This window comes from Chlorocebus sabaeus, chromosome 11, assembly GCF_047675955.1.
Source record: "Chlorocebus sabaeus isolate Y175 chromosome 11, mChlSab1.0.hap1, whole genome shotgun sequence".
NCBI classification, from domain to species: Eukaryota; Metazoa; Chordata; class Mammalia; order Primates; family Cercopithecidae; genus Chlorocebus; species Chlorocebus sabaeus.
Window position 1 is genome coordinate 15,417,135 of NC_132914.1, and position 144,179 is coordinate 15,561,313.

The 144,179-nt window shown below is 39.7% G+C and overlaps 3 protein-coding genes across 3 annotated transcripts; 1 reads left to right on the top strand and 2 right to left on the bottom strand.

The window, feature by feature from the left end:
• Nucleotides 1-271: 271 nt before the first annotated feature.
• GUCY2C (guanylate cyclase 2C) lies at nt 272-78,399 on the bottom strand. Its single transcript, XM_007967738.3, has 27 exons — nt 78,114-78,399; nt 70,098-70,210; nt 68,307-68,371; nt 64,895-65,110; nt 63,301-63,422; nt 61,587-61,683; nt 58,779-58,896; nt 56,551-56,686; nt 54,801-54,886; nt 51,607-51,718; nt 42,461-42,542; nt 37,656-37,761; nt 35,532-35,594; nt 34,558-34,629; nt 34,005-34,109; nt 27,818-27,904; nt 26,171-26,303; nt 25,619-25,756; nt 24,393-24,481; nt 14,307-14,398; nt 11,345-11,503; nt 9,260-9,452; nt 8,302-8,476; nt 6,497-6,595; nt 3,975-4,069; nt 2,214-2,290; nt 272-636 (listed from the first exon to the last, which is right to left on the bottom strand). The coding sequence occupies exons 1-27, from the start codon at nt 78,328-78,330 to the stop codon at nt 462-464; spliced, it is 3,222 nt and encodes a 1,073-aa protein (XP_007965929.1). The 5' UTR covers nt 78,331-78,399; the 3' UTR covers nt 272-461.
• Nucleotides 78,400-134,447: 56,048 nt separating this feature from the next.
• Nucleotides 134,448-135,858, bottom strand: H4C16 (H4 histone 16). The gene has a single exon (XM_007967740.3). It carries the CDS (start codon nt 135,794-135,796, stop codon nt 135,485-135,487), a length of 312 nt encoding a protein of 103 aa, XP_007965931.2. The 5' UTR covers nt 135,797-135,858; the 3' UTR covers nt 134,448-135,484.
• A 3,190-nt stretch (nt 135,859-139,048) lies between these two features.
• Nucleotides 139,049-142,760, top strand: H2AJ (H2A.J histone). The gene is made up of 2 exons (XM_007967741.3): nt 139,049-139,544; nt 140,019-142,760. The coding sequence occupies exons 1-2, from the start codon at nt 139,178-139,180 to the stop codon at nt 140,117-140,119; spliced, it is 468 nt and encodes a 155-aa protein (XP_007965932.2). The 5' UTR covers nt 139,049-139,177; the 3' UTR covers nt 140,120-142,760.
• The last annotated feature ends 1,419 nt before the right edge of the window (nt 142,761-144,179 follow it).

Consider the following 144,179-nt stretch of genomic DNA (forward strand, 5'->3'; position numbering starts at 1 on the left):
CTTTCCTAATATATAGCATATTTTCTGCAAAAATTTTGAGTTAAATATACTTTAATGAAGATAAGGTATTTAAAATATAATTATGACAATTTAAAAAATCTTATGAATACAGAAGGAAAAAGAGCCAGTAAACAAAAACAATAAAAACAAACAAACAAAAAATAAATGAAATAAGAATAAAATCTTAAGTTCTAGATAGTCTATTCATTTCTTTTCTTTTCCAGGTGGAAGCTCCCTGGAACAACTGCTGGAATGAGGCTCCAGAGTGGAAGGTAAGTATTTCACTGAGAACACACATCTGATTCATGCAAAAAGTTCATGGTCCAGACAGGGCAGCCAAGCCTAAGTACATTTCTGCTTCATTGAGGTCTCAGGAAAATGCAGGCTTTCAGGACACTTGAGGTCGCTGCCTCCGTGCAGCTGTATTTTAATTTGCGTGAGTCCTTACACCTCATTTAGGTTTAAAAATAGGTGCTCTCCTTGTCTGTGGTATTCAGTTGCAAGTATTCCAGAGTGCCTTTTTTATAGCTGGCTACTCGTCTGGGTTTTTGGCTTCTTATCCCTGCTGCCTGTCTTTTCTGTAAAGAGTTGGCAATCATATCTGAAAATTCTGCTTGCAAACGCTGTTGATTCTCCCTGCAAACAGGGTGGGAAGAGAAAATAGAACTTCTCAGCAATTCATACAGAATATTCCTTAGCTCCAGAATAATCTTCAGTTACTCAGTTACTCTTTGAATGCCTATTCTGTGCTAGACACAGAAAATCCAAAGAATACGAAATGATCCCTGCCTTTGATGAGCTTAAAAAACTATTATCTCTGCTAGGAAATTAGACTTCAATTTCAAAGTGAAACGATCTGCTGCTGGAATTTGGAGGCATGGTTGGGAGGATCTAGGTTTACATATGCCACTGCAGGAAGGGGAGAAGAAGCAGGGAGGATGCTTGGCCCCTGCCACACAACGCTGAAAACTCATTGGTCCCACACATACTTCACAGTGTGAGTCTTGTTTGGGGAAGGCTTAGAATGGTGGAGGGGGCCACAAGTTTAGAATGGACCTGGGACACTCCAAGTAAGGAGCTAGGTTTCTCATGCCCCAGGGAAGATTTGGGTTGTTTTGGCTTTTCTAGAAGCTTGCCATCTCTCTGGGTCTGCCATCTAGGCCTCTGCAAGACAGAGTTTCTCAACCATAGCAAAAGCCAAGGAAATGGCCATATGGTTGCAGTAACATGTATTGATAGGCAACTGGATGACAACTTGAGTCACCTTTAGGAGAACTGAAACCTGTCAGTTAACCCTGAAACTTTGTCTTCCTCATCTCGGAGAACACAGACTTCATGTTAAGACCCAGAACCACAGTCTTGGGGCTGGGGCAGGTCCTGTTTTCATCAGGCAACTCAACAGAAAGATGAAGACAGGAGTGGAATGCAGAAAGCCTCTTTGCCCCCAGTATGCTCCACTCCTGTGAGAACCAGACAGGCATGAGGTGAACTCTAAAGTGTCTTCTGTTCTCCCGAGCGAGCCTGGAACACAATGCTAGCTTTGCCATTGCTTTATTGCAGGGCAGTATAGTCAGGTTTTCAGCAGGGACAAAATGATGACTGATACAGTCTAGGAAAGTGGGCAGAATAGGTAGAAGCTCCTACCCGGACTCAGGAAACTTTCAACTCATTCTTGTCTAATATATAGTATATTTTCTGCATAAACTATGAGTATACTTTAATGGAGATAAGGCATTTAAAACATAATTTTGCCAGTTAAAAATATCATGAACACAGAGCCAGTAAACAAAACGAAACAAATGAAATAACAAAATCTCCTCAAGTTCTAAATAGTCTGTTCATTCCTCCTCTTTTCCAGGTGGAAGCTCCTTCTCGGGATAAAGGATCCAGAGCTTAAAAAAAAAAAAAGGTAGTTTTTATACTGAGATGGCACATCTGATTCATGGAAGCAAGGTCTATGTTCCAGACAGGGAAGCCAAGGCTAAATACTTTCCTGTTGTCATTGAGGTCTCAGGAAAATGCAGGCTTTCAGGATAATTCCCTTCTTGCAGTCTAAGAAGGGAGGTTTCTAAACCTTCTCATGTATAGTCCCTTCTTATGCAATATATGCCACTTGTAAGGCACTTGCCAACTTAAATTGGCTTTAAGTAGCGTAACTTACAAAGCCAAGATCTCTGATTTCCTCCCTGTCCCTGCCACACCCAGAAGCTTACACAGTAGGAGGGGTTGGCAGGTTGAATTTCTGGTCCTTCATCCCGGTCAGCCAGTAGGTAGTCTCATTTCCTCTTCCCTGGTAAGACAAAAGAGTTAGGTACCACGGAGGCCAATGAGTCAGTTCAGCTGTAGACCACTGTTCCCATAGTGATCTGTTTCTGTGACACGTTTCACTTCCGCATTTCTCATCAGTGCCAATATTTAAGCACATCACACATTCCTGTTACGATTTGCATTATCTCTAGACAGATTTTTATTTCCAAGTGCCTTTTTAAAAATAAGTTTCTCATTCAGCAGACATCCTTTTCTTAGAGTTTTCTTTTTTTTCCCCAAAAGACACTTTAAAATATCACTCTAGCAACATCACAAGAACTCTAACTTAAAAAGGAAGAAAATTCATCTGCAATTCTGCTACGTCAACAAATCCAACTGCTTGTCATTGTCCATATTTCCTTCTAGCCTTTTTTGCAATAAAGTTTTGTCACAAAACTTTTGCTACAGTTTCCCTATCTTATTACAAACACATGTACATCACAATTAAGAACTCATTAAGTGGCATTTGTGGGGTCCATCTGGAGGCTACGGAATGTATGGAAATTTACTGGAATACTGGAAACTCTGTTTTTGCTAAAGCTGGTATTTGATACAAAATACATATTATCCAAACATAGCCAGTGAACCATTATTTTAAAAAAAAGTGTAATAATATATATCTGTAATATAGATCAATAATTTAAAAATGAATTATATATATATATATATAAAACTGTTATATATTATTAAACTCATTTAAAAAAATAGTGGTTCATTGGCTGTGTTTGGACCATAGTAATCCATAAACTGGTTCTATTTTGGGGTAAATGTTCTTTGTAAAAAATGTATCTATGGAGGACTCAAAAAGCAAGTGTGATGATGTTAGGACACTTACATAAAAGGAGACTTTTCCAAGGTGCGATCAAAATACAAAGGCCAGAAGCACTATGGCTACTGGAGTCAGGTAACTTACAGTTAATAGTTGCTTTGCCAGTTGTGAAAAGATTGTAATAACTTTGGAAAAGCAGCCTGAGAAGCAACTGGAGACATCTGATGGCTTTGGAGGGCAGCTGTTTTAAATGTGAGGAACTGCATGAAGATGCTAGAGTAGTGATTCTCAAATATTAGTGTGGTCATCTTGTTAAAAAACACATCATCTTGTTAAAAATATAGATTCCTGATCTACACCCACAGAGAATCTTGCATAGCAGGCCTGGTGGAGTGTCCAGACTTCTGCATTTTAACAAACTTCCAGATGAAGAGGAGGAGGAGAATGGGGCCACACCTTGTCATTCACTCCTTGTGATTCTAGAGCTTCGGAATAGTAAAGCAACTGGCAAGAGAGGTGACCTCAGATCATAGCAGCGTTGTGTAGTAAGAGTAGGGAAGTAAGTGGGGGGACAAGGGTTTTGATTTAAATTCAATAAGTCCTGGACCAGACAGTATGTAGCTCTTGTGTTTGGAGGAGGAACTGGATACAAAACCTGGATATGGCAGGGGAAATGGTGGCAGAGTTCAGAATGTCCAAAGGGCTCTTTGGAGTAAAGGAAAATTCTGAGTTCACAGTTTTTGGTGGTCATTTCTCTTGCAGAGGATGGAGGGTGCTCACTGTGACGAGTACAGAAAAGGATGAGCATGCTCCTCAACTTTCCTGGCCAAGGCTCAAAGGAGGTGGCCCAAGCATGTCTGAGAGCTTTTTCCATGTATTGTCTCTGTGGACTCCCTACCTTTAAGTACGTTTCTCCTCTCACTTCATACAGGAACTGGCACTCAGTTCTCTTCAGAATGGCTATGGTGGAGCCACTCACATGAATTCTCAAAGCTGGAAATGCAAAATAGATAAATAAAAATCTCAGCCATGACATGGCCTATTTGTTTTCCATGGATTCAGGATATCAACAACACCTGAGATAAGAACCCTAACTCAAGAAGAAACAATTGTGGCTATTTTAATGAAAGAACACTTAAAAGTAACATCAGAGAGATAAGAAATGGTATAGTTTGGATATTTGTCCTCACCCTAATCTCATGTTGAATTTTAATCCCCAGTGCTGGAGCTCTGCCCCCCCACCAGGTGTCTGGGTCACAGGGGTGGATCCCTCATGACTTGGTGCTGTCTTTGCGATAGTGAGTTGTCACAAGATCTGGTCATTTAAAAGTGTGTGGCACCCGCCCCCTGCCACTCTCTCTCTTGCTCTTGCTTTCTCCCTATGAAGTGCCTGCTCCGGCTTTGCCTTCTGCCAAGAGTGAAAGCTTCCTGAGGCCTCCTCAGAAGCAGATGCAGGCACTATTCGTACTGTACAGCCTGCAGAACCATAAGCCAATTAAACCTCTTTTCTTATAAATAACCCAGTCTCAGGTTTTTCTTTATAGCAATGCAAGAATGGCCTCACACAAGAAATATAATTTCACATGGGAAGAAAGAAGGCCTGGCATCAGTTTTCAGGGCCCTGAGTGATGGGGATCCCAAGGTTTTGCTCCATAGATTCACATTCCAGCTCAGAGTAGTAGCCTGAGGGACCTCGTTTTAGATTTGACTGGTAGTGCCAAGCTTGGGTGTTGGAGTTTGGCTTTGGGTGCCTGTGGAAAAGTTCCAGTAAATAGCTAAAGACTTGTGGGCAAGGTGAAGATTCGGGAGAGTCGTGGGGTCTTGATTTTCTCCAATTTCCTTCTTCTGGAACATTGTTATCCTTTGACAAAAGAAGTGGTGAGGGCACACCCATTCACAAGTCCATTGATGTGTACCACCTTTCCCAATATAGGGGCCTAATAGCAATACCACGAACAATAACAACAGTAAGAATAATGACAATCCCAAATTGTATACCTACCATGTACCATGATTGCTAAATGCTTAACTTGACATCATCCCAAATGTTTCAGAAACCCTCCTGGCAAAGTTGGTATTCCATTTTCAATTTATATCTTTATCTTTCTGAGGGCTAGAAGGATCAGGTAGCTTTCTCCCCAACTTATATTTACAATGATTAACATAATTTCAATCATAACCCGAGTGTGTCTGACCCCAACCTTATCCTTTTCCTTGACAGCATGATTTGCCAGGACAAACTAGTATCAGATTGTCAGTACACTACCAAAATACCATTCTGCCTCCTGTGGTTTTGTAAGCTCCAGCCATGTCTACCAATGCTTTTTTTCTCTCTTCTCTATATTTCTACTACTAGCATTGTCATCAATATTTATTGAACATCTACTTCATGCAGCACAATCCAAGCAAATGCAATATATACTTTTGTATATAACAAATACTTAGATTTTTCTTTACTAAAATAAATTTTCAGTTGGGCATGATGGCTCTTGCCTGTAATTCCAACACTTTGGGGGGACCAAGGCAGGAGACTTCCTTGAGCCCAGGAGTCTGTGGCCAGCCTAGACAACATAGGGAGACCACACCTCTACAGAAAAACTTAAAAATTTAGCCGTGCATGGTGGCATGCCTGTAGTCCCAGCTACTCAGGAGGCTGAGGTGGGAGGATCACTAGAGCCGATGAGTTCAAGGATGCAGTGAGCTGTGATTGTGCCATGGCACCAAAGCCTAGGCGACAGAGTGAGACCCCATCTCAAACAAATACACAAAAATCGATTTCCAGAAAAATCGAATATGCTTTGGGAGGCCAAGGTGGAAGGATTGCTTGAGGTCAGGAGTTTGAGACCAGCCTGGGCAACATGGTGAGACCCAGTCTCTCTTAAAAATTAGCTGGATGTGCTGGTATGTTCCTGTAATCCCAGCTACTTGGGAGGAGGAGGCCAGGAGTTCAAGTTTACGGTGAGCTATGATCGTGTCACTGCACTCCAGCCTGGGTGACAGAATGAGAGCCTATCTCTAAACAACAAAAACAAAAAAGCAAAATAAGAGGGAAACAAGAATGTGAACCAGGGTGTATAGTTCTTACCTTGCCTACTGATTTTTATTTTAACGTTCATGATTCTATGGTAAATGCCATGACTATTCTAAGTAGAATATCCCCGGATTCGTTGTATATGAGCCAAAAATATAGAATCAGTCTAAAACTGAGCAAAAGTGGAAGAATAAAATAATTATCAGTAAACAACAACAAAAGCAAATGTAGCAAAAGCTGGATTGACACAGATTTGTGTTCAGCTAATGGGAAGAATTATTTTACATCTCACTGGCACTTTGTATCTCCTTATTGTGCATTTTATCTCACAGTTGCCCTCTGCTGGAAGACAGAATATTTGTCCTCTGAGAAAAAATCTCCCTTCTTACGGAGGCCAGTGGATTCCATCCTAGAGGCTGTGTTGACTGTATCTCCGAATAGACAATAACGAGGCATCTTGATTCCCACAACTCCAGCAGCGCAGGGACCTGAAATGAAGGACAGAAAGCAGGAAGTGGAGGCCATAGAAATTGCAGAGTAGAGTGAAGACAGGTAAGCCTGTCTGCATGGTCACAATCTGAATGCTTCCTGTCATGGACAGGTGGCTGAGGATGTGAAATGTGAGCTGGGGCTTTTGCTTTAAATGGATGAATCCAATGAAGCATCATTATTCAGTGCATGCGATCATAAAGTATTTTGCTCTTGCAAAGAAAACGACATTTGCAGGAAATAGGAAGGCATCCAGAGTTCCAGATTGCAAAGGTGATTTTGAATAGAAGGCTCTCGGGAAGGGTGAAGATGAGCCCCACTGCTTGCTTACTATGCCAAACCGCACAACCCTGAATTTCACACTGCTGGAGGGCACTGTAGACTTGAAGCTTCAATGGCTCAAGTTTGTTTTATTTTTATTTTAAGGTGGCATTTCTGGGATTGGTGCCATGACAATGGAAGACAGAAGACAAGACAAAGGCATAACCTTCCTTAAGCATTTCATGTACCAGGCGGATGCAGCTGGATGGGGAAGCCTGTGGCACGAGGTTCTAACAAGCAGAACAAAAGCCCAGGCTAGACTGTGCACTGTGGCGTGTTAGGTAGGAAATAAGGGTTATTCAGCCAAGCATTTGCATAGAGTGACTGAGTGCAAGGAGTTAACAGTTTCAGAAGTTGAAGATTAACTCAGAAACTGCAAAGCTGGGTTTTAAGCAATGCTTTGCAAAAGATTCATCTAGATGACTTCTGAGTTCCTCTCTTACTATGTTTTTCTATAACACCTGTAACTCATCTCAAATCTTGACGTTCAAGGCTGTTGAATTAAACTAAGTTTGGCCTGAGGCTGCCTCTTAGGGGTCCCTACAAAACAAACTGCAACCTAACTTGACACATAAACAAACTAAAAGCTTAACCAGGGTATACTTATGTTACAGATAGCTTGAGTCTCAGCCAATCGCAGTAGCTGAGCTTCAGCCAGTCACAGGCCGTCAACTGATCTGACCTTGACCAAATCAGGGAAACACAGAGCTGTGACCAATCAAGTTGTTTCTGTCCCTCACTTCTGTTTTCTGTCTGTAAACACTGCCTGCCCACCTTGCCCATTGAAGCTCTCTGAACCTCTTCTGGTTCTAAGGGCCATCTGATTTGAAAATTGTTCTTTGCTCAAACTGTGTTAAATTTAATATGCATAAAGCTTTTCTTTTAACAAGGCTATGTAACTGTCATGGTCTTTGAAAGCGACTCTTGTACTCTGTACTACTGCAGTGGCAGGGAGGGGAGGGGGTATAAATAGTATAGAAATTTCACCAGCTGTTTTTTATTTTCCCTGGTAGATAATCTAATCCACTGAAGATACTATAATATTTTAGTGGGAAAATATATTGAAGTTGGGGGTGGGGAGAAAGGGAATGGGGAGGAGATCAATGAAATCATAGGTATGGCGATTTAAATAGGAGTCCAAAGCTTCTTGTTTTTGTACATGTTATTTCAGCAGTCAGTGGTGCCCTCAAAGGTCCTGTTCTTAGAGCTCTTTAGGAACTGGGTCTGAATATCTCAGGATGCATAGTGGGACCTCACATTTGGGAAAAAGAATTAAGAGTAAACGTGAAGTTGATCACACTTGAAGACCTTTTATCCTTTCTGATTTAGTTGGTGCCCAGCAGTACATGTGGTTCCCAATTTGCTAAGATGCTCAACTCCATACCAGAGTGAACGCCAATGCGAATCCATATTGGGAGGCCAGGAAGATGCTCCAGCTCAAAGGTCCCCATGAAGCTGAGGATTTCCAAGGCCATCTTGGCAATGTCTATTGCATGCCGATTGCCATTTCTCTTAGGCAAACCACTAGCCACCATGTAGGCATCGCCAATGGTTTCCACCTGTGGAAACAGTTTCTCATGAGTGGCTCTAGCCCTTTGAAAACCATAGAAATTAAACAGAAGTAATTAATCACATATTAAACACAAAAAGTCATTTGGGAACACAGTATGAGCATAGCCCTGTACACTTTTTCTGGGGCCAGTTCAATCAGTTCTATGCTGATTTCTTCAGGGTTTTTATAGTCTAGTTAATGGGTGATAAAATAGCTATAAAGGAATTTAGCCATTTAAAAATATTTCATAAGTATATAAATTGTCCAGATGTGGTGACAGTTCTAGAAATGTTCAAATAAATAATCTGAATGGTTTTATGTAATTTGAGGAACACCCTTAGTTACCTGAAAAGTAATCCTTTAGCAAATGTCAACATACTATTTGACAGAATATTACATTTTATAATGTGTAATTGTACACATTCTTGTAGTACGATTTTCTATTTGTTATAACCCCAGTGTCTTCTCTGCTTCATTTGCAGTCAGCCTAAACACTGCCGATTTTTTTAGAGGTGATTTAAGAGTATGCCATTTTGTCTAAATTTAGTACTTTAAATTCATTCCTGCTGAACTTCCTGTTGTACCTTTTGTGCTGCTTCTTAAATGGTAATTTTGACTTCTCACTCCTCTAATTCTTCTATTTCTTTTCACCTTTAGCTCAGATTCAACCACCAATTCACTAAATGTGAAACTAGAGAGGACAAGAGTAGTAACAGAAACAACCAATTCAGGCTCTGATGACCTCGGGTTGTATAATTAATGGTTTCAGCCTGTTAGGTGATGTGGTTACCTTGTAGACATCATGATGATCAACAATGTGGTCAAAACTCTTATAGATGTCATTAAGCATGTCCACCACTTCCATGGGGGTGCTGTATTTGCAGATAGTAGTGAAACCTACAATGTCACTGAAGTAGATTGTAACTTCCTCATATAGTTCCGGTTCTACAAAGCCTTTCTCCTTCAGAGACTTTACCACTAGCCTAGATGAACAAAGGAAACAAAATGCCTTCAACTTCAGCAAATTTTTTCTCGTTTCACATAAATCTTTCAGATAGTAGTGATTGTCTACTAGAAATTCTAGAATTTGAGACTTCCAGTGAATTGAGTGAATAGGAAACAAAGAGAAGTTGTTTACATCATATACATGAACATATTACACACATACACATATAATAAATGCTGTGAACACAGATGAATATAAGCAGGTTCAACATTAACTTAGTGTTTGATTATTAGCCCTAATACACATGAACAGAGAACTTTAATAGCCTCAAAACTCTCATATATACACACTTGACCACTTTTTGCTTCTCTATTGATAATCAACTTCTTACAGATATGGCTCTATATCCAGAGGCTGAGGAGAGTGTGGTTTTACTTAAATCACCACAGGTATCATATCTGAATTTCCCAACAAAATTGATAGTTTTACTTTCCTGGAATATGTAACATGGCATTGCTTAATATTACTGTGAAATAATTATGAAATTAATATGAAATATTACTATGAAATAATATTACTATGAAAAATTACTATGCATTTAAAGAACCAGAGTTTATTTGATACATTTTGAACCAGATTTGGGTCATTTAAAAAGCAAAATTAATCACGTAAATAAATTACGCTAAAATTGTAGAAGTCAAATTAAAGCAACTTTTAGAATATCTTTGCTGAATGAGGAGCAACATATCAGATTCAAGATTGAGGGAAGAGAACCAGAAGAAGGGACTCCAAACTTGGTGTGCCAAGTTACCTCTTCGTTGAGAAAAGGGAGTGGAGGCTGACATGAAGTGGGATGTTCCCTGTCTGTCCTTGGCATCACTTTGTAATGGCCCTGAGTATGGAACCACTAGAATTAGAAACTGGAAGCTGGGAGGTTCCACAGAAGTCATTGAAAAGAAATCTTTTATTTTTACAGATGAGAAAGCTGAGTTCTAAAAAAGTATGATTTCCATAAGGTCCCACAGCCCATTAGAGACAGAACCAGGATTAGAACTCAGGAATGCTTCGGTCCCACCCACCAGTCTTTTTTTGCACTATACTCCCTGCATAACCCAGGCCTTGGATATTCAGGGAGATGGGGAAGATTTGGAGGTATGCTGACTGCAGCAAAGGAGGTGGGCTGTCCCAGAAAGAAAACAACCAATCAACCACAAAGATTTCTAACACTTATTTGGAGAACCTCCAGAGCATCTGGAGAAACCTTTTTAATTGGTGCAATGACAAAACTTGGAACCTTTGCAAAACATTCCTTTGCTGTGGCTTGGATTCCTAGGGACACATCTGGAGTGGTTGTTCTTGATGTGTCCTGTATAAAGTGCATAGTATTTTGGAGGCTACATAGACGCAATGACAAAATTGGATATTCTGCCATATTTGCAATTCATTGTACTGCTTATATCTGAAAAGTCATATGAGTTTGGTGATATGGTTTGGCTCCGTGTCGCCACCCAAATCTCATGTTGAACTGTAATCCCCAATGTTAAGGGAGGGACCCGGTGGGAGGTGATGGGATCATGTGTGCAGATTTCCCCATTGCTGTTCTTATGTTAGTGAGTTCTCATGAGATCTAGTTGTTTGAATGTGTGTGGCACCTCGCCCTTTCCTCTCTCTCTTGCTGCCATGTGAAGAAGGTGCTTGCTTCCCTTTCACTCTTCCACCATGATTGTAAATTTCCTGAGGCCTCCCCAGCCATGCTTCTTGTACACCCTGTGCAACTGTGAGTCAATTAAACCTGCTTTCTTCATGAATTACCCAGTTTCTACTGAAGAATATATAAAAGGAAACAAATCCTATATAGACACAACGAAAAGCAATGCTAGAAGGATATGCTGAATATTTCAGCTCCCACATCAGCAAGATTTGCCTTACCTTGGAAGCAACATAAAGTTAAGTCTGTCAGCCCTGTCCCTCTCTGCCTTGTATAGCTGTGTCCTTTCCTCTACCAGATGTTCCAGGTTTCGAGAATATAGCTGTAGACGTCGGATCAAGGTATCCATATAGCTTTCATTTTTTTGGTCATGAAAAAGTCTGTAGGTAGTAATAGATAAAGAGCTCTTATATATTATTTAAAAAACATGAACATCCAATAAAACAATGGACAAATATGATGAACAGATAATTAAAGAAAAATAAAAGCCAACAAACACAACAAAAAAACTCAACCTCGTCCAGGCACAGTGGCTCACGCCTGTAATCCCAGAACTTTGGGAGTCCGAGGTGAGAGGATCACTTGAGGTCAGGAGTTTGAAACCAGCCTGACCAACATGGTGAAACCCTGTCTCTACTAGAAATACAAATATAAGCTGGGCATAGCGGCGCTACTCCAGAGGCTGAGGCAGAAGAATTACTTGAACCTGGGAGGTGGAGGTTGCAGTGAGTCGAGATCGTGCCAGCTACTCCAGAGACTGAAGCAGGAGAATTGCTTGAAGCTGGGAGGTGGAGGTTGCAGTGAGTCGAGATCATGCCACTGCACTCCAGCCTGGGTGACAGAGTGAGACTCTGTCTCAAACCAACAAACAAAAAACCCAACTTAACCTCAGGACAAAAATAAGATTAGAAAAGGGAAAACAAATGTAAAAATGATGGTAATCAGTGTAGGAGGAGGAAATACATACAGTACAAAACCTTCCTGAAGAGCAATTTGGTAAAAGTCTGTCACAAGCTTTAAGAATGCATATACCAATCAGCTTATAACTCTATTTCTGAGAATTATCCTAAGGAAACAATCATGAATGTGTTTAGAGTTAATAACAAAAAAAAGTCACAGTATTCTTTACAAGAGCAAACATTTGAAAATCTAAATATATAACAAAAATGTAGTTAAAATATGATAGGACAATGGAACATTAACATTCTAATTCGTATCATAAAATACAAATTAGTATTGTTGAATACATAGAAAGACACTCCCTCTGTATTATTAAGTGAACAAGTCAGTTTATAAAATAGCAAAAATTATAATCTCAATTTTATTTTTTGAAGACTGGTGGTCACCTATGGGGAAACAGGTGACGTTTTACTTTCTTGCTTGCTTATTTGTATTTTCTAAAATGTAAAAGAAACAATTTGCAATAAAGGAAAATCTTTTAAAAGCTGGTCTAGAAGTGATAAATGAAAGTGTAGGAGAAGGACTAAGAAAAGCCAAGCCAAGCCTCATATTAGCTCCTCAGTACAGAGAGCCAGGGTCCTGACACCAGAAGCCTAACTCTGGATTATTTTGTCAGATCAAGGAGACTTAGATGAGATGCCAGCTTTGTGTGACAGCTTTGTATGACAAACCTTGGTGCAGAGGTCGGGGAGAAGACACATTGAGTTCTCCTAGCATTGTGAAGATCAGAGATAACATTCATAACATCTAAGGCACAATTGAAGGTGCTGAATAAATCACAGTCATTTTACTATTACAACAATAACAATCACTTCTGATCTCAGGAGAAGTTGGCCTGCATCATCATCCCCTGGGATAGGGAGAGATGTTTGTTAAAAATCCAGCACAGTTTTGTGCCCTACACCAGACCTGTGTGACCGAAAATTGCTAGGCTTGGAATGAAGAAACGGAATCTTTTAACAAGAATTTTTACTTGAAACTGCCAGTACAGAGTCTAGTTGGGTAGAACAGATGTGGGAGCAGGTGTAAGAGATGAAGTTGGGTAATCTTACTCTAGGATGAATTGATGCAATTGAAACCGTTTCTCACCTTTGACTGCATATTTTAATCACCTGGGAGCTATTAAAAATCCTGACACCAGCGTGTACCCCAGACCAATTACATCAGCCTCTCTAGGGTAAAACCCCAGTATCAGTATTTTTAAAGCTCCTCAGGTGATTCCAAGCTGCAGCCAAGTTTGAGAACCACCACACACGTTAAAGGCTGAGTGTCAAGGACCCAGTGTCTTCAGGAGCATACATTTTATCAGTCACACATAAAGTCTCATCTGGACAGGACAGCGAAGGAGAAAAAAAAAGTGGGCTAGAATTAATTATTATTTCCTGCTCCATTCCCACAACTGACAGCTTAGTTCTACTAATTAATGACCACATGTTCATTAACTTCACTCCACCTCATCTCCTCCAGCTCTAGACTTTTAGTCTCATTACATATCTGAATCTTTTGACCTAATGAGAACTACAGAAAGACCTGGAAAAAATCATAAAAATCATCTTGTTCAATCCAAATTTTCTAACAAGAAAAGTGATACCCAGTGAAGGTAAGTGTTTTGTCCAATGCCCCACAGCAAACTCTTATCAGATTTTAGTCTAGAAATTGGATTTCCTAACTCTTAATTCAGTGTTATTTCTCTCATTCTGCAGTGTATTAACTGAAAACATGGGTTATCTAGAAATTAATCTCACCAGATAATTATGTACTTTTCTCCCCCACCTTGAATTATGCTCTGATTCATGACATGTCTTAAGTACCTAGGGCCAAAGCTGGAGATTTTAAGACTTTAAGATCCTAAGAACATGCCGATATTAAGAATTGTCTAGGAGCTTTACAGATTCTCAGGACTCACGCTACACTTCTAAATCCTAATTACCCACAGAAGGACCCAGAAGCTCTATTTGTAACAGACAAATTTATAATCAGCTAAAGTTTGCTTTTTAATCAGACAAGTTTTGACCTTGACTATTTAACTTTTCAAGTGATTATTTCCCTGGGAAAATGGTCTGATAGTCTCCATATCATTTTAATGTTATGAAACAGGTGTTGGTTGCAACCTGGAATTTCTCACTGGAATAGACATTCTCATTCTTAGGTGCCACTGAATGTCAACTACAATTTTTTAAAAACTCTGAAATTAGTGAATAAAAGTAAACATTGCAGCAATACCCAAATATCTTGGCAAGTGTAGTCTCAATTTTTTTGAAATCTGGTCTCTTTTCTGGATCTTCTTCCCAACAGCTTTTTACAAGTAGGTACACCTAGAAGAAAAAAATGGGCAAATTAGCTCAGTGGATAGTAAACTAAATCAAGAGAGAATTCTTATTCTCATTGATGGGAGTGATTAAGAGAAGGAATAGTTTAAAAATATCTTCAAGTCTGTCAATGCGGACAAGAGATCCCCAGCTCTCTGGTTTCTGTCTCAGGCATGACCACCTGCATTATCTTATCCAGTTATTCCCTTGGGTGAAATTAATGAAAAATGCGATACCAATTTAGAGGAGGCCAAGTTGATAGGGGAGACTAAGTGAATTTACAAGAGCTTGCAAGGTTTACGCTGGAGAAAGAAAAACGTAGTGAAGGTGTGGCAGGCCTCCATAACAACTGTTTCAGTACTGACTGCACGGTGAACTTAAATATTAAAAGCCAGTGCCCTTATACAAAGGCTGGAACGTAACAAAAGTCCACCAAGAGTTTTGCGCAGGCCTTTCCTGGGCCTTAAAGCATGACAAAATAACGAAGGAATTCTTAACAGGACCCATTTAGGATTAAACAAGTTTTACTGGGGGTCCGAAGAAACTCCCCAGACCTCCACAGAGAAGTTTATTGGGGGTCTGAAGGAACTCCCTAAACCTCTGTTATTTAGCAGGAGACAAGATAAGGGTAATCATCCCAGCACCTGGACTGATTTAGATTAAGTAAACTTACTGAGGCTCTAGAAGAAGGTCTTCAGGACTCAGACCTTAGTTATAGATTAAAAGAAGTTAATCACGTATGTCTTTAAATGAATGCATACTTACATGTAGACATATAGAAGGTATAGAAGCTCTGAAAAAAACTGTAATTTTCAGTTGGTCTGGTGATAATTTCCAGGCCTTCTCCCTGTAACTGATTACAGAAATAAAAACTCTCTTCCTCCTCAGTTCACCTACATTTTGTTATTGGGCCACGAGAAATATCAGCCCAACCCTCAGTTTGGTGGGGGAACAAAGGCTCAGTGAGTATGAGGCAAATGGCTCCAAATGAGAATAAAAGCCCTACTGTCCATGGTTCTAACTTATAGCAAACAATAGTATCACCTGGGGAACATTTGCACAATTTCTTATGCCTAAGCCCCACCCTAAGTCATTCTGATTTAATATATTTTGAAGTGGTCTTACTAGGGTTTCCAGATTTAGCAAGTAAAAGTAAAGGACATCAAGTTAAATTTGGATTTCAGACAAACGATGAATAATTCATTAGTATAAGTATGTCCCAAATATTGTATGGGCAAAGGGCAGTCGTAGATTTTTAAGCTCTTCAGGTGATTATAATGCACAGCTGCAGTAGAGAAGTGACATGGAGAAAAGGAGGTATGGAGGAAGAGGTAGGGAGACAGGAGGAAGCCCATGGAAACCTCATCTTATCTCCTACCACCTGTTTGCAGCTTTTTTTGTTTGTATCAAAATGTGTGGTGAAGACCATTTGTCTTAAATAAAGTTTGTTTTTCAGTCCGTCTAAAAACAAGATCATAACTGACACTAGATGCAATCCCTGTCCCTGTACTTTGCCTGAACAATTCCCTGGGAAGGAACTAGAGCCGCGGTATAGCCTGTGTTTGCCAATATTCACCACTAGATGATGCTCCTGCCTTGGTAAGTCATCTGCTGACTACCTTAGAGCAGAAGAGGCAGAAACAACAAACAACTGGGCGGATCCAGTGCCACAGAGTGAAATACTGTCAGCCCTGTCTCCATGGATTCTGCATTCGGGATTCAACCAAATGGGGATGGAAAATATTTGGAAAAAAACAGGATGGTTGTGTCTGTATTGAACATGTACTGACCTTTTTTTTCTTGTCATTATTCCCTAAACAATACAGTACCACAGATACTTACATAGTATTTACATCATATTAGGTATTATAAGCAATCTGGAGATAATTTAAAGTACATAGGATAATTTATGTAGGTTATATGCACATAATATGCCATTTTATATCAGATCCTTAAGCCGCTGTGGATTTTGGTATCCACAGGGGTTCCTGGGACCAATTCCCTATGGACACAGGGATAACTCTACCGGGTGTTTCTGGGCATTGCTGAGTGATCTAGTTTTGACTCTGTATTCTATTGGCATCAGTTACTTGACATGAAATTTTATTCCTCATTTCTAATTCCAGAACTGTCCAACTACACAAATGAATTAAAGACGATGCTGTTTTCGTGAATAAGGTTTTAAATATTGGGATACACTCAGATTAGAAAAAAAAGGGCTTGAGAAAGGATATACTGATTGTGTGGAGGAATCCTGGAATTCAGAAAAGCAGGAGGAAAGAAAGGAATGAGGAAAGAAAGGAGTGAGGCTAGGAGAAGCTGTATTTCAGAAAGTTGTATTTCAGAAAGTTGTATACTATTACTATTGAAAAAGAAAGGGAAGGGGAGAGGTAAAAATGGCCCACTCATGCCCTGCAGAGTCTGGCCATAAAACTCATCTGGCAGCGTCTTTGTAAATGGAAGGAAAATGTTTCTATTTTTATCCCACAAGGAAGAAAATATGTTTTTATTTAAAGACCATAAATATCTTAAAATACTCACTACCTTCTTGGATTATTAAGGCTCAGGTAAAATGCTAAAAGGAAAAATAATTAAAAATTTTTCACAGGGCTCCAAGACCTTTTTGAGAGACTATTTAAAAAGCAAATGTAAAGAGCTTTTGCTCCATTTCCTTCAGAGGAAGGATAAAATGAGTGAAAGTACATTTCTCTATTCTTTCTAGAGGTTGGCATATTTCCTTTTAAATCATTAGATGGTATTTATAAGTCTAGTAAGTATTACACATGGACACCTTGTTCATTGAGCTTATAAAATTGAGAATGACCCCTGCCTACTGAAGCCAGTGCCTGTACACACCACGGGGTGGGGACTGAAGACAGGCCTGAGAACAGGTCCACCTGGCTCACTTGCACCCTCCCAGTGCTTCAGCATACCATGCAGGGGGCCCTAGAGATCTCCTAGCCCAGTCCACCACTGTTGGCACCTGAATACACCTTCTGGGGGCCACATAACCTGCTGCTACCACCACAGCTGGTACCCACCAGCATATACCACGTGTGGACCTGCAGACTGGTCTGCCCAGCCTGTCACAGCCACTACCAACACCAGTGCAGACTGCTTGGGAACCAGAAGCTTGTCCTATCATGGCTACTTCCATTACTCATGCCATGCCTGCTGCCCAGGAACCCAGGAATCCACCCACCAACCTAGGCCACTGCTGCTACTGCTGGCACCTGAGGAAGTTACTTGGAGGCCAAATAATTGATCTGCCTAGACCCACTAACATTGGTACCAGCATAAGCTGTCCTGGGGCCCAAGGACAGCTTATGCTGGCACCAGTGCCTCCAATGGGCCCTGAGGACCAGTCCACCTGGTATTCCAGTCTTCAACAAAATGTCACCACTGCCTCCACTAACAATGACATCCTAACCCGCTAGGGAAATAACAGACCCACTGACACTGCTCACAGATAAGTAAATTATGTGGAGACTACACTACTGCATGCACCCAGAATGAAAGCCAAAGTGCCTCACCCAACCAGTACTACAGATACATCTTCAGGAAAAAAGTCCTCCCCTATGAAAGCAAATGTTAAAATTTGGAAGAAGTAATTGTTACACCAGATGCACAGATATCAACATAAAGACACAAGAAGTATGAAAAAGCAAGGAAATATGACACCTCCAAAGAAACACAATAGTTCTGCAGTAACAAATTCCAATGAAAAGGAAATGAATAAAATTCTGGAAAAATAATTAAAAATAATATTAAAGGAGCTCAGTGAGATACAGGAAAATAAAGAAAAATAATACAAAGAAATAATAAAAAAAAAAAACTCAGGATATGAATGAGACATTTACCAAAGAAATAGATACCATAAGAAAGAATAAAACAAACTCTGGAACTGGAGAATTCATTCAATAAAATACAAAATACATTAGAAAGCTTCAACAATATGCTAGATCAAGCAGAAGAATTTCAGAACTTGAAGACAGGTCTTTTGAAATAATCCAGTAAGACAAAAATAAAGACAAAAGAACAAAAAAGAATGAGCAAAGCCTACATGATGTATGAGACACCATAAAGTGGCTAAATATTTAAAATTTTTTGTGTTCCAAAAGGTGAAGAGGAAATAAAAGGAATACAAAACCCATTTAACAAAATAATAGCAAGAGATTTAGACATTCAGATACAGGAAACTCAGAGATCCCCAAATAGATATAATTAAAAAAGATCTTCTCCATGATGCATTATAGTCAAATTGTCAAAAGTTAAAGAGAAAATTATAAAAACAGCAAGAAAAAAAGCATCTGGTTACTTATAAGGAAACCCCCATCAGATTAACAGTGAATTTTTCAGCAGAAACCTTACAGGCCAGGAGAGAAGGGATGATGTAGTCCAAGTGTTGAAAGAAAAACCAAATTCCAGTCAAGGATATTATATCCAGCAAACTTATCCTTCATAAATGAAGAAGAAATAAAGGCTGTCCCAGACAAGTGAAAGCTAGGAAAATTTATCACCACTAGACCTCCCTTACAAGAAATACTTCCAGGCGTCCTATGCCTGGAAGTGAAAGGATGACATCTACCACCATGAAAACACATGAAAGTATGAAACCCACTAGTAAAGCAATCACACAAAGAGGGAAGAGAAGGGCCTCAAATGTTACCACTACAGCAAACCAGAAACCATAATGATAAACAAGGGAAAGAAGGGAACAAAGGATGTATAAAACAACCAGAAATCAATTAATCAAATGAAAGGAATAAGCCCTTACATAATAATAACCTTGAATGTAAATGGATCGAAATTTTCACCTAGAAGATATAGACTGGTTGAATGGATTTTTTAAAATGACCCAACTATAGGCTGCCTACAAGAAACTCATCTTGTCTGTAAAGAAACATGTAGACTGAAAGTAAAGGGATGGAAAGATATTCCCTGAAAATGGAAACCAAAAGCGAGCAAGTGTAGCTATACTTATATTAGATAAAACAGACTTTAAGTAAAAATCTGTAAAAAGAGACAAAGGTCATTATATAATGATAAAGGACTCAATTCAGCTAGAGGATATAGCAATTCTAAACATATGCACACTGAACATTGAAGCATACAGACATTTAAAGCAAATATTATTAGATCTAAATGAAGAAGTAGATTCCAAACTAATAATAGCTGGGGACTTCAACACTCCACTCTCAGCATTAAGCAGATCATAAAGACAGAAAATTAACAAAGAAACATTGGATTTAAACTGCACATTAGAACAAGTGTACCTAACATTTACAGAACATTTCATTCAATAGCTAAACAATAAACATTCCTGTGTTCAGCACATGGAACATTCTCCAGGATAGACCGTATGTTATGACACAAAACAAGTCTCAACATATTTATAAAGAACCAGAGTTATATCAAATATGTTCTCAGGCCACAATGGAATAAAAGTAGAACTCAATACCAGGAGGAACTTTGGAAACTACACAAATACATAAAAATTAAACAACATGCTTCTGAATGACCATTGAGTCAATAAAGGAATTAGAAGTTTAAAAAAATTAAAACAAATGAAAATTTAAACACAGCATACCACAACCTATGGGATACAGCAAAAGTACTGCTAAGAGAGAAGTTTATAGCAATAAATGCCTGCATCAAAAAAATAGAAAAATTTCAAATCTAACAAGGCACCTAAAGGAATTAGAAAAGCAAGAACAAACCAAACCCAAAGTTAGTAGAGGGAAAGAAATAACAAAGGTCGGAGTAGAACTAGAGAAAATAGAGGTTGAAAAAATAATACAAAGGATCATTGAAACCAAAAGTGTTTTTACAAAAAGATAAAGTCAATAAACCATTAGCTAGACTAACCAAGAAAAAAATGAGAAAAGATCCAAATAAACAAAATCAGAAATTAGAAAAAGACATAAAAACTAGTTGCACAAAAACGTGAAAGATTATCAGAGACTATTATGATCAACTATATACCAGCAAACTGAAAAATATAGAGGAAGTGGAGAAATTCCTGGATAAATGCAATCTACATAGATTGAACCAGAAAAAAATAGAATACCATAGAATACATGAACAGACCAACAATGAGTAATGAGACCAAATCACTAATAAAAAGTCTCCCAACAAAGAAAAGTCCAGAACTGGATGACTTTACTGCTGAATTCTGGCAAACTTCCAAAGAAGAACTAACACTAATTATCTTCAAGCTATTCAAAAAAATTGAAGAATAGGGAATTCTCCCTCATTCTACAAGGCCAGCATTACCCTCATACCAAAACCAGATAAGGATACAACAAAAAAGGAAAACTGTGGGTCAATATCCCTGATGAACATAGATGCAAAAATCCTCAAACAAACAAAAAAAAATGCTAGCACACTGAATCTAACAGCACATCAAAAAGATAATATGCCATGATCAAGTGGGATTTATCCCCAGGAAGCAAAGATGATTTAATATATGCATATCAATAAACATGATACATCAACAGAATGAAGAAAAAAAGCCATGTGATCATCTCAATCGGTGCAGAAAAAGCATTTGATAATATTCAAGATCCCTTCATGATAAAAACTCTCAAAAAACTAGACATAGAAGGAACATATCTCAACATAATAAAGGCCAGCTATATATCACACACCCACATAATAATAAAAGCCACATATTACAAACCTGTAAGTATCACACAGAATGAGGAAAAGCTGAAAGCTTTCCCTCTAAGAACTGGAACTAGACAAGGATGCCCACTTTCACCTCTCCTATTCAACATAGTACTGGAAGTACTAACCAGAGCAATTAGGCAAGAAAAAGAAAAGGCATCCAAATTGGAAAACAGGAGTCAAATTGTCCCTCTTTGCAGATGATATGATCTTACATCTAGAAAACCTAAAGACTTCACAGAAAAGCTCTTAGATATGATAAATTCAGTACAGTCAAAGGATATAAAATTAACATACAGGCCGGGTGCAGTGGTTCACGCTTGTAATCCTAGCACTTTGGGAGGCCAAGGAGGGTGGATTGCCTGAGCTCAGGAGTTCAAGACAAGCCTGGACAACATGGTGAAATCCCGTCTCTACTAAAATATGAAAAAAAAAATTAGCTGGGCTTGGTGGCAGGTGCCTGTAATCCCTGCTACTTGGGAGGCTGAGGCAGGTTGCTTGAACCTGGGAAGCGGAGGTTGCAGTGAGCTGAGATTACTGCACTCCAGCCTGGGCAACAGAGTGAGATTGTCTCAAAAAAAAAAAAAAAAAAAAAAAAAATTAACATAACAAAAATCAGTAGTGTTTTTATATACCACCAATAATAAACTCAGCAGGAAAGAAATCAAGAAGACAATCCCATTTACAATAGCTACAAAACAAAAAACAAAAAACAAAAATCAAAAAAACCCACCTAGAAATAAATTTAACAAAGGTAAAAGACCTCTACAAGCAAAACTGCAAACACTGATGAAACTGAAGAGGACAAAAATAAATGGAAAGATATCCTATGCTCATGGGTTGGAAGAGTTAATATCACTAAAATGATTATACTGCCCAAAATTGAAAAAACAATCCTAAAATCCATATGGAACCAAAAAAGAGCACAAATAGCCAAAGCAATCTCAAGCAAAAAGAACAAAGCTGCAGGCATAACATTACCTGATTTCAAAATGTTCTATAAAGTTACAGTAACCAAAACAACCTGTTACTGGCATAGGAACAGACACATAAACAATGGAACAGAATAGAGAACCCAGAAATAAATCCACACATTTACAGCCAACTGATTTTCAACAACGGCTCCAAGAACATACAGTGGGGAAAGGACATCACATCTCTTCCCATATACAAAAATCAACTTAAGATAGATTTAAGACTTAAACAGAGGACCTGAAACTATGAAACTATTAGAAGAAAACATAGAGAAAAGACTTTAGGACATTGGTTTAGGCAAAGACTTTATGGCTAAGACCTCAAAAGCACAGGCAACCAAGCCAAAAATAGACAAATAGGACTATATTAGACTAAAAGGCTTCTGCACAGCAAGGGAAACAACAGAGTGAAGAAACAACGTGTTGAATGGGAGAAAGTATTTGCAAACAATCTGACATGGTGATATTCCAAAATATACAAGGAACTCAAACAACTCAGCAGTTAAAAAAAATTCCATTAAAAAGTGGGCAAAACTCATGAATAAACATTTCTGTAAAGAAGATTTGTAAATGACTACCAGGAATACAAAAAAATGCTCAACATCACTAATCATCAGGGAAATGCAAGTCAAAACCACAATGAGCTACCATCTTACCCCAGTTAGAATGGTTATTACTAAAAAGCCAAATAATAACAGATGCTGGCAAGGACGCAGAGAAAAGGGAACCCTTACACACTGTTGATTTGATGGGAATGTAAATTAGTATAGGTACTATATAAAAAAGGATAGAGATTTCTCAAAACACCAAAAATAGAACACCTATATGATCCACCAATCCCCCTGCTGGGTATTTATCCAAAGGAAGAGAAATCAGTGTATCAAAGGATGCCTGCACACTCACATTTATTGCAACACTATTCACAATAGCAAAGATACAGAACCAACTTAAGTGTCCATCAATGGATGAATGGAAAAAGAAAATGCGGGCTGTGTACACAATAGAATACTATTTAGCCATAAAAATAAGGAAATCATGTCATTTGCAGCAACACATATGGAACTGGAGGTCACTATGTAAAATGAAAGGCACAGAAAGACAAATACCACATGTTCTCACTCATGCAGGGGCTAAGAAAGTTGATCTCATGGAGGTGGAGAGAATAACGATAGCCAGAGACTGGGAAGGGTGTAAGTAGGAGAGGAGATGAGTGAAGAGAGGTAGGTTAATGGGTACAAACATATAGTTAGAAGGAATAAGTTATAATGCTTGATAGCAGAGTAGGGTGACTACAGTTAACAACAATGTATTGTATATTTCAAAACAACTAGAAGACAGGACTTGAAATGTTCCCAACACATACAAATGATAACTACTTAAGGTGATGGATCCCCTAAATACATGACTTGATCATTACACATTCTGTGCATATGACAAAATATCACATGTACCCCACAAATATGTACAAATATTATGTATCAATTTAAAAATAGAGAATGAGGTCAGGCGCAATGGCTCACACCTATTACGTAATCCCAGTGCTTTGGGAGGCCAAGGCAGGTGGGATTGCTTGAGGTCAGGAGTTTGAGACCAGCCTGGCCAACATGGTGAAACTTCATCTCTACTAAAAATACAAAAATTAGCGGGACATGATGGCAGGTGCCTGTAGTCCCAGCTACTTGGGAGGCTGAGGCAGAAGAATTGCTTGAAGCCGGGAGGCCGGGGTTGCAGTGAGCCAAGATCCTGCCACTGCACTCCAGCTTGGGAGACAAAGCAAGACTCTGTCTCAAAAAAAAAAAAAAAAAAAAAAAAAAATTAGAGAATGAGATGCGTGCTTTAGAAGCCAGATCATTCCTGAGTTGGGGAGTGGTGGGAGGGCATGGGGAATGTGGTAGGCTGAGGCTGGCTCCCAAAGACACGCTGCGTCCTAATCCCTGGATCCTATGAATGCTACTTTATTTGGAAAAAGAGCCTTTGCAGATATAATTAAGTTAAAATTATTGAGAGGAGGTGATTATTCTGTATTTTCTGAGTGGACCCAAATGCAATCACATGTGTCCTAATAGAAAGGAGATAGAGGGAGAATAGACAGAAGTGAAGCTGTGACCAAGAGGCAGAGATTGAACTGTGTGGCCATAAGATAAGGAATGTTAATAGCCACCAGAAGCTTCTGGAAGAAGTACAGAATGGATTAGCCTCTTAGCTCTTTTGGAGGAAGTGTGGCCTTGCTGAGCACTTGATTTCAGACTTCTAGCCTCCAGAACTGTAAGTGAATAAATTTTTGTTGTTTTAATCCGTTACATTTATGATAATTTTTATAGCAGGCCAAGGAAACGAATACGGGAATATATACTCACTTCTAGCTCTTTTTCCTCTGCCGTTTCCAAGAATAAATCTGGGCGGAAGGGTTTCATTCCATTGGAATTTTCCACTCTGAAAATCTTCTCTGGTTGGGTGAGAAAATTTTAAATTACAAAGAAGAATACAGCATGAAGAAATGGAAGGAATTTCAACAGAAATCCAGTTGGTTCACTCCCCTGGATGGCTCTTAGCTCAGTGAGAGTGCTGCAGAGCCTAGACCAGCACTCAGTAGACAGGTGTTAATTCGATGAGGCACCCAGTGAAAAGGTCTCATCCCACTTATAACCAGAAGGTTACCTTAAGGATAGGCTACTGGGTGGGGCACAGTGCTTCACACCTGTAATCCCAGCACTTTGGAGGCTGAGGTTGGGGGATCACTTCAGCTCAGGAGCTCAGTCTGGGCAACATGGTGAAACCCTGTCTCTACATAAAGTACAAAAATTAGCCAGGCATGGCGTTGTGCACCTGTCGTCCCAGCTACTTGGAAGGCTGAGCCAGGAGGATTGCTTGAGCCTGGGAGGCAGAGGTTGCACTGAGCCAAGATCATGCCACTGTACTTACTCCAGCCTGGGGGTGACAGAGCAAGACACTGTCTTAAAAAAAAAAAAAAAAAAAAAAAAAGAAAGAAAAGAAAAAAAGAAAAAAAATGCTACTGACCCTGTAAAACTCAGCTCGGGCACCACTGCCTTCAGTAGGCTTCTTCTGTTCATACTTTGACCCCACCCTGTCTACATCCCTTAGTCACCATACTCCCCACCAAACAGTTAACAGTTAGCACATAATAAATGCTCAGTAAGTGAGAATTGAATGAATGGAAGGAAGCATTTTCCCCTAAGAGGACACATGGCCAAAAGCTATAGATCTACTCTTAGTGAGAACTAAAATATGTATGTCAACCTGTTAGAGTGTTCTAGTTTAGATGTTAAGCAGGTACATTCTCTTCTTGGAATCAAAAGGAAAGAGGAGAATCGTAAAGGAAGATTGTTAACAATAATACCGACAATAATAACACCTGGCAGTGTATGTTGTCTTATGCTTTTCAGTGCACTCTAATATTTAATCTTCCTAATACTCTTATAAAAATGTATAATGCCGATGATAAGTCATTAATTTTGCAGACGAAGGAATTGTGATGTGGTTACAAACAGATTAGGGTCTCAGTAAGCCTAGAAAGCAGGTTGGCTGACTGCCAGAGGGGGCACGTGAAGGGGTTTAGGTGTACCGTTCCGGTCTCGACAGCTAGAAGTGTAGAAGGTTTCTTTCCGCAGGATGATCTCCTGTGCGATGATCCCATAGCTGTACACATCTCCTTTCTGAGAGACGTTGGCTTGGCGGAGGTGCTCTGGAGCTGTCCACAGGTCTGTAAATGCAGACACTGAGATTACAAAATTGAGCGGGGTGAGTGGCTCATAGGCCTCCAACCTAACTTTGCTCTCTAATTGCCTACACCATCCACTCTATATATGGGTGATGGCTTATGAGTGGCCTTGAATTGATATGATTCCAAGCTTTTGAAAAATTTAGGCTAATACCAGTGATCAAAGATAGAACACACACCTTTTAGACTAACTATGAAATGTTAGGATCTGGGTGATCCTAACATTGTCATATGGCTGACTGACAAGTGGGAAGGTCTGGAGAATGAGCCAGCTGTTGTCTCTTGTGGCTTTAAGTGCTTATCTTCTGATCAGTATTACAATTTCCTGACCATGCTACATGGGTTTGAAAAAAAAAATCAGTTAGGAAAGTAGTGAACACTTCATTCATTACAGACCTTTTTTTGGAGGTAAAATGGAATTGCAGCCAAAATCAGTGATCTTCACCACCATTCTACTGTCCACTACGCAGTTGGTAGATTTCAGACGACCATGGACTTCTGTCTTACTGGAGTGCAGATATGACATTCCCTGTAATTTTTCAGACGATAGAAAAACAGAAATGTGACACACTTCAGCTGCTTCATTATTTTAAAGAAAAAAGTGACATTTGGAAACCATTTCAGCAATCAGTCACACCATCAGGTTTTAATTTTAGTCCCACTATTTTTACTTTAATGTTACTGAAGCCCTAATATTTGCCTACGCATTATATCTAGTTTCAAAGTCTGTTTAAATGACAGAGTAGAAGAGAATTGTCTAACATCTCTGCTTAAGTAGTTGTATATAATATGAGGCAAAGGGTTGATTTTTTTTTTTTTTTTTAAGTGTTTCTGCTTACCACTTATTTGGTCTGTGACCCTGAGTAGGTCTCTGGTCCTTTTTTACATGAATTTAAAATAAACATACAAATGATAGTGCCTTGCCTTTCCAAAGGGGCAGGGGTGCCAGGCTAGATTATTTCCTAAAGTGGAATTGGTTTCATCCTATTTTGAAACACTGTTTGATTCATTCTGTTTCAAAAGGGGAAGCCTGGCCCCTTGCAATGGCTCAGGCCTGTAATCCCAGCACTTTGGGAGGCCGAGCTACTTGGGAGGCTGAGGCAGGATAATCGCTTGAACTTGGGAGGCCGAGGTTGCAGTGAGCTAAGATCCCGCCACTGTACTCTAGCCTGGGGGACAGAGTGAGACTCCGTCTCAAAAAAGAAAAAAAGAGGAAGCCTGTTTTTGGCTGATGTGCTTCTCTCTGGTGGTTAGAGGGCGTCTCAGCTGAAGCTGGTTTTCAGCCTGCATCACAGGAGTGAAATGTGTGTGGCAAATCGATTTTCGTAACGCATTTTTCAAACTGATTCTGAACCCATATAACTTTCAGGTGGGTTAAGACTGTATCAGACAGCTCCCTCTTATAACCAACTTTTCTTCATTCTTGAATGAGGCCCTGGTTACTCATGTCCACTTCTGTTTTCCTATCACGTCTGAAAATATACATGTCCACATTTATTATTGATTCCTGCAAGATGGTTTCCTGTACTTAATATTTTCTCTTATAAAGTTGAGGATTCAGTTGTCTTTTTTACTTTTTAAATGGAGTCTCACTCCGTCACCCAGGCTGGAGTGCAATGGCTCCATCTTGGCTCACAGCAACCTCCATCTCCTGGGTTCAAGCAATTCTCCTGCCTCAGCCTCCCAAAGTGCTGGGATTACAGGCTTGAGCCACTCCGCCCAGCCCAGTTGTCTTTCTCGTAGTTTTATATGATTTCGATTTCTGGAAAATCTATGAAACTGCGTGCCCCACACCCAGACTACAAAGGATATAATAACATAATAATAACTGATATATATTGAACATTTCCTTGTACCAGGTCTTGTTAAAAGCACGTGCATTATTTCACAAAATCCTCACAACCTAAAATCCTACAACCCTATGACATAGCTATTATTATCATTTTACAGATGAAGAAACCAATGCACAGAAGGTTGAATAACTTGTTAGATCTGTTTTCTTATATTTAATTTTCATATTTTCTGTGTGTGTGTTTCTCTTACCTTAGCAATGTCATACAAGACAGAGATCTTAAACTCCCAATCCATGAATGTGCCATCAGGGTAGGAAATTGTGTCATTTAAAACTTCCTGAATAGGAAAAAAAGAAGAAAAGTTGTTGCAAGAAAGGATATTATGGAGAGACTATTATGAAACAAATAATGAACTTCAAATTATAAGACCTTAGGATCAGGAACAAATTGGAATTCTACTGTCTGGGTTTTCATGAACCTATTTTTGTTTTCTTTTCTGCATAAGAAGCATTGGGTGGTTTTTGCCACCTGGATATGAGCAGGAGGTACCCATAGCACCCCAAATTTCAGTTCTCCCATCAGACAGATGTAGAGGAATAAGCAGCAGGCCGGGACACTGCTTAACAGGTGACTGCCCTGCGTGTTCTGTCTCATCTAAATTGGACCCATGTTTTAAAACAGGCAATTGCTATAAGAAAATTCCTTCATTAAGCTTGTGTTTTTACTCACATAATCAGTTACATAAATCGGCTTAATTTTTTTTTTTTTTAGAGTTTACTAAGTCTTCTCTCAATAAGAGAGATCTTGGATTTTTTTTGTGAATTGTATGACCTGGGATTTTTTTTCTTTTTTTTCTTTTTTGTTTGTTTTTGAGACAAAATCTTGCCCTGTGGCCCAGGCTGGTGTGCACAATCTCAGCTCATTGCAACCTCTGCCTCCAGGGTTCAAGCGATTCTCCTGCCTTAGCCTCCTGAGTAGCTGAGATTACAGGTGCATGCCACTATGCCCAGCTAATTTTTGTATTTTTAGTAGAGACGGGGGTTTCACTACATTGGCCAGGCTGATCTCGAACTCCTGGTCTCAAGCAGTCTGCCCGCCTCAGCCTCCCAAAGTGCTGGGATTACAGGCGCAAGCCACCGCGCCCCGCCTGTACCTGGAATTTTCAAGTCACTATTTTAATATGATGATGGTTCTACAGAGTTGCAGGATTTTAATTAAGCTAATACGTAACTGTTCTTCATGGTAGAACTCTAAACAGGACTCTAACTGATAGCAATAGTTTCTTATTTTAGGAAAAAGCCCAATTTGATTTTTAATTTTAACTCAGACACCATACCAAGAATTTCCAAGGAGGGGTCTGAAGTCCTTAATCATTTCAGGTAAGGCTGGTTGGGCTGTGGGTACCAGGCCAAGTTGATGGAGGGGAGTTATGGGCAGACAGATTCTTTTCTATGCCTTCTCTCCCTTTAGCTCACCATTCACTCATCCTACCCTGTTCTCATCTGCCAAATTGTAAAAAGCATATTATTCTGTTTTGATGATAAAAGGAATACATGTTTACTATACAAAATGTGAAAAAAATTATACAATATAAAAAGGAAGAATATAAAATTATGGCTAATTGCACCATCTAATTTATTCTCATTTTGGTATTTTCTTCTAGTTTTCTTTAATGTAGATATGGAAAGTATATGTAATAAATATTATAAAAGTGGGATCGTAATGTATATGCAGATTTATATGTTTTTTCTGAGCAATTTTAATAGGTGACCTGCATATTTGTTTTTTAAAATTATTGAGTGTTATCTCTAGAGCAGGGACTGTGTTAGTGCTGGGATTATAAGGGACCTGCTAAAGTGTGCACAGTCTGGTGAAGGAAACTGACATTCATAAAACAATCAGACCAATAAACATAAAATTATCACTGTGATAAGTGCAATGAAAAATTGCCTAAAATCTGGGAATTTGACCCCTAAAATCTGGGGTTTGTTATAAAGATTAAATATGGCTTCCTTCAGGAAATGGCTGTTGAGCTGAGATCAAATGAAATAGGGAGCCAAGAGTTTTGGGAAGAGGTAACAGCAAGGGAAAAGAACCTTTTGTGGAAAAGAGAATGGAAAGGTCCTATTATCTCAGCACCCATTTTTAAAATTACCCTTCTTTAGTTATATTTGTCATATACTTAATGGTATTCCTGGCCCATATGTTTTTCTTCCATAAATCATTTGCTTGTTCATGAGCTGTCACTACACTGCCTTGATTATAATAACTTTCTAGTAAGTAGCCTCTTCATTCTCCTTTTCAAAACTGTTCTGGTTATTATTGCTCATATATATGTGTGTGTGTATATATATGTATTTCTGATGATCTCTGTTAATTAAGAAAAGTCTTTGCCTTCGATTGCAAGTTCGTTGTTTTCAGAAGAATTTATACATTTTCAATGTGAATTTGTCAGTATAGGGTGTTGGTAAATTGACTCTGTATTAGCAACAGCCCTGATTTATAATATGCTTGCTGAGTATGATGTGAAATGTTTCCACCCTGAATGATTTCAGCTTCCAAAACTTTAACACTGACTGGCAAATTCTTGAATAACTTAACAGTCAGCTCTGAGCTAGTACCAGCCAGTTCCAGCACATCATTGATTCCTATATAAGAACCTGACTGAGTTCTGTTAAGATTTATTTAATGTCTTAGAAAACTTTCAGTGTTCTTAACTGATTCTTTGCATTTCATGTTGAGTATTTTCAAATAAATATTTTTGTTAAAAATATTAAGGAGGATTTTTTGAGTTGTATTTTCTGACCAATTACATGATATACACATTATATATGTAAATTATTTTCTATATACTTATTTTGTTTCTGGTCATCATATAAATTTCTTATGATTTTTAGTATTTGAGGCTTTTGCATTTTCTAGGTAAACAATCATATCTTTATATTTATTTATTTATTTGAGATGAAGACTCGCACTGTTGCCCGGGCTGAAGTGCAATGGCGGGATCTCGGCTCATTGCAACCTCCACCTCCTGGGTTCAAGCAATTCTCCTACCTCAACCTTCCAAGTAGTTGGGATTACAGGTGGCCACCATTATGCCCCACTAATTTTTTGTATTTTTAGTGGAGACGAGGTTTCACTGTGTTGGCCAGGCTAGTCTCGAACTCCTGACCTCGTGTCCTGCCCCCCCAACTCCCGCTTCTGACTCCTAAAGTGCTGGGATCACAGGCATGAGCCACCGCACCTGGCCTCATCTTTAAATTAAAAAAAAAAAAAAATCTATTGCTTTTGTGAAAGTTGTCAAAATCAGAATGGAGTCACAAATGTTGAAAAAATCCTGACACATACAGCTAGAAAAGGCCATGAAAAACAGAGTTGTCATGCTTGTGTACTTCATAACAAAAACTACCACAGAAGACTCCACAGAAACCTCAACCTTCCACAAAGGCCATCGCAACCTCACACACAAAAAATACTTATACAAGGACATCTGCTCAACAACTGCCTGTCCAACCTCTGACTGGCATCATCCTTGCTACTGATCTTTGTAACACAACAATTATGTAATCCTCTTTGTGTTTTTTTCCCCTTAAAATCCTTTATCTTCTTTTATCTCTCTGAATATGCACATAATTTATGATGGCATATATATTCCCATTACAGTGTTCTTTTCCAAATAAACATCTTTCTTTTAGAGAGCCACTCTCTGTTTGTTATTTATCTTGACACCTTCCAATAACCGTGTATCTTATTTCTGTTTCATGCATTAGTGCTTTGGTTAGAACTTTCAGAAGTTAACTCATAGTAGGAAAGGGTGCGGCTAGGGAGTCTTTGCATTAATAGAGATGAAGTCAGTTGTTTTATGATAGACGGTCTTTGCAATGTTAAGAAAGTGTTGTTTTATTTCTAACTCTGCAGGAGGTGTTATTATGGGGGAGCCTAGGAATATTTCTGAAATGAGGTCTGGGAATTCTCTGGCATATCACCATTTAATTGTTGTTTTCCTTGTTGAGAACAGGTTGCAAATATTAAACCTTGTATCCTCTTCCCTGAGCTATGGTTTCACAGCTTCATTTCATGCAGGTCTTACTCTAACGTCATCTTGCCAGAGAAATCTTCCATGGCTATCTTATCTTAAGTAGCATAACTCAGGTATGTTTGGAAGGAGGTTATTATAAATAACAAAAGAGCTTTTCTCACTCCCACCACCCAGTAACAATGGGTTTTAGGAACCAAGAATGAAGACAAAATATATTTCTTACTATATCACAATGTTACATTAATAGCCATAGAAGAAATGATAATTCCCATAGAGAGAATACCAAAGTCAGCTTAATTCTTCTAATGTTGAAGTTCAGTAAAAGTAATTCTCATTATCTATATAAAAACTATTTTCAAGTTAAACAAAAACATGAACATACTCCAAATTCATTTAACATTGAACAAAGTTAGCATGAGATTGAAACTAAAATCTGACCAAAGGCTAACTGTAGTTGTGAATGCAGAGGAAAAAACATAATAAAATAAAAGAAATGTTAAGCCAGTTGTATATACAAAAAGCATAACACAAACAATTGGATATGGTTAATTCTATGAATGGAACAATATTATTATAATGTACCAAATCAAAAGGTCATAGGAGAAAAACCACATGAGTGTTTTAATGGATGATGAAAGTGATCATTTTAATTGATACTGATCAAATAAATACACATTTCTAGGAATAACAATAACTATTTCAGGTCCTTCAAAATTAGAAATATTTTTCACATGAGGTCTAGACCATATTCTCATTTAATTTCAATGAGACAGAAATTTTAGAATACCAATTAATAGAGCCTGGTCAAAGGGTTTCACATGGCTTATTATTGCCTGAAACTGATTCAGAATTGGTCTAATTAAATTTTTTTTTGAAACAGATTTCATGATTATATCGCTTCTGAAAGTTTCCCTTTTTAAAGATTATAATTTAATAGTCGTGAAGTATTCTTTCACAATTAAAATTATCTTTTTTCACTGCTTTTTTATTCTCAATTTTGTGTATTTGCATGTTCATTTTAAAAATAATATCTAGAAGTGAAAGGCTTGTGTGTTTTAATAATTTTGTTTTTTAAGTTGCAAGTGCATTTTAAAATCCTATCCTATTTTATTTGATTTATAATGATTGATATTTAATAGCTTCCTTTCCTTATAGTTATTCTTCTAAATTTTGCATTGGGTACTTAAATTGTTTATTATTGTTATTATTTATTTTATTATTATTTTTTTGAAACGGAGTCTCACTCTGTTGCCAGGCTGGAGTGCGGTGGCACGATCTCGGCTTACTGCAACCTCTGACTCCCTGGTTCGAGCGATTCTTCTGCCTCAGCCTCCTAAGTAGTGGTAATTACAGGCACACACCACCACGCCCAGCTAATTTTTGTATTTTTAGTAGAGACGGGGTTTCACCATTTTGGCCAAGATGGTCTCGATCTCCTGACCTCATGATCTACCTGCCTCGGCCTCCCAAAGTGCTGGGATTACAGGTGTAAGCCACAGTGCCCAGCCTTGTTTGTTATTTTTTAAGAACTTCTACCTTAGCACCATTTTCCTCTTTGATCTTAATTCTCCTGGCCAGCCGCCTGCTCAAGATTTCTCTACCACATTCCATTACACTAATCCCTCATGGGCTTGCTTTCCCTTCTGCTATACAGCAAATGAATTCTCAAAGTGCTAAATAGAGTTAATGGCTTAATGTGTCACTTTTTCCTTATACCACTGTTACATTTCATAGGGATTAATCCAGAGAAAGAGCCCTCAGATGTCAGAATAACAAGCATGAAATAATTTTTAAAAGAGACAGTAACATTTAGGGCTATGATTTTTTCTTGGAGGGTAGATTTGAGTTTATATTCATAGTGTGAAAGCTAATATTCTTGCTTTTTTTCTTAGTTTCTCTGTTTGCTTTGGACTTGCTCAGTCCAAATATCTGACCTCATCTGGCAACTCCTGGATGATCCTTCGTCCAAGAGTGGAGTAATAATTTGGACAGCAGCAGAACCAAGAATGATGACCAAGTCTTCTACTGCTTATTTGGTGCTATCATAATGATTATCCATTTCTCTTTTAGTACAAAAGCAAGTATTCATGTAAAATAAAATGTATTTGGAGGTAATCACTCATTTTTCCACTTCCATTCTCTGTTTACTCCCCTCCCTAAATCTATTATCTTTTTCCTGAAATTTTTTTGGCTTGTTTATAAAAACATAACAGACTGATTGAAAAAATCTCAGAAAAAGTCTGGAAAGCTTGTGACCCCATCAACTTTTTCAAGTTAAACAAATGATATTTTCCATGATAACTCTTTAATATGATTTTACTTGATAAATATTTTTATTTAAAGTCCTGCTGAATATTTTTATATGATTAGAAAATTGGAAATGACCATGGTTTCTTACCCGGAGGGATCCTCTCTCACAGTATTCTATCACCCCGAAGATCATGGTATCAAGTTTCACTGTGCCATAGAACTTGGTCAGGTTGTAATAGTCAATCTGAAGCAACTAGAAGAACATGTTTGTTTACAAAGCAAATTAGGCAGAACAGGGTGCCAAAGTAAAAATTAATATGCCAATAAAATGTGTTTTCTTTCAGATCTTTGAGAAGATGTGTTGCTGTTAACAAATTGAATGTCAGTACCCATTGCTTATCACACATTATATTAATCTCATTCAACAACCTTTCCTTTGTCAGTAAGAGGCCTTGAGTACAAACTTTACTTTCAAATAGTATCAGGTCCACTTTCTAGGAAAGACTAGTAGATTTCCAGAATTTTTTACGCCATCGACCTCACTTTCCAATATCTCTTCGTAGAATTTTCAACAAGAAATATAGTCACCATTTCTTGGCCTGAGGGCTTCTCTGTCAGCCTCTTACTCTATGAGCAACCTCAGTGATTAGAAGAAATGGAGTGAAGTTATTTCTCAAGAGTTTGAAGTAAGGGCTACATACCTTGTTCAATTCTATCTTCTGTTTTTCAGTGAAATTACCATCATTGTGCTTGAGATCTTTGAGAATCACTCGCTGCAAAAATCAATGAAATTTAGGAGACACTGTTGTGGTGTAACTTGTTACATGCATATTATAACAGTTTGTGTGTCTCACTAGACTGTAAACTTTTGAGAGCAGTGACAGTATTTGATTGATTTTTTTTTTTTTTTTTTTAAGACAGAGCCTTGCTCTGTTGCCTAGGTTGGAGTGCAGTGGTGCAATCTCGGTTCACTTCAACCTCTGCCTCCCAGGTTCAAGCAATTCTCATGCCTCAGCCTCCCCAGTAGCTGGGACTACAGGCATGCACCACCATGCCCCCAGCTAATTTTTGTATTTTCAGGAGAAACGGGGTTTCGCCATATTGGCCAGGCTGGTCTCGAACTCCTGGCCTCAAGTGATCCACCCGCCTCAGCCTCCCAAAGTCCTGGGATTACAGACATGAGCCATTGTGCCGGGCCTTGATTGATGTTTGTATCCCTGGTGCCTAGCACCTGGGATATGGTAAGTTCAGTCTTGAATGTTTCTTTAAGAATGACTAAATGGAAGGAAGGCAGGCAGAAGGGAGGGAGAGAAGAAGGAAGGATGGAAATAAGATGCAAAACTCTCATATGAGATTGTTGTATTTCTCAGCAATGAGCCAAAATATAATACTAGGGTTGTCCTGGACTACTCTGAATATCTTTTGTATTTCATTTTTCTGCCTACACTCCACCCTTCCCCAACATTCTATTTGTCTTCCATTTTCCCCAGGATTGTGAGTTTTGTAACCCTAGAAGCAGGGCCCTGGCCATCCCTGTGAAGCTCTAAGAACAGCCCCTGGGAACAGACTGGGCACTCCCATCATTGTGATACTGACATCAGGGGCCGGGGCAACCAGGGGTCAGAAGGCCCCGAGCATACCCCAGTGGAGAGTTCAGAGAAGTGGGAGACGTCACCTTTTTGTCGTATTTGCACTGTCGTAGTCTCTGGATTGTATCTCGTCTTTTGTCATCATCGATCTGGCACAAGAAAAGGCTAATTATTCCAGAAACTCCATATCTCTTCCCTCCTTTGAGTTTACTGTCCCAAAGACTTATTTCCTTAGCCAGATGACTCATTCATTCTGATGAATCTGTACTCATACACATTTTGTACAGAAACTGACAAGAAATAGATGAATTATACTTCTAGGAATATTTATATTTTAAGAAAACATACAGAGACACATGTTTTGGGCTTACTCCAAAAGAGAAAATATGAAATATGGGGTTTTGAGGCAGTGGCGGGGGGGGTGCTTGAGGAATGACACCAAGGCTGGACTTGTGCAGAGGTGGCGCGTGTGGGAGCCCATCGGGTGCTGTACAGAGACAGAGGTGCACACGCTCCTTCTGAAAGTCCCCTCTCCTCTTCCTAGTGTTATATTAAATAGACAGGAGACCATTGGCATGAGACTGTCTTTGTATTATGAGTTCCTATAAATGGCAGACCTAACTTAGTATATAGGCAAACTGAAAACTGATCTGGGAGTCTATTTTTGTAACAAATGGCTCGATTTCAGCCAATCACAGGCAGCTAACTGAACAGACCATGCCCAAGTAAAGCAAATGCCTAGCTGTAACCCATCAAGTTATTTGTGGACTTTACTTCCTTGTACAACCTATGAAAGTTCACTGCCCATGCTGTGGGGTGGAGCTTTCTGAACCTCTTTTGGTTTTGAGTGCTACACAATTCATGAATCACTTTTTGCTCAAATAAATTCTATTTCATCTGTCTAGAGTTTTTCTTTTAACACTAGGTACTTCCAGTTTGTCATTTAGGTCAACAGATTCTCTTTTTGGAAATTCAGTAGTCTTAAGGTTGTTTATACCTGACTGTGAATTACTGTTAAATTGATTTTATCCTGACACTTAGCTGAGACAGACTGGTCTTTGTGAATAGAATTTTTCTGTTGGAGGTTCAGCAGGAGGAGGGTCACATTGGAGCATGTCATATTTCTGAAAGAAGGGAAGACCTGGTCCTTGGATAGATATGAGGGGATCGGAGCCATTAGAGGGTAGCACGCAGGACTTGGGGAGGAGGGTCAAGAGCTGGTAGAGAGGTTCCAGAGACGAACTTAAGCCAAATGCAATTATATTCCTGCTGACTTTAAGCAAGGAAGCATCTCAAATCCCACTACACTATCAGTTTGGCCCTAGTCTGAAGGAGTCCACGAATTCCCATCTGTGGAGGTTTTGGGTCTCCATATTCTCTTAATATGCTTTGGTATAAAAACTAGGAAAATTATATGGTATATGGAAGGTGTTACAATCTCAGGCTTTGCAGTTAGACAGACTGGGTTTAAATGGTAGCTGTGTTCCTGGAATTTCCGCCCTGCTACTTCACAGTGCTCAGGAGAAGATGAAATGGGTTAATGCATGTGGTGCATTATAAGTGCTCAGTAAGTGTTAGCTATTATTACTTATAGTAATCTTACTCATTAGTTGCATGTGTCCCTGCACTATTTCTTAATCTTTTGTCCTTCAGTTTCCTCATCAGCAAAATTATGATTATAAAGCTTAATTTTGGGTTCCTGGAGTAGGAGGAGTAGATGAGACAGCATAGGTCCTGCATTGACTGTGCTAAATGGAGTAAGTTATTATTGGCTGCTGCTATTTCCTGGTTGAAGGTGAATGTGAGCAAATAGAAGCAGAGGAGGCCTCTTTCTTCAGGAATGAGTAAGACAAGTCATAGTTCCTTAGTACGGGTAGATTAGCATCCAAGGTTTAGGGGAACTCAAATGCTCTGCCCATTCCTACATCCCTTCCATGGCAAATTCCCTTTATGTGTATTTCTCTTCTGGATCAGATGCAGAGAATGAGAACACACCATATCTCAGCCTCCAGGGAGTGCTCATTGGATTAACTAGCTGACATGTAGGAGAATGGAGAAACAAGGGGAAGGCAGAGAGTTGAAAATTAGAAATCATCTAAGTCTTGCTTTCTAGAACAACTATCCCTACTTGGCACATATCCTGCAATGCTAAGTCTTGTCAAATACCTGGCAAATTGCGCCCATTCTTCAACAAGTGAGGTAGGCTTTACCTTCAGGCTAACGTGATTGGTCTCATTGGTCTCCAGAGGAAAGATATTTTCAGGAGGAATGTGGGACCATTTTTTCTGACGAAGTTCATAATTTTTTTTGTATTTTCTGTGAAAGGAATAAAACCGGTCAATAATAGGTTTTTCTTAGTATCCACGCCATTCAGCTTCTGAAGACTGGGAGAACTTTAGAACCCTGGTATGCTCAGGTAGATGTGCGTCGGGGAAGGTAGCCCAATGACAGAACACCATGTTCTCCAAACTGAAAAGTGCTTACTGCCAGTGGACCTGCAAGGGTTTCTGATGGGCTTTCAAAGCAGTGGCCCTCAACCTTTTTGACACCAGAGACTGGTTTCCTGGAAGACAATGTTTCCATGGAGGTGGCAGGGGGTGGTTTCAGGATGAGACTGTTCCACCTCAGATCAGGCATTAGATTCTCAGAAGGAGCACGCAACCTAGATCCCCAGCATGCGCAGTTCACGATAGGGTTCACGCTCCTATGAGAATCTAATGCCCTGACTGATCTGACAGGAAGGGTTGCTCGGGATGTAATGCTCGCTCACCCGCTGCTCACCTCCTGCTGTGCGGTGGGTTCCTAACAGGCCATGGACTGGGGATTGGGGACCTCTGTTTCCTAGTCTTTCTTTTCTTTTCACTTCATTTTCCCAGGTTTTTCACTAAGGCAGTCGTTCACGATAGTAAAGGATTTAAACTAATGACATAGAAGGAGTTAGGAAAAAATATAGGAAACAAATGTAAAGTTGATAACGCTGACAGGCAAAAATGTTAATTTTTAAACCACCAGAGAATACACCAGATCCCTAAATAAGCCAGTTCCTCTTACCCATCTGTGCCTTTTCAAAAAATATGTTTAAAGAAAATGGAAAAGTACAGAGAAAATGTAACAACACCTATCTCAACTACAAAATGTTAAGAAGGTATAGTTTCCTTCAGATAGTATCGGTCCCCAGATAGTGTAGGCTGGGGATTAGGCCCCCAACCCCTGGGCCGCGGACTGGTAGTGGTCCACGGCCTGTTAGGAACCAAGCTGCACAGCCGGAGGTGAGAGGTCAGCATTACCACCTGAGCTCCGCCTCCTGTCACATCAGCAGTGGCGTTAGATTCTCATAGGAGCGTGAACCCTATTGAGAACTGCATATGGGAGGGATCCAGGTTGTGCACTCCTTATACTTATAAGAATCTAACTAATGCCTGATGATCTGAGGTGGAGCAGTTACATCCCGAAACTCCCCCCACCCCCAAAAATTGTTTTCCACGAAACCAGTCCCTGGTGCCAAAAGGCTGGGGACTGGGTATAGATGAAGTAGAATTCTTGGGCTATAGAGGATGTACACTTTCAACTTTACAGATATCACCAAATTGCTTCCCAAAGCAGTGGTTATCAATTAATTTACCTTCTTATCTTGAGAATTCCCGTTTTCTGGGCCGGGCGCGGTGGCTCAAGCCTGTAATCCCAGCACTTTGGGAGGCCGAGACAGGTGGATCACGAGGTCAGGAGATCGAGACCATCCTGGCTAACACGGTGAAACCCCGTCTCTACTAAAAAATACAAAAAACTAGCCAGGCGAGGTGGCGGGCGCCTGTATCCCAGCTACTCGGGAGGCTGAGGCAGGAGAATGGCGTGAACCCGGGAGGCGGAGCTTGCAGTGAGCTGAGATCCGGCCACTGCACTCCAGCCTGGGCGACAGAGCAAGACTCCGTCTCAAAAAAAAAAAAAAAAAAAAAAAAAAAAAAAAAAAAAAAAAGAGAATTCCCGTTTTCTATATTCTTGTCAACATTTGGTATTGATAAACTTTTTTTAACCTTTGTGATGTAAGTGAAGCAGTGTTTCACTTTGCATTTTCTTGATTACTAGTGAGATTATCCTTTCAAATATTTTCTAGCTATTTAGTAGAATATATAGACTCAGAATTATATAGAATTATGTATTTATAATTTTGCTCATTTTTCCCTAGTATCTTTTTCTTATGTTTGTTAACTTACATATGTTCTTAATATATTTTGAGAAATAAATCCTTTGTCCTTTTGTTTTTCAAATACCTCTTTGTAGTTTATTACTTCTTTTAACTTTGTTTTCCAGAAAGTTTTGATTTTTATTATGGTCATATTTATATATTTTTTCTTTGACTTCTCCTTTTTTAATCTTGACTGAGAAGTACTTTCCTAACCTGACATCATAAAGTAATTTTTATTGGACAGGCACAGTGGCTCACACCTATAATCCCAGCACTTTGGGAGGCCAAGGTGGGTGGATCACTTGAGGTCAAGAGTTGAGACCAGGTTGGCCAACATGGTGAAACCCCGTCTCCACTAAAAATACAAAAGTTAGCCAGGTGTGGTGGTGCACGCCTGTAACTGCAGCTACTACTGAGGCCAAGGCACGACAATTGCTTGAACCCAGGAGGCAGAGGTTGCAGTGAGCCAAGATGGCGCCACTGCACTCCAGCCTGAGTGACAGAGTGAGACTCAGTCTCAGAAAAATAAAAATAATTTTAAAAACTCATTTTTATTAATTTATTCTAAGTTTTGAAGTTTGATTTTCACATAATCAAACATTTAAAACTCCACATAAACTATGCTTTAACATTTAAAACTCCATATAAAGTAAACTATGTCTTTGTGTATTCTTTTAGATATATAATAATAATAAAATAAAACATGATACAACATAATAAAAATAACTATTTTCATTTATATAATGCTTATTATATGGTAGTTTGTGTGCATGTTTCATTTCTAATCCCTACAACAGCTCAGATGAAGAAATTGAAGCTAAGTTACCTGTTTTAATTTTGCTTTTTACATGTGGAAAGCCTACTTTACCAACATCATTTCTTTTTTTCTTTTTTTTGAGATGGAGTCTCGCTCTGTCGCCCAGGCTGGAGTGCAGTGATGAGATCTCGGCTCACTGCAACTTCTGCCTCCTGTGTTCAGGATTCTCCTGCCTCAGCCTCCCAAGAGGCTGAGATTACAGGTGCCCGCCACCATGCCCAGCTAATTTTTTGTATTTTTAGGAGATTTTTACCAACAGGGTTTTACCACGTTGGCCAGGCTGTTCTCGAACTCCTGACCTCATGACTCGCCTGCCTCGGCCTTCCAAAATGCTGGGATTACAGGCATGAGCCACCGTGTCCGGCTACCAACATCATTTCTTAGCTGACACATAGTGTCATCTTTGTCATATTATAAGTTCTTGCTTGTATTTGTTTCTGGAACTGATACTCTTTTCTATTGACCTGTTTTGTCCCTAGTTTGCCTTTGCTTTTTGGTTATTTGACAAACTCATACTCACCTTCTCAAGGCCATGCCTTCCTTAATGTCCCCTAAGCAGAAATGATTATTCTCTTCATATGCTTCCATCTAAGTCTGAGTATTCTTCGAGTAAATGCATATAAAATAGCATATTACTGACCCTAAGACCTGGAGGCAAGTAGGATGAATATCAAGACCTTAAAGGCTCTTGGGCTCTCACCTCTGTACCCCAGGAGACTCTTGGGACTCAGCAGAGCCAACTGTCATTCATACTGAATTAGGGGATTTCTTAAATGGTTTGCTAGTTTTCTTGCATAGGCCGTTGTAATGGCAAACTGCATGTGTACCACCTGTCTGCCAGGCCCCCTCATGGGCATAGCATTGCACTGGCCATTAGGAAGCCCTATCTCTGCCTCCTATGTTTAGAGACAAGGAGAAACACCTCTTATTATCTTTGATCTTGTGATTTTCCCCTATCTTAAACTGATTCCCATTTAGACTTGCTTTTAGGGGGAAGTTTTGGTTTCTTCTCACTCTTCACTAAATGGTAATGGTCACCACACACTGTAGACCATCACCTATATTTCTGAGCAACACGGTTACAGGAGCCAAGCACTGTTGTCAGATTGAAGAAAATAGTCTACTTCCTTTTCTGGAGAAAACATCAACCATTGTATGGTAGGCTGGACATTCACATGAGAAAGAATAATGACACACAGGCCAAAGTGTATAATACACAGATAAAACTGTTGTCTTGTTTAGCTAGGAAATGCAAGTGACCCTGGTAGTATAATAGGGTATTATAAGTTTGGCATTTAACATATGCAGATTAGGAGGTAGTGTGGTATTTACTCACTCATTTATGTATTCAACAAATATTTCTTATACACACGATGTCTCTGGCTAGGCATTTGGTAGATCCAAGTTGAGCCGAAAAATCTTGGAACTGATGGTGAGAAGGCTTGAGTTCTAGTTCTGGCCCCATCCACTACCTGGTGATAAGATTCTAGAGAAGCCATTTGAGTTTCTGGGCTCTCTCTCCTCAGGCTAAAATAGGAGATTTGGAATAAATTGTTTCTAAAACCTCCCCCAGCCTAAATAGCATGCAATGTAATGAGTTTGATGCCTCCCATGATATACCAACATAATAAAAATAACTATTTTCATCTATATATGCTTATTATATGGTAGTTTGTATACACGTTCCATTTCTAATCCTTACAACAGCTCAGATGAAGAAATTGAAGCTAAGTTACCCGTTTAAGTCACTAAGTAACATGCTTAAGACCGCAGAACTAGTAACTCAAAGAACTGGGATTTGAGTTCAGGCATCTCTGGCTCCAAAGCCCTAATCTAGTCACTCAATAATATTCTGCCCTTCACATAGTCTTTGATGCAGAATGTCTTCATTATCTTAGGTCAGTCTACAGGCCTCTTTGTGAATATTCATCAGCAGCAGCAGACAACAGGCCTCTCCTGCTTTCCCTCCTTGCCTCTCTGGATACCGAGCACAGGCATGATAGAGGCGACTGTACCTGAGCATCAGGAGAGCGACAAGCAGGAGCAGCACCACAGCTCCGGTGAGGGTGAAGACTGCAATCATCAGGATCTGAGGGCCTGTGGAGGAAAATGCGTTAGGAAGGACCTTTGTCAAGAGAGCAAAGGCATTTCCAAGATTCTAGCTGTACAATGTAATTTGGGGAAGGGAAAAGAGAACCCTTTAAAAAAATTGATCCTTTAGCTGGGCATGGTGGCTCACACCTGTAATCCCAGCACTTTGGGAGGCTGAGGCAGGTGGATCACGAGGTCAGGAGATCGAGACCATCCTGGCTAACACGGTGAACCCCTGTCTCTACTAAAAATACAAAAAATTAGCCGGGCATGGTGACGGGCGCCTGTAGTCCCAGCTACTCGGGAGGCTGAGGCAGGAGAATGACGTGAACCCGGGAAGCGGAGCTTGCAGTGAGCTGAGATTGAGCCACTGTACTCCAGCCTGGGCGACAGAGCAAGACTCCTTTTGAAAAAAAAATATATATATATCTTTCATTAATTTCTCTCTGATAACATAAGTCCCGTGTCTCTACTCTCTGAATAGTCAGGGAAAGTGGCTTAATTTTGGCTATTCTGACAGCATATTCATCTCTATTCTTTCTAACAGCAATCACCAAATGTTACACAAACATAAAATAGTTCAGAGTACACAAAAAAATGTTGGTGGTAGAAGTCTACCTGGTGTCCTTGAAACCAGTATACCTAAGAAGGGTTCATAGAGGATGAGACACATTTTTGTTTTTGTTTTTTTCTTTTTGAGACGGAGTCTCACTGTCACCCAGGCTGGAGTGCAGTGGTGCAATCTTGGCTCACTGCAACCTCTGCCTCCCTGGTTCAAGTGAGTCTCCTGCTTCAGCCTCCAGAGTAGCTGGGATTACAGGCGTGCGCCACCATGCCAAGCTAATTTTTATATTTTTTGTAGAAATGGGGTTTCGCCATGTTGCTGGTCATGAACTCCTGGCCTCAAGCGATCTGCTCACCTCAGTCTCCCAAAGTGCTGGGATTATAGGCGTGAGCCACCACACCCAACTGAGACAACTTGTTTTTAAATACAGAGCACACACTGGAAGAAAAGTAAGTCAGTATAGAACATTAAGTGACAGTGTTGCATGCCAGTTCTTTCTAAGCTCTCCTGGGTTAGTGAGGGAAGTCAATGAAGAATGGGATTTTATTTACTAGAACACTAGTGTGTGGGTGGAGCTGTATAGATGGAGTAAGTTGACAGACTGTCAGAAGAGTAAGTGGAATCCAGGAAAATGTGGATCCAACCCAAGGAAGCACTGAAGCAGTGTCTGAGTATGCAAAGGAATACTCCTACACAGAGAAGGACGGCAACAATAAGACTGCATGGGAAAGTCGTGGTTCATATATGCCGTAATGAATCCCTATTAGGAAGTCAGTAGGCTCAAGAACTAAAAACGGAATAGATTCCAAGCAATAGACAGAATGTGGAAGAAGCTGGGAAGTGATTAGGAATATGGTGAAAAAGACATGTTTCTTTATACAGCAAGGAAAGAAAAGAGAAACCCAATCAGGAATTCTAAGGAAAAAATGTTCAAGGAAGTTGAACATTTGTCCAAAATGAAACAAAGTAAAATGTGTCCTGACTTTGAGAATTAGGTATTCAAAAAGGAGAGAAAATCAATTTTCCTTTGTGGTACAAAAGGGAGACATTGGGGCTATATAGAAAGATGTTGGCCGGGCATGGTGGCTCATACCTGTAATCCCAGCACTTTGGGGGGCTGAGGGGCAGATCACCTGAAGTCAAGAGTTCAAGACCAGCCTGGCCAACATGGCAAAACCCTGTCTCTACTAAAAAAACAAAAAATTATCTGGGTGTGGTGGTGGGCGCCTGTAATCCCAGCTGTTCGGGAGGCTGAAGCAGGAGAATTGCTTGAACCCAGGAGGTGGAGGTTGCAGTGAGCCAAGATGGTGCCACTGCACTCCAGCCTGGGAGACACAATGAGACTCCATCTCAAAAAAAAAAAAAAAAAAGAAAAAAAAAAGAAAGATGTTATTATGTATACGTAATGAAAATGTTTCCTTGTTTTCAACTTATAGAATCAAGTTATAGGTAAAGAACAGAGGTCTTTATTTTGGTTACCAAATAAATATTATCAACCCTGGCAAAGAAAAATATAGGAGAATTTTGGAGATAGGAAGGAGGTAGAAGAAAGAATCGTGGCACTAACATCTTCATCTTACAAAGTGGGAGGCAAGATATTTTATATACAACTGATGGGACAACACTAGAAGCTCATGCGTATTAATTAAAATGAAAAAGGTGTTCAATAATTGTACTGACAAAAAAGATATAACTATATGGGAAGAAGTGAGAAAGAGGGTTAGCGAAGATGAGCTAAATTTTCACGTATCAATACAAAAAATTAATAGATAACTGCTAAAGCTTATAAATCAAGAAATAGAAGCATCTTATTTAGATATGCAAAACACTAAAAGCAGAAATGACTGAGAGAGCGGAGATGCGCAGAGGCGGGACCAGGCACATTGACTTTCCATCAGGAACACATCTGCTACTGGATTTTAAAATCATGTGTGTGAATTTTTCTTTTTCTGAGACAGAGTTTCGCTCAGGCTGGAGTGCAATGGCACGATCTCGGCTCACTGCAACCTTTGCTCCCCCAGGTTCAGATTCTCCTGCATCAGCCTCCCAAGTAGCTGGGATTACAGGCACACGCCACCACGTCCAGCTAATTTTTTGTATTTTCAGTAGAGGTGGGGTTTCACCACGTTGGCCAGGCTGGTCTCGAATTCCTGACCTCAGGTGATATGCCCACCTTGGTCTCCCAAAGTGCTGGGATTACAGGCGTTAGCCACCGTGCCCAGGCATATGTGAATTTTTCTGTGCTAAAATATAATGGATGTAGGTGCCCCCGAAAAGGAGGTATTAGGATCTCTTTATGAAAGCAGCATCCTAAACGCTCACGCTGTATTCTCTATCATGGCACCGTAATCTAAACTCCTGGGGGTACAGTCCATGTCCTACTTATTCATTCCTGTTCATCCTTACACCTTTGGCGCCCAGCACGAAACCTGGTATGTGGTAAAGTATCAATAAAAATGGCTAATAAAAAATAATAGAAGAAAAACCTGGCCCTGGTCATCTTATTGCCTGAGAAGAGGCAAGGAGAAGGTGCTTGGACATTAAAATACATAAATAAATTCATATAGAAAGACTCCTGTGCCATTAGGGGTCTCATGCCACATGTATTTTAAAACCGTTTTTGTTTAATCACATTATGTCCTTCTGAAGTAGATGATTTAGCTTGGGGTAAATACTACAGCTCCTTTGTATAAGGCTGAATTTGAAGGGTTTATGCTTTGCAAACCTGTGACTTTGCCTCTATTACCTTGTTTTGTGTTCAGGGGAAATTTTCAATGGTGAAAATGTGAACTTTGGATTTCTACTCTCAACTGAGCAGAAATAAATTCATACTTTGGAGTTGAACTTGCATTATGGGCACATCTAACTGGTGAATTCTGTTTGTTACCACAATCACCGCTTCCATCACTATCACCACCATTGCCACTACCACCATTCTCATGCCTTAAACCCCCGACAGAAAACAAAAGTGAGTACAAGAAATACATTTTCAACACTCACTGGTCTATCAAATTCTATGAAATTTGCACATCTCCTAGAGTATAAACTGGAGGGAATAAGGGGACTCCTCAGCCCACCTCAATTCTCTGCCTCCTACAGTATGAACACCTCACTATACTAGATATAATTATAATATTTATATATAATATTTAAATATACTATGTAAATGTAGTCTTTTTAATTAAACATGCTTTTTAGTTTTGCCTTTTAGATAAATGCAGTATCACGATCTAAATTCCAAGGTTAAGCTTCTGCTGCCTTCTGGTGGCTGCTGTAGTTATCGCATTCTATTTAACTCATCTCACAATGAATGAGAGAGTATAACCTCCAGGTCAAATGACATTACGGTTGGAAGGAACCTGATAAACTTCTTGATTTAACAGGGGAAGAAACTCACACTTAGAAAAGAGAAATAAATTGACTGAAATTAACAGAGTATAGATGAGTTCTGGAGTCCAGAGTAGAAATATACTCCGTTATCTCACGTTGTCATTCATTCATTCATTTACTCATTCCAAGGCTCTGTGTTGGGGCAAGGAGATATGAATAAAGAATAAGCCTTAGGCCGGGCGCAGTGGCTCAAGCCTGTAATCCCAGCACTTTGGGAGGCCGAGACGGGCGGATCTCGAGGTCAGGAGATCGAGACCATCCTGGCTAACACGGTGAAACCCCGTCTCTACCAAAAAATACAAAAAACTAGCCGGGCGTGGTTGCGGGCGCCTGTATCCCAGCTACTCGGGAGGCTGAGGCAGGAGAATGGCGGAAACCCGGGAGGCAGAGCTTGCAGTGAGCTGAGATCCGGCCACTGCACTCCAGCCTGGGCGACAGAGGGAGACTCTGTCTCAAAAAAAAAAAAAAAAAAAAAGAATAAGCCCTGAGGGTGCGCGGTGGCTCATGCCTGTAATCTCAGCACTTTGGGAGGCCAAGGCAGGTGGATCACGACGAGGTCAGGAGATCGAGACCAGCCTGGCCAACATGGTGAAACCCTGTCTCTACTAAAAATACAAAAATTAGCCAACCACGGTGGCAGGTGCCTGAAATCAATGCCAGCTACTCGGAAGGCAGAGGCAGGAGAATGGCGTGAACCTGGGAGGCGGAAGTTGCAGTGAGCTGAGATCGCGCCACTGCACTCCAGGCCGGGCAACACTGCAAGACTCCGTCTCAAAAAAAAAAAAAAAAAAAAAAAAAGCTAAGGAAAGATGAGATTCAAGTTAAATCTTGAAGATGAGTAGATGTTTCCCACCTCTATGGAGATGTGATAAATTCTATTCAGAGGGAGCAGCATAAATAAGGACACAGCGGCATAAATTTGCACGACCCTTTAAGGAAGTAGGGAGGAAGTTGAGGGCATGGGGAAGGGATAGGTGAGTAAAAGATAAGGCTAGAGAAGTAGGGAGATTACGGGCACTTTGGCTGTATTAAGTATTTTGGATTGTATTCTGTAGGTAAAGCAGAGTTGCCAATTGACATGTTAGCAGCAGGGCAGTGACATGACTGGACTTGTGCTTTCTTTCTGGTAGCAGGATGGGTTGGATGGAAGTGGGCAGGACTAATGCAGGAAGTCAGTTGGACGTCATTGTGATACAGGAAGCAGATGCTGAGGACTTGGAAATGAGGACGGGCACCAAATCTGCATTGTCCATTGCTGTTTCCCGGGTGCTCAGAACATTGGCATTAAGTAAACATCTTTGTTAAATAAACGAAAGAACGGGGATAGTGTAATCTCCTGGTGAAATGTTTCGTTACTTAGTAGCTGTGTGCGCACAGATGAAAGTTCTAGTCATGCGTATCTTATTTCTATACTATTTCAAAGGTTGAGTTGCTGAAGCGGCTTCATTGTCTGGGGACATACCCAAGGTTCGTCATCTCGTGACGAGAAGGTTAAGGACACAGACACAAACATGGAGCGGGGTAAGGAGCGGAAAAGTGTAATAGGCAGGAAAGAAGAGAACAGCTCACCCGTAGAGAGGTAGGAAGGCTCTGAAGGGAAAAATCCCTTGTGGTGGGAAGCAGTAGGTTATATAGGGATGCTTGAGGAGGCTGTGTCTGATTTATATAGGGCCCAGGGGACTGGTTTGACCAGTGTGCCATTAACACAGTCCACGAAGATACTGACCCTCTCACCCTAATCTTGTATTATGCAAATGTGACCTCTGCCTGGCTGGCGCCATGACACCCACACATGTGGCTTTACCTGGCCGGCACAACGACACCCCCTACACATGACAACAAAGAAAGAGGAGGAGAAATCGCTATATTGGGTGGACCTGGCTTTTAGTACAGCTGCGGGCATTCATCTATGCGAACTTCCAGCTTGCTTATTTATGCTTGCAGCTCAGCTTTTCAGGCTGCTTTTTGCTAGAAAAGAAATGGTTTGGAGGCTGTTTTCAATTAAAAGAAAAAACCTGGCTGGGCACCGTGGCTCACATCTGTAATCTCAGCACTTTGGGAGGCCAAGGTGGGCGGATCACATGAGGTCAGGAGTTCAAGACCAGCCTGCCCAATATGGCGAAGCCCCATCTCTACTAAAAATACAAAAAATTAGCCAGGCGTGGTGGCAAGCACCTGTAATTCCAGCTACTGGGGAGGCTGAGGCAGGAGAATTGCTTGAATCCAGGAGGGAAAGTTCGCAGTGAGCCAAGATTGCACCACTGTACTCTAGCCTGGGTGATAGAGCCATACAGTGTCTCCAAAAAAAAAAAAAAAAAAAAAAAGAAGAGTAAGAAAAGAAAAGAAAAAGACTTACTGAGGACTCTAGTACCCTCGCTACCTGCCTAAATAATTTCTTTTTAACTCCTATGTTATCGCTTCATTGGTAAAGTTTAGAGCTAAATGTAGTAAGTAAGGAGAACTAAGTAAGTAAGGAGAACTCTCTCAAAAAATACTTTTTGAGAAGTTCAGCACTTTACAGATCACATACCTACTGAATAACCAAAACACCAAAAAACTTGAAGGAAATATATTAAAAACACAAACCTAACATTGTCACTGACAGTTATAATTAAGAAGAAAGAAAGCATAATTTCAACTCAAAAAGTTACAAAAGTAAGAAGTTGAGAGTTGCAGAAGCCCATGAGAAAAGAGATATATTTCAGAAGTCAAGTTTGGTTTAAAACTAGAAAGCTTGAAGATGGTTCCAGAAATAGTTTTAAAAGCTTATTAAATAAAACTCGACTTTAAAAAGCAATCATAGCAATAAATCTGAAGTCAGCTCAGTATTGCTTATTGTCTAGAAGACTGCCATCTTCATCCCCCCCTCCCTCATTGCGTTAATCAGCTGCTAATGCCTGTTGGATAAAAGTACAGGAATCATTTTGGACTAAATTTGACTCAGAGTGAAAGAAAACTAGAAATGTAGGTATAGCTCTGACAGAAGCAAGCCCTTCAAATCAGAAACATTCCCTTTATATCAGATCAAACTTTCAGAGTTTCTGGCTGTAGAGCGGAGCTGGTATAAAACTATTTGTAGCTTATAATTTTTAATACTTTTTGAAAATAATAAAGTAATACAGAGTCATTGTGGAAATTTTGGAAAATTCAGAAAAATAGAATAAAGCAAAAAAAATATCTTCCAGGATCCCATCACTCAGAGGACACCACTCTTAACAGTTTAACATATTTCTTTCCAGTCTTATTTCTATACATTGTTTTACAAAGTTAGAATCTCATTAAATAAGAAGCTGTATTTTTCTATTGCATTACATCATAAGTTTTCCCATGTCATTTAACATTCTTTGTAAATAATTATTTTAATTGGTTGCCTGATGCTCTATTTGTGAATATATCATAATTTTCTAATTTTTTTTTTGAGGCAGGGTCTTGCTCTGTCATCCAGACTGGTGGTCAGTGGCACAATCATGGCTCACTTCTGCCCTGACTTACTGGGCTCAAGTGATCCTCCCACCTCAGCCTCCTGAGTAGCTGGGACCACAGGTATGCACCACTATGTCCACTAGTTTATAATTTTTCCTTTTTTTTGAGACAGAGTCTCGCTCTGTTTCCCAGCCTGGAGTGCAGTGGTGTGATCTCGGCTCATGGCAACTACTGCCTCCTGGATTCAAGCAATTCTTCCGCCTCAGCCTCCTGAGTAGCTAGGATTACAGGCACGTGCCATCATGCCCAGCCGATTTTTGTATTTTTAGCAGAGACAGAGTTTCACCATGTTGGTCAGGCTGGTCTTGAACTCCTGACCTCGTTATCCGCCCACTTCAGCCTCCCAAAATGCTGGGATTGCAGGCATGAGCCACCACTCCTAGCTTTAATTTATAAATTTTTGTAGAGATGGGGTCTCACTGTGTTGCCCAGGCTATCTTGAACTTCTGGCCTCAAGCAATCCTCCCACCTTGGCCTCCCAAAGTGTTGAGAGTACAGGCATGAGCCACCATGCTTGGCTCTAAATAATTTTATTGACGGTGTTTCTACTTTTTTTTTTTTTTTTTAAATCTTTGGACTAAATATCTGTCCAGATTTAAAACTTTTTCCTATAGACTTTTTCCTAGTCACATGGAATTACTGCTCATTATGGCAAGCCCTGGCCAAGCCAGTCATGGACAGATTTTCCTGGGACCTCGTTGCCCAGGAGATCCTGACTGGCCCTGCCTGCTGCGGATGGTCAGTGTGCAGCTTGCACGGGTGAAAGCTGGCCAAGTCATGTTAGGGCTATTCATGACATGACAGGACCTAATCTTAAGTAGGTGGGTAACTATCACTGCAACCCAAATATGTGTCCAGGGAGGGAACAGGGGAGACTATAAAGGCCAGGATCACTGGTCACCCCTCAGCCTGATATGTCAAGTATTTCTTGCTGAAATACACAACCTTTTAGCTTATTGCAGTAAAATGTAAATGGAGTAAGAATGTATGTCTCTGTGCTCATTTTTGCCAGTTATGAAACCCGGTTTTCTGTGGAATAATTTATGTCAAATGGTAAGACATACTTTAAAGACAGGTATAGCTAAATTAGATTAAGAATATTTTCTTTCTTTCCTTTTTTTTTTTTTTTTTTTTTTTGAGACAGGATCTCACTCTGTTGCCCAGGCTGGAGTGCAGTAGGACAAAGATAGCTCATTGCAGCCTTGATTTCCTGGGCTCAAGTGCTCCTCCCACCTCAGCCTCCCAAGTAGCTGGGACCTCAGGTGCACACCACTATGCCTGGGCAATTTTTTTTTTTTCTTTTAGTATTTTTGGTAGAGACAGGGTTTCACCATGTTGCCCAGGCTGGTCTCAAACTTCTAGGCTTAAGTATGCTTCCTGCCTTGGCCTCGCAAAGTGCTGGGATTACAGGCATAAGCCACCACACCTGGCCAGAAATCAGTGTTGAATCAGAACTATAATATCATTCATTGTGCAGGGAAGTAAAGACCACATTTACAAACCCAGCAAATCAAACTGGGACAGCAGACAAAACACAGCAAAAAGCGCAGGCTAATTACATAAACAATAGAGTTTACTTTTCTTATCAGGAAAACAGTGTTAGGGAAAGAAAATTCATTAGGAATATCTTACCCCGGTCTGTAATATCATTAGGAAGTTTAGAGTTCTTCCAAGTGAATGTGGGGCTCATATCCACAGGGTGGGTCTGATTTACGTGGGTATCATAGGTCAAAAGAACCTTGTACTGTGTCAGGGCACAAAAAAGGAAAAGGATGAACAGTAAATCATTTTAGAACAAATTCTGGTGAGATTAATGATTCTACTCAATGACACTTGATTTACATAACACTTCTCAGTGCAAAAAGGCAACTGTTAACCAGCTAGTTAGGATCGTTTATTGGTTCCCAGCATGAACATAGATATAAGTTCAGATGGACCGATTACTTTCCTATTTCATTATGCCCATACACTACACCATTAACTCCTGTCTGTCCAGCACAGATTCTGTGGGCCTTTAGTGAACTAGTTCAAGTCTTTCATTTTTCAAATGTTAAACTAGAGGCCAAGAAATATTAAACGGCCAGCTCCAAGTCACATGACAAATGAAACACTAGTGTTTTCCACAATATTAAGTTGCTTTTGAAAAAAGCTCTCAAGAAAATGCAGCAGACCTAAAATCCATTATGTCATTTTGATACATGTCAAGGGGCCCTGAAATAACTGCACTTCTCAACTTCTATCAGTTACTTAATTTTCTAATCTCTTCTATTCCTTGGCTCTAATATACTTTTCTTGTACATGACACTAATTAGTTTCTAAAATAAAAGATTTCATTTTCAAGTAATTTGCCAATGGAAATATTAATATATTTTTAAATTACTGCTGCATATATTGAGTCAATTTTGTAAGGGAGATCTGAAAGATGACTTGATATGGTTTGGCTGTTTCTCCACCAAAATCTCAACTTGAATTGTATCTCCCAGAATTCCCACGTGTGTGGGAGGGACCCAGGGGAGGTAATTGAATCATAGGACTGGTCTTTCCCCTGCTATTCTTGTGGTAGTGAATAAGTCTCACGAGATCTGATGGTTTTATAAGAGGTTTCCCCTTTCACTGGCTCTTATTCTCTCTTGCCTGCTACCATGTAAGATGTGCCTTTCGCCTTCCACCATGATTGTGGGGCCTCCCCAGCCATGTGGAACTGTGAGTCCATGAAACCTCTGGGAAAAAAAATTTTTTTTCTTGTTTTTGGGGAAGAAAAGGAGGTTCAATTTGACTTACAGTTCCACATGACTGGGGAGGTCTCATAATCATGGTGGAGGGTGAAAGGCACTTCTTACATGGTGGCAGCAAGAGAGAATGAGGAAGAAGCAAAAGCAGAAACTCCTGATAAACCTATCAGATCTTGTGAGAACTTATTCACTATCACGAGAATAGCACGGGAAAGACCGGCCTCCATGATTCAATTACCTCCCTGGGTCCCTCCCACAACACATTGGAATTCTGGGAGCTGCAACTCAAGTTGAGATTTCGGTGGGGACACAGCCAAACCATATCAATGACCATCCTTTTAAATTTACCACTGTACCCTCAAAATGTTCTGGACAACAATGTTATATTTTCTTTTTATTTTCTTTTTCTTTCTTTTTTTTTTTTTTTTGAGACAGAGTGTTGCTTTGTCACCAAGACTGGAGTGCAGTAGTGTGAACTTGGCTCACTGCAACCTCCGCCTCCCAGGTTCAAGTGACTGTCCTGTCTCAGCCTCCCAAGTAGCTGGAATTACAGGCATGCACCACCATGCCTGGCTAATTTTTATATTTTTAGTAGAGACGGGGTTTTATCATGTTGGCCAGGCTGGTCTTGAACTCCTGACCTCAAGTAATCCACTTGCCTCGGCCTCCAGAAGTGCTGGGATTACAGGGGTGAGCCACTGCACCCAGCCCAATGTTATATTTTCATAACTTTACTCTTTCTTTCTCTCTTTTTCCTTTATATTAGGATGTGGCATATTGAATCTCTCTTGAGACTTATCCTGGATAGAGATTATCATCCTTTTAACCTTACATTTTGAGAAGATCTCATTTCCCCAAATATACATGTTATATAGCACAACCGATGGTATTACATTATTGAAAAATTCAACTGAATTTGCTTATAGAGAGAATAAATGCACAGAGCAACATTTTCCATTTAGAAGTGTAGTTATGAGACTGACATTAGATCTCACATGTTTCTGCCTGCCTCTGTCTATGAAGGTCATGGGCACCATCCCAGATGCGAATAACTCAGAGAGGAATGCATGTACCTTTGTAATCGCTATTAGTAACTGAAGTATTGATGGGATCTTATGTTAAGGTATTCTTATGGAATGTATACTAAACATAACATTATATTAAAGGTTCAATATAGGATCTAGAAACTACGAATTACATTTATGGAATGCTGCTAGCAAATTTCTGGTTTAGCTTTCTCAACCTGGACATCGTTTCTCTAGCTTTTCACATTTTCCATTGCAGATTATCTTTTACAAAGCTGGGTTGATAGACACATTTAGTACGTGACTTAGGGTGTCATAACACTCGCATTGGAAAATAAAAAAAATGAATACATCTTATGTTATGTTAGGACCTGACCTCCTATATAAACCTTTTTACCGACCACTTGGTTAGCTGGAACAGTGGCTTTTATAGTTTGGATGAATACAACATTGGATGACATGAAGACAGGTGTTTTGTTTGTTTGTTTGGTTTTTTGTGATTAAATGCTGACCAGCCATCAATGGTGTGCCAGATAAGAAGCTATGCACTGAAGAGACGGAGAGGTGAGTAGACCATTTCTTTTCTTTAAAGAACCTACTATGTAGGTGAGGGAAAAAAATGAATATAATATGAATAAAAGCATAGCATTTTAGGGCTGTTTATTTGGGGCTCAGATGTACCCATTTAATGATTTTCCTGAGAGTTCAAATGGAGATAACAGGGAATAGTTCATTGAAATCTTTAGTTGTGAAAATGAGTAAAAAATTATTAGGAAAGACTTGTGATGGATATAGATATATATCTATATGGATATATCTATATGGATATAGATATAGAGGTACAGACATATTAATAGTAAATAAAGTGGATATTCTGAGTAAGAAATTTTATGGGTCAAAATGCTTCAGGAATACTACCCGAAGTGGGGTGTAATTGTGAAGTTGAAATGAACTGTCTTCAGATTCTAAACATAATTTCTCTAATTCCTTTGCTGGTGCTCCTCGTCCAAGTTATCCCTCCTCACCCAGTAACAGCACCCTGCATTTTCTGATAAGCAGTGAGACATACTTTCTTGGTGTTCACAGACGTATACAGAAGCACCATGGTACTGTCCACATCTCCCCAGTCATCCAAGGTCACTGGACCATTATACCCTAGGGCAAGATCAGAGTATGTTAGAGGCCATTGTTGATTTTTGTCTACAGATAAGTTGGATCATGACAGAGAGTGTAAAACGGGTCCAAATAGCTCTGTTTCAAATTTACTGAAAACACTGTTGACATTAATAGCCTAATCAGATGGCACCTGGATTGGCTTCTTGGCCCAGAGATCTCTGGAGGGCATTTTTATGGGAGATGTATTTATTTAGAAAAAACAAAAAACCTTTTCATTGCATTTAGGGTGGTACTAAATGTAATGAGTCAATAAGTCCCTCGATTATTAGTGATACATTTTTGCTAAGAATATTTCCTGAACTCCTAGCATGGTGTATAGGGTCACTGCACAATCTTAACATAGATTGTAGGAAGATCAAATTTTTTTCACTATCACTTGTTTGCTGAAGACATTGAAGAAAATAACAAGTTTTCTGCGTTTCAGTTTTGTCATCTATGAAATAGCAATATAAAATAAACCTATTTAGTTAAAAAAAAAAAAAGTGATCAAATTAGCAACTTCACATGGTTCAACATAACAATGAACATTTATTTCCTGTTTACGATATACCAGGCTTTGTGTGCTAAGTGATTATACGCATTATCATACTATTCTTCCTGGAATGTCATGATATAGAAACTATTATTATCTCTGTTATATTGGTGAGAAATCATTTATTTAGTCAGAGATATTAAGGGTCATACAGCTGGTAGGTGGCGGGAACAAACATTTGTTTGTTTCCTAAATGTTAAGCCAAATGTTAAGCCCGTGCTAATCCATTAAAATGCTCAACCATGGTCATGGAAGTGAGGAAATTAAGAGTTCATGTAAAGTGCCTGGTAGAACCTGGGACACATGGGATGAGCAACAAATTACTGTGTCTCCCTCGCTGCATCTTCAGTGAAGCAGAAGTGATCTCTTCCCGCCTCTGTCATACACCATAGCCACTGGTGCAGCCCTCAGTCCTAATGCTGGGCATCTGCTGCCCTCTGAAGCCTACAGAGACAGTCACTTACTCTGCAGTAAAATAAAGGTTTCATAGAGTAAGACTCTGAGGCAAGTTAGAAAAGGCCACTATAATTTTTCTTTGACTTAGTATACATTACATTTAGAGGAAAATTTCTTCACAGTCTCAGGATGAGATCTGGGAAATGAAAGATGGGAGTTTCACTAGGGACTTGTAGGAAAGGGCAACGCTGATCCATGCAGTTCAGGAGATTCATGTTGTTTTGGAGGGTATTATTTTGTGGAGTTTTGATAGCTAAAGGTTTAACACAGGGTCCCAGACCCTTGAAGGATAGAAAAGGAGATATGGACAGACCCAAATCAAACTGCAAATATTTATCCTCTTGTTAGTTTCCAAGCACAGTCAGGACATCACCGCTCAAAATGCTTTATGATGAGCTTGGTTCATAAGTACAGAACCTGCACTACCTGCCCTTTCTGTGATATCCAAAGATTCTAAAAGATTGAATCATAAACTGGGGTTCAGTTATCAATAACAGCACCCTCAAAGTTTATGTAATGATGTTTGCATCCAGTTGAGTTTAAAGGGATTTAGCTGTGGAATCATCTATTGTTAAACCCTCTTTTATGCCCCAAATCCACTCAAAAAGTCCATATTTCTTCACCTTGGGGTTATTTGCTCTTTATAGACCAGTACCTTCAAAAGTGAGATTCCTGAAAGCATGAGCAAATTTGGGGGTGGTAATATTTTCTCCATTTTCAAGAAATATCTTCAGCACATGTCCAAAGAGCAGGATTCCATTCAAATAGGCAAGAGCAAAGTCTCGTTTTGTCTAAATAAAAAAAGAAAAATATTAAAACGGGTCCTTCAGAAAAGAATCTGGCCTTGAGCCTAGAACAAAAGGTTGTTGGGATCAGCAGGGTAACTGGAAATTTAAAGGGATATCAGGGGAATTGAAGGGATGTTATTTAATGAGACTTTTAGAAAACTCTTCCTTGGAGGTCGGGTGAGGCGGATCATGTCTGTAAACCCAGCACTTTGGGATGCCAAGGTGGGTGGATCACCTGAGGTCAGGAGTTCGAGACCAGCCTGGCCAACATGCAGAAACCCCATCTCTGTAACAATATGAAAAAATTAGCTGGCTGTGGTGGCACACGCCTGTAATTCCAGCTACTCAGGAGGCTGAGGCAGGAGAATCACTTGAACCTGGGAGGTGGAGGTTGCAGTGAGTCGAGATCCCACTGCACTCCAGCCTGGGTGACAGAGTGAGACTCCATCTCAAAAAAAAAAAAAAAAAGAAAGAAACAGAGAAAGAAAGAAAAATAACTCTTCTTTGGGTCAGTGTTCTTTATGATCCCATGTCACAATTCTGTCTTCTCTTGGAATCAATAAAATGAGGGAAGTAACTATAAGCAGTTATACTTCATTCCCATGATGAAAAACATACAAACGCAACCAGGAAAGGCAACATGAAGCATTTTCATGATTCTTATAAGATTTTATACAGAAATAATGTTAGCTTGTAGTTGATTGTTTTTATTAAAGTGCAAAAGAGAAACCCAAAAATCAGAAACCAAAAACAATCCCTGCATTTCAGTATTCTGAATGGAACATGAGCAGTTTTGATTGGATGATACCACTGAACTTGCTTTGAATACAATTCTGATTGGGTATTATTTCATGCCCCAAATGCCTGCCCTGGGAAAAGTAATGGAGAGGGTCAGAACTGCTGTGCCTCGGCAGCTGGAGAACGGTGACCTTCACAGGGCTGAGTGATGAATTAAAAGCCCTTGCTGAACTGAGACCAAGTGGGCTCCATTACCTCGGGCATGTTGAACTGCCCATTTGCAAAGAATCGTATTTTTGTTAGAACCATGAAGAGGGTCAAGTGATATTCAGATATTACACTCAGAATTATATGTGCTGGAAAAATAAAACCCTTTCATTGGTTTCAGTTTCTTTTGCTGAAATCATTTCATGAGGTAAAAAGAATCCAGTTAAGACCCAGCTCCAAAAGAGGATGCAGTCTCTAATTTTGGCACGGTCGTAAATGTGGGGACTTAGAACTTCTAGCTGGGAAAAACTGTGACACCCCAGAGGTATCCATCTTTCTTTGCAGCTTTTTGGGCCTGGCCCTTGACTTGCCATCCCAAAGTTGTTTTAATGTCATCGTCATTGCCCCTTCCTCCTCCTCCCATCCCAGTCTGCTCGCAAAGGTTTGTCTCTGTGGGCAGAATGCATCTAATAGATTTAATCGTATGAAAGTACAGGGACTGACAAAGCCCAATATACTATTAGAATCAGGAGCCCTGCATTATGATAAGGTGGCCATGATTTAGTGTCCAAATGGAGGCTCTTATTTCTGCACAAATGCTAAACCAGATGGTATAGTGGGATACCAGGAATACACCGAAACTCTCCTGGGCAAATTTGGACAATGGTCAACTTAATTATAATGGAAGACAATGTCTTAACCTAGGAATACACATTTCTAATGGGAGGATTTTAATATCAGTGACAGGAAAATTTTGCTTTAGGACGTAGGGAACTTTCCCGTAACCCTTGCTTTATTTTACATTATTTAATGTCTACCTCTTATAAGTGTAAGATTGACCCTCATTAGCAAGGCTTCTTCCTATCTTTCCATATTGTTACTTTCATGCCAATGTTGCACATGTGTCCACTGCTGGACTGTTCTATAGTCTAGCAGAGTGATCCACAGTTAAGAGCTTTGATAGGGACCCTGCTGTTTCAAAACGCTGTACATGTAGTTGGTTTCAGTTAACATTTGTTGAGTGAATTGGAGCAAGTAAAAATAATTGCTCATTTTGGAATTTGGGTCCTAAATGGACAAAAAGTATCTTACCCTTGACAAAGAAAATAATAATATATAATTTATACTATAACATAAAATAATAGCTTACTGGGGATAGATTCCTGGAGAAAGAGCTATTTAGGAGGGAATTCCCAGGAGACTGCGTCAGAACAAGGACATTTTTCATATAGTCAGGGGCTGTGACATTGTCCTCAAAGTACTGGTCACTGTAATAAAAAGCACAGGTTCCTCATGAAAATTAGGAAAAAATAGAGATATATCTTCTACAGTTCACACAAACTATATCATCAACCTTGAAAATAGTTTAAAACATTTCTTTTCATTAATCTGCAAAACTTTCTACTTTCCCCAGATAGAATTGTTTTCTTCTGTGCTTGCTAGGTTAAATAAGAGAATTTAAGCAATTGTGGTTAACATACATAAAGGAAAAGAAAACGAGAATACAGATATTTCTTGATTTCTTTGAGATTTTGGGGGGCTGTGGACATGTGAGCTCATGCTTGCTTTTCTTGGTTTATAGGTAGAAACTTTCTTTTCTTTAAGTGCTTTTAACAATTTAGAGATATTGAGACATGGTAGAGAGAAATTTTATCACTAAACTTATATTTTAGATGGTGAAACATAAGCATAAAAAGACTAAACCTCTCCTCTAACACGGTAAGCTTTTTGATATATGGAACATTAGCTTATTGATTCTTGTACCCTCAACTCCTAGACAATGCCTGGCACATTGTAGATTCTCAGTACTGTCTAAGATTGCTGTGCAAATGCTATGGTTTATTTTTACTTTTACTTTTTATTTTATTTTATTTTTAGACGGAGTTTCGCTCTCATTGCCCAGGCTGGAGTGTAATGGCATGATCTCGGCTCACTGCAACCTCCGCCTCCCAGGTTAAAGTGATTCTCCTGCCTCGGCCTCCCGAGTAGCTGGGATTACAGGCACCCACCACCACGCCCGGCTATTTTTTTTGAATTTTTAGAAGAGACAGGTTTTCAGCATGTTGGTCAGGCTGGTCTTAAACTCCTGACCTCAGGTGAACTGCTTGCCTCTCCTAAAGTGCTGGGATTACAGGTGTGAGCCACCACGCCCGGCCTCAAATGCTATGGTTTCTAAGCTTCCTATTATTTTGAGGTTTGTAAAGAATCTGATATGTTTGAACTGCTGTAATTAGGCTGACCATTATTTAATGTTTTTATTTAAAAACATTTTTTTTTTTTTTTAGGAGACAAGGTCTTGCTACGTTACCTAGGCTGGTCTTGAACTCCTAGATTCAAGCTATCCATCCTCCCGCCTCAGCTTCCCAAGCAGCTGGGACAACAGGCATGCACCACTGTGCCCAGCATATTTAATATTTGAACACATCTACTATGTGTTAAGAACTGTATTGGATATTTTACTCCTATTATCACATTAATCCTAGAAGCACCCCTATGAAGAAGACATTTTAATTCTCATTTTACAAATGAGAAGATTTAATCTCAAAATGCTAACAAAAATCCGAGTCAAAACCACCAGAAATGTCAGAATTAGAATGTGAACACATTATGTCTAATTTAGTCTCATGAGCTTTCCAAAACATAGCCAGGTGTCCTTTGGGAATAGTGACAAAGGAATGCCAGCACTTTGGTGGTTTATTGAGGATTTCTGAAAGTAAAATTACACCAACCTGGCTACGCTAAGGGCTCCTTCCAGGAGCAAAGCTGCTATTGAAATCAATGAGGTTCTTGGAGTGAAATATCGGTAACTCTGCCCTCTTCCCTGTACTTCTGTAGTTAAGAGTCTAGTTGGTTAATTAAATTACTTTCATGAATGTCTAGCCATCAAACAAGCCTGCAGTTCCTATACTTCATTTCCATTCATGCTGTGAGAAGTATTGTTAGTGTGGGTGAAATGATCAGGCAAATACGGGAAAGATCTAGGCAGTAACAGCCTCCTGTCTGAGTACAGACAGGTAATGATTAATGGTCCAGTCAGATAAGTGAAGTCATGTGATCTGGCTTCTGGAGACAAGGGGCATGGGCATGGCAGTGACACCTTCTTCAAGCCTAACTTGATTCAAATATTACCTTGGCACAGCTTGTCAGTGGGGTCTCCAACCATATCAGATAATTAGCGATTAAAAAAAAGATGGGATGTGATCAAAGGTGCTTTCTACTCTCCAGCATTTTTTCTCCTTGGCCCAGAGAAATGTGGAGGAAAAGAGCACCACCTAGTGACTACACCACAGAGGGTGAGGAATAATTGTGTATATCAGACTCATATAACTGAAACTTCAAGCTTATCAGAGGTGGCTGAAGGAAAAGTAATCTAGGACCAAAGGCCATTAGCAACTGAAGGAAGAAAATGGGGCTGGCATTACCAGGAACAATATTATTGAGTCTTTAGTTGATTTATTATTTCCTGGATAAAGACTTTAAAATCTGGCTAGAGATCAGGGTCATATGTTTTTTCTTTCTTCTTCTTCTTCTTTTTTTTTTTTTTTTAATAGAGATGGGGTGTCACTGTGTTGCTCAGGCTGGTCCGAAACTCCTGGACTCAAGCGATCCTCCTGCCTAGGTCTCCCAAAGTGCCGAGATTACAGGTGTGAGCGACCATACCCAGCCAGGATTCTATGTTGACTGAGCAGGCCTCAGTCATAAATGCACATGTGGGTTTAATGGGGGCTATAAGAAACCTTTTATATTTACAAACGGTGAAGGTGTCAAAGGAATGCATCTCTGCTAAAGCCACAATTAGGTAAATAAGAATGAGGGTGTGACGGAGTTCAAATATTATCATCATACGTAACCCCATAAGGGGTTGTGCAAAGCAAGAGAAAAGAGAATGTGCCTTTTGGAAATCCTTGGAATACTTCCTTTTTGAAAGGAGGAGGGTTTTTCAAAATATTATACCTACTTGAAGAGATCCACTAGAATAATGACAATGTCTTCAGCCACTGCTCGGTCACCCTTCAACTTGTAGAGGAACTCTGGACCACCACACATAACAATCACTGGAGGAGAAGGTAAGACAAGGAGATAAATATATGACAGTCTACAGACAAACAGAGAGGGAACCAGTTGCCTGAATATGAACCCAGTAGGTTAATGTAAAATTTTTTAAAGATAAACTCCAATTTCTTAAATTCCTCCTTTCTTTTTTTTTTTTTTCACTTACAATTATAGAGTCAGAATAGAGCTGAATGGGATCTTTTTAAAAAAATCATCTAGTCTATCATTCTTTTAATTTTATAGATTTAAGGAGGCTGAAGCAAAGATGCCAAAGGGTCAAAGAACTAGTAGATGACAAAGATAGCTGTGACAGTCAAGTTCAGTTCTTATTCCATTATGCCAGGCTGGAGTAATTACAGAATATGTTGGCATAGATAAGTGAAATATACCTCACCATTTGTAAAAGTGGTTGAAAAAGATATTATAAAAGTGAGAATGGGGAAGAATTTATAAAGTCTCCCTAAGCAACTTGGGCTTTATCTGTAGCCTCTTAACTCAAAACTTCATCTTAGTACCTCCAATGCCAGAGTCCAGTCTGAAGTCTACCACGAATTTCTGCCAGCTATCCTGAACGCACAGTTCTATGAGTGAGAGGAGTTGGGGGAGACTTCATTAGATCTTTTTAGATGCTGTGCCATTTTGCTACCCTATTGAATTGTAAAGTCTTTAGGGACATAAATACTCACATATGTCTTTCCCACCATATCTTGGTTAATGTTTTTGCAACTGGTAGGTTCTTAATATAACAAATGCTTGATAATGGCAATAAATGATCATTTGAATATCAGGGAATCCACCAAGCAAGTATCTTCCCTTGTAGAAAATTCTCACAATTGATTGCTTTGCCCCTGATACATTCTTGTTTGTAGACAGAAGTCTGTGGAAAGTGCAACAAATCCCCTAATATCTTAGTGAGGATGAGGTTTTTTTTTTTATTTGAATAGGTTTTTGGGCGAACAGGCGGTGTTTGGTTGCATGAATAAGTTCTTTAGTGGTGATTTCTAAAATTTTGGTGCACCTATCTGCCAAGCAGTGTACACTGTACCCAATGTGTGGTCTTTTATCTGTGGATAAATTTTATCCAATTAGGCTTTCATACTTGGTCTCTAGCTGGTAGATCACTGGGCAGGTAAGATACAGAAAGATTAGGAAAGTGAGATAATCTTTGCTTACCTTATAATTTTGCATGAAGCTATATAACCAATAAATTCATCCTCTTGGTCACCAGGAGGACTGGGACTCAGAATGTGTGAAGATTAGTCACAAATCCAATAATATGTTGGATTGAGGTGAATTTTAAAAAAGAGTTTGCTGAGGGTGGGTCATCATATCATTTGGGTTTATAAAAGCTGGATTTTAGCATTATCATTATTATGTTAATATAATTACTCAGTCATACTTATGGATTTTCTCTCAGAGGATAAGGTTTTAGTCAATGAAAGGAACAATATAATGAAGTTGCATGCAATTATAGATCTCCCAAAATATACAAAATATGTAGGAGGAATGATGATAGCTCTGCAGTGGAAGATTTGTTGAAATGACTTATAAGGAGGTGGTAGTCATAAAGAAGAAGTTAGCCAAAAAAACCCAACAAAATTATCTTCATGTCTTCTTACCATTGCTTTTCCTGTTGTGGTCCATTAAGATATCCTGAAACTCCTTATCTTGTCTTAACACCAACTTAAAACTGAGTTCGTGGGAGAAATAGGAAACACTGGCCTCCAGAGCGTTAAGGTACCTGGAATAGGAAAGAGAGAAACTAAGAAAACAGCTTAGTTCCCTCATGGCCTTTCAGGCCTTTCACTTCTTTTTTGCAGATCTATCCTGAGATTTGTTCATCTAAAATTCATTTCTGCTATTAACATGATAGACAGCACACACCATGATACCACTAGTTTAGATTGTGAAGCTCTAAATTAGTGAAAGGATGGGGGAGCTTTTAGGGATCTTCATGTATACATGTAAATAGTAGACATTTGGTGAGTCCTTTGTGATGGCTTCCAGCTGCTTACAGGAAGAGGGTTCTCCTCTGCTTTATCAACTAGTCCCATTATCATAGATAAGTTGAAACCCTTGAATCTACAGTACAAAAATTCAAAGTTGATAGGAATAATTTCTGCTCCTGTTTAAACCTCACATTAGATACTGTGGGTTGATTCCTGTAGGTCCCTAGATGCGCACCCCTGGTGGTATCCCATCTTAGTCTTTTGCATACTTAGGTGGAGAGAGACTGCAGAATTAAGCAGCATCCTGGAAGTACAGGCAGCAACCCAGCCAGAAGATTTCCTCTACCACCTTTGTTGGAGTTGAATGAATCTTTCCATTTTATTTTAGTAATGATACCTGATATGGTTAGGCTTTGTGGCCCCACCCAAATCTCATCTTGAATTGTTATCCCCATAATCTCAATCATCCCCACGTGTCGAGGGAGAGACCAGGTGGAGGTAATTGAACCATGAGGGTGGTTTGCCCCATGCTGTTCTCGTGATAGTGAGTAAGTTCTCATGAGTTCTGATGGTTTTATAAGGGGCTCTTCCCTCTTCACTTAGCACTTGTCCTTCCTGCTGCCTTTTGAAGAAAGTGCCTTGCTTGTCCTTCGCCTTCTGTCATGATTGTAAGTTTCCTGAGGCCTCCCCAGCCATGCTGAACTGTGAGTCGATTAACCTTTTTTCCTTCATCAGTTACCCAGTCTCAAGCAGTTCTTTATAGCAGTATGAAAACAAACTATTATTAATACAATACCCATTGTTCCTCTTTCTCCCCCACCTCTTGTTCCTCTGAAGAAGTGTGAGATCATCTTTTTCTAATTAATTGTAGGAATAGGCAAGATGCATGTTCTCTGGTATTGTTTCTTACACAGGAGTGTGAAAACATTAACCCCTGGCTTTCATTTTCCTTATCTGTAAAATAGGGATCCTACTACTTGTTTTATTTTCTTCAGATAACGTACTGTAGGAAATCAATAAAACTGATGTGAATGTACTTTCAAAACAGTAAAGAGTGTTGCAGATGCAAACTATACTGATTATTTTTACAACTCTATATTTACTTGATCCCCTTTGCTTTTATTTATGTGTGAGAAAGTGAACTGGTGTCTATACCCAATGCTGTTACCGGTGGAAGGTGTATTTGATAATAACTAGGTGGCCTCCATGATCCTATGGCTTCTTTCCATGGCAAGTACTAATGAAATTTCATGATCCTGCTTACCAGAAACAGTCCTCGGACTCCGTACCATTCTTGTAAACATACGAAGTGCTCCAGGAATAAGTTTTGAAGGGTAGATCATTGGTTTTCCAAAAGTTAACCAAGAAGTATGTCAACTTTCTAGCTGGAGACATCAGCCGGGTTAAGGTTTCTTTATAGTCACATGACAATCCAAAACTTCCAGCTGAGATCATGGGGTAGCTCAATTCCGTGTCAAGGCTGTGTCAAGAGGTTGAGGAAAAAAAAAAACATTATCAGGATTAACTTTAGTAGCACAAATAAGATCCCTCTTTATCCTGTTTCAGTATGTATGTATGAATGGTAAGAATGAAATCAGGTCATTAAAGCAGATATCTCATGTATATAGGAGTCTTTCTCATAAAACTGAGTTTAGAAACACTTATTGAGCATGTGCTGTGTTCTAAGCACCCTCTAGGCAATTTTGTGAATATGTGGCTGGGTTATTTTGATTTATTCTAAAGTGAGTTGTCATGATATCTGGGCTGGGATACTAGGGAAGTCGGACTCAGAAAAAGGATAGACCACCACAGCCACCATCGTTGTAAAGCCAAAAATATGCCATCTACCCTTTGCCATGCATTGCCTTCTTCCCAGCTCTGCAATGAACTGCCTGTGAGACATCAGCTGGGGATTTGAGAGCTTTCCTTCCCTTGCTCAACACCTGGACCATTTCATAGTTACCTAAACTTATCAATCTTCATTCCCAATCAGGGCCTTGACAAATGCCAGGAATGATGTTCACCTGCCTCTTTGCCAGACTGATTCTTACTCATTCTTCAGCTCCTAGATTACGTATCTCTTTATCTATCAGGAAAACTTTCCATGGTACCTAAGACCAGGTCACTATTTGGGTGAGTATCTATTTAATATCTGTTTCTTCCACTAGACTGTAAGCTCCCTGAAAGCAGGGTCATGCCTGGCTTGTCCACCTTGGTGTCTCCAGTCAGCTAGGCTCATATGTAGGTGCTTAATATGTATTTAACGAAGGAAGGAAAACAACATCGCCTTCCTTCTTCAGTGCTCCATCAAAAGGTTTTAGTGAGCTTCCTGCTTGCATCTCAAACTACAATGTTCACAGTCAGCATTCTCTTTCATTTCTGTTCCTCCAAACTGTTTTTCATTTATTTTAGTGTTTTGAGATTTTTTTCATTTATTTTAGTGCTTTGAGATTGTAAAGGCTTCTTTGACTACTTTCCATCTCTCACCCCAGCATCATACTATTGATTGATTCTACATTCAAATATCTTTGCAGTTATTCTCCCTTTCCATGTCCACTTCCTTCTTGCTAATCGAGGCCTTCCTTCTCTGCTGACTTTCCTGTTGTCAGTCTCTGCCTGTGTCTTTCCTATACACTGTGGTCAATCATTCTTCTGAAAGTTGGGCTGCTTCTCTTGGCATTCCCAAGCTTAAAACCTTAGTGATTTCTGACGCGAATCTCATTAAATGCAACTTCCTTTACCTGGACTTTCCTCCCATGAACTTCCAAATATGGTCCTACTTAATTATGCTAGTCTTATCTCTATTATTCCCCTATACATTTCCTGAACTCTGGTTAATACAGAGTTCTTCATTTCCCTGCTTGTTTGCTTTTACACATACTTCTCCCTCTGCCTGGCTAGAAAGCTCGTCTCCTCATCTCTCTACCCGTTAAAATTTTACCCATTCTTCAACATGCAAACAATTGCATCTCCTTCATGAGGTTTCTTTCCCCCATTGAACCTTAGTCCCCTCAAACAGAGGTGACTCTTTCTTTCTGTGCACGCTACAGCTTCTCTTTTCTTTTCCCTTTTCTCTCTCTCCCTTCCTTTCTCTTTTTTCCTTCCTTCCTTCCTTCCTTCCTTCCTTCCTTCCTTCCTTCCTTCCTTCCTTCCTTCCTTCCTTCCTTCCTTCCTCCCTCTCCTTCTCTTTCTCTCTCTCTTTCTCTCTCTTTTATAGGGTCTCACTCTGACACCCAGGCTGGCGTGAAGTGGTGTGATCCTGGATCACTGGAGCCTCGACCCCCTCAGTTCAAGCGATCCTCCCATATGCGCCTGCCACATTGCTGGGTATGCATGACTACACCTGGCTAATTTTTTTATTTTTAAATTTTCTGTAGAGCAGGGTCTCGCTATGTTGCCTAGGCTAGTCTCAAACTCCTGGGCTCAAGGGATCCTCCTGCTTTGATCTCCCAAAGCCCTGGGATCACAGGCGGGTGCCACTGATCCCTGCCCTCTGCAATTTCCTGTCTCTATTTCCCTGGTGGCATTGATCTCACTGCCTTGTATTGGTCAGGAGAGTCCTTGTCACTTTCTCTATTTGGGTGGGCAGGGGCTGTGTTTTACTTAATTCTCTCTACTCTGAAACAGCTAAAATGCTTCTTTGTACGTAGAAGGTCTTCATAAATGGTGAATCAGTTTTTCCAACCCTCCTTTCCTTTTGAGCATACTCTATAGCAATATAGTAAGTGATCAGGTTAGATGACAATTGGGAACAAATGCAAGGAAGAGTAAGATTCTGGATCTGTCTGCATTTTGGTATGGAAGAGAAGCTGAAAAAGTGCTCAGTGAGCCTGAGCATCTGAGATTGATTGTAATGGTGTAATGGTGGGTGTGAGGTGACAAAAGCAAACTTCGCAACAGAATTTTCAGAGGTCTAATGTTTACCCTCCAAAATCCATTGCGAGTGATCCTCTGCATCGTTTTCTCTGTGTAGATGAAGGGTGATTCTTGATTCAGGGTCAGATTGAACAGGTACAAAAAAGGAACTTGAGCAGGATTTTGATTAGGGAGGTGTAATTAGCAGAACACAGTATATTTTGGTGATAATTACATTGTGTAAAATGAATGAAAGAGATGAGGGTAATTTTCCCAGAGCCAGAAAAATATATTCATGCTAGAATATATTGAGAGCTTTGTTCTAAGATAGTAAGGGCACTGTACAGAGGACTTTAACATCTCATTTATATACTCCTCAAATAACGCCATGAACTAAACATGTTGTTATTTTCCCCACTTTCACAGACCTACAGGATAGAACAGAACCCTACTAATACCCTGGGGTGCTGCACTTTCTTTTGTGTTTCCCAGCCCTCTACCCATGCTTTTGTGAGTATTTTATTTATTAAACTCCTCACATTATCCAATTTCACTATCTTTCCTGCTTTTGCTCAAAACTCTGACTTTTTACCCATACCATGTTTTCTCTCAAGGTCAGACGTTAATGACTCAACCTGGATGGCTACAGGCATTCACTCCATGCTGAGCAAGGGAAGTTACCTGGATAAGAGAATGACAGTTATGGAGAGATGGCAAAATACTAGACCTCAACACCTCTGATTGTGTTGCCTTGACTAGACTGTTGTTTCTTTAAGTTGCAATATCATGTCCTGACTTCAGTTCACAGTAGTATTACTTACTACATCTGGAAGGTGGAGTATGTACATGAGGGCCCCATGAGGACACAGCCCATCCGTTTTGCATTCTGTAGGAGAGAAAACAACAATGAATTCCTAAAACTAAGAAAAGTACTCAGTAGACAGGAAAGAAGTAGCAAGGGGAAGGCTCCCAGAGGTTTAGAAAGTGGGGCCTCCCAAGATGCTCAAACTCAGAGCAGCATAGGGTGCCTTGAGCTGGACAAGGATCAACTGAGGCATGGAGAGGTTCAAGAGGGAAAAGATGCTACCGGGAGGGAAGGTATTTTACAAAGGTGCACTGACTGGAGGTGAACCTGGCTTCCTTCTCAGTGCAGGATGGGAAGAGGCAGAAGAGGGACTGGGAGGCTGTAGCATTAGTAGTGTCTGTAGGCCAGATAGTGGTGAGATGAGATTTGGAGGTGCTTTGAAGGGAGAGGGCAAGTTTCAGTTGTGGAGAGAACTATGAAACAGGGCTGAAGTGAGTAAAATGCTATGCAATTGATTGGGTGATTGTTGATCTTATTTTATCCTATTTCTGAAGGGGAATGTGGTTGGGACCATCTCATCCCTGGTTTTGGAGAACCAGGTTATACCTCTCTCTGTGGAGGCAGAGAAAAGCAGCATAAATTTCTGAAATTGTGATGTGGAGTTTATCGAACTATGCTTGTGCACACCTTACCTTCCCAAGATTGAGAATCACTGCTGTGGGAGCCATTGTTCCTGACGGGAGTGTGGCCTGCCTGGTTGGTGTGATATTATTGATTAAAGTTTAGAGGCATGGCTCTACTCCCAGTGCTCTGCTGCTCAGACAGCCTTTTCTTTAGTTTCTGTAGTAAGGGGGTGCATCGCACATCTGTTTGTCTCTAGAGAGCTTATGATACTCTTTATCTCCATAAAGCTCTGGTTGGGACTGGGGTTTGGGGATTCGGAGGAGGAACTAGGCAAGAATCTCCCTCTTCCCATTTCCATCCTTTGACATTGCAGTTACTACTTTAAGTTAGGTGTCAGATTCAACCCTTAAGCAATTAACTATGATCTGACATATGGCGATGACTTGAAACAGAGATTTCTGGTGTGGGGCCTTGAAATATGTTTTTAAACATGATTTCTCAGTTATTTCTTGAGGGACACAAAGGCATAGCAGTTTATACTATTAAATAAAGAAACTTAAAAACTGGCTGGGTGCAGTGGCTCATGCCTGTAATTCCAGCACTTTGGGAGGCCAAGGGGGGCAGATCACTTAATCTCAGGAGTTCGAGACCAGCCTGAGCAACATGGTGAAACCCTGTCTCTAAAATAATATAAGAAATTTGCTGAGCATGATAGCACATGCCTGTAGTCCCAGATACTTGGGAGGCTGAGATGGGACAATCACCTGAGCCCAGGAGCTCAACCTGCAGTGAGCCATGATTATGCCACTGCACTCCAGCCTGGGCAACAGAGGGAGACCCTGTCTCAGAAAACAAATAAACAAACAAACAACCCAAAAAAACAAAACAAAGCAAAATTTTAAAAACAACTTAAAACAAAAGAATTCCTCTCCTTACAACTGAAAGTGTACACACAGTACATAGCCAAGGCTCTCCTCACTTTGCTGGATTCATGGAGGGCCCCTGTCATTTGGGTAATCTGTAGGGATAAAACCAGAGTCTCCTGCCTGGTACTCGGTCACTCATTCAGCTATGTGGCTAGAAATGATGGGAGAGCTGCCTCATGGTTATGTGCTTACATCTCACACTAAGATTATCCGGTGCCCGTAGGCAATGAGGTGCATCCACAAAAGCAAATACTTACTGAAATTTTCCTGAGTAGGTCAAGGCCTTCACAGGTGCTGCTCCGGCAGTCGCCGGAGTTATGAATCAGACCATCCGAATACATGAAAGAAGCATTCACAGTCACATTTAGGCCTGTCATCCAGAGATGAGGGAAAATAGAACACTAGTGTTATTTTTCAGTAATTTATACCAGCCATGAGATTGATTCTGGGAAAAAGTGGGTATCTATATTCAGGCCTAGGAATATTTACATCCTGGGCCCTTGTTTTACTCCTGGTCACTTTTTTCCTCTCTGTGTCTCTGTCTCTCTATGTCTTTGCATCTGTGTTTCTCTCTCTCTCTCAACAGTTTTATTGAGGCATAATTTATCCATCATAAAAATCACACATGTTGAGTTTACAATGCAATGACTTTTAGTAAATATATATAGTTGTGCAACCATCCACGTGGTCCAGTTTTAGAACATTTTCATTGTGTTCACTGCCCTCTTCATCTTTTCACAACCCTAGATGCAGCAAGTCTCCTGTATGGACTGGAGAGTGTTGGGAAGCAAAGACGTAGACATTATGATAACCTGTTCTTTCATGGTCCCCAGGTGCTGTTTGCTGCCAACTTGCAGGAGGCTGCAGTCTTCCTTGGTCTCTGATCTTTATCCATCCAGTCAACAAACAGTTACTAAGTTCCTGCTGTGTGCCAGGCGTTCTTCTTTGTGCTCATGATACAGCATTGAACAAAAGTTCCTGCTTTCAAGAGGCTTACATTTTCTTTGGGCGTTACACCGAATAATGCATTTCTGATAGGGTGGTCACCAAAGCCCTAGGGGGAACTGGGACCTGCGTGAAGACTGAGCCATGCGATACATGGTTTCTCTGGTCAGAGGGAACAGCAAGGGCAAAAATCTCAGGCAGGACCCTTCTTGGCATTTCAGGGAGAACAGGGAGGCCAGTGTGGTCCTGACAGAGTAAGTGAGAGGTAGTGTGGGTGAGATGTGAGGTCAGAGTGAGGGCCACACCATGCATGACCATGTAGGCGTTAGTAAGGGCTTTCAGTTTATTCCAGGATAAGAGTTTTGGAGGACTTTGAGCAGAGAAATGATATTTTCTGACTATTATTTTTAAAGGACATCTCTGGATCTTGATGCAGAGAATGGATTGTGGGGAACAGAAACAGATGCAGGGAGACCAGTGAAGATGCTCTTCATAACCTAGGTTAGATTGGACTACAGTAGTTGGAGCAAAAGTAGAGAAAAATGGTTGCATTTAGGATGTATTTTGAAGGTAGGGAATTAATAAATGCAATATGAAATATGAGAAAAAGAGGACTCAGGATAACGCCAATATTTTTGACCTGAGCAAGTGGGTGAAGGGAACCCCTATTGACCAAGATGAGAAAGAATGTGGGAAGAGCAGGTTTGCTAATGTGGTGTGTGTAGTGATGGAGGTGGACAAGTCAGGTGTGAGATGCCTGTCACACTTCCAGATAGAGAGGACATTAAGCAGTTGAAATATACCCATCAGAAATAGTTATTAATGCAATCGTACTTATTGATAAAAAGCTGTCACATCTGTGTCTCAGATTTACCATTCTTGCTCAAAAGGGGTGTCTTGGTCAGTTTTCTACAAATCAAAGCCTAAGACAAAAGCTTTATTGAGTTTGTCTTACCACAGTCCCATATGCAGTAAATAGTGATCTGAAATTGAAGCCATGTTTGTCTCATCCTAAACCAATTATACATTTTTGATATCTCAAATAAAAACTCATACATGAGGGAATGGCCTTTTACCAGCTTAGTGATGCATCAAAGTGTTAAATCCAAAATTTATCAATGGGTATGATTATTTGTTCTCAACGAATCTTGCTGTATTACAATCTTTAGCCCCTGTCTCTCCTGGAGCATTCAAGACACAGAGTAAATAGACGATGAGAAAAATACTTCCTGCATGCCCTCAGGAAGTTCCCTGCAGCCGTGGCCACACTTCTCACATGAAATGAACATGGTTAACAGTCTAACTGTCATCTATTTTTCCCAAAGAAGGTGCTGCAAAATTCTGTTTTCTTTCTTAGTAGACAGGGAAGGAGATTGTGTAACATTACAAAATTTCCAGAAAACCCCTTTGTCTTTAAAACACGCCCTCTTACTTTAAAATGTTTTTCATCAAGGATAAAGAAAACAAAAATGTGTTCATTTGCATCTTAAATTAGATGAGAGTTTTGTTTGGATTTCACTCTGGCTCACACATTTCTCCTCTTATAAATTGAAAACAAGCATCTCTTTGAAATATCTGTTTGGTCACAAGGATGGCTGGCCTTACTGACCAGAACACCATTCCTCGTGTTAGGCATTTCCTCTGTGGGCTACTCCCAAAGCCAAAGTGAATTATGTTCATTCTGGCTTGGGGTCTTTGTATAATGGAGAACTCCCATATTTAGATGAAAGCGAGGGTCTTGCCGGTGATATCCCTGGGGATTGCTAGGCACCACGTTTTAGAAGGTTATAGCAGAACCATTTGACCTCAATCTGTCTATTACATTTTGGTTCCTTCCATTAAAAAATAATCAGGACAAATGTCTGATTCCTAAGCAGAGATGTTCTTAAGTTTGTCAAGTCCACAGGGAGTCTGGAAACCTCAGTCCACAGTCTGGGATTATGAGTGATTTCTTATGTGTTCTTGTACAAGCCATTTTAATTTCTCTGACTTAATTCCTCTCATGTAAAATGAGGTTAATACCAGGTTTGTAAAATTGGATAATTTTTAATCACACCTTTAAAAGAGCAAAGTGTGTCTATAATAGAAGTTGTTCTTCTGAACAAATAATGTTTTAAAAGGTAGAGACTTGTTCTTTCAAAGAATGGAGGAGTCTTTGTACTTCTACAGCCACTTGAGAGATGTCTACCAACTAGGCTGCAAGTTGTGCCTTGCTTTTTTAAGTTTGAAAACCCTGATACTTTATTTATAAGAGAGCTTAATGAGAGATGCCAGTACTTTGGTAGGACTAACCAAATAGGAGACGTCAATGTAATTAGACCAGTCAGGGATATTTAATGGAAGAGAAGAGGGGAGTGATGGGTTTAATAGCAATTCACACTTAATTGAGTGTAACCATGAGCCAGCTTCAGTACTAAGCCCCATATGCCCTTTATTTTCTTTAATTCTCATGCCAATAGAGAGGATATAGATAATTTGAAATGAGGAGAACAGAATGAATGAGGCTACAGTGCACCTGGGGGAATGGCAGAGGGTATGTGAGGAACTATAGAAAACAGGGTTGGAGAGGGTCTTGGAACACTGCAAGAGGACACAGAAAGTGATGTGGAGGGCAGCACACAGTCACAGGAAGATGGCCACACTTGCCGCTCCACTCTCTTGACCTCCTGTCTCTATGAGGGCTCTGTTCTCTCCTACCACCATGAGGGACAGTGAAAATGACACTTTAAAATCCAGTGCTCCAGGCAGCCCATGACTGACACAGCTAAACTGAAGGAGAAACTCCGGCACAGTGCCTGGGAAAAAGGGAACCAACATCTGTTGAGTGTGACCTTACACAAGTGACTTCCCTACTGAAGCCCTAGTTCCTCATTCACTTATTAACAGAATACAGCCAGGTGATCTCTTTCACTATATGCCTAGCTTTGGGCTATGATTTTTTACAGGTATTTTTTCACTTAATCCTCTCTGAATCCTTCAAGGTAATATTTTGTCATCCTCATTTAAACATGAGCCAATGGAGGTCTGGAGAGGTAGATTAACTTGTTTAAGGCTACACAGCTAGTAAGTAGTAGGGCAGGGATTTGAACTTAGGGAAGTCTAATTCTAGAACTTGATATGCTGTAGAACAGTAGTTCTCAAAGAATGAGCCACTGAGGTACCCTTAGTCCCTTTCAGGGGATCCATGAGGTCAAAGTTATTTCTATAATTATACTAAGACATTCCTTACTTTTTCCACTCTCCTTCCCTGATGAGCATATGATAGGGTTCTCCAGAGGCTATATGACATATATTATTGCAACAGATTGAATGTAGAAGCCAATATGAGAATATAGATATCTACCATTAAGCTTGACATTAAAGACATTTGCAAAAGTGTAAACCAGTCTTCTCACCCACTTTTTTTTTTTTGGCTTGAGAAATATAGATTTTCTTTAATAAAAATATTATTTATGCTAACAGGTATTTATTTGTTATTTTTGATGAATTTATAAACAAATGTTTAAAATGTTTCTCAGTTTTAATTTTCAATACAATCAATACTGATACATGTAACCACATAAACATAACTCTTCAGCACCCTCAATAATTTTAAAGAGTTTAAAGAGGTCCTAGGCCAGGTGTGGTGGCTCACGCCTGTAATCCTAACACTTTGGGAGGCTGAGGCAGGCGGATCACCTGAGGTCAGGAGTTCGAGACCAGCCTGACCAACATGAAGAAACTGCGTCTATACTAAAAATACAAAAAATTAGCTGGGTGTGTTGGTGCATGACTGTAATCCCAGCTACTCGGGAGGCTGAGGCAGGAGAATCGCTTGAACCTGGGAGGTGGAGGTTGCGGTGAACCGAGATTGCACCACTGCATTCCAGCCTGGGCAACAAGAACGAAACTCCGTCTCAAAAAATAATAATAATAAAAATAAATAAATAAATAAATAAATATGTCCTAATACCAAAATATTTGAGAACGGCTTCTATGGAGCATAGTATAATATGCTGCCTCTCAATATTTTACTTTTATGTGTACTACTTTCTCTTATTTTTAATTCGATGGGGTAATATCTTCCTTTTTATCACTCCAGAACTCAAGCGATTTCTCTAGAAAATACTAAACATTTTTCGGACAATGACATAACTTCAAATCAAAGGTTTACCTTTAAAATAAGCCATTTCCCCCACTGCGACTTTTCATCCTCTCCTACCAGCACTGTCCGTCCCACAATGATATCTCATTCCTGGGAGGATGGGAAAGCTGAACAATATGGGATGAGCTCAGAACTCTCTCTTCCTATCGAAGGCTGTAAGGATGGGGTTGGACCAACATGGACCAACATGAAGCTGAAGCCTCTGTGCTAGGGTCTAGGAGTGGGACCGGCTCAGCATGAGGGAGCACACCCAGGGTATGGGTCATGTGATTAGCCTTGGAACCATACATCCTCAGGGAGGTGATGTCATGAAGTCGAAGGAATCTCTTTTTTTCATGTTCTTTCCCGCTAGATCCTGAATGTTCTTCAAGACCCTCAAAGCTTTTCTGATTCCTAGAAAAAATACTGGTCATTTCCCCTTTGAACATCACCTATAATGCCTGAACTTTCACTTTTCTTCAATGTAATCCTCAGATATATTGTCTTAGAATTTTTCCCAAATAATGATGCTCAACATGTTTAGAACATGAGCTATCTTTCCCTCCAAAATCTGTAACTTTTGTGTTTACTATGCATGCATATCTGTCCAACAAAATGCATTAACAGATGTAAAAGTCTCAGCATCACAGCTCATTCCTTCATCTCCATAGAGCTCTCCACTTAAATGACCCATTTAACAACCTGCCCACTAATAACTGTATTTTACAAATGACATGAGTGAAACCTGGAGATGATAAACAATGCACCCAATGTCACTCAGCTGTAAATAATGGAGTAGGAATTCAAATTCAGGTTGTATGAGTCAGGGACCAAGGCTCTAACTAATATACTATTTAATTATTTAGGTGCTTGGTAATGTGTTCTAGCAGTAGCAACAGCACAGCAACAATAAAAACAACTACATTAACGTCCTCAACAATAACAACAACGACAACAAAAACTACCATTTATTGAGTTCTTACTATGTTTCAGTCAATGAAGGAGGTACTTTATATGAGTTTTCTGATTGAATCCACATGCTATCTATATGAGGTAACTACCACTTATTCTAATTTATAGGTGTGGGAACTCAGGTTCCAAATTAGGTGCTTAAGGTCATACCTGTCATAGAATGCTCTAGTTGGAAAATAAATCAAGATCTGTCAGGTTCCAAATATCTGCTTCTAACCGTAATGTTCCACTGCCTTGTTTTAGTTAGAAAGTTAGTTCACACTGGGTAAAGATATTACGATGGATTCCAAAGAGTGACCCATGTACTCCCTGGGATCAGATAGATGTGGGTCTGAATTTCACTTCAAACAGACAACCTACATTACCTTAGCAAAGTTGTTGAACTCCTGCTGTGAAACCAGTGTCAACCATGCTAACGTCACAGAGCGGTGGTGATTAAACAGGTGATGTAATTGAAGTACCTAGAACTTAGCTACCCCATGACAAGTACTTAGTAACTGAAGAAACCAAGGTTCAGGGAGACTAACCCAGGATCACAGAGAGAGAAAACTTTGGGGCAGGAATCCCAATCCGGGTCCTCAAACGACAAATCAAGGGTTCTTTCCATTGCGCCACATTGCCTTGGTAAATAAGGGGATTTTATGACCTCCTCGTTCCATTATGGCTCTAGCTCAGATCCTTTCACTTACGTGTGAATCTAGTTTCAGAATTGCAGAGATGTTGTATGTGCACAGAAGTAACTTATTATTCATATCTGAACAGCTGGCCTACTTCCACAGAATTTTAAATAGAGACAATTAAGACATACCATCCTTAAAACCACAAATAACCATTAAGATGCATTAAATACTCATTGACTCAGTAAGTCTATTTCTGGTAATCTAATCTCAGGGAATGGAGAAAAACTACATGAAAATATTCATTGAAGTATTATAAAAATAATGAGAAGTTTAAAACAGATGAAATATCCTACATCAGAGAATTATTATATATATTAACATATGTATCCCCCAAATTAGGTAATTTATATCCAGTGGATATGATACATACTTGATATCATAATATCCAGTGGATATTACACATCAATTCACGTGATGACTAGAAAGGCCATGCCGCTCTAGGAAAGTCACTTGTGCAATAATGTGAAGTGAACCAGAAGGATTCAAAATTGTTTCTATGCCATAGTGATCACCAACCACATTCTTAAAAACAGGAAACTAAGAAGCACATGAAAACAGACTGGAAACATCCAGGTGGCTGGGAATCATGGATGCTTTTTTTCCCCCTTTATTTTACACATTTTATGTAATGTTATAAAATTTATTTTTATAACTAAAAGATACAATGAAGAACTGCAACAATGAATTTGATTGCAAATATTTTATATTAACTATGTCTGGTAATGACAGCCACAGGAAATATAAAGAGTGAACAGGCCACCCTGTCTCCACTAAAATACAAAAATTAGCCAGGCGTAGTGGCAGGCACCTGTAGTCCCAGCTACTCGGGAGGCTGAGGCAGGAGAATGGCGTGAACCCGGGAGGTGGAGCTTGCAATGAGCCGAGATCATGCCACTGCACTCCAGCCTGGGTGACAAAGTGAGACTCCATCTCAAAAAAAAAAAAAGAGTGAACAGTCTAGAGACAAATGTCTTTGGATAAAAGGCGCAAAGAAAGACTTGGTGTCTATGTGAAACTGACTGTCTGAATTCATCTTCTTGATTAGTATCCCTGTGAAATCTTAGGTCTAGACCAAATCTTACCTCTGTGTACAGAAGGAAACATGATGCCTTCCTGGAACTGGGCAATAAACTGAGTTTATTTTTATTTATTTTCTTTTTGAAGAGATGGAGTCTCGCTATGTTGCCCAGGCTGGTCTTGAACTCCTGGGCTCAGTGTCCCTCCTTCCTTGGCCTCCTAAAGTGCTGGGATTACAGACGTGAGCCACAACATCTGGCCTAAACCCAGTTTTAACTGGGACATTTCACTGCCGTGAACACTTTACATTTCCTGAGTCAGGGGTAGTCCCAGAGCAAGGTGAAGTGTGAGTGAGCACAGCATAATAGGGTTCAAATTCTACTCTCTAAGGATCTACTGTCATGAAACAGAGGTTTAGGGACAGCCCTTAGAGAAAGTTGTGTGATCAGACAAAGAACACAAAGTCTTTGCTTAGCAACATTTTGTCCCCAGAGGTAGTAACAGAGTGGAGGAGGATTCTATTAACATTTTCTTACCAGCGTTTTGCAGACGTCCTCTCACTATTTCCAGCCCCTCATTCACTGCATCTTCCACGTTTTCCAGGGGCTCTGCAAAGGCTGAGTTGTCCATCATCAGGACGCTGATTTCATAGCTGCCATTGTGGCAGTTCTGACTCACCCGGGAAGTCAGGTACAGCCACCCAGGCTGGAAGAGCAGTGACCACAAAACCAAGTCCAACAGCAACGTCTTCATGGCCCTGATCACGTTAGAACCATACTCCTTGTGCCTACTTGCTTTGCTCTGTTGGGCTCCTTGGGAGGCAGGGAATCCAGATGGTCAGCCTCTAGTGGACTCCCTCAGCCCACTCTTCCCCACGCTTCTCTCTGGTCATGCCCAACTGGTCACATGGGCCGTGGAATACAGCCTGCTTGCCAGTAATTAGCAGCTACATTATGGCAGGAGATAAACCAAAGTTCACTTTGTGTTTGCACCCAGAAAGGTCAGAGCTATAAACAGAGATTACCTGGGCCTCACCCAATAAAAATGCAATAATTTTTGACGCATCACTGGGAAGAGGGAAAAGAGAAAGAGGGCAATATATCACATACATAACAAACTTTGTGAAATGGAAAATAAAGGTCAAAGGGCTTTAGGAAAACACAGCTACAAGGGACTATTAGTGCTTAGGTTTTAGCTGCACATCGAAACGAAATCCTTAACTAGGAAAAGCTGTGTTTCAGTCACTCAAGCAGCAACTGTAAGTTGCTGGGATACATGTGCAGAACATGCAGGTTTGTTATGTAGGTATACACATGTCATGGTGGTTTGCTGCACCCATCAACCTGCCATCTACATTAGGTATTTCTCCTAATGCTATCCCTCCCCTATCCCCCCACCCCCTAACAGGCCCCGGGGTATGATTTTCCCCTCCCTGTGTCCATGTGTTCTCTTTGTTCAGCTCCCACTTATGAGTGAGAACATATGATATTTGGTTTTCTGTTCTTGTGTTAGTTTGCTGCGAATGATGGTTTCCATCTTCATCCCTGTCCCTGCAAAGGACATGAACTCATCCTTTTTTATGGCTGCATAGAATTCCATGGTGTATATGTGCCACATTTTCTTTATCCAGTCTATTATTGATGGGCATTTGGGTTGGTTCCAAGTCTTTACTATTGTGAACAGTGCTGCAATAAACATGTGTGAGCATGTGTCTTTATAGTAGAGTGATTTATAATCCTTTGGGTATATAGCCAGTAATGGGATTTCTGGGTCAAATGGTATTTCTGGTTCTAGATCGTTGAGGAATTGCCACACTGTCTTCCACAATGGTTGGACTAATTTACACTCCCACCAACAGTGTAAAAGCTTTCCTATTTCTCCACATCCTCTCCAGCATCTGTTGTTTCCTGACTTTTTAATGATCACCATTCTAAATGGCAGGAGATGGTATCTCATTGTGATTTTGATTTGCATTTCTCTGATGACCAGTGATGATGAGTTTTTTTTTTCATGTTTGTTGGCTGCATAAATGTCTTCTTTTGAGAAATGTCTGTTCATATCCTTTGCCCACTTCTTGATGGAGTTATTTGTTTTCTTCTTGTAAATTTGATTAAGTTATTTGTAGATTCTAGATATTGACCCTTTGCCAGATGGATAGATTGCAAAAATTTTCTCCCATTCTGTAGGTTAAGCAGCAACTACTTATTAAGATTTGACTATGTGTTGAGCATTGGCAAGGCACTGAAGATATGGCCATGAACAACATAGATACGTTAATGTCCTCACTGAACATGCATTCTAATGGGAGAAGGCAAACATTAAATAATTATGTCTATTTTCTATTTTTATTCTTTAATTTTAATTTTTTAAAGCTTTTCTTTAATTTTTTTTTTTTTTTTTTTTTTTTGAGACAGAGTCTTGCTCTGTTGCCCAGGCTGGAGTGCAGTGGCACAATCTTGGCTCACTGCAAACTCCATCTCCTGGGTTCACGCCATTCTCCTGCCTCAGCCCCCCAAGTAGCTGAGACTACAGGCACCTGCCACCACGCCCGGCTAATTTTGTTTTTGTATTTTTAGTGGAGACAGGGTTTCACCATCTTAGTCAGGATAGTCTAGATCTCCTGATCTCATGATCGGCCCGCCTTGACCTCTCAAAGTGCTGGGATTACAGGCATGAGCCACCATGCCCGGCATTCATTTTAATTTTTAGGGGTATGTAGTAGTTGTATATTTTTATGGAATAAACAAATATATGAATAACTAAATTCAACAATGAAAAAAATTCAGAGTGCTACGGGAGCATATTGCAAATTAACATAAACTTTTCTAGAGAGTCAAGGAAGCATCCCTGAGACAGTGTCCACTAGCTAAGACAAGAGGATAAATGCATTAGCTGAATGGAAAGGAAGAAGGGCATACCAGGCAGGGGGGCAGCTTGTGCAAAGACCCAGATGTGAGAAGTGGCATAGCATGTTTGAGAAACTGAAGAGCTACAGCCTGGTTGGAGTGGAGAGAACTAGGGGGTCAAGTGGTGGTAGAGGATACCAAAAGAGTAGGTGGGAGAGGGCATGGACTTTCCTGTAAGTCAATAGGGATTTGGGACTATATCCTAAGAGTCAAGAAAAGGACATGAATTTTGAACAGACTGCTTAGACTTCCATGGAAGAAATGTCCTGGAGAGAGGCAGGCACAGGAACGGGGAACTGATGGGGAGGCTGTTGCTATAGACAGAGCTAAAGAATGCCTGGATAAGGATGGTGGCAGTGGAGATGGGCTCAAAAAATATCTAAAAGGTAAAATGTGGGACCAGCCTGGGTAATATAGTTAGATCCCATCTGTACTAAAAAAACAATTAATAATAAAAAATAAAAATTAGCTGAGCATGGTGGCTCATGCCTGTCATCCTAGCACTTTGGGAGGCCAAGCCCGGAGAACCATTTGAGATCAGGATTTCAAGACCAACCTGGACAACATAGAGAGACCCCGTCTCTATAAAGAAAAATTTTGTAAAAAGTTAACCAGGATGGTGGCCCAGGCCTGTATACCCAGATACTCAGGAGGCTGAGGCAGGAGGAGGATTGCTTGAGGCCAGGAGTTCAAGACTGCAATGAGCTGTGATCATGCCACTGCACCCTAGCCTAGGTGACAGGGCAAGAACCTGTCTCTAAATAAATGAATAAAATAAAAAAATAAAAGGTAAAATGGATGGGACTTGGTATTTGACTGGATTCAGGACATTAGGAAGAAGGAGGAATCAAAGATGACCCCTGATATGCTCAACTGGTTACTGAGCTCTAGAATTCTGGAACAGGAGCAGGTTTGAGGGAGAAGATAATGACTTCTGTCTTGGGACATATGGATTTTAAGGTGTCTGTGCAGTTGTGAGAACAGTCCCCATGGAATTTTGAGAAGAGAATCTGAACTTAAATGGGAATTGGGAATTAAAATCAGGAACGTGTGATTTATCAGATAACGTCATTGTTGACAACATTGACTTGACCACTAATGGCAAAATTTATGTTTTAAAGTTAAAATTGTGAAAAATAAGTGGTCAACTAGTGCTTCCCTGGAAGCAGCTGCATTTGCAGTTACCTCACCAATCAAAATATATGAATTGTTGATAAGTTCAACCAATCCAAATAGAAGTAACCCACCACCAACAACAAAAAAATCTTTAACATTTAGACTGCAGCCACTCATGAGGTCACTTGAGTGGCCTTTCAGGGACCTTCTGTTTCTCAGCTGATAGCACCTTGGCACTGGGAGCTGCATCTCCCATTGCAGGAGGATGGACTCCTCAGGCCTCAGCCTGGAACTGACTGTATAAGTGAGCATTGTGGGGATTCTGTCTCCCAGGGCAGGACAGGGATTGCTTGATATAACACTGGTTCCCTTAACTCAGCGTAGCTGGTCTCACAGTCCAGCCCAGGTAAAAAGGGGATTACTGAAGTGAACACCTGGAAGGTAGTGTTGGAGTTAGAGGGTAGATTTTCTACATTACTGATTTGAACAGTTCAGGGCAGCTGAGAGAGGGAAGAAGAAAATGACTTTGAACCAAGGAGCTCAAGGAACTCAGAATCCAGTTTGTTGGACAGGTCACGTGTTGAATATTGAAATCAACCAGATTGATAGTAGGTGCTTGCTGGAGAAGACGATCTATCAATGCAGCAATAGATGAGGGAGAACAATCAGGACTTCAATAATTGACAGAGACTGATGAAAAGGGACTGAGTGTTATGGTTAAATGACATGTGCCTCAAAAGAACAGAGATTGTGTTTTTATAAAATATTTTAAAATGAGGAAGCAGATCATGCATATAAAGGCTATATGTAATGAATATGTACAGATTAAAAGAATATGAAAATGAACACTCATATAGCCAAGTTACAACCTAGGACCTTCGCACTCCTAGGTACTCTATCCCCAGAACATCATCCTTTTCACCTCCCAGTGTAGCCAAGGGGTGTAGGGAACAGTTAACCAAGAGATAAAGAATATTGAGGCATTTGTTGACCATAGCATGGGTGTTTCAGAAGGCACTGTTAAATGTTTGAGATAAAGAATGGGAAGGAAGAAGGATCAGGCAGAGAGGAAATAGTATGAGGGTAAAAGAATACTGGAGGAGACATGATGCCAAGGGCTGTTGTTTTGGAGATGGTTGATGTGGAACAGGATGGGTTCAGTCTTGGGTCTCCTAGAGAGAGGATGGGACCTTCACAGGATTCAGCTTTGATACAGAAGAAAAGTGCTGTGATTATTTTATGGGGCAGGATAGGTTGTGGTAGGTGATTGACAGTGGTGAGGACTGGGTGCTGCATGGGGATTTGTAATGGATGTCAGTAAGAATGGAATACCAGGCTGCAGAGAGGCACACGGCCATCACAAGGAGCCTCAGCCTTTGCTATAGGTAATGATTTTCTGTGTGGCACATTGGTGGCCAAGTTTGAACTCAAACACGGTTTTCTAACTATTAATTTGTTGCTCTTTCCACTTCCTGTGGCAGGAGAAGGAATAGAAGTAAGACACTGTTCTTACTTTTAAAAAATGTGGGCCAGAAATTACAAGTATAAAAGAAAGCCATGTGGAGGGAGTTGATGAGATAGATAAAACTACCAGGTACTTTGATTCGGCTATCAAGACAGTTGGTAGGTGCAGTTCTGGGAATCCTCTGATTATAGCATGCAATCAGGAACATAATTCCAAATGTGAAGGATCAAAATAGCAGTCCTTCCTGAATCCCTTAAGACAAATAGTGTGTCTTCTACATGTCATAAAACTATAAACATGCAGATCATAATTAAATGTAGGTAGGTTCTGCTGGAGAGTTTCAAGAATCAAAACCAAATAATAGAACATTTGAGTTGGCAGCTTTAGGAGACATATTCTTGGCTATGGTCTGAATGTTTAGGTCTCCCTTAAATCCATAAGTTGAAATCCCCAGTGATGCTATTAGAAGGTAGGGGCTTTGGGAAGTGATTAAGTCATAAGCGGAGAGCCGTCATGAATGGGATTATAAAATGTGGGGTTTCTTTTACAAGGGTCCCAGAGGTCTTCTAAAAGAGGCTCCAGAGAGACCTCTCCTCCCCCTACCATGTGAGGACACATAAAAAAGGCAGCTGCTCTGGGTCAGAAAGCAGGCCCTCACCAGACATGGAATCTGCCAGGGCCTTGATCTTGGACTTCCTCCTTGTAGGCCCTGCAATGGGGGATGCGGCTCCCAGTGCCAAAGTGTTATCAGCTGAGAAAAAGAAGGTCCCCGAAAGGCCCCTCAAGTGAACTGATGAGTAGCTGCAGTCTAATTTTTATAGATTTTTTTTTAATGGTTTACCTCCATTTGGATTCGTTGAACTTACCAACAATTTGTATCTTTTGTTTGGTGAGGTAACTGCGAATACAGCTGCTTCTGGGGAGGAGTCGTGGTGCTAGTCAACACACTTATTTTTCACAATTTTCATTTTAAAACATAAAACAATTTCTGAAGTTTATAAGTCACTCAGTTTATGGTATTTTGTTATAGCAGCCCAAACAGAGTAAGACACTCTTCAATACAGAACAAGATCCTTTAAAGATTAGGGAAAAGAAAGAGGCTGGGAGTGGTGGCTCACACCTGTAATTCTAGCATTTTGAGAGGCCTAGGCAGGCAGATCACTTAAGGTCAGCAGTTTGAGACCAGCCTGGCCAATATGGTAAAACTCCATCTCTACTACATGTACAAAAATTATCTAGGCATGGTGGCGGGCGCCTGTGATCCCAGCTACTTGGGAGACTAAGGCACAAGAATCGCATGAACCCAAGAGGCAGAGGTTGCAGTGAGCAGAGATCATGCCCCTGCACTCCAGCCTGGGCGACAGAGCAAGACTCTGGTCTAAAAAAAAAAAAAAAAAAAAAAAAAGGAAAAGAAAGGAAAGTACTCCACATGGGAAGGGGCAGCTAAGCAAGTCACCTGTATTTGCCACTCTTTAGTTTCTAACAACAGTTTGGGTCTCTTTTTTATCCTTTCCATTACAGTGCCCTTCCCTCCCTTTGGCCTGTGGGAACACATGCATCTCCTCTGTCTATAGCAATCCTAGTTTTCCCTTGTCGCCTCATCTCACTGGAGAAACAAAGATGATTTTCAAAAGGAATTTTACCAAGGAACTAATTGAAGTAAAACATGAAAATTCTGTGCTAAACACAGTGGTAGAAATTCTGATCGAAATGTATTAAAGCACAATGACTGCAGTAAAGTATTTCTTAACAGATGATTTAATAGACTCACCAGATTAACAGAAATAGGCATAGTATGCTTGCAGTCAGTGGACACATGCACTTTTGCTTAGTCCAGTTAAGTGGTATGCTTACTAAAACTCCCTTCTGTTTGCACCCAAATTTGCCAATTTTATTTATTATTTCATCATGTCCTTAATGAATATAATTAAATGGTGATCTAATAAAATGCACACATAAATTGTTGAAAATCTTAAAGTCAAATTACTAAGAAAATTACTGTGGCAAGACTTTCTAAAATGCTGGAGAATACTATATAAAATCTAAAAAGGTTCTGTCCTTAGAGCTCTTGTCAATTGTTTTAAAACATCAAACACTGAGGCCGGGGGTGGTGGCTCACGCCTGTAATCCCAGCATTTGGGAGGCTGAGGCGGGTGGATCACCTGAGGTTAGAAGTTCGAGACCAGCCTGGCCAACACTGTGAAACCCCATCTCTACTAAAAAAAAAAAAAATACAAAAAATTAGCTGGGCATGGTGGCGGGTGCCTGTAATTCCAGCTACTTGGGAGGCTGAGGCAGGAGAATCACTTGAACCCAGGAGGCAGAGGTTGCAGTGAGCCAAGATCGCACCATTGCACTCCAGCCTGGGCAACAAGAGTGAAACTCTGTCTCAAAAACAAAAACAAAAACAAAGACAACAACAAAAAACATCAAACACTGAAATAGATGATGCACTATGTGTGGTTTACTTACAAAAGCTGATTCAGAGCTCCAATCAGGGCATCCGTGCTCAAAGAAAATTCGTTGGCCTGACTTCAACAGATGAATAAATGAACATGAATATGTTTTGAGACAAAACTTTTCAGGAATAAATTTATAATTTTTAATGATTCCTGTTTTAATAGATTTTTTTCCTGTGAAAGGAATACTTGCTGGTCCTCTTCACCTAAAGTAACATAATGTCAGATAAGTCAGGCAGCAAAAAGGATACATGATATTGCTGAGGTCCCACATGGATTTGGATAGATACGGTGGCTCATGCCTATAATAGCAGCATATTCAAAGACCAAGGCAGGAGGTTCACTTGAGGGAAGGAGTTTGAGACTAAATGGATTTAGGTATGCACACTTTCTGAGTTAGGCATAAATAAATATTTTTTAATATAATAAAATGAGAAACAGTTGAAGTTTCCAGGAGCAATCCAAGAAGAAGGAGGTAAAGAGGAAAGATAAAGAAAAAGGAAGAGGTAAAACAACAAAATGGTAAGAGGTGAAGAGCTACAAAGAAATAAATGGCCAGTGAAAAAGACATAATGGGATGTGGGTTGAAGACTTTTGAGAACAAGGATGTCGGCCAGGCATGGTGGCTTACGCCTGTAATCCCAGCACTTTGGGAGGCCAAGGAGGGCAGATCACGAGGTCAGGAGATGGAGACCATCCTGGCTAACATATGAAACCCCGTCTCTATTAAAAATACATAAGAATTAGCCGGGCGTGGTGGCGGGCGCCTGTAGTCCCAGCTACTTGGGAGGCTGAGGCAGGAGAATGGTGTGAACATGTGAGGCAGAGCTTGCAGTGAGCCGAGATTGCGCCACTGCACTCCAGCCTGGGCGACAGAGGGAGACTTTGTCTCAAGTAACAAAACCAAAAAAAAAGAACAAGGATGTCTAAAATACACATAAGGTTGCTTTTATTTTCCATGAGCAATAATGCCTACTTCATTCACACAGCAGATATTTATTGAGAGCCTTCTAATTGTTCTCAGCATCAAAGTTATGGCACAAACAAATTTCTGCCTTCATGATCATTGTATTCTAGTGGGAATTTAAAACTGATAAAACATGACAATATAGTTAACTTTTCCCAAACCTTCAAGTCTGTGCCATATGCAGCTTGCCTAATTTATGGGAATGATGGAAAGGTGATCAGATCCTTGTCTAGACTGATGTGATAAGAACAGGAACAGGATGTCCCGATGATTCACGGAAGCAGAAGTTTAAAGTAAGAAAGGTCATCAGGGTAATTCAAGACTTCAGAGCCTTGATCAAACATTGGTGTATTCGTCCATTTTGCATTGCAGGTGTACCTGAGACTGGGTAATTTATCAGGAAAAGAGGTTCATTTGGCTCACAGTTCTGCAGGCTGTACGAGCATGGCATCAGCATCTGCTCAGCTTCTGGGAGGCCTCAGGAAGCTTTTACTCATGGCAGAAAGTGAAAGGGCAGCAGGTGTGTCACATGGTAAGATAGGAAGCAAGAGAGGGTAGTAGGAGGTGCCAGTTTCCTTTAAACAAGCAGATCCCACATGAACTAACAGAGCAAGAACTCCATTCGTGAAGGATCTTTCCCCAGGGCCCGAACACCTCCCACTAGGCCCACCTCCAACATGAGGGGTCACATTTCAATGTGATATTTGGAGGGGAAAACCATCCAAACTATATCAGCTGGGGAGGGTTATTGGATCTTCTACAAGTATGAAAAGAGATTCAAAGTTGTCTTAGCTAGACAACAAGGTGGGATGAACCCAATGACACAAAATCATTACTAGTGCTTTGCATCTAAACCTAGTGCTAGTGTCTGGGATGCTTCAGGATGACAGACTTGTTTCTTTTCCCTGGTGTACCTGTGTCGTGGATTCTCCCCTCCCCCATTCCAACTCTATTCAATGCTTGAGCGGTGTCTTCCTCGCCCTCCTTCCCAAACCTTTTAAGGATAGTATTCTCTGTGCTCCAGAAAGGCTGGGGCAGGTGATTGTTATACTTGTCAGGGATAGAAGAAAAATCTGTTAAATTTTCTTCTGCCTCTTGGATTGGCTCTTCTGTCCAGGTGGTTGTGTTTACATACTAAGGAAAGTGTGTTTGCAGACAGTAGCAATATGTCTCAGCTATAATAAACTTGTCTGTGTGCTGGAAACACTTCCTGTTTTCTCTTAAATCAAACATAACAGAAGGAACAGACACAGTTCACTCCCTAGGGTGCCAAAGCGTGGTTAGTTGGGCTGATACTTCAATAGTTATAAAGAAACTCTGTATTTTCCATAGGAAAGCCAGCTAACACTCTTGGTTTTGCCCTTTAGGGCAGTTGAAAGATTACTTCCTTATGAAGGTTAAAATAGCTTGGAAAAGAAGAAAGACTGTGATTATTTACCTGAAGTGTAAACAGAGAAATGGTCAGTTTTGTTTATTGACATATCCTTACCTGGTGGTTAAAAAGACAGGGAAAGCATTTAAATACAGAATGGCATATCTTGAGATAAAGAGGAGCTTCTTTGAATTCTAGGAGACAGTTTTACACACACACACAACTTGGAGCTGGGTTTCAACCTTGTTTTGACTCTTTGCTAAGCATATGAACTTTGGGCAGGTTACCTATATTTGCCGATCCTCAGTTTTCTCATTTCTAAAAGAAATTTACTTTCTATCCTAACCAATTTTCCAATTTAAGCCTAAGCTATGACCCTTGTTGGATTTTGGAAATGGGTAAGTGCACCAGGCGATTGATGGGATCTGCTCAAACAAAATCCAGATACCTGTGGTTGAAGAGTAAGTAATCCATTCTAAGAAAAACAGGCAAGCATTGGCTTGTAGAGATTAGCTGTCATATTACTCAAATCTGTCTGCAGTTCAGTTCATAAATTCATACCTTAGTTTAAGGGAGAAAAAGGCCTGGAATAAAAAACTGGAAGAACAATCCAATGGCACACGGCTTGAATATTAAGACATAGATATCATTGCTTAGGGCCCCTCTACAAGGTTCCATCACATAAAATTGAGGCTATTGTTCCTGACCTGGGCCCTGTTCATTAGGCCTGAGCACCACCTGATGAATGCTCATGCTCAGTAGGTCCTTGGCAGTACCTAGCACACATAGGCACATTGGACAATGTTCAAAACATGCCCAGCAACTTCTAGAAATACGGGGGCAATAACAAGTGAAAATAAGTTACTGTCAGGCCTCTGAGCCCAAGCCTTCATGTATGCATCCAGATGGCCTGAAGCAAGTGAAGAATCACAAAAGAAGTGAAAATGGCCTATTCCTGCCTTAAGTGATGACATTACCTTGTGAAATTCCTTCTGGCTCAGAAACTCCCCCACTGAGCACCTTATGACCCCTGCCCTGGCTCGCCAGAGAACAACCTCCTTTGACTGTAATTTTCCCCTACCCACCCAAATCCTATAAAAAGGCCCCACCTCATTTCCCTTCACTGACTCTCTTTTCAGACTCAGCCCGCCTGCACCCAGGTAAAATGAACAGCTTTATTGCTCACACAAAGCCTGCTTGGTGGTCTCTTCACAGGGACGTGTGTGACAGTTACTACTCTTGCTATAAACTTTGCAGATCTCAGTGTGGGGAAATTTGGGCTCACTACATCAGAAAATGGTTTCCTAAAGTTCCTGGCACCTAGCTGAATAGGTGCTCAACAAATGTTAATTATTGTTATTCTTCGATGCCTTTCTCGACACAGCAGAATAGATTACTCCTTTCTTTTCGATGCTTTTGTGCACTATAGATATTTCTTCTCTAACATTAATTAAAAATTTATTTAATTGAAACGAATTTAATTGGAATTTTAAAATATATGCCAATTTTATTATATTAGAAAAGAATGGTAGTGGGAAGAAATTTTAGTGATATTCACGAAATGATAGGCTAGATGTGATTCAAAAATTATTTCTAAAACAAATATTTAGAATCTACCACAGGAACAGAGGTTTAAACTATATTTATTTAGATCTATCTATTTGTTGTCTGAAATATGTTTACAGCAAACCAGCAGAACATATTTGAAACACAAAACAGAATTTAAGAAATATAAAATGGTACATACTCTTTTTCATGTTATACATGAGATTAGGAAAAAATAATTTCTCTAATGCTTAAAACTTGGCAGAATTATTCAAAGGATGAACAAATGTCTGATGGAAAGAATCAGATTTAAAGTGATAAGAAGATCAAGGAGGAGAAAAGACTTCTTAATCCTTCAAGATTGCAAAACCAGCTGCCCAAAGACTCATTAAATCAAATGTGTTAAATGCAGTCACATTCCACACACATTATTTTTCTGTTAAAAACAGAAAGGAGTTGTACAGTTTTGCTGTTGGGATAATAAATTAGTTTTGATTTTGTAGTTATGTGGCAGGAAAATAGGGTCTGGAGGCGGGGAACATAAGGCCGATTCACACTTCAGCTATGACAGGAAATATCCTCTCCATAGGGCATACACTGAGTAAATGACTTTGTAACTTTACTTCATCCTCTTCATTTACATAGGGCGGACCCCAAGTAGAGGGTATTTAAACTCACAAAAACTCTGTAACAGGATCTTTGAGCCCCTGTGCTCAGGCTGGCTCCCACACTGTGGAGTGTACTTTCATTTTCTATAAATTCCTTCATTCCTTCCTTGCTTTGTTTGTGCATTTTGTCCAAGTCTTCATTCAAGAGGCCAGGAACCTGGACACCCTCCACTGGTGACAGTTATATTTGTGTACTTTGGACCCAATACTTTTTCCTCCAGCTCTCAAACATCGTTGTAGACTTTTAAAACTCTCAGAGACCAAGACAGTGATAGAGTGACCTTGATGACTAAGGATGGAAAATAAACAGAGGGAAGCCAAGGCCATTTACAGCTGGTGCCCACAACATCCTTGTGAAATAAAAGGGGAGAGTATTTAAATTAAGGCATTTGCAAGAGAAGCAGAAGCTAAGAGTCAACAAAATACAAAGCTGTAAATTTGTGGGGGAAAGAAAATACTATTATATAGAAAATGTGAATGTGGAGGCTAGTGAGAATTCTTGGAAAAAATCTAGAAATTTGCAAGAGCAGGTTGCAACATAAACCCGAAGTTAGCAAGAATGATAACTGATACAGGAGGTTTGGTTTTTAGCACGAGAACATGGAGGAAGTCGGATCATGAAGTTTCTGGTGTCAATTTTCTTGCGTCTTCTTGTTGTGTAACTGCCATGCAGAAAGCATGTGGACTTTTTACATGACCCCCACAGAAAAATTGGAGACAAAAAAATAGTTGGGCATTTGCTCTTAAAAGGAGGATGGTTAAGAATCACATAATAGTTTTACAGTTCAAAGCTTTCGAACCTAACTCTACAAAGGAAAGAAGCGATGACAGCAGTTGAGATGCAGATTTCAAATTCCCTCTCTTCAAGTTGAAGGGTTCCTGGAAGTGGTATGCTCCGACAAAGAAAAAATCATTCCCAAATCAAAACATGTAAACAGCCTGGCGAAGAAGATTGCTGAGAAGGAGGAGAGGGCTGAGGACCTAAAATGGACCTTCAGGAAAGTTCGACGCAGGAAAGTATGAAACTATTGAGGCCCTCCCAGAGAACAGAGGGTTTGACTTCATCTGACTCTGTCTCCTCTGCTTGTGTTTGCTTAATAAATGTCTGCATGTGAGGCAGACAACATACAAAAATCTGTACTTAAAATAGGAATGATTGGGCTGTAAGATAATGAAGTGGCTCCGTTGTCTGAGGTATATACCCTGGTTCTTTGTCACGGTCGAGAAAGAATTCACGACAGGGGCACACATGAGGAGTGGGTTTAAGAGCGGAAAGTTGGATAGCCAAAAAGGAAGAGAGACAGAAAAGGTTTCTTCATTCAGAGAAAGCGGGTTGCCAAAGAGAGGGTCTCCGGTTTGTGGCGGAATGAAATCAATTTTGTACAGAGGCTTGAGGAGGCGGTGATTGATTTACATACGGCCCAGGGGATTGATTCGACCAGGTGTGCCATTTACACAGCCCCAAAAGACTGGCCCTCCCACCCTAGTCTTTCATTATGCAAATATGGCTTCTACCTGGCTGGTTGCCATGATACCTGTACACATGGTTTTACCTAGAGGCTGCCAAAACACTGGCACACGTGGTGACAAGGGAAAGAGGGCAGGAGGTGCCATATTGAATGTACCCGGCTTCCAGGTATGGCTGCCGGTATTTACCTATAAAATCTCCTAGTTTGCGTATCTATGCCTGACTTTTCAGGCTGCTTTCTTTTAGGGAAGAAATGATTTGGGGCTGCTTTTCATTAAAAGAAAACTTCACCAAGAACTTGTACCCTTTCTGGCTGCCTAAAAATAATTTCTTAATAAATCCTGTTAATAAGAATTTAGGGAATCATAAAAAGGCCACTGAAATGAAAGTGGGAAAAAGCTCAAATGCTGTGAATTATCATCTGCCATTTATTGAGCACCTACTGGGAACTTGCCACTCAGATTCTCTGTCAAACACCCAAGTCTGAACAACCATAATTTGCCTTTCAAGTAAAAATCATTTCCATAAAACAGTGTCTATTGCAGCTTATGACTCAAGCAAGCATACAAATAAGTTGTAGTGGATGAAGAATGTAATGACCACTAGTGGAGTTTGGTGCCACTGCTTTGATCTGTGCTGAGGTTGCAACGCCTAAGGTTCTTGCCTAGCCACGCCAAAGAATTGGTGTGGCCAAAGAGTTGGTGTGGCGGCTAACTGCAGCGAGTGGTAGAGACACGGACGGAGAGAGAGAAAAAGCTGTAGGCTTTATTGAGCAGAGTGAAAGTACAAAGCTTCCACAGCGTGGAAGGGGTCCCGAACAGGTAGCCACTGCTGGTTTTGGAAGATTGCCTTTTGAACTCTTTAAGGCGGGAGATATGTGCGGCGGGAAGATGTTACCAGAGGGAGAAACAAAGGCAGTAAATTATTTTATGACATGTCTTAGATTTTGAGGAAAACTGGAATTGCAACTTAGGTTTTATCTACTTTATGACCTTGCAGCGGCATGGCAAAGGAGACAGGATCTTACAGGACTTTACAAAATATGTTTACAAGGAATTGGAATTGGGAGTATAGATAAGGTCCGCTGATCACAGAAAAACGGGCAGTTAACATTTCTTTTACTTTAGTTTTGGGGGAGGAGGAAGGGAGACAGGGAGAGAGGACACAGGGAAACTTACAGCAAAATTTTTGCTGTTGATAGCTTTCTTGGGGAAGAAAACACATGCACAAATCCTGGTGTTAGGAATATTTTAAGCATATATCTTCAGTGTTATTCACCCAGGACTAAACTAAGTCCTGATGCAGGAAATGAGTGAGTTTCACAGCTTTCTGAGCCCCTACTCAACCCAGGAAGCCCAGCTGGCACCTCCTCTCAAAGTTACAGTGGTTTTACCGTTATTGCTTTTGTATAATACTATGTGAACCCAGAAATCTGGGACAGGCCTCAGTTAATTTAAAAAGTTTATTTTGCCAAGGTTGAGGATGTACCCATGACACAGCCTCAGGAAGTTCTGACCACATGTGCCCAAGGTGGTCAGGGCACAGCTTGGTTTTGTACATTTTAAGGAGACATGAGACATCAATCAGTATATGTAAGAAGTACATTGGTTTGGTCTGGAAAGGTGGGACAACTTGAAGCAAAGGCAGGAAGACTCAAAGTGGGAAGGGAGCTTCCCGAGTCACAGATAGGTGAGACAAAAACAGTTGCATTCTTTTGAGTTTCTGATTAGTCTTTCCAAAGAAGGCAATCAGATATTCATCTATCTCATGAGCAGAGGAGTGACTTTGAATAGAATGGGAGGTAGGTTTGCCCTAAACAGTTTCCAGCTTGTGTTTTCCTTAGTGATTTTTGGGGCTCAAGATATTTTCCTTTCACACTATTAACATGAATGTCAATATAAAAAAAAGGCAAATAACATTTTAGTGTTCTTATGATATTGATCTCATTGACCCCTTTAAGTGTCTTGGGGACCCTCACCAAGGTGTCTATGAACCACACTTTGAGAACCACTCCTCTGCATAACTGTCTTGCTCACATTGCAGGTCTCATCTCCTATCACTCTCTGCTTGGCTCTCCAAGTTCCACCCACTAAAGGACGTTTATATCTGCTGTTCCCGGAAAACTCTGCCCCCTGGTGTCCTTATTGTTATCAGATCTCAGCTCAAATGTCACCTTGCAAAGACACTTTCTGTGATCACCCAGTTTAAAGACACCCCTTACCCATAGTAATTCCCTATTACATTATCCTACTCATTTTCTAGAAAAAATTTTATCATTTGATATTAGTTTACTTTTTGAATTCAAGGAATTGAACTATCTTGTTCATTTCTGTATCCCTATCTTTTAGAACAGTATAGTCAAAATTCAATAAATACTTATTAAATGAATAGGTTTTAAAAGGACATTGAGGAATGAAAAAGAAAAGGTGAATATGACAGTGATTTGAATCATATAAAGCCTTACAAAGTTGTTTACTACAGTTTTCAATATTAATCTTCTGATGACTATGATCTTCTGATGATTATTTTCCATTTTTTAAGTGTTATTACAGTCAGACTTTAATATTCTCTATATAGCAATATGGAACTTGTATTCTTTTATTTTTCCTTCCTATTATTACACTTAGGTGAAGTGCAAAATATTTTAAGGTATAGCAATATAATCCTCCTTATATGTAAAAAAAAAAAAAAAAAAGATTTCTTCCATTAGTGTCTTTAGAGGATAGCGTAAAGGTTAAAAACTATGTACATGATCAATTTTGGGATAACTGACATCTTTAGTATATTGAATCTTTTTATTCAGGAACATGGTATATCTGCCCCTTTATTTACATCTTTCTTAATGTATCTAAATGAAGTTTTATACTTATCTTCCCAACTATTTTATATATTATTTATTAGAAGTATTCATAACTAGTGTATATATATGTTTGTTTTACTATAAATCATATGTTGTATATTTTAAAAATAAGTTCCTGGGTAGAAACTTAAATTTCAAAATATTGATCTTATATCTGATAACCTTGCTAAACTCTTTCATTACATTCTAGTAATTTCTAGACAAAAGAAGTTTTCTATGTATGCAAACATATCAACTGCTAAATATTCTTTTCGCTTTCTTCTCTCTTTATTATACTGTTTCAGATAGGAGCGGGGAGATTCTTAGCTTGCCTAGGTGGGGAGGTAAGACAGTTTTTATACTCTTATTTCCCCTTTTGTCTTATCTACTGTTTTACCTAACAGTTTATATCTTGTTATGTTTCTGATTTTAAAGGTAATGCTTTTAACATTTTACTACCAAGTAAGATATTTACTGTAGGCATTTGGCTTTTATTTTATTTTATAGTTTTAGATTCTTTTATCAGGATAGAGAGATTTTTTTTTTCTATCCCTAGTTTTTAAAGTTTTTAATCATAAAAACTTTATTATTTAAACTTGATATTGACTTTTCTGCATCTAGTGAGATTATCAAAATGCTTTTTTAAACTTTTTTTTGGGAAAGAGTCTTGCTCCATTACTCAGGCTGGAGTGCAGTGGCATGATCTCAGCTCATTGCAACCTCTGACTCCCAGGTTCAAGTCATTCTTGTGCCTCAGCCTCCTGAGTAGCTGGGATTACATGTATGCGTCACTACGCCCAGATTATTTTTGTATTTTTAGTAGAAATGGGGTTTTGCCATGTTGGCCAGGCTGGTCTTGAACTCCTGGCCTCAAGTGATCCTCCTGCTCTCGGCCTTCCACAGTGCTGGGATTATGGGCGTGAGCCACAGCACCCAGTCAACTTTTAATTTTTTAATAAGAAAATTATATCAGCATATTTTGTCATTTTGAACTATTCATGGAATAGTTGCATTCCTGAAACAAATGCAACTTGGTCAAAGTATATTTATTTTCTTATTTATATATTGCTAGGTTTGGTTTGCTAGTACGTTATTTGGATTTTTGCATCTGTATCTTGAGTAATATTGGTCCACAATTTGCCTTTCTCATATGAGAAAGAACTGCCTTTTTCAGGTTTTGGTGTCAAAGTTGTTCTAACCTCATACAATTAGTTGATGAGCATTATTTCTTTTTTTATTCTTTGGAAGAGTTTATATAAGGTTAGAATCATCTGTTCTTGAATGTGTATGCAGGATATGATTTTTTAAACAAACACAGAAAAGTACAAATCATAGAGGAAATGCTAATTTTTTCTTTCTACATTAGAATTAAGAGGTAAAAAAATTCATCAAATGCACTATAAAGTGAATGAAAATACAACTAAGAAATAATTGCCATATGCATAATTGTCAAAGGACTATATTCAGAGTATAATAAAACTTTTACAAATTAATAAGAAAACAATTGAATATAAAAATTATCTGTATAATCTTATTTGAATCATTCTCCTCTGTTTTACCCACCTAATGTAAGTAATAATTTTTATTACTTTTACTTTAATCATCATAGTTTTTTTAATGCTTAGAGCAATATGTATTCACGGTTCACCTCCTTTTATATCTTCTAGTGACATGACTTAATGGCAAAAATCCTGGAAATATTTCCATATCGGGACATAGAGATCGTCATTCTTATTTTTTAAATAGCTGCATAGTATTTTTATCTTGTGGGTTTCTTACTGTTTTTAAAGAAATCTCCTGTTTTGTGAATGTGAACTTTCCCCAATTTTTGGCTATTACAATATGCTACAATGAGTTACCTTATACACATGTCATTTTATAGCTGTATAAGTGTATCCCAGAAATACTTTCAGAAGGGAGGTAGTTGGGTCAAAGAGTAAATGCAGGCTTTGGTTTTAGTAGATGTTGCTAGATTACTCATTTTGCCCTTTCATGTTAACATTGCAATCTGTAGTGTGTGACAATACCTGGCTCTCCACAGCCTCTTTTTTTTTTTTTTTTTTTTTTTTGAGATAGGGTCTTACTTTGTCACCCAGACTAGAGTGCAGTGGTGCAGTCATTGTTCACACAGCCTCAACTGCCTGAGCTCAAGCAGTTCTTCCATCTCAGCTTCGCAAGTAGCTGGGACCACGGGCATGCGCCACCACACCCAGCCATTTTTAAAATTATTATTCATACAGATGAGGTCTTGCTATGTTGCCCAGGCTGGTCTTGAACTCCTGGGCTCAAACAATCCTTCCACTTTGTCCTCCCAAAATGCTGGGATTACAGGCGTGAACCACTATGCCCAGCCTACTTCACAGCCTCTGATGCAGAATCTGTTGTTAAAATTTTTGACTTTTAGTTATTTAATAGGTGAGAAATGATATTTCAGTGGTGTTCCTATTACATTTATCTTATTAACAGATCAAGAATCTTTTCTTAATGCTGCTTGTTTGGTTGGTTAAAAGAAAATAATTAAAAATAAAATTAAAAAGTGTCATAAGTTTAAAGAATTCTCAATAGCTATACAACTTTAGGGTGACTGCACTTTAAAGACATATTCTGCTGTCCTCTGGCATCCATCATTCCTGTTAAGAAGTTATCTGTCTTATATAATTACTTTATCTTTTTTCTGTAGCTGCTTTTAAAGACTTATTTTTGTCTTTTGGGTTCTGCAATTCCACCACAGAGTTTCTAGGTGGATATTTATTTTTATTTATTCTACTTGTGATTCACTGATACTTTTGATTATGAGGATTTGTTTCTTTCACCATTTCTGAATATTCTCAACTACTAGCTCTTCAAATATTGCCTCATTCTCATGCTCTCCATTTTTTCCTTTTGAAACTTCTATTAGACAGAGGTATGCCTTCTCACTTTATTCTCTATATTTATTCTCAACTTTTATTTTAGGTTCAGGGCATACATGTGCAGGTTTGTTACATGGGTAAATTGCATGTCACTGAGGTTGGGTGTATAAATGACCTCTCTTGCCATGCAGGTAGTGAGTATAGTACCCAGTAGGCAGTTTTTCAACCCTTTCCCCTCCAACCCTTCCCACTCTAGTAGTACTCAGTGTCTCTTATTCCCATCTTTATGTCCATATGTACTCAATGTTTAGCTCCCACTTATAAGTGAGAACATTCAATATTTCAGAATTGTTTTAGCTAATCTAGGTCCTTTGGCATTCCACATTAATTCTAGAATAATATTGCCTATGCCTTTTAAAATCTCACTGGCATTTTGACTGACATTACATTAAACCTATACAATTTGGGGACAATTAGCATCATTACTATAGTTCATCTCCCAATTCATGAACATGGTATGTCTCTCCATTTATTTAGATCTTTAAAATTTTTTTAAATTGACAAATAGTAATTGTGCATACTTATGGGGTACATGTGATTTTTGGTATGTATATACATTTACAATGATCAAATCTAGTAATTAGTATATATATCACCTCAAACATTTATCATTTACTGTTGTTAAAACATTCAAAATTCTCTCTTCTAACAATTTTGAAATGTACAATACATTATTGTTAACTAAATTTACCCTACTGTGCAACAGAACACCAGAACTTATTCCTCCTGTCTAACTGTGCCTTTTTACCCATTGATCAACTTCTCCCCATTCTTTCCTGTCCTCTACCCTATCCAGCCTCTGGTAACCACTATTCTACTCTCTACTTCATCTCTTTTATATTCCACATATGAGTGAGAATTTGTTTTACTGTACCTGGTTTATTTCACTTAACATAATGTCCTCTAGGTTCATTACATTGCCACAAATGATAGGATTTCATTGTTTTTATGGTTGAGTAGTATACCACTGTGTGTGTGTGTGTGTGTGTGTATATATATATATAATATGTCACGTTTTTAAAAATCTATATATCAGGCTAGGTGTGGTGGCTCATGCCTATAATCCCAACACTTTGGGAAGCCAAGGTGGGCAGATCATTTGAGGTTAGAAGTTCAAGACCAGTCTGGCCAACATGGTGAAACCCTGTCTCTACTAAAAAAAAAAAAAAAAAAAAAATACCTGGGCATGGTGGTGGGTGCCTATAGTCCCAGCTACTTGTGAGGCTGAGGCAGGAGAATTGCTAGAACCCAGGAGATGGAGACTGCAGTGAGCCAAGATTGTGCCACTGCAATCCAGTCTGGGCTACAGAGCAAGAATTCATCTCAAAAAAAAAAAAAAAAACAATTTACTTATCTGTTGATGTACACTCAGGTTGATGGTTGATTCCATATCTTGACTACTATGAATAGTGCTGCAATAAACATGGGGTGCAGGTATCTCCTTGACACACTAATTCATACTATTTTTAAATTTTTGGATATATACCCCATAGTAGTACTATTAGATCATATGGTAGCTCTGTTTTTATTTTTTATTTATTTATTTATTTTTTTGAGGTAGAGTCTCATTCTGTCGCCCATGCTGGAGTGCAGTGGCACCATCTGGGTTCACTGCAAGCTCCACCTCCCAGGTTCACGCCATTCTCCTGCCTCAGCCTCCCGAGTAGCTGGGACTACAGGCGCCCGCCACCATGCCTGGCTACTTTTTTGTATTTTTAATAGAGATGGGGTTTCACCATGTTAGCCAGGATGGTCTCGATCTCCTGACCTCGTGATCTGCCCGCCTCGGCCTCCCAAAGTGCTGGGATTACAGGCGTGAGCCACCGTGCCCGGCAGCTCTATTTTTAATTTTTTGAGAAACCTCCATACTGTTTTCCCTAATGTCTGGTACTAATTTACATTCCCACCAATAGTGTATTAAAGTTCCCCTTTTTCCACATCCTCATCAGCATCAGCATTTGTTATTTTTGGTTTTTTTTTGTCTCTTTGATGAAAGCTATTTTAACTGAGATGAGGTAATATATCTCATTGTAGTTTTGATTTGCATTTCCCTCATTAGTGATGCTGAGCATTTTCCATATCCCTTGGGCCATCTGTATGTCTTCTTTGGAGAAATGTCCACTCAGGCTTCTTGCCCATTTTTATGTTGGGTTTTGGATTTTTTGGGATGCTGTAGAGCTGTTTGAGTTCCTTGTATAATCCAGATATTAACTCCTTGTCAGATGCATAGTTTCAGGTATTTTCTCTGGTTCTATAGGCTTTCTCTTTGGTCTATTTCCTTTGCTGTGCAAATGTAATTGCTTGATATAATTGCATTCACCTATTTTTGCTTTTGTTGCCTGTGTTTTTGAGGTCTTATCAAAAAATTTCTTGCTCCAGACAAATGCCATGAACCATTTACCATAGATAAATAGACAGATAGATAGATAGATAAATGTTTTGAGACAGAGTCTGCCAGGCTGGAGTGCAGTGGCATGATCTTGGCTCACTGTAGCCTCCACCTCCTGGGTTCAAGTAATTCTCATGCCTCATCTTCCCGAGTAGCTGGGATTATAGGCACATGCTGTCACACCTGGCTAATGTTTGTATTTTTAGTAGAGATGGGGTTTTGCCATGTTGGTCAGGCTAGTCTCAAACTCCTGACCTCAAGTGATCCACCCACCTCGGCCTCCCAGGGTGCTGGGATTATAGGCATGAGTCACTGCACCTAACCCATTTACCCTATATTTTATTCTTGTAGTTTTGGATTTTTTGTTTGTTTGTTTGTTTTTTTAGAGATAGGAACTCACTATGTCCACTACATTGCCCAGGCTGGCCTTGAACTCCTGGGCTCAAGTGATCCTCCTGCCTCAGCCTCCTGAGTAACTGGGTCTATGGATGTATACCACCACCTGACTACATTTAAGCCTTTAATCTATTTTGAGTTGATTTTGCATTTGGTGAGATAAGGATCTAGTTTCATTCTTCTGCATATATATCCAGTTTTTCAAGCACCATTTATTAGACTGTCCTTTTCCCAATGTGTGTTCCTGGCACTTTTATTGAAAATTAGTTGGCTGTAAATATGTGCATTTATTTATATGTTCTCTATTCTATTTAACTGGTCATTGTAATTTTTTGTTATGCCAGTGACATGCTGTTTTGGTTATGATAGTTTTCCAGTATATTTTGAAGTCAGCTACTGTGATGCTTCCAGCTTTCTTTCTTTCTTTTCTTTTCATTTTTTTTTTTTTTTTTGCTCAAGATTGCTTTAGCTATTCAGGGTCTTTTTTGGTTCCATACAATTTTTTTCTTAACACAGCTATTTTGAATTCCTTGTCTAATAGGTCACACATCTTCTCTTTGGGATTGGTCACTAGCCCCTTATTTTGTCTGTTTAGTGAGGTCATAATTCTGATTGTACTTGGTGATTGTGGCTGCATGTTGATGTCTGCACATTGAAAAATTAGGTATTTATTTTAATCTTCAGTCTGGCTTTATATATGCCCATCTTTCTTCAGTGGGCCTGTTCAGTTATCCAAGACAACTGTTATGAAAGACTGTGAACATTGCAGCTGTTCCAACACTAGAGGGTGCCCTAAGCCCATATTTGCTGTGAGTTTCACAAAAGTTCCAAGGTTGGCATACACTCTGGCAGAGATGGACCCGGTGAAGATCCAAGGAGTGTACCCAACTAGAGTGAGAATATTGGCCAGGGACCCAAGTCTGGAAGCCTGTCCCGTAGGCCCAGACAGGCGAGGTTTCCAGGCCAATTCCCCAACTGCAACAAGAGGGGATAGAGCTCAGCCTGGACCACCTTGGTACCTGCTGTGGGATGGGGGCTGGTGGCCCATATATGCATGAATCCCAATAGTTCTCAGGAGATGCTGAAGTTGAGACTGGTTCCCCTCAGAATTCACTGTGAGATGAAGGCCAGTGAGTTCACCCCAATAGGTCAGGTGGGTGCACATCCCACAGTCATTTCCTGCACAAATGGGACAGTTCCCCGACTGAGGACCTGGAGCTGACTGGGCCCCCTCAGGAACTGCTTTGGGATGGAGGCTGATGTTCCCATCATGTAGGCTTACATGACTGACATGTGTAATCCTTAGACTGTGAGATTTTGGCGAGTCTTTCTCTTGAGTTCTTGCACAAACAGTAATGAGCTGGGATCCCAGATGAGGAGGGCTAGAGCCAAGTTACAACGTAACTTTCAAATTCACTTCGAAGACCATTGTCAGTGGACAGACAAGCCTTTCTGCCAAGGCACTAATGTGCATGATTCCTCCTGGACCCCTTGGCAACTTGTACTGGTTCAAGGATAAACAGGACTGTACCTAAGCCTTTTGGGAAACAAGGCTGTTTCTAGATTTAAATCCCAGGGGCATGATCAGCAGGTCTGCCACCTGGCTGTTGGTCTGCATTCTCAAAACAATCTTTCTAGCTCTTGGGCTCCCCAGGAATTCATAGCTTCCTAACTGAATCCTGCAGAGACTTGTCTGTGGATGAATGCAGAATTCTCGTTTTGAGAAGATGTGAGTGGGTGACTTCCTATTACACCATTTTGCTGACTTGTCTCTGTTACACGCGTCCATGTGAAGAGACCACCAAACAGACTTTGTGTGAGCAATAAAGCTTTTTAATCTTCTGGGTGCAGGCAGACTGAGTCTGAAAAAGGAGTCAGCAAAGGGAGATAGGGGTGGGGCAGTTTTATAGGATTTGGGTAGGTAGTGGAAAATTCCAGTTAACGGGGGTTTTTCTCTTGTGGGCAGGGGTAGGGGTCACAAGGTGCTCAGTGGGGAGCTCTTGAGATTCATTGTCCAGGAGAAGGAATGTCACAACGTCAATTGATCAGTTAGAGTGGTGCAGGAGCAAATCACAATGGTGGAATGTCATCAGTTAAGGCAGGAATTGACTATTTTCACTTCTTTTGTGGTTCTTCAGTTGCTTCAGGTCATCTGGATGTATACGTGCAGGTCACAGGGGTTATGATGGCTTAACTTGGGCTCAGAGAGCTGACAGTCTCTAGATTTTATTTGATTTTATTCATCACTGTTTTGTAATTTTTAGCATTAAAATAATATACATATTTTCTTAGATGTATACCTAAGTATTTCATTTTTTGAGGGATTATAAATGATATATTAAATTTTGATGTTCACATATTTATTGCTGGTATACAGAAATAGAATTAATTTTTATAGGTGGATCTTGGGTCAGTGACCATGCTGAACTCACTTATTAGTCCAAGACCCTTTTTATAGATGCTTTAAAATTTTCTACACAAATGATCATCTAATCTGTAAGTAAGGACAGTTTAATATCGTTTTCACTGAAATATATGCCTTTCAGTTTTCTTCTTCCCTTATTCAGTGGCTGTAATGTCCAACAGTATGTTGACTAACATAGTCAACTGGTGAGAACAGACATTATTTTCAATCTTGGGGTTCACAAGATTCAGTCTTTCACCATTAAATGTCATGTTAGCTGTAGTTTCTTTGTAGATGATATTTGTCAAGTTAAAGCATTTCCCCCATCTTTCTCATTTTATGAGAATTTTTATCATTAATGAATGTTGAATATTAACAAATGGTTTTTCTGCATCAATTGATAAAAATTGTGTAATTTTCTGTTGATGTGATAAATGATACTGATTTTTCAATATTAAACCATCCTTATATCCTGAAATAAACCCCACTTGACAGTTGTTTATAATTCTTTTTATACATTGCTAAATTCTACTTGCTAGTATTTTGTTAAATATCTTTTATCTATGTTCATGAAATATTGGTCTGTAGTTATTAGTATCTTTTCCTCATTCTTTCTTTTTTTATTTCTTGCTTTCTTGTGCTGCTTTTGTCTGGTATGGATATCAAGATAATTCTAGATTTATAAAATTAATTGAGAAAATATTTTCTCCTTTTCTGTTTTCTGGAAGAGATTGTGTAGAGTTGGCATTAATTCTTCTTTAATGTTTGGCAGAATTCTTGAATGAAACCATCTAAGCCTGAAGAGATTTCTTCTTGGAGAGTTTAAAAAAATTTGAAGTCAATTTGCTTAATACTTATCTGTCTGTCAGCACATATTTCATTTTGGTGAGTTGTGGTAGTTTGTGTTCTATTTTATCTAAGATAAATTTATCCTAGATATCTAAGATAATTTTAATATCTAAGATAATTCTAAGATATAATAGAATAAAATAGAAATTTGTCTACTTTATCTAAGTTGCCAAATTTATGTGTATAGATTGGTTTCCTTATTATGCTTTTAATGTGTGTAGGTCTGAAGCACTATCCCCTATTTTATTCTTGATATTGGTAATTTGTGTCTTTTCTCTTTTTTAAAACAACTTTTCAAGAAGTTTGTCAATTTTATTGACCTTTTCAAAGAATGATTGTCACACTGATTTTTCTGTATTGCCTTTCTGTTTTCATTTATTTCTGCTTATTCTTATTCTTTTTAAAAAATTACACATTTTATTTATTTATTGTTATTTTTTGAGATAGGGTCTTGCTGTGTTGCCCAGGCTGGAGTACAGTGGCACAATCATGGCTCATTGCCACCTTGAACCCTTAGGCTCAAGCAATCCTCCTGCCTCAGCCTCCCAAGTAGCTGGGACTACAGGCCTGCACCACCCTTCCCAACTAATTTTTGGTACCTTTTTTGTAGAGGTAGGGTCTTGCTATGTTACCTGGACTGGTCTTGATCTTCTGGTCTCAAGTGATCTTCCCACATTGGCCCCTGCAACAACTGAGATTACAGATGTGGGCCGCTGCTCCCAGCCCATCCTTATTATTTTCTTCCATCTGCTAGCTTTGGGTTTACTTTGCTCTTTCTCTTCTGTGTTTCTGAGAAGAGAGTTTAGATTAATACTTTGAGACTCCTCTTTTCTAAAGTACATAATTTAGTGGTATAAAGGTCCTTTTTAGCAATGCTTTGGTTTTAACCCACAAATTTTGATATGTTGTGTTTTCATTCAATTAAATACATTTTTTATTGCCCTTGAAACTTTTTCTTTGAAAGAGAACAATGTAAAATGTGTTGTTTGGTTTCCAAGTGTTTGGAGATTTTTCTGTTATCTTTCTGTTATTGATTGTTAGTTTAATTCCTTGGTGGTTAGAGAACACATTCTGTATGATTTAAATTAAAAAAAAAATTTGAGGTTTGTTTTATGGCCTGGGATGTGATTTATCTTATTACATATTTCTTGAGCACTTGCAAAGAATGTGTTTTCTGCTGTTGTTAGATGGAGTGTTCTATAAACATTGATAAAATCCTGTTGGTTGATGGTGTTGAATTCATAATCTTGCCAATTTTCTGTCTAGTTCTGTCAATTATTGAAGGAGGGGTATTGACATTTCCAACTGCAATTGCAGATTTGTCAATTTTTTCTTTTATTTCTATTTGTCTTTGCTGCACATATTTTTCAACTCTGCTATTTGGTACATACACATTTAGGATAGATATGTCTCCTTGGTTGATTGACCTTTATCATTACATAGAGTCCCTCTCTGTCTCTCTCTCTGTTTCTGGGTTTTTGTTTTTGTTTTTTTTTTAATGCTCTGAAGTCCACTTTGTCTGATATTAATACAGTCACTGACGCTTCTTTTTTAAAGTGAAACATGGTGGCTCTTTATTGAAATTTTTGTGTGAGGACAGAAACTATTATAATACATTTAATTAACTTGGAACATTTGTGCGAAGATATAAACGAATACCTTCAAATGTCCTAGAATCTAGCATTTCTAAGCCAGATTATGCTCTTCTATCATTTTCATTCTTTAGCATATGACACAAATGGGAAATATGTCAAGGGGGTGTATGATGTGTGATATTAAGGAATGCTATTCCTGATGGCTTGCTATTGTATGGTTTCCGAAATTGTGCTGAAATAATTTTACATTTGGTTGCCTTACTTATTCTCAAGCATTTAAAATAAATATACATGTGAGAAAGAACACAGATACACTTATATCAACCAGTAAAATTGTTCATTAATTATCAAATACAGTATATGTTAAAAGCCTTTAGGGTTTAGGTTGCTATGTTAGTGACTGGCAAATAATACTTTTACTAGATGTAGAGGTTTTACTGGAAAAGACAGATGCTTTATTTTTTAATTATTATTGTTATTTTTGAAATGGAATCTTGTTCTGTCACCCAGGCTGGAGTGCAGTGGTGCAATCTTGGCTCACTGCAATCTCTGCCTGCAGGGTTAAAGTGATTCTTCTGCCTCAGCCTCCCGAGTAGCTGGGATTACAGGCAACTGCCACCATGCCTGGCTAATTTTTTGTATTTTTAGTAGAGATGGGGTTTCACTATGTTAGCCAGGCTGGTCTCCAACGTCTGACCTCGTGATCCACCCACCTCAGCCTCCCAAAGTGCTGGGATTACAGGTCTGAGCCACTGCGTCCAGCCAAGACAGACACTTTAAAAATTATAATAATTTACTTAAATAAATAAATATACACAATGTGTGTGTGTGTGTGTGTGTGTGTGTGTGTGTGTTTCAGACGGAGTCTTACTCTGCTGCCTAGGCTGGAATGCAATGGTATGATTCAGCTTACTGCAACCTCCGCCTCCCAGGTTCAAGGATTCCTCTGCCTCAGCCTCTTGAGTAGCTGGAATTACAGGCACAAGCCACCATGCCTAGCTAATTTTTGTATTTTTCGTAGAGATAGGGTTCACCATGTTGGTCAGGCTGGTCTTTAACTCCTGACCTTGTGATCCGCCCACTGCGGCCTCCCAAAGTCCCAGCATTACAGGCATGAGCCACCACGCCCAGCCTACAGTATGTTTTAAAGGAAGAACAGGGATTTATGTAAACCCATATCAAGGCACTGGAAATTAGAATTGGAAGGGAGAATGGTTGGAAAAGCATGTGATAGAGTTTTTTCGATTATTTTTATTTTATTTTTTCAGCTGTATTAAGGTTTAATTGATAAATTAAAAGCCTATAATAACAAATTAAACCTTAATAGTATACATTTATGGATTGATAGTATTTATTTGTGGCATGAAACATAATGTTTTACTGTATGTATACATTGTGCAATAATTAAATCAAGCTAATTAACATATCCATCACTTCATATGCTTATCATTTTTTATGATGAGAATAATTTAAGATCTACTCTCTTAGAAATTTTCAAGTATACATTATATTATAAATTTTATAGTCACCATGCTGTACAATAGATATCCAGAATGTAAATCCTCCTGTCTAACTGAAATTTCATACACTTTGATGGACATCTCCCATCAGTCACTATTCTGCTCTCTGTTTTTATGAGTTTGACTTTTTTAGATTCCACATATAAGTGGGATCATGCAGCATTTGTCTTTGATTAATGTTTGCATGATGTAAATTTCTGCATCCTTTTACTTTCTACCTGCCTATTATCTTTATACTTGAAATGAATTTCTTATAGACACCATATATTTGGGTCATGTTTTCAAGTCTACTCTGCCAAGATTTCTTTTAATTATTTTATTTGGCCCATTTACATTTAATGTAATCAATAATATGTTAGAGCTTAAGTTTGCCTTCTTGTTTTATTTTGTTTTCTGTTTGTTCTGTATTTCATTTTTGTGTTTTATTTTTTATTTTTATATTTTGCCTTCCTGTGGATTACTTGAAAGTTTTGTAGAATTCTGTTTTGGTTTATCTATTGTATTTGTAGTGTATCCCTATGTAATAGTTTTTAAAATTATTGCTCTAGGTGTTATATATACATAACTTATTATGGTCTACTGGAGTCATCATTTTACCAATTCAAGCAAAGTACAGAAATCTTACTTCCTTTTATATTTCTTTATCCTCCCCAATTTATAATTGTCTTTTCAAAAAGTATTTGTTTTCCTGTTACTATCATTCCGAGTAATTGTCTCTGTGTACATTTAGAACCACATCAGATAGTGTTGTAATTTTTGTTTTAATCATCAAATAGAATTTTGGAAACTCAAGAGGAAAAGAAAAGTGCATTGTAATTACTGATGTTTTTGCTTACCATATTCTTTCTTCCTTTGTAATGTTTCATGACTTCTCTTTTTTTTTTTCTGTCTTTCTGGTTAGAGAATGTTTCTGCCTTCTGGTTAGAGCCATTATCTTAGAGGGGTCTACTGGGAAAAATTATACTCATTTTCCATGATTTGAGAATATCTCAATTTCCCCTTGATTCATAAAGAATATTTTTGCTGTATATAGAATTCTGGGATGTCAGTTATTTTCTTTCAGCACTAGAAAATTGTTGTGCCGTATTTTTCTGGCTTTCATGGTCTCTGATGAGAAATGTACTCTTCCCGGAATTGTTTTCTCCTCTATATAAGGTGTTTACCTCTCATTGCTATGAAAGCTTTTCCTTTCTCTTTAGTTTTCAGAAGTTTGACTCTGATGTGTCTTGATGTAAATTTTTGTGGAGTTTTCCTCTTTGGAGTTCATTTAGCTTATTGAATCTATAGGTTTATGTATTTTGGCAAATTTGCAAAGTTTCAGGGTATTATTTCTTTGAGTACTTTTTCAACTCTCTTTCTCCTTTCAGGATTCAAATGACAAAAATGTTAGATGTTCTGTTATATTCTCATGAGTTCCTGAGACTCTGTTTACTTTTTGTGGTCTATTTTTTAATTTTTTGGTCTATTGTTCAGATTGAGTAATTTTTATTCTATTTTTAAGTTCACTATTTTTTTTCTTTTGTCTTCTACATTTTGCATTATACCTATACACAGTTTTTAAAAATTTTAAGTAAAATTATTTTCTAGTTATAAGTTTTATATTTTTAAATAGGTATTATTTTTAGAGTTGTTTGGGGTTCACAGCAAAATTAAGCAGAAAACACAGAGAATTCCCATACATCTCTTTCTCCCACACATGCACAGCCTCCCCTACTATCAATATTCCACACCAGAGTCATACATTTGTTACAACTGATGAATCTACATCAACACATCTTTATCAACCAATGTCTACAGTTTACATTAGGGCTCATTCTTGATGTACATTCCATGGGTTTTGAAAAATATGTCATGATATATATCTACCATTATAGTATCGTACAGAATAATTTCACTGCCCTAAAAATCCCCTATATAGCTTTTTGTATCTTCTGTTGTTTTGCTGAGACTTTTAATTTTTTGTTTCAAATGTGTTTATAATTTCTCATTGAAATATTTTTATGATAGCTGCTTGAAAAAGATCATTCTAACATCTCCATCACCTCAATGTTGGCATCTATTGATTGTCTTTTTCATTCAGTTTGAGTTCTTTATGCTTCTTGACATACTGTGATTTTCTATTGAAATCTGGACATTTATTATGCAATGAGACTGTGGATTTTAACCTTCTCTTTAGTCCTTGAACATCACTCTGGCAGAGAAAGGGAGGAGCACTGCTTCATTGCTGCCAGGTAGAAGTAGAAATAGTGGTCTCCCACTCAGCCTCTGCTGACATCCAGTGTAGATGCTCCTCATTCCTGCTGTGTAAGAGTGGAAATTCTAGCTGCCCATGAGGTCTTCACTGATAACTCCTTAACGGGGAGGAATTGGAGTACCTGCACCCCAGGTGGCCTCCCCTGACACCATGGTGAGAGTATGTGTACATGGCTTTATTATTACTGACTGGGTGGTTGTGGAAGTCCTTATTCTCCAGTAGGGCTCTGTTGTCACCACCCGAGCAGGTAGTGGTAGGGGTGCCTAGTTACTGTCATGTGGCAGTAAAAGTTCAGGTTCCCATGTAGTCTCCACTAGCAACATGGGTGAGGGTGTGTGTGGTGACAGGGGGAGCGGGTGCTTATTACCCAGTGAAGATAAAATTTCTGGCTCTCTACTTGATCCTCTCTGATACCATCCTGGGGTATGGGCCTTTGGAGGACCTTCTTACATCCTGGCAAGGATGAAAATCTGGGATTTCACTCAGCTTTTGCTGCTGCTGGTGGTGGTAGAGCTAAATTTTTTTCTGTGATATTTGGCTGGAATACAGCAGTTTTTATCTAAAACTTTTCTTACTAAGCTGCCCTTTCCTAGTCCTCTGGATAGAGACAGCAGGCTTTTGCTGGGAATTGTTTTGTCTGCACCTGTAGTGTTTCCTGACTGCCACTTTCTGCAGTTCCATGTCTGGGATATATGAGGCCGGAGGAGGACCCAGGAAACTCACCACCATGTTATTCACTGCATTCTAAGTCTCCTCATTGGTCTGTGTTTTTCTCTCCACCTTTCAGAGTCTTCTTATGTTTGTTTTATACATAATATACAAGGTTTCTGGTGTACTTAGCATGAGGAATAGGAAAAAGTACATAAACTCTATTTTTCTGGAAGTGGAAGTCTATCATTGAATTTTGCTATAATTTTCTTCTTTTACACCATGACTTCATTTCTAGATCCTTAGCTTGCAGATAGCTTAGGTGGGGAGGCCAAGCAATTTTTCTATGGCATTCAATTAACTGATAAATAAACAGTTAAAGACCAGAGATTGCAGGAGCTGTTTTCCAGTTTTGGGAGGATGGAAGAATGGAGGTTAGCTGTGAGTGGCATTACTGGCTAAGTGCAAAGCTGATCTGTGGATATGAGAGTTAAAGAGAAGAAAGGAGGTAACAAGGAAAGTGGGCAAAGATTATGTACCTGTATGACTTATCTACAACAATGGAAGAGTACTTAAATTGTAAATAATGCATGCAAGACTCTTATTTTGTCAATATATTAGTCTAGTTTATATATAACACAAAATTTATTTTGACATACAATTATTAATTCAGTTTTAAACATGTTGAGGAGGAGGTGACTGTGGAAATTTTAGAGGAGATAATATTAGGTAGGAAATCCAGGTTTGGAGCTAAGGAGATTGGTCTGAATTGGTCTGAATTCTCAACAGAGACTTAGAGTCCATAGGTAAGAGGCAGTAGGTGGAGCCATGGAAAGGTGTGAGATTACCCAGGGAATGTGTTGAGACACAATATAATAAAGAGACAACTCACTGAGAAAGATAATCAGGACACCCTGGCATCTAAAAGGAAGGCAGAGCCTATAATCCTACCACTTTGGGAGGCCAAGGTGGGCAGATCACCTGGGGTCAGGAGTTCAAGATCAGCCTTGCAAACATGGTGAAACCCCATATCTATCAAAAATACAAAAATATTAGTCAGGTGTGGCAGCAGGTACTTGTAGTCCCAGCTACTTGGGAGGCTGAGGCAGGAGAATTGCTTGAGCCAGAGAGGCAGACATTGCAATGAGCCAAGATTGTGCCACTGAATTCCAGCCTGGGTGACAGAGACTCCACCTCAAAACAAAAAAATAAAATTAAATTAAAGGAGGGCAGAGGACAAGGATCTTGGAGAAGAGACTGAAGAGGAATAGCCTGGGAGGTAGGAGGAAAAATAGAAAAAATATACATAATGAAAACCAAGAAAGGATGAATTTCTCAGCGTACCCTTGAATATGTAAAAGAAAAAATATAAGAGATACACTCACCAAAATTTTCACTACCTGGTAACATTTACTGAAGACTGACCTCTGCAGAGAGTTAAATATTTTGTACACCTGGAAGTGGTGATGGCCACATATCTCCTTTTCATCCCTTAATATGCAAAAGTCTATAGTTTTATGAGCCTAGCAGCCTTTTATCTGGTTTGCTAAAGTCTCTTAACCCCAGTTTGTTTTGTACACAGATATCTCTATCACTTTTCACAAATGTAATCAGATTCAATAACAAAAACAAAATGTATTGTTTACAATATGGCCACGAATTTGCTGAATTCTGCTTATCGAAATGTCATTGCTTAAAATAAAGAAATACAGTGTGGGAGAAAGATCTGTGGGTGAGATCTTAGAAAACCTGAATTAAAGTCCCTGCCGAAATCTGGAACCAGAGGAATCAGGAAACTCTACAAGTGCCTCACCTGGTAGCGTTTTACCGAGGACTGACCTTTGCAGAGAGTTAAATATTTTGTACACCTGGAAGTGGTGATGGCCACATATCTCCCTTTCATCTCTTTTTATGGAAAAGTCTGTGGTCTTATGAGCCCAAGGTGGGGACTGCAGCACATCTGATTTGAAACCAGATTATTAGTTAAGAGGTTAAAATGAGGTATCGCAAAGAGTCCACACTGAGGAATCAGGGCTTATACTTTTTAAAAAGGCTGTTTCTTCTAGAGAAACATTTTAAGTGTGGTGCTGAAGTTTCATTATTATCCACTGTTTTATTTTTGTTGTAGAATGAATTCCGTATCAGTATATGTGGTTCTATGGAAAAAAGACCAATTATTTTGCAAAAATATTATATAAAATCTCTCTGTAAGAATTAAAGAAAGAGGAAAGAAACATGAAAGGTGACTCGACAGCCAAGGACAGGTTTATTTTAGAGAAAACAAACCTGAGAGGGGCTTCTGGCTGAGTTAGGTCAGAACCCGCCCTCTTACAGACTTAAGAGTTTTTAAGGATTCAGGGTGGAAGAGTTTATCAGAGGCTTGGACTGCTTCTGTGTCTTTGTTGTGTTTATCTGGGAGGGAGAGTTTTGTGTCTTTTCCCATACATCTTCCGGCAGCTGCAGGAATACCCCCCCAGTCTGCTTTTAGTTTCCCTGTCTTAGTGCACCTGAAGGGAAAGGAATGCACTTTTTAAGGCCCACTGTTTACTGGGACCCAATGTATGAAGGTGAAGTTTGGCAGAGACTTCCCCCGCACTTCCCCCTGTGCTGGAGCTGTCTTATCTTTGTTTCACTGTCTGCTCCTTCTGGCTGCTGCTTGTTAGAAGGGAAGTGATTTCCTTGAAATCCATGAGGCTAGAAAGGGAGCTGGAACTTAAAGTGGCGGTGTTTGTCTGAGATGATGGTGCTCCTGCTCTGTCACTCACCCTATTATTGAAAATGGTACAAACATCCTCCTTATCCTGCCTATTATTTAATGCATCTCTTTCTTCTGCTTTTTGATATATCCCATCAATATTTTTCTCCATATGCCATCTTAGTTCAGGTCTTTATCACTTCACATGGTTTCAAACATCAGCCTTTTATCTGGTTTGCTAAAGTTTCCTAACCTCAGTTTGTTTTTTACACAGCTATCTGTATCACATTTCACAAATGTAATTAGATTCAGTAACAAAAACAAAATGTATTGTTTACAATATGGCCATTAATTTGCTGACTTCTGCTTATCAAAATGTCATTGCTTAAAGAAATAGAGTGTGGAAGAAAGATCTGTGGGTGAGGATCTTAGAAAATGTGAATTAAAGTCCCTGCTGTATACTATATAATGAGTTTTATTTTCTTCATTTAGGCTTTAGTTTTCTCATTTGTAAAACAAAGTAGTTTAAATAGATGATCTCCGAAGCTTCTAAATCCTGATTCTGAATATAGCTTGACTGGCCCATGGACATGCAGGTCTTCGCATTGAGTTCCCCATTAAATTCCCTGAGGCATTTTTTTTCATTCAATAAAGTTTAAGGAACATGAATCAGTAGCGGGTCCTATGTTGGACCCTGGTTGTAGAAAAATTCCCTACCCAGAGAAACAGAAGAGAGCCATCTATCCACATATTTGTACTACATCAATATGTAATCAAGGCAGCAATAGCAGAGTTGTACACAGTGCAATGGAAGGGCAATGATAAAAAATAGCTTTGCCTGAGGATGCTAAATTAAGATAATAGGCAAGCCTACATGGTAGATACAAGAATAGAAAAAAAAAAAAACCTGAAAAGCAAGGAGGCAGAAAAGATTCAATAAAATGTTAGGTAGACATCTGATTAAAGTGGATTATTAAATACAAACTCCTAGTTAAGTGCAGTGAATTAAATGTATATGCTTACCTTTACTTCTCCTTATTTCTCTAAAATGATAATGCATAGATTAAAAAAAAACAAACTGTAAAAGAGAAAAAAAGAGAAGACCAGAGAGAGCAAGAAAATTGGGAAAAATTGGAAAGAATATGGACATGAGAAAATTCACTTAGAAGACTGAATAAAGATGAAAACTATGTACTCCACAAGTTCAGGGGCGAGCCAAAAAACAGCAACCTCCGTTTGCATTGAGGAACTCCAAAAGTGTCACAAATTAAAAATGCAAGGTGCCTCTGAAGGTAGTTGTGTAGATAGGGCTGAAAAGAGAAGGTTTGGTTTAAAGTTGGTTTGAGAAGCAGTTAGAGCCTGTGAGGCCCACTCTTACCTCAACAGAGATGGGAAGTTTATTCTCTGGAGACACTGAATCAGAGGATTCAATGTGAAGGATAGACATCTGCTATCCAGCAGAAAGGTGAGGAGGCTGAACTGAAAAGGGTAGGGACTAGAAGCCTACACACTGAAAAATGAGACCGCAAGCTCCATTCCACAACTCTGGGTTTGTTTACATGTAGCCTTATTATTCTACAGGCAGAAGATTCTCCTCATGGAAAACTGATATAGCAAAAAAAAAAAAAAAAAAGAAAAAAAATCCAAAGATACTGGCAGCTCATGATTCACTTAAAAATAAGTCCCTACCTGTTACCCTACGGAGAAAGTCATTGGTCAACAGGTAGAACTTAAGTACAAAGCTTGCAATCAGCTTTCCGGTGCCTCACGATTAAATATGAATGGGAAGCTTAAATATTATCTGGCATTTAGAGGGAAGCCTCCATTATAAAATATACAGAAAAACCCCCCCCCCCGAAAAAGTACTCCAAAAAATTAAAAGTGTAAGGAGAACAATGAAGCATTAAAAAAAAAAAAAAAAACTAAGCAGCCCCAAAGATATGAGATAATATTGCAACCCTGAAACAAGTAAAACTCTATGTTTATGTAAAAAGCAACATTCAAAGACCAAACCAACATCTCACAAAGAAATAAAAAGCTATTACAAAATTCCATTAGGATGAAAGATAAAGCTTAAGAAACTTCCAATAGTACAGCAAAAAATGCAAAGAGAGAATGAATAAAAATATAATAATAAATAATAGGTTTCTATTAAGAGGGAAGAGAGAAAACAGAGAAGAGAAAATTATCAATAAATAATAAGAAATAACAGGCCTACCAAGTCCCCTGTGCAATAAATGAAGACCTACACCAAACACGATGAAGAAACTTCAAAACACAGCTAGAAAGATACAATTCTAAAAGCTTTTAAGACGTAAAAAGTCAAATACACAGGATTAGAAATCAGAATGTCTTTAAATTTATCAATACCTTGATGGAAACTAGCTGATATAGTTTTGACCTTTATCCCCTCCAAATCTCATGTTGAATTGTAATCCCCATGTTGGAGGTGGGGCCTGGTGGGAGATGTTTGGGTCATGTGGGTGGATCCCTCATGAAGAGCTTGGTTTCTTCCCTGCAGTAATGAATTCAGGTAAGATCTGGTTGTTTAAAATGGTGTGGCACTTCCCCAGTCTCTCTTGCTCTCTCTCTCTCCTCCTGTGATGTGCCTGCTTCCCTTTGCCTTCCGCCATGATTGAAAGTTTCTTGAGGGCCTCACCAGAAGCAGATACCAACGCTATGCTTCCTGTACAGTCTGTAAAACCGTGAGGCAATGAAACCTCTTTTCTTTATACATTACCCAGTCTCAAGTATTGCTTTATAGTGATGCAAATGGACTAACACACTAGCAGACAATAGAAAAATGTTTTCAAATTCAAGGGAAAAATGATGTTTTATACTCAAAGTATCAGTCAATTGTATGATGAGAATAAAAATTATTTTAGACGTGCAAGTTCTCAAAGACCTAGAGACCAACCCATACAGTCTGAATCAGAAGGCTTCAGAAAAAAAATTCAACATTTTTCACTTCTATAGGGGGAATTAAAGGATCAACCATGATTGATAAATTTTAACTCCAGGGAAAACAAAAATTTTTACAAGAAATTTAATCATAAAATATATGGCTCAGTTATGAATAATATTCATGTAGTTATAATAATATAAATACTTGAATACTGATCTAAACAAAAACTTTGAAATAGACTTGACAGATGGGGGTTGGAAAAGTTCATGAGTAGCTAGAAGGGAGGGATATGTAAGAGAGGTAATTTTTCCTCCTTCGTGATAGGAAGTTTATAGATGAAATCCAAAACTAAAAAGTTTAGATGTAGCAGTTGTTATATGTTATTTAGAAGTATAGAGATAATTACCAGAAGAAAAAGCTGGTTGACATCTGGAGAGCAGAAACTGGGTGTTGGGATAGGTGCAGCAAAAGATTTCTGTCATTCATTATACACTTTGTAAAACAAATTTTGAAGACTAAATAAATGTTTTATTTTGATTAAAAAAACAAGATTAAATTACAAAAAGAAACGCTAAGATTAAATGGAGAATTTCTTGTGAAAGTATGTTGAGTTCACATATTCCCACTAATCTCCAAGACTCCTGACAAAAAATAAAAGTAAAGATAAATAACAATTTACAAAGAGCTAAAAATCAAATAGCCAGAAAATGTTGGTAATTGAAAACAAGGGTCTGATGCTTTCAAAGGAGGTTTAGGTAAGAAACATAAATTCGAGCATCATCTTTAGCGAGGTGGTAAATTAATCCATTAATTTGAATGAACTCATTTTAGGACAAATAATGAATGAGGAGAGAATGAGCCTTCCTGCTAGAAACAGACTGAAGATCCAGAAACTCAAATTTTAGGGCACGGTGTGGTGGATAGGCAGGTGACATGATCCATTAATGCCTATCATCTGGGGAGAAACTAGGAACTTACATGGGGGCCCTCTCACCTCTGAAGGAATGGCTTTAAACGAATTATAGTCCCTGTGGGAGGGGTGGCCTGTGTCAAGCTGCTGCTTAGAGTGGGAAGAGAGAAGACTGGCAGCCTGCATACCAGGACCAGGGCCATGCCAACCTTTGCTAGGTGCACAATAGCCAACAGAGCATTAAACATAAGCTATCAATTTAAGCCTGGAATGGAGCTGAGAAGCCCAGTCAGTCATGTGGGCACAATCTTAAAATAATCAGAGACACAGTAAAATTAAAGAGTATATGGAGCCCCAACCCAGAATGCCATAGAGAGAGAGAAGATGCAAAACCAAGTGGCTGGGACATGGGTGACTGACCCAGGTACTTTGGTAAGGGGTTAGGTTAATAGTGCAGACCCTGGAGCTACGTTATAATGATTTAAATCTTGAATCCATTGTTTACTGACAGTGTGATGCTAGCTAGTTTTACTTATCAGCCAGTGTTCTTAGCTTTCTCATCCATAAAACAGGTGGAAAGACAGCACCTGTTCCATAGAATTTTTGTGAATCACCCTTTAAAAAGAGTAAGCACTCAGAAAATATTAACTATAAGTATACTTATATATACTATTTATACTATTAATAATTCTTGTTTTGTTATATTAGTATTTTATGAGTTCCACAAGTAAAAAATGAAGAAAATTAAAAACAAGCAATATTTAAAAAGAAAGTGGCTGAGAATTTTCCCAAATTGAAATCTACGTATCTTTTTTTTTTTTTTTTTTTTTTTTTTTTGAGACGGAGTCTCGCTCTGTAGCCCAGTCTGGAGTGCAGTGGTGCAATCTTGGCTCACTGCAACCTCTGCCTCCCAGGTTCAAGCAATTCTCTGCCGCAGCCCCCCGCCAAGTAGCTGGGATTACAGGTGCCTGCACTACGCCCGGCTAATTTTTTTGTATTTTTAGTAGAGACGGGGTTTCACCATGTTGGCCAGGCTGGTTTTGAACTCCTGACCTTATGATCCACCTGCCTCAACCTCCCAAAGAGCTGGGATTACAGGCGTGAGTCACTGTGCCTGGCCAAACCCACATATCTTTAAGTGTACTCGAGGCAAAACACCTCAAAGACTGAGAATCTAATGGAAAGCATGCTGCTTTTTCATGCTACAGTAGCAGTTGCCAGAATTAAATAGTTCTAAAGTGCTGAGAGAAAATTTCTCTCGATCTAGAATTTCATAAATAGCTAACCTATCATTAAAAAATAAAGACCAAATATAGCCATTTTCAAACATACAAAGATAAAGAAAGTTTGCAACGCACACATTCTTGCTAAAAGAAATACTAAAGGGACCTGGTTCAGAAAGATGTCAAGTGAGTCCGGGAGAGGGAATAGGATGCAAGAAACAACTGTGAATCAGGTGTCAGTAAAAAATACTGGTAAATGTAATTAGCTATTGATTATAAAAAACGTAGCTTGTAGTTACTCATAATTTATTTTTCTTAAATTGTTTTTATATTCTTTATATATATGTGCTGTTTAAAATTATTCTTAGCAGGCCGGGCATGCTGGTAATCCCAGCATTTTGGGAGGGTGAGCGGATCACTTGAGGTCAGGAGTTTGAGACCAGCCTGGCCAACATGGTGAAACTCTGTCTCTACTAAAAATAAAAAAAAAAAAAAAGAAAGAAAACCAATTAGCTGGGCATGGTGGCACATACCTGTAATCCCAGCTGCACGGGTGGCTGAGGCACGAGGATAGTTTGAACCCGGGAGGCGGAGGTTGCAGTGGGCTGAGATGGTGCCATTGCACTGCAGGCTGGGCAATAGAGTGAGACTCTCTCTCAAAAATTAAATAAATAAATAAAAATATAAAATAAAATAAAATTACTCATAGTAGACATTTTTCTAATTTATTATTGTTTACAAAAAGTTTGCTTTTAGCTTTGGTTCTCCTTTTTTTTTTAAAGTTTTTTAAGTTTGTTTTCTTAATGTTTTTATTTTACTGATCTCTTTTATTTTTCTTATCTTTCATTATTCTTTCTATAAATTAATTCATTTTTCTGTTTTCCTTATTTTTGAAATGGGATCTCACTTTGTTGCTCAGGCTAGACTTGGACTCCGGGGCTCAAGTGACCCTCTGTCCTCAGTTTCCTGAGTAGCTGGGACTATAGATGTATGCTGCCATTCCTAGCTGTTTTCCTTTTGTTTTTTTTTGGGGGATGGAGTGTTGCTCTGTCACCCAGGTGGAAGTGCATTGCCACGATCCCAGCTCACTGCAACCTCCCCTTCCGGGTTCAAGCAATTCTCTTGCCTCAGCCTCCTGAGTAGCTGGGAATACAGGTGCGCACCACCACGCCCAGCTAATTTTTGTATTTTTTTAGTGGACATGGGGTTTCACCATGTTGGCCAGGCTGATCTTGAACTCCCAACCTCAAGTGATCTGCCAGTCTTGGCCACCCCAAATGCTCAGATTACAGGCATGAGCCACTGCGCTCATCCAAATTCTGTTTGCTCATCCAAACAGAAATTTGGTTTATACAACTCCTCTGATTATTCTTAAATAATTTCACATTCATTCAGATGAAAATCTAAATTCCTTAACAGTGGTATAGTCATTTCCTATGCCCTGGGCACCATTTCTCCCTTCCCTCTATTAGAGACTAGGTCAGAGGTGTAGTGCATAAATTCTGGTATAAATTTCCTGACTCCTCTTTAAAAAGAACTCTTACTGGTTCTTTTTATACCCATATTCTTTTCCTTATTTCTAGTGTTACACTTATAAAACAGTTTTGCAAATACTTGTTTTTACTATATGTAATTGTACAGACCCTGAGGCCTATGATTTTTTTCACTAGGGTATAAGAAAATGCTTGTCATATATAACTTGTATGATTATGGTAAATAATAATGCGTTGAAGAAATTATTGCCCCATCTTCTTTTCCAAATCCTCTAAGGTAGCACTTGAGATTTGTACTTAGCATACATACTTGGATGTGTCGGGAATGGGTGGGTTGAATTCCCTAGTGGAATACAAATTTAATAAATTGGAGAGCAGTTATAGAACTCTTATCATGCCTGCTGGTTTCCTTTTTTTCTGTAAGCCTCTAATGGTAAGCAAATCTTGATTTTATTTCATGAGAATATATCTTCTTTAAAGAACAGAACTATGATGTATTGAGCACCCTTATCCCAGACTGTGTGAAGCTTTTATGGCATTAGTGTAGTCACCTGAACACCATTGTATGGCCACACACCACACCTCCACTGACTCCAGCATGTGTGACATCTTTTAAGATTTCCTGTAAATAGCTGGGCATGGTGGCATACCTGTGGTTCCAGGTAGAAGACAGAAGATCAGTGTTAAAGAACACTCATCATGTTCTTATGGCTTCACTTGATTAAAACAATTAGGCACACTTGAATCAAATCCGGAAAGAACACTATTTTCTGACTACAAATACCCACCTTCATTGAACTGTTATTTTAGTGAGAAATTAACTTGTATTGCATTAAGCCTCTGAAAGTTTGGGATTTGTTTGTTCAGTATCTATAAATTTCTACAAATATTTGTAATAGAAAACATTATTTACAGTTATAATATAAGGAACAGTTTGGAGGAAAAAGAAAATAAATTAATTTAGAAAGAAGGAGCATTTCATAAGGATATATGGGAGTTAACAAAAAAACATTGGTCTCAGCTGGGCATGATGGCTCACGCCTGTAATCCCAGCACTTTGGGACACTGAGGTGGGTGGATCACCTGAGGTCAGGAGTTCGAGACCAGCCTGACCAATATGGTGAAACTCCATCTCTATGGGAAAAAAAAAAAAAAAATTAGCCGGGTGTGGTGGCGTGCACCCCAGCTACCCGGGTGTAATCCCAGTTACCTCGGAGGCTGAGGCAGGAGAATCACTAGAACCCAAGAGGCAGAGTTTGCAGTGAACTGAGATTGTGCCACTGCACTCCATCCTGGGCAACAGAGTGAGACTCCATCTAAAAAATAAAAAGAAAGTTGTTCTCATGGAGGTAGAGAGTAGAATGATATAGAAGCACACAGTTAGTTAGAAGGAATAAGTTCTAATGTTTGATTAGCACAATAGGATGACTATAGTTAACAACAGTGTATTGTATATTTCAAAATAGCTAGTAGTGAAGATTTGAAATGTTCCCAACACAAAGAAATAATAAATGTTTGAGGTGATAGATATGCTAAATACCTTGATGTGATCATTACACATTCTATGTATGTACCAACAGATCACATGTACTACATAAACATGTGTACAATTGTGTATCAATAAAAAAAACTTGGAGGCTGGGCGTGGTGGCTCATGCCTGTAATCCCAGCATTTTGGGAGGCCAAGGCGAGCGAATCGCTTGAGATCAGGAGTTTGAGACCAGCCTGACCTCTACAAAAAATACAAAAATAAGCTGAGTGTGGTGGCAGGCACCTGTAGTCCCAGCTACTCAGGAGGCTGAGACATGAAAATTGATTGAACCTGGGAGGCAGAGGTTGCGGTGAGCGGAGATCGTGCCACTGCACTCCAGCCTGAGCGACAGAGTGAGACCCTGTCTCAAAGAAAAACAAAAAACAAAACAAAACAAAAAAACTTTGAAAAAAGAAGGTGCATTTGTGAATTTTATTACCCAGTGAAACCAGATAAAACCAGATGTAGAGAAGATGAATGGAATCCCACACAAATAAGCACTGGCAATTTTAAGGGGTGAGCAAGCAAACAGAGCAAAGAAGAGTGCTTACAAACAAAGCTAAAAGAATCCAAAAATAGTGTTTGGAAAAAATTGTTACCTGTGCAACATGCTACGGGCGAGGCAAATAGAAACATTCCATTCCCTGCCTCTCAGTCACATATACTCTACCTTTCTTCAGGATTACATGGTCAAATGAAAAAGTGAGACTTTGTTGTGAGCCCCCAGGAAAATGTTCTCCCTTTCGCTTTATTTGTTTCTGAAGATTAAATGTTCAAAAACCTTACTTACCCCCACACTAATCAAAGGCGCATACCCTGCTATTTGGAGGAGTAAATATTATTACTGAAGTATAAATTCAAAACATTTACATAGTAAAAAAAATTTGCTTTACTATGTAAATAGTATAATATAATATAATTATAATATAACATAAATATTATTACTGAAGTATAAATTCAAAACATTTACATAGCAAAAAAATATTTGCTTTACTATGTTCACATAACTCAATATCATGTTTCAGATTTTATAACTTTTTAGTTAAAACCTATGTAAATTTTTAAATGCTCCTTTTATTTACTAGGAAAAATTCAAGTCATTTAATAAGTATTTTCAAGTTTCTGTTTAGTTCAAAAACTAAAATAAAGTGTCAGGAGAAACTGGGAAAATCTATCTGAAAAATATGACATGCCAGTTTATGGTCATAATATATAAGATGATTCTTTAAAGCAAATTTTCAAAGACTAACATTTGTATTGAAAATAAGATGGTAAAGAACAGAAACTGACAATTCTTTCTTTTTTTTTTTTTTTTTTTTTTTTTTTGAGATGGAGTCTCACTCAGTCGCCCAGGCTGGAGTGCAGTGGGCGGATCTCAGCTCACTGCAACCTCTGCCTCCCGGGTTCAAGCGATACTCCTGCCTCAGCCCTCCTGAGTAGCTGGGATTATAGGCATGTGCCACCACACCTGGCTAATTTTTTATATTTTTGGTAGAGATGGGGTTTCACCATATTGGCCAGCCTGGTCTTGAACTCCTGACCTCAAGTGATCTGCCCACCTTGGCCTCCCGAAGTGCTGGGAGTACAGGCATGAGCAATTGCACCTAGCTTGACAATTCTTAAAAAACAAAATCTAAATGACTTATGTATATATATATGAATGAGTGATCAATCTTTTTATAATTATTCATTCATTCAATAAATAACTATTGAGCCATATTATTTTTCATTTTTTCAGATGAAAAATCAAAATATCATTTTCAGATAAAAATGGTAGTTTTAAAACTATGTTACCATTAGGATTGATGAAAGTGTGAAGAAATGGGGATTTCAACACACTAATTGCAGAACTTCAAAAGGGCAAGTTAGGCCCATATTTCCAAAGCCATGCATTTCCCTTGATGTAGATATTCTACCTGTGGGTATGTATCTAAGTAAATAATCACAGAGGGTCACAGTGATTTATAAACAGTAACATTTGTTGTGGCATAATTCATAATAGCTCTCAAAAAGAGACAAACAAAATGTCAAACAATAAGAAATTGGTTAAATAAGTCATGGTGTATTTATATGATACTTAATAAAAGTTACATTGTGGAAATGTATTTTTTGACACGGAAATATTCTTGAGATGTTGACAAGTTAAAAAGAAAAATTTTAAATAATATGTATACTATTATTCTGATTATCCATTGCTTACAAATATGTTTGAAAGTTCTCCCAAATATAAACAAATATACCATTCCATGTGAATATATTTGCATGTAATATATGCTAACACATTATTAGCACATATAGTATACGCTAACACATTATTAGCATATAGTATACACTAACACATTATTAGCATATAGTATATGCTCATCAGCAATGACCTCTGAGTGCTGTATTTAGCAGGCTTTTAAATTTTGTTTTTGTGTGTGTGCTTTTTCTATATATTTCGCCATTTCCCCCATTAAATAACCACTGCTTTTGTAATGAGAAAATAAGCTACAAAACTGGGTTTTTAAAATTAGGTCATTGATAACCTTAGAGTAATTTCAGTATGTTATAAGTGTGGAAGATTTTAAAATTTGAGTAGTGAGTGTGACTTGAAGTGGAGGCAATGAATGTAGACTGCCCTTCAGAGCATCTGGCAGTAAGGAGCACTAGTGAGAAACAAGGGTAAGTTTTGGGGAGGTCAGATGGAGGGAAAAGAAGATGAGGGCCGGGCGCGGTGGCTCACGCCTGTAATCCCAGCACTTTGGAAGGCTGAGGCAGGCGGATCACGAGGTCAGGAGTTCGAGACCAGCCTGGCCAACATGGTGAAACCCCATCTGTACTAAAAATACAAAAAATTAGCCAGGCGTGGTGGTGGGCACCTGTAATACCAGCTACTTGGAAGGCTGAGGCAGGAGAATTGCTTGAACTCAGGAGGCAGAGGTTGCAGAGAGCCAAGAACGTGCCACTGCACTCCAGCCCAGGTGACATTGTGAGACTCCGTTTCAAAAAAAAAAAAAGAGGATGGGATATGAATATATTTGGAGGATAATGGGAAAAAGACAATGGGGAAAAATATTTGTACATAAATTAAGGTTATCTAGAGATATAATATCTTGTCCTTATCCATGTGCCTTTGTATATAGGTTCAAAGGAAATGGAAAATGCAAACTACTGTGCTCTGAATACATAATAAAACATGTATAAATATGATTAAATGTTAGAAGGTTGCATTAGGGTTCTGCAGAGACATTGGAATCAATAAGATAAAGGCCAAAGAACTATCGTGGACGGTCTTCTTTATTCGTTATTATACTCTTCCTTTATGTTTACATGTTTACTGATACATAATAATCGTACATATTTAGGGAGTACATATGATGTTTTGATACATGCATGTTTAGATTCTGATATTGAGAACAAAAGAGAGAATGGAGGGCGTCACAAGCAGCGTTTGTCACAAATAACATCGTGATAAAACCAAAAATAAAAAGAAACAAAGTGTAGTGATAAACCCAGGGAAATTAGAATATACATCACCTCAAACATTTACCATTTCCTTGTGCTGAGCACATTTCAAATCTTCTCTTAGCATGGGACCCTTAGCTAACCTCAGAATCTACAGTACCATGGAACACTATCTAGACTTCTGAGAAAAAAAAAAAGAGACTGAAATGTCATTAAGATAGCATTTAACAGACAGCATGAAGAAAAGATAGTCATGGAGAGAAAAATTTCTTAGCTCCTGCAGAGCTTATAGCTTGCGGTGAACGCCAAGAATAAGTTCTCAGACTATTCCAGCTGAGTGGGGCCGTGGGGCAGCCTGAGAGAGTCCGTCCCAGCATCCGTCCGCCAAGTATTTATTGAAAGGGCTTGTTAAACCACAAACATCCACTAGATGGCCTTTTTGAGGTTGGGTCGTGAGAGACCTGTGACCTTGTAAAAGCACTCAAACTGCATTATCAGGAGGCTCTTTTCAGTATTCCTTATTACACCACGCACCCCACTCCCTGTCCTGTTTTCAGGGTCAAGGAGTTTCATGCTCATGCACAAAGAACATACACACAGTGCCTCCGTATTTTTCCATGCCCCAACCTCAAATGCCACCTACATAAGCTTGAATAAGTTGCCGTGCACACCTACAGCTTCTATTACCGACATAACTCATCTAAGGAAAATTCTTTAAAAAGGACTATTCAATCAAAAAATAAATCAGAACACAGACTTTGAAATCAGAGAAGATGAAGAGAACAAACAGTAGTGAGCAATGATTCATCTGTTGTATATATAATTAAGTCTGAGTAGATAATGATATAGTGACTGGGAATTTGCAATGTAAATGCTAAATAAAGATGCTTGAAATAATAGAGGTGCTCGGCAAGAGAAATCATAGTAACAGTCTAGAATTGAAGTGCTAATCTCCCTACATCTTTGAAGTTGACAAGGGATACAGAGAAAGGAAACGGAAGTGATGAAAAGATGTCAACCAGAGAGTAAAGATGAAAGGTGGGGCAGTAAATATTCTGGAAGTCTCCACTTTCTGAGGTGGGAGAAGTAGTGATGTGGCTGGATGTACAAGAACTGGTATTTCATAAAAGAGCAAAGAAATGTAGTTTGACTATGCATGCCGCGAAAGAGAATGTAGCAACCAATGAAATAGAAAAATACAGTATTACTTCTAAATTAACAAGGAAAAAAAAAAGGAATACATATTCTACCAGTTTGGTATCACTTTGGGGAAATTAGTAACAGAGAGCTGAAATAACAGGGGCTTAAACATAAAAGTTTACTCTTCCCTCATGTACAATATATCTGAAGGTAGACTACCTAAGACTGTTGCAGTGGCCTCATGATTTCATCAATGTCCAGTTTCCTTTTGTCTTTTTTGTTCCAATATCATTAATATTCAGTTTCCATCTTCAGTGTCATGAATGCTATATGGTCATTATTACTTCCATATTCCAAGCAGGAACAAGGAGGAAGACTGAAGCACAAAGCTTCTCTCCTCTGAGTTATCCTCTGCAAGGACAGTTCGTAGTTGGACTGGAAAACCCACATTTCCCACTGAATGCTTTACCACTCTCAATAGAACTTAGGTTCTGACACTGAGAGCAAAGGAGAGAATGGACAATGAAGGGATCACTAGCAGTTTTTATTACAAATAGTATCTTGAAAAAACCTTAACAATAAGGCGAGGTGTGGTGGCTCATGCCTGTAATATCAGCACTTTGGGAGACCGAAGTGGGCAGATTGCTTGAGCTCAGGAGTTCGAGACCAGCCTGGGAAACATGGTGAAACCCTGTCTCTACAAAAACATACAAAAAATTAGCCAGCGTGGTGGTACACACCTGTAGTCCCAGCCACTCAGGAGGCTGAGGTGAGAGGATCACCTGAGCCCAGAAAGTCAAGGCTGCAATGAACCATGATGGTGCCACTGCATTCAAGCCTGGGCGACAGAGCGAGACCCTGTCTCAAAAAATAAATAAAATAAAAAGAAACAATAGAAAAACACAAAGTAAGAAGGAAGGAAAAATCATATTTACAGTTTTTAAATGTGAATGAACTGAATTCTCCTATTAAAAGATAAAGACTGCCAGATTAAATGAAAAATACCAAATCACTTAAGTTGCTTAGAAATACAATGGTAACAAAATTATTTTATAAAAAGGCTGAACTCAGGAAGCACCTTCCCCAGTTTCTTCATCTCATGCTTCAAAGAGTAAACAAGAGTTCAGAGCTAATGATGATGATGATGAATAAAGACGACACAAAAATGTAGATATTTAATTGAAAAATATAAAGTATTTCCTTTTCGTATATCTAGTGCAGCTAATTCAATGGTTTTTCAAATTATAAGATTAATATATAATTTATCTCTAAGACAATTTGCTTTTCATCAAATTTCACAAATCCGATTTAAAAATGTAAGACAGCACAGTAAGTATTATGGAAAACTTATTGATATGCATTATGTCTTAGTCTGTTCTCTGCTGATTATAACTGAATAACTGAAACTGGGTGAAAAAAAAGAAAAGAAAGAAATCTCTTTTCTTTTTATTTTTTTGTGAGACAAAGTCTCACTCTGTCGCCCAGGCTGGAATGCAGTGGCGCAATCTCAGCTCACTGCAACCTCTGCCTCCTGGATTCAAGCAATTCTCCTGCCTCAGCCTTCCGAGTGGCTAGGATTACAGGCACCTGCCACCACACCTGGCTAATTTTTATATTTTTAGTAGAGATGGGGTTTCACCATGTTGGCCAGGCTGGCCTTGAACTCCTGACCTCAGGTGATCCTCCCGTCTAGGCCTCCCAAAGTGCTGGGATTACAGACATGAGCCGCTGCGTCTGGCCTAGGAATTTATTTCTTACAGTTATGGAGTTATTAAATTTCAATAAGAGTTTTGGAAGAGACAAATATTAAAACCATAGCACACTATTATAACTTTTAAGATTATAAGGGTGCTGTTTGTATTTTAGGATATTATGATTTGATTGAGTTTCTAGGGAGGAATTTAGTGGTAGATTATTTTATAATTACAAAAATATGTACAAAGGATTTTAGATTTCATAACGAACAAATGTATTATCAGACGATGATCATAATCCTGATGAATTCAATGCCAGTTACTAAAAAAATACTTATTGGGTGGGCTGGGTGTGGTGGTTCACGCTAGAAATCCCAGCACTTTGGGAGGCTAAGACGGGTGGATCATGAGGTCAGGAGTTCAAGACCAGCCTTGCCAAGATGGTGAAACCCTGACTCTATTAAAAATACAAAAATTAGCTGGGCATGGTGATGGGTGCCTGTAGTCCCAGTTACTCGGGAAACTGAGGCAGAGAACTGCTTGAACCTGGGAGGTGGAGGTTGCAGTGAGCTGAGATCATGCCACTGCACTCCAGCCTGGGTGACAGAGCAAGATTCCGTCTCAAAAAAGCAAACAAAAACTACTTATGGGTAATTAAAACATCAGCTTGTAAATGTTGCAAAGGAATGATAGGAAAACCATTGAATCTACATTTAAAATAAAGTGTGTAATGAGAGGCTTTGAGTTGTCAGAAGGAAGTGTGATATGGTTTGTCTGTGTCCCTACCCAAATCTCACCTTGATTTGTGATAATCCCCATGTATCAAGGGCAGGGCTTGGTGGAGATAATTGAATCATGGGGGTGGTTCCCCCATACTGTTCTCATAGTAGTGAATAAGTCTCATGAGATCTAATGGTTGTAAAAAAAGGAGTTTCCCTGCACAAACTCTGTTTGCCTGCTGCCATGTAAGGCGTGACTTTGCTCCTCCTTCACCTTCTGCCATAATTGTAAGCCCTCCCCAGTCAAGTGGAACAGTGAGTCAATTAAACCTCTTTCCTTTGCAAATTACCCAGTGTTGAACATGTCTTTATTAGCAGTGTGAGAACAGACTAATACAGTAAATTAGTACTGGGAGTGGGGTGCTGCATAAAGATACCCAAAAATGTGGAAGCAACTTTGGAATTAGGTAGTAGGCAGAGGCTGGAACAGTTTGGAGGGCTCAGAAGAATAGCTTTGGTCAAAATGCTGATAGTGATATTGACAATAAGTCCAGGCTGAGGTGGTCTCAGATGGACATGAAGAACTTGGGAACTGGAGCAAAGGTCACTCTTGTTATTCTTTAGCAAAGATACGGGTGGCATTTTGCCCCTGCCCTAGAGATCTCTGAAACTCTGAACTTGAGAGAGATGATTTAGGGTTTCTAGTGAAGAAATTTCTAAGCAGCAAAGCATTCAAGAGATTATTTGAATCCTGTTAAAAGCATTCAGTTTTATGTGTTCACAAAGATATGGTTTGTAACAGGAACTTATGTTTCAAAAGGAAGCAGAGCATAAAAGTAGAAAATTTGCAGCCTGACAATGTAATGGAAAAGAAAAACCTATTTTCTAAGAAGAAATTCAAGCCAGCTGCAGAAATTTTCATAAGCAATGAGGAGCCACATGTTAACCACCAAGACAATGGGGAAAATGTTTCCAGGGCATGTCAGAGGCCTTCAGGCAGCCTCTCCCATCACAGGCCTGGAGGCCTAGGAGGAAAAAGTGGTTTTGTGGGCTGGACCCTGAGCCTTGCTGCTTTGTCCTTTCTCAGGACTTAGTGCCCTGCATCCCAGCCATGGCTAAAAGGGGCCAACATACAGCTCAGGTCATTGCTTCAGAGGGTGCAAGTCCCAAGTCTTGGAGGCTTACATGTGTTGGGCCTACAGGTGCACAGAAGAATTGAGGTTTGGGAACCTCTGCCTAGTTTTCACAGGATGTATGGGAATGCCTGAATATCCAGGGAGAGGCATGCTGCAGCAGCGGAGCCCTCATGGAGAACCTCTGCTAGAAGGGAAATGTGGGGTGGGAGCCCCCACAGAGTCCCCACTGGAGCACTGCCTAGTGGACCTGTGAGAAGAGGGCTACCATCCTCCAGACCCCAGAATGGTAGATCCACCAACAGCTTGCACCATGCACCTGGAAAAGCTGCAGACGCTCAAAAATGCTAGATGGGAAAGCAGCCATGAAGGGGTCTGTACTCTGCAAAGCCACAGGGGCAGAGCTGCCCAAGACCATGGGAAACCACCTTTACATTGACATGACCTGGATGTGAGACATGGAGTCAAAGGAGATCATTTTGGAGTTTTAAGATTTGACCACCCACTGGGTTTTAGACTTGCATGGGGCCTGTAGCCCTTTTATTTTGGACAATTTCTCCCATTGGAATGGGTATATTTACCCAATGCCTGTACCCTCATTGTATCTAGGAAATAACTAACTTGCTTTTGATTTTACAGGCTTATAGGTGGAAGGAAATTGCCTTGTCTCAGATGAGACTTTGGACTGTGGACTTTTCAGTTAATGGTGACATCAGTTAAGACTTTGGGGGACTGTTGGGAAGGCATGATTGCCTTTGAAATGTGAGGACATGAGATTTGGGAGGGGCTGGGGAGGAATAATATGGTTTGGCTGTGTCCCCACCCAAATCTCACCTTGAATTGTAATAATTTCCACATGTTAAGGTTGAGGCCAGGGGGAGATTATTTAATCATGGGGGCGGTTTCCTCCCATACTGTTGTCATGGTAGTGAATAAGTCTCATGATATTTGATGGTTTTATAAATGGGAGTTCCCCTGCACAAGCTCTCTTTGCCTGCTGCCATGTAAGATGCGACTTTGCTCTTTCTTCACCTTCCACCATGATTGTGAGGTCTCCCCAGCCATGTGGAACTGTGAGTCTATTAAACATCTTTTCTTTATAAATTACCCAATCTTGGATATATCTTTATTAACAGCATGAGAACAGACCAATACAAAGTGTGAGTGTTGGATGCTTGAAGGATGGAAGAGAATAGGTACAGAAAGAGAGAAATGTCAAGGACACATTTGTCACACTTGGAAATTTTACCAAGGACCTCCAAACCAGATTGCAAACTCTTGGTTTTCTATTTGCCACAATTGTATCAAGTCACTGTAACTCCAGCAATACCCTTAATAGTCCTGGTTTGACCTTTGGTTGCATGAGTAAGTTACATCTTGTACTGACTTTGTAATGTGGCTCTAACTATTCACAGACCTTGAAAAATACAATATAGTAGTCAATGTTCAGCTAACTTAGAATAATGATAGACATGAAAGATAAACTTAATAATCAATCTGATTATACCAAAGGAAAAAATGTCAGTTTCACTAGTAAATCTTAATACAAGGAAGTGGAAAAGCTGTATCTGTATGAGTTGCATAAAAGTAATGACACATAAAAGAGATTTGAATTTAATCTTTTCACTAATAATAAATAAAGCATGAAGAAGATAACAGACCATTATAAACACGTTGCTTTTTATTTTACTAAGTTCTTTACATATGCTGTCTCACTGAATAAAACAACAATCCTGCTAATTAGATCATATTATCACCCTACAGAGGAGAAGACTAAAGAGAGGTTTAAGTGATCTGCCCATGTTTACACTAGACACTGTCAGAACAAAGCCTCAAATGCAGATTTTCTAACACCAGGTCCAGTCTTACTCATAATACACTGAACTGCACACCAACCAAGTTTTCTTGAGGTGCATGAATCCATACTGGGTATATACTCAGAGGAAAACAAATCGTTCTACCAAAAAGACACCTGCACTTGTATGTTTACTACAACACCAATCATGATAGCAAAGGCATAGAATCAACCAAGGTGCCCATCAGTGGTGGACTGGATAAAGAAAATGTGGTACATATATACCATGGAATACTACACAGCCATTAAAAAGAATGAAATCACATCCTTTGCAGCAACATGGATGCAGCTGGAGGCCATTAGCCTAATCAAATTAATGCAGAAACAGAAAAACAAATACTGCATGTCCTTATAAGTCGGAACTCAACATTGTGTACCCATGGACACAAAGATGGAAACAATAGACACTGACGTAAAAAGTAGAGGTTCCTCTTCAAAGACTTTCTTCCCCATCTAATTAGGAATAAATAGTAACTTCCCTTAGAAGCAAAATTTATTCAAAGACCTGTGCTAACATTCTTAAATATCTGCTAGCTGTAATAAAGGAATCAACGTACTTTATGTTCTTAGCTCCCACAATTTAGCCTAAAGATTTGCCCTGGCATGCTTATACTGGTCCAAGCAAGCATTAGGTCATAGCCTGTTCCTCTTCCTTATTTGAAGGTGTTTTTACCTTTCTCAGCATTCCACAAGTTACTTCCTCCTTCCTTTGCTCTACTCTACCTTTGCCTCTTTTAAAAAGTTCTAAGTTGCTAGCCAATCGGGACAAATACAGAACGTGAGGTCCTGTTCCAGCCGATGGAAACCAGACACAGCAGTAGGGTGGATGCATCAGGTTATAAATGACCCTGTCTCCTTTGTTCTGTGCACTCTCATGACAAAACTGCTAGCGAGTGTACTCTTTCTGCAGAAAGTGAAAATGGCCTTGCTGAAGAAATTAAATTTATGTTCAAGTACTATTTCTCTATGGCACTGGGGAACTAGCATTTCTAACACTGGGGATTCATGCGAAGGGACGGAGTGTGGCAAGGGTTGAAAAACTAAAAAATTACCTATTGGGTACTATGTTTGCTACTTGGGTAATGGGGTCATCAGAAGCCTGAACCTCTGCATTATGCAAATACTCATGTAACAAACCTGCATGTGTATCCCTTGAATCTTAAATATATATATAAATCTAGGGTTACTCTGGAGAATAAGCCTTGGGAATAAGCTGTAAGAAATAAAACTTGACTCTTCTAATAGCCTAGGATACTCAAACAGGGCTAAAGTGGCCCCAGTCCATAGCAGTATGTGACCCAAAAGACAAGCAAATGCTAATTATCTCTGGAGGCAGCATGCTCAATTTAGTTTCTCAGACTCCCACAGATGACCTTCAATCACATATAAGTTCAGAATAAAACTGCCAAACATACGAAGATGCAAGTCTTAATATGTGTCAGCAGAGAAACAAAACATTCGCTGTAAACCACTGTTAAGTCATATTGGATTTATCTGTTAATTTTGACTGCAAAATATTTCACCATAATTTATTCATCCACTCTTGTCAATGGGCATTTGGTTTCTTTGTTGTTGCTATAGTGAGCAGTTCTACTAAGAACTTTAATGATGTCTCCTGGGGCATTCATGCTATCATTTCCTTAGGTAAATATCCAAAGTGGAATTGCTGCTTGAGCATATAATGTGAATCTATCTTAAACTTCACAAGATAATGCAAACCCTTAGTTTCAAAAATAGTTGAAACAATTTATACTCCTACTAGCAATATAAGAGATTCTGTGTAACATTTGTTAATTGTTGTCAATCTACTGAGTCCAAAGTTGTATTTCATTGTGGTCTTTTTTTGAGAGAGTCTTGAGTGCAGTGGCTGATTTCTGCTCACTGCAACCTCTCTCCAGTGTTCAAGTGATTCTAATGCCTCAGCCCCCGAGTAACAGGGATTACAGGTGTGCACCACCATGCCCAGCTGACTTTTTGTATTTTTAGTAGAGACAGGGTTTCACCATGTTGCCCAGGCAGGTCTCGAACTCCTATCCCAAGTTATTTGCCCACTTCGGCCTCCCAAAGTGCTGGGGTTACAGGCATGAGCCACCATGCCCAGCCTCAGTGTGGTCTTGGATTTGTAGTTTCTTGGTCTTGATTTGTAGTTTCTTGATGACTAATCAAGCTGAACATCTCTTCTTATGCTTATTGGCCATGTTTTTCGAGTCTTTTGCCCATTTTTCAATGGGCTTGTTTGAACTTGGTTTCAATTTTTATTCAACTAGTTGCCTAGTTCATTGCATTATTCTTGGGCAAAGGACAAATTAAATATTCAACATTCGATTCTCTAAATACACCCTGCCTGGAAAATACTCTGGCATTTGTTTATGCTGTTTGTTCCCCAAATTTGGTGTGGCCTTCTTCAGTGGGTCATTAGCTCAGAACAGATGGCACCTGTGCTCTTTGAAGATACCCATACACTTGGCTGACAAAATTTGTCCTTCTGTATACCAATAGCATTTGATTTATACCACTCTATTAGAGCAAAGCACATGTGTACAATTACATGTCTTTCCCCTTTCTCTCCTAGAAAAATAGGAGCTTCTTGATGGCAGTAACTTACTCATTTTATCTCTGAATATTCAAAATATGCTTGGAAAAGAGGCATGAAATAAATGTTCAAAATTCAAAAGGGATGACTTTGCTACAGGATCAAATTTCAATGCATTCCATTCACTTTAAACATTTTATTATTATTATTTTATGTAGAGATGGGGTCTCACTATGTTGGCCATGCTTGTCTCAAACTCCCGGCCTCCAGCAATCCTACTGCCTCAGCCTTCCCAAAGTGCTGGGATTATAGCCACTCCCACCCTGACCCCCTCATTCACATTTTAAGTGAGCCATTACAGAGAAGTTTTAAATCAAGTTCTTTAACATTTTTAGTAAGCAATTTTATTACTAATAGTAAACTTCAGAAAATCTTGGTCATTTTCAGTTTGAGATATTCTGTTCCAGTTATTGAACCGTGTGACCCAGTTTTGGTTTGGAAGATATGGTTATTGTCAGGACTGGGTACTTACTATACCATAGAACTCATAGTCACAGACAAAAGTAAATATTTCTTGGGTTTGGATAATTATATTTTATAAAGAACAAAACACACACACACAAAAATAACTATGCTACAAGGGAAAATATAAGTTCTATTTAATCAAAGAATTGAGACCACTACAAAAATTTTTTAAAAAACCCAAAAAACCAAAACCCAAAACCATAAAATATTTAAACAGTTCCATATAAATTAAATACTTAAGGAAGCGTTTTAATTGTCATACAAATATCTACAGTATTTCTATCCTCCATCGGGGCCCTAACCTTCATCTTTAATTTATGTGAAACCCAAAATCACACATTTGGTCATGCAACCAATATTAAGGGTAAGGAAGTATGCCAGATTCTATTTCTTTTAAGTAACTCAAGTTTTCACTTGCATTAAAGAACACTGAGCTTCTGCGAGTGTCTCACTGTCCTAGAAACTAAACTAACACCAGTGTTGTGTACTCACTTGTTATGGAGTAGGAGAAAGTGACATGTCAGCAGAAAGGAACCGGGAGCCTTCCCGGCAGAAGAGGTGGAAATGTCAAGATCTAGCGGTGCGGAATCCTTTGCCAGCTGGGTTCGAATCTTGGCTCCAGTTCTTTAATCCCTGGGACTGGGAAACTCCCTTAGAGTGACTTCAGCCCACCACACCAAGGAAGCTAAATGACTTCTCCATGTTTAGAAAAGCTAGAGTGTGACCAAGCGTGGTGGCTCACGCCTGTAATCCCAGCACTTTGGGAGGCGGAGGTGGGTGGCTCACTTGAGGCCAGGAGTTCGCGACCAGCCTGGCCAACATGGTGAAACCCCGTCTCTACTAAAAAAAATACAAAAACTAGCCGGGCGTGGTGGCGCAGGCCTGTAATCCCAGCTACTAGGGAGGGTGAGGCAGGTGAATCGCTTGAACCCACGAGGCGGAGGCTGCAGTGAGCCGAGATCATGCCACTGCACTCCAGCCTGGGTGGCAGAGCGAGACTCGGTCTTGAAAAGAAAGGAAAAACGAAAAGCTAGAGAAGGGGCAGATTGGTTAACGCGGCATGAATCACACCGCATCCTGGGGTGCTAAACCTAATGAGAAGTTAGGAAGGACAGAGCTAGGAGTAGAGCGAGGCTGTTAGGCGGAGCTTTACCGGGGCCGTCGCACGACCCCTACAGCCTGCACGCAGGCTGATCACCAGGTCTTCAGCCTCTACCCTTGCCTACTGGAAAGTGTGCTTAACTGGTCGCCCCTGCGCCCCACCTTTCTCCAGGACCCTCACTACACCCCGGGAGTACTGGGTAGGACCACGCGGCTTGCTAATCCCACAGCTGTCTCTCTTACTTTCTCACTGAACTGACTAGAACCTAACCCGCCGCCCGTTTCCTTTCTAGACCCCCAGGCTGCTCTGAACAGGGCCTTTACTCGGAAGCCAGGGCTTATCTTTCGGCTGCGACCGGGTCATTTGTGATGGGAATGACACTGCCCGGAGCGGAGGACTCCCGGCAACTTGGCGACCCGCAGGTGGAGATCTGGCTTTCCATGCCGGCGTGACCCCAATGCCTGCCTGCCAACTCCACGCCCGCCGCCAGGTGGCCGAGCAGGACGCCACCCGCTCGGCGTAGGCAACTTTACGCAGCTGGCTACCGGAAGGGCAGGGTGCCGCGAGTTTCGCCCAGCCGCCTTACTCAGCATCTGAGCTTGGTCACCTCTCACTCAGGACGTCAGCAATGAATTAAAATACTACCCAGTTAAGACTACAACGCGCCACACTAGGGCTGCATTCAGCGTTTTCGGGATTGCAGGTAGAGGCGTCCTCCCATTTCCTGCGATCTAGCAGGCCCTGCACACGCACGAACCGCCCTCTGACGCGTGACGCTCACCCCTAAAGGTCGGCGGGAAGTCACCTAAGCCCTGATTTACATGGAAGCCATCCCGTAACGTGCTTAAGGGCCAACGACTCGGCCGCTTAAAAGCCCATAACCAGTTCTAACACTGGGGCTTTGTAGAAACACTCTTCTAAACAAAATCCGCAGCCTGGATTTTAGGTGCACAGAAGTGGGAGGTCACTACTGCGTTGCACGGCACCTCCCAGGACCCTTCCTAATCACAGGCGGAGTCCCCTCCATGAGGTCTAGTCGTCCCCGATCCAGCCAAACCTAATCCCGGGCAGATGATCGGGTCGCGAATTTCCCACTCCCGGTATCCGGAAGGCGGCATCAAAGGGTTGATATTCACCCCGTATCTAGGAAGTGTTAACAGCTCTTTCTGTGACAGTTTGGGGGCCCTGAAAAGGGCCTTTTGGAGTCTGGAGAGAAACTGTGGGGACAGCTCAGCCGCCGAAACCATAGAGGGTGCGACCCTGGCGTTTCAGCGCGTACACCACATCCATGGCCGTGACGGTCTTGCGCTTGGCGTGCTCCGTGTAAGTCACCGCGTCGCGGATCACGTTCTCCAGGAAGACTTTGAGGACTCCCCGGGTCTCCTCGTAAATGAGACCAGAGATGCGCTTGACGCCCCCACGTCGGGCGAGACGGCGAATCGCGGGCTTTGTAATGCCTTGGATATTGTCCCGCAACACCTTCCGGTGGCGCTTGGCGCCTCCCTTACCCAGCCCCTTGCCGCCTTTACCGCGCCCAGACATTCTGAAGTAACAGCTCCCACTTAGCAGAAAATCGGGCAGCCCACTGTGATTGCCTGGCGCAGACCAGGGCTTATATTCTCTCAATGCGGACCTGTTTGAAAACATGAAAAAGTGGGCGGAGCTCTAGGCCCCACCTCTAGAGACATGCTATAGTTAAATCCAGGAAGCAGTCAGCGAAACCAGCCTGATTTTTTTGTTGTTTGCTCTTTTGGGAAAACTTTTTCTGATATTTGGAGAAAGGTTCATGGTGATACATTTTAAAGTTAAAACAGTATGAGCTAATAGAATTTATATTGCCTTTTTTCAGCCCTTAAATAAAAATAGGCCAGATCCTATGAACGTTCCTTGTTCTGTCTCTCCCTCCCTCCCTCCTTCTAATCATGTTTTTCCAAACGGAATTCCTGACTTACTGTGAAACTCAATAAAAACCTGAAAAGCTTTACATCTGAGATTGCAAAGCAATTACTTAAAAATTTTCACATGTGGGTCTTTTAAAGCCATAGTAGGGGGAGAGGACTTTTTTTTTCTCTTTTGTGGCCCTGCAGAGAATTAAGATACTTTCAATTGAAAAAAAACAAGCCCAGCTTCCCGGCCCCCACCTACACTCCACCCCCACCTCCCCCAACCCCCGCCATTCCCCTTTAAGCGGCTTCTGCTCAATTTGCAGGTTTTCCTGCCCTGCAAGAGCCTGTGTGCTTATCAACCAAGTAACTTCCCATGGTAATTTAGTTGAAATATTGTAAATGTCTTAGGTCATTCAAATCTCAGGTTCTCATCTCACATTTTCCACTTAAAAATTCAAAGTTCTTGTAAAATAGTGGAAGCCACAATCATGACTTGGACTAATGATTTCTACTGCAAATCCTCTCAGGAGGTTCTGAACCCCTTCCTTTCTCAAGAGAATCCCTGAACAAAAACGAAAGTTTCTGTGAGGTGTCACCGGTCTTCGAAGGTGTCAGGACCCTGTCTTCTCTAAAGGTCTGACTGTGTTAAAAAGCAGCTGTTATTTAGAGGATGATTCATAAGTCTTTCCCCAGGTACGTAATTAAGATTCTGAGCAATGTATTTTAGTAAGTGGGGCTCTTTGTACCTGGTCTTGAAGATAAGCCTTTACAGCAGGAAGGCTTTATGGTAAATTTTTATTATATTTCTAAATGCTTATAGTTAACATTTGTTTCAATCTTTGCCCATCTTCATAACCCAAAAGGTATTTCTTTTTCTTTTACTTTTTGTTAAAGATAAAAGAGTTGGAACACTTTCTTGAATGGCTGGAAAAAGTCCTGCATGGTCGAACTTCACTCCATGATTTTAATACTTTACTCAGAGGGAAGAGGAAAAGTCTATCAGATCTTGAAGGGATAAGAATTATTGTAATGGGGCTGGGCGCGGTGGCTCACGCCTGTAATCCCAGATCTTTGGGAGGTCGGATCACGAGGTCAGGAGATCGAGACCATCCTGGCTAACATGGTGAAACCCCGTCTCTACTAAAAATACTTAAAAATTAGCCGGGCGCGGTGGCGGGCGCCTGTAGTCCCAGCTGCTAGAGAGGCTGAGGCAGGAGAATGGCGTGAACCCGGGTGGCGGAGCTTGCAGTGAGCCGAGATCTCGCCACTGCACTCCAGCCTGGGCGACAGAGCAAGACTCTGTCTCAAATATATATATAAAAATATATAAATGGTAAAATAGGTTGACTTACTTATACTCACTTTCTAAGAAATCAAGGCTAGAATATTTTCAAATCAGAAATCTCTTGCTTATTAGAATAAAAGAAAAAAATCGTGTCCAAAATAGTAATAGTCTCAAAAACTCCTGAAAATTCCATCCATGATACAGGCGAAAATTTAAGCTAGTTTACAGAACTCATTCCAGGAACATCTCGTTAAAAACTGTATCAGAGATTTGTACGTCCATTTATTTGGTATATCTAAGAGTTGTTGGATGCTTACTAACGTATTTAATTTTCAAAACACTTTGATACAGATACAGGAGTCAAATAACTTACCCAAGATCACTGCTTAGTGGTGAAGCCAGGATGTAGGCTGAGGCAGTCTGGCTCCAGAAAGGCCGCCTTTATAAAGCATGACAATAGCTCTGAAGACATTTATTGAGTCCCCAGTATGGGTTAATCATTGTTCTAGACAGTAATGACATTTACATAAATACTTGAAAATGTTATTTCAATGAAGTCAAATCTTTATTCGGATAGGGAGAAGGTAAATTTGTTTTACTTTAAATGAATCCACGTAAAATGTTTATTTTAAAAAGCAAGTGTTCAACATTACATCACGTATCGATGTTAACTGTTACTGAAAATGTTCAGGTAAAAATGAATTGACCTCGATGAATTAGTAGAAAGTAATTTCTAACTAAAATAAAACAAAATACTTTAAACAAAACACTTTTTTTGTTTCAAAAAGCGTGGGTCCACAATTCAGGTATGTAAGAATAAACTGCCATTCTGACTTTAGTCTCTGGGCTCATTTACAAAGAGACCCGGGGGACCTCCACGTCCTCGTAGAGGACCCGATCCGCTGATCTGCGGTGCCCTGGCTTGCCCGGAGCAAGCCAAGGCCAAGACTTCGGCCTCTCCAATAAAACCTAGTGGCTCTTTGCAGGCCCATAGCCTCAAAGACAAAAGATATTTTGGCTAGGCGAGCTTGTTCCTCCCGTCAGCGCAGGAAGCATTCACATCTGGCCATCACTAGCTTCAAAGATTTAGAAGTGAACGATTGGCTGGCTGTGAGCCGCAGGACCCAGCAGGGAGACCAGGGTGGTCTCTACACTGTTGGGTAGCTGCAGGCAAGGCTCTTGTATAAGAAACAGCCCACGGACCCTGTCCTGGGCAGGCAGAATTCCGCAGAGAGGCTGTTGTTTTGCTTAAGCAGCACGGGCTGCCGAGACAGAAACCTACCTGACTAGTATGGTGTATTATATGAGAACATCCACTTAGCATAGCAACGTCTACGGATAACCCCTGTAGCTCTTCTTCTGGATTGCTTTGTTTCCAACCATGTTTTCCTATTTCCTACTAGTTTATTTGCTTGGGAGCGAGCGTGGTCGTGGAAAACCCGTAACCGGTAAATTCATCTGGGTTCCCAAATGCGAAGCGGGCTGGCCTCGGTATTTATGTGAGCGGCTATATAAATGAGGATTCGGAGCTTGCTCTATTGATTGGAGAGAGCTGGAGGAGGCGGTCTCTCTTCCAGAGCGCTAGTTGGGAGCGGCGCCTGCCTGTCATTGGTCACCAGAGCCAATGGGAAGGGGCTGCCCCGCGCCCGCAAAGAGTTTGTAGAGGGAGTTCGGAGGTGGTACGTTGCATTCCGGTACCGGACGCCGAGAGCGGTTTGTCTCCGTCTCTGGAGTTGTAGGCGAGAGGTGATCATGTCCGGTCGCGGAAAACAGGGCGGCAAAGTACGAGCAAAGGCCAAATCCCGCTCCTCCCGCGCGGGCCTGCAGTTCCCGGTGGGCCGAGTGCACAGACTGCTGCGCAAAGGGAACTACGCGGAGCGAGTGGGCGCCGGGGCGCCGGTGTATCTGGCGGCGGTGCTGGAGTACCTGACGGCGGAGATCCTGGAGCTGGCTGGCAACGCCGCGCGTGACAACAAGAAGACCAGGATAATTCCCCGCCACCTGCAGCTTGCCATCCGCAACGACGAGGAGTTAAACAAGCTGCTGGGCAAAGTGACCATCGCTCAGGGAGGCGTCCTGCCCAACATCCAGGCCGTGCTGCTGCCCAAGAAGACGGAGAGTCAGAAGGCGAAGAGCAAGTGACCCTGACGCCGCCCTCAGGGAGCTGGCTCCCCCCGCAAGGGCCCTTTTCATGGTCGTCCCGCAATGCTTTTGAATGTGCTGGATGTCATGGAGGGCCGGTGACATCTAGCGGGGAGGTGGGCGGCGAGGGGCCCGGCGGCAGCCAATAAAGTTGGTGAAAATCGTTTGGTCTAGAGAGCTATATAGTCGCGGGGACCTGCCGGATGGCCCCAGGGGAGGGGGGCGATTGGGAAACCCCTGGAGCAGGTACTGGTGGGTGGGCTTGAGCCACTCTGGACTGCTTTAGTCCGCAGGTCACCCTCGAAGCGTTAAGGGAGGGTGGCTTGGAGGTGGGCAGGGTGGGAGTGCACCTCGCTCTCAGTAGGGCAAAGGGGAGGCAGAGTCGGTGCGGCGAGGCCTCCTCCGGAATTATTTTTACTTCCCCTTCCCAGAGGCTTCGCTCTCCCGCCAGTTTGTGGGCACTCAGGACCAAGTTCTGGGAAGAGACCGTCGGATCGAGCTGGGCTCGGGGCAGGAAGTGTCTCCGGCCATATTTTTCAAAAAGTGGAGTAACTTTCCGTCTTGGAAGGGTGGTTCTGACGGCACAATATTAATTTAAGAGATTCTTCTTAGCCTAGTAGCTGCTGTGCTTTCATGCTTTGGATATCAGATATCCTTATATAGCACCTTATGTTCATATTTTTTTAAATGAAGGAAACGTTCAATTTCAGTCATGAGGTTGGAAATTGGTTCCCCGGACAGTCATATTGCATAACATTGCAACGCCTTTAGTCGTGAGTTACATATGCTTGAGCTTTTAAAGTGATGTTTTCAGGTTTCTAGCTTCATAATGATCCTGTCTTCATATTATATTCTCTTTGAGACTCAGTTTGACTTTGCTTTAAAACAAAGCAAAAACCTCTTGCTTTTAGGGGTTCTTAACCCAACAAATAACCTGTTTGAAATCTCTTATATTCTCCCACTAGCCTGAAGCAATGACCTCATTCCAGTAATGTCTTTGGGAGTTGCATTGCCTAATGGCACGATATTGCTTTAATAAACATGTGAGGAAAGATAGGGCCAAATACTTAAGTGCAGGGAGAAACACATTTCAGACCAGGAATCCATATTTAAGAGTTAACACTAGTAATCATCTGCCCTTAGTTGACACTCCCATTTATTTCATCCTTCTCAGCTAATTTCATCCTGGCCCACAGACCCCCCAAAAAAGATCCCAGTACAGATTTCACATCTTTGGACTCCTCTTTCCTGTGAGTCTGAATTGAAGTCTTCCCCCCAAAAATATATATATAAAATAATATATAATAAATATAAATACATATATTATAAATATTATAATATATATTATTATTATAATATATATATATATTATGTCTTCATACTTAGTAGCAACTGGCCCATTTTCCCACTTGGACTTTATTTTGTCCCCAGTATTTATTGAACAGCTGTCTATGCCAGGCTCTGTACAGAGTGATAGGAGTAGAGCTGTGAATGAGGCCATCCAGATTTCCATTCTCCTGGAGCTCATTTTATTTTTATTAGTTCCTGAAGACGGGACAAGGAACAAATACATACGTTAATATGAGAGATCAGCTTCTGTTAGTACTTGTACCTCTCTGCTGTGTGTGGATGAATGATGGAATTACTTCTCCCATGTTGCCACTTTTGAGGTGTACAAAGGTCAGGACGTACACACCTCTGTTAGGAGGCAAATTATTGGGCAGGTTCCAGATGTCCTGCTATTCACTCCCTGTGGTTTTGTCATATGTAAAAGTCATAACACCTGTTTTAAGGATTAAGCTTGTTCATTTACTGTGTGCCACATATTAGACAACAAATGGAAAAAAGTACGATGTTCTATGGGGGTATGGGTTTATCCTTATAGGTTAAATTATAGGTAAACATTAATAGGACTTTAAAAAAAAAGCCTAATTGTTAGAATTAATACTTGCAGTTACCACTTGAGGTCAGTGGAACAAAATGCATATATGGTTTTGACATTTGAGTCTAATTTCTTAAAGAGATGAGGCATCTGAGGGATTGTTACCAAAATGATGAAGAAATAAGGACAAGGGACATCAAGACATTCAAAAGAAAAAACACTTTTGCCTTTCCCTGGGAAGATTCACTGGAGTCTGTCCAGCTCTTGTTACATGATGAGCAACATAGACAAGATACAAGGCATGGTAACTGCCCTGTCTCCACCCGCCTCTCCCACCACTACCCTAAGGATTCTTAGCATCCCCTCACATACTTTGCCTGCCTCAAAATTCAATAATCTCCTCACCATTTTTGTTTTTGAGAGTTTTTCTTAAAGCTGAATCGTTTATTGGCAGTTTAAAATGCATACTCCTACAAAATCAGCTCAGTCCATGATCCACGATGGACAAACAGTAGTTCTTGCTGATGTGTGATTGTTAATTTAAAAGGCCACTATTTCTTTAAGCATAAGACCATATGGAAAAAGACCTAAGACAAAATCTGGTGGGAATTGAATTCCAGTTTTTAATAGAGTTATAATCCATAGTTTTAGTTACACACACACATACTCTTCCCTGCAGAGATAAGCCGTTCAGTGCGGCTGTGGCTTGGCCAGGATTTGTTTGATCTTTGTTTTTCCTGCAGGGCCAGTCTTGTCTTTGTGTCCCTGAGGACTGGTCTGTTTAGTTGTGCCTGCCTGGAATCAAAAGGTTTAGTCAGGCTCCATAATTGGTGATGACTGGCGTACTACATGCAAACTTCACAATGCCCCTTCCAGTGGTTGAAAGGTCGCATACCACGCTGTGTAAGAACTTCAGCTCTCTGCAATGAGACTTAAATTCAGATTCACTCTACTCATGAGTTATCTGATTTTTGGAAACTTAATCTCTTTAAACCGGTTTCATCTCTAAAATAGGCATAATAGTTTACCTCGGAGAGTTTGGGGAGGATTCAATGAATTAATGTGAGTGAGGACACTAAGATTCCCGTATAGAAATAGGCTCAATGAATAGTAGCTGTTCTTATTTCTATGTAAAGTGAGTAGCGGTAGTTGATGGGAGCTGTTGAAACAGGTAAACATACAGCATTCTAGCAATCCTATGACTTTCGTGATGGCAACCATAAAAACAATTTTAGTGACTGTTTTATTAATTAAAGCACACCCACAATTCAATGTATAACGAAAAAGAAAGTAATAAATGATTAAAGCTTGTGAACCTGAATTTGCAGTTTTGTTTTTTTTGTGTTTGTGTTTTGTTTTTGCCCCGAAGACAACCTAGTTTAGAATTTATGGCTTGTTAAGTCCACCCACACACATTAAAAATGGACCCCGTTTGTTCAATAATTTATTGAACAATATTATGTGTTACACCTGTGATTGGTAACCAGCTGCAAAGAAACTTACTATCATGGTACACACACTCAAAAGGAAGATAATAACAGAGTACATGTAGAGGGAAGGAGATGCTCAGGGTGTTAACAGGAAGAGGGAATATGGGTACCTGTGTCACTCAGCCAGGTGGGCACACTGGCTGGTGGGAGGTGTAAGCTGGGCTGAGAGGCAGCACGCACGAAGACATGGGGGTCAAAGGTAACTCCTGCAACTGGATTTGGATCTGAATCTAGGGGAAAAAAGTCTGGATTGGAGATAAGAATTTGGGAGTCATGACTAAAAATAGCCAGAGTAGATCAAATCATCCAGAAAGAACATATACATGTATAGAGTATAGACCGATATCAGAAATTGCCACAACCAACAGAATGTGAAGATCTGTGAGATTTAATCAATTGGCAGAGGAAGAGGCATCACTAAAGAGAGAAAAGGATGCAGCCGGAAGGACACCAGGAGAGAAAGTGTCAATAGAGATTTTTCCACAATTTGGATCGTTGTGCTGCTTCATACTCCCTGCTTGCTTATACTTAAAGAAATGGTCTTTAAAAGTTATTACTTTTTTCCACACATAGGAAATGGTGACAAGCTGGCTCATGTTACTAATGGAATTGGAATCAAAATGCATTTTTACCCTTTACATTTTTAAACTGAGCATATGGAAATTCAAGGTATACACGGTGACAGCAAAAACATTTTTCTAAAAAAAAAACCTAGAAGAATATTGGCAAAGATCCCTTAAAGATATCCTTTATCATCATTCTTTTTAGTTGAATATAATTTTTTACATATAAAGTTTAAAGAAGTTTTAAAAAGAGGTAACTTATTCATAAAGCCAATGTAGGCATTTTAGAATGATTAAAACATGAGAAATTGGACTCTGACAAGGCAACTTTTTAAAAAATCAATAAATGTTTAGCTTTCCAAGAGAGAGAAATGGAGAGTAAGAGGAACAGAGAAGAAGCAGAGGAAGAAATAATGAAACTGGTTTCAGGCAGATATGAAATTATTGCTGTAAAGCTTTATTTTGTTTTCTCCACAAGTGGAGGAAGGAAAACTTACGTGTTGAAAATTGGATTTTAACATATACATACTTGAAGGAGAATGATGACTTGTTTGGGCAGTAACTTGGATCCATTTTGTTTTTTTTTTTGAGACAGGGTCTCCCCCAGTTGCCCAGGCTGGCGTGCAGTGTTGTGATCACAGCTCACTGCACCCTCCACCTCTAGGCTCAAGCCACCC

Excerpts from the sequence above, each read along its gene's own strand:
- H2AJ (XM_007967741.3), top strand. The coding sequence starts at position 139,178 with ATGTCCGGTCGCGGAAAACAGGGCGGCAAAGTACGAGCAAAGGCCAAA. Across the intron at positions 139,545-140,018 it reads GCTGCCCAAGAAGACGGAGA|TTTGTGGGCACTCAGGACCA; the intron begins GTCAGAAGGCGA and ends CTCTCCCGCCAG.
- GUCY2C (XM_007967738.3), bottom strand. The coding sequence starts at position 78,330 with ATGAAGACGTTGCTGTTGGACTTGGTTTTGTGGTCACTGCTCTTCCAG. Across the intron at positions 37,762-42,460 it reads GTCGCTCTCCTGATGCTCAG|AAAATACAAAAAAAATTATG; the intron begins GTACAGTCGCCT and ends TTCCTTTCACAG. Across the intron at positions 9,453-11,344 it reads AACTTTATGTTGCTTCCAAG|GCTAGTGGTAAAGTCTCTGA; the intron begins GTAAGGCAAATC and ends TTGTTCATCTAG.
- H4C16 (XM_007967740.3), bottom strand. The coding sequence starts at position 135,796 with ATGTCTGGGCGCGGTAAAGGCGGCAAGGGGCTGGGTAAGGGAGGCGCC.